Source organism: Lagenorhynchus albirostris, chromosome 1 (assembly GCF_949774975.1).
Source record: "Lagenorhynchus albirostris chromosome 1, mLagAlb1.1, whole genome shotgun sequence".
Classification (NCBI taxonomy): domain Eukaryota; kingdom Metazoa; phylum Chordata; class Mammalia; order Artiodactyla; family Delphinidae; genus Lagenorhynchus; species Lagenorhynchus albirostris.
In genome coordinates, this window is record NC_083095.1 from 215,217 (window position 1) to 359,395 (window position 144,179).

The 144,179-nt window shown below is 49.7% G+C and overlaps 1 pseudogene and 1 gene segment (V, D, J or C); both read left to right on the forward strand.

Annotated features, from left to right (window-relative positions):
• The first annotated feature begins 5,185 nt into the window (after nucleotides 1-5,185).
• Nucleotides 5,186-109,626, forward strand: LOC132516749 (immunoglobulin heavy constant mu-like). The segment is given in 10 exon segments: nucleotides 5,186-5,231; nucleotides 5,336-5,632; nucleotides 73,198-73,219; nucleotides 100,314-100,369; nucleotides 105,235-105,546; nucleotides 105,620-105,961; nucleotides 106,204-106,521; nucleotides 106,683-107,015; nucleotides 109,184-109,299; nucleotides 109,383-109,626. Coding segments are annotated over 10 exon segments (1,851 nt in total).
• LOC132528906 (eukaryotic translation initiation factor 3 subunit J-like) lies at nucleotides 40,670-41,499 on the forward strand (annotated as a pseudogene).
• Nucleotides 109,627-144,179: the final 34,553 nt, after the last annotated feature.

The window sequence follows — 144,179 nt, forward strand, 5'->3', positions numbered from 1 at the left end:
GCCCTGTGTTACTGTCCCAGGAGGCCCAGTGAGAAGTCAGGGTTAGTCCAGACAGGACCCTCCCTGCAGGGGCCGCTCCAACCACCAGTGGGCGATCAGGGTCATCAGGAAACAAGAGGACCCATTTCAGGGCAGGTGCAGAGGATGTCACGGAGGGATTTTCTCTCAGAAGCTGTGGTTTCTCCACTGGACCATTGCCGCCCTTGAAAGCCTCATCCACAATGATTCCAGGGAACTTTCTTGTCTCTAATCTTGAGACTTTTTCATGGAGTCAGGCTTGTCTGTCTTTCCCCATCTATCATAGGAAGAGCCACACAGAAATATTTCTCCAAGAGACCTTTATTTGAAGGTTAGGTCACTACTTTCTGTTAATAGTTGTCAAGTGTTTAATCGTTTAATGACATAAATAATTTTTACTGTTGAACTTTAAATCTGCTTTCCAGCATCAGATGGATTTCCAATTCCTCTCATCCTGACAATCTCTCCAGTCCTGTCTGATGTAACTCCTTTCACTTGAATAGAATGAGTCATGTTGATATTCGGAAATTGATGTCCATAGAGCACTGCAGGCATTCTCTGCTCAGGGGACCTTTGGAAATGTCGGGACACAGGCTGGGCTGTAACATGTGGGCTGTGTTGCCTGCACCTTGTTATCTAGTGTGGAGATTGATAATAGAAATTTAGATAAAATAGAGAGATAGATAAAAGAGAACAGAAACAGGTATCTAATCATCGTGTGGAAAATAACCATAAAAACTGACTACATAACCCTTTTTTAGGGACTGGTAACGGCTCAAAGGTGTAAAGATGATACAAGCACCCGTATGAAGTTATTTGAACAAACATAAATATTCAAACAAATTTGGTAAATACTTTTCTAGCGCACTCCTCAATCCCATGGTGGGTGTCTGGTTTTCTCTCTGAGAAATTGACAAATATATTCCAATTGGCGGCCACTGGCATCCTTCCAGCAAGCGGATGAGGGCCTTTCGCTCTACATCATCCCCAGTATTTGAATTGCTTATTATTTTGCCTTTAACTGTTGTAATAAGTGAGTAGCAGTATCTCGTCATGGTGTTATTTTATGTTTCCTTAATGAAGAATCTTGTTCAAGCCTTTTATCTCTTCTTTGCGGAAGTATCTTCAGATCACTGGCACAGGGTTCATTATTTTCACTTTTTGTTACTGTTGTTGAGCTGTGAATTTGCTGTATATTCATGATACAAGTCCTTTATAAATATGATATGAGAAAGCACATTCTCCAAGTCTGTGCCTAATTCCCTTCTCAGTGAAGTTATTGTTACTCTTGCTGTTGTTGTTTTCAGGACAGAATTTTTAATGGGTACAGAAAAATTACAAATTTATTTTATGAATGATGTTTGAGATATTATAACTAAAGATTCATCATGAAACTCAAAGACACCCATAATTTCTGCCACGTTCCTACACCAGGCCGCTTGCAGGGATGGAGGGTTAATTTCACCTTCTTGAAGGGAGCATGACCATGATGAGGTTCCTGAAGTTATTCCTTATGGGAGATTTATCCTACCTTCCCCATTAGATATATTTATTCCATCTCTTTATATAAGTATGAATCAAGATACTTGTTTCAGAACTTGTGTTAAGGTTATATACTAAGGCATTTTCCTTGCTTCTTTAATTGTTACAGCTTGTCACCCATGAGGAGCTCTTTCAGATTGTCTCCTGTATCCTCTTTACGGGCCCCCATCCGTTGGTGTGAACACTTCCTTACTTTCTGATGCCACAAGAATCTGCAGGATAAGCATGTGTATTCTCTTCTGTGGCCCTGGAATTAGCCAGGCCTCACATGAGTCGTGGATCCTATTCTGGAGAGTAGCATTAGCAACCAGAAGGGTGGGTATTAGGACACTAATGCTGGTGTCCGGTCCACTGGGGGCATTGCCTCTAGACCCTATCAACTAAAAGACCTCGGAAATATATCTGTGTGCTCTACCCCACGTATACACACACACATCTGCAACTATCTCTGTATCTCACCTTCTGACCTGTGTGAAGGTAAAAGTGAGATCATTCTTACATCTCCGATCCTAGTGCAACATCACTTGGGGAAATCCAGGCTTTCCCCCTTGCTTGTCTGTTACTTTCCATCCAACAGTGAGATGCCTGGCTCCACCGATGCCATCCAGCTACTAATTGTTCAATTCCACATGCACAGCAGTAACTGAGTGCTTAGCCTGATTCCTGATGGAAATACCGTTATCCACCAGGTTCTAGTGCTTACGTGCAGTGGCTTAGAACTCAGCCTTCAGACACCACACATTTCCAAGTCACTTGGGTTAAAACCTATTTCTCCACCTTCTTCAGACATGTTAATTGTTAATGTTAATTGTTTACATGTTAATGTTACATGTTAATGTAAATGTTTACATGTTAATTGTTAATGTTAATTGTTAACATGTTAATTAACATGTTGATATGTTAATTCATAAATTCACTATAATATTAGGTATCATCTATTCAGTGTGCATCATTCCATCCTTCACTCTCTGATTTATAAGTGACATTTACATTTATATTCAATAAGGTTCACTCTTTCTTCTATTACTATATATATTTTGACAAGTTCATAGTGCAATGTTTCCACCACCACAATTTCATAGGGAAGAATTTCACTATCCTTAAATATTGCCCATGTTTCATATATCAAACATCTTCTCCCCAATTCCTGCTAAATGCTCATCTGCTTGCTTTATATATAGACTTGCCTTTTCCCAAATGTGAAATAGGTGAAATTGAATGTTTTCAGACTGATTTTTTAATTAACAATATGCATTTAGGATTCCCTCATTTCTTTTCGTGGTATAATAGTTTAATATTTAAACTGTTGAATACAATTCCACAGCATGGATACATCACTCATTGTTTATGTACTAATTTATGGAAGAATATATTTGTGGCTTCCATTTTTTCTCAGTTGTAAAAGAAGAGACCACCATAATTCATGGGCAGTCTGTGATGGAGATATAAGTTTCAAGTCAGTTATGTAAATATTACGAGCAATACGTCTGGGGTCTTACGTTAAGCTCTGTCTAGGTGTATAAGTGACTGCACTGAGGAAGGGCTCTGATGCAGTGACCACTCAGCTGTCCCGGGCATCGTGCTGAAAGGAAGTCAGAGCCCAAGCAATGTCCACACGAGGTGGACACAAGGCCCAGCCCTCAGACCCGGCTGAGCCCCCAGCCTACAGTCAGGGTCACCCTCCCTTACACGTGAGTGTGCATCATAGGAGCAGGTCCTGTCGCTGCACTTCAGCTTCTCACAGCGACCCTGCATGGGGCAGGATGGGCTTCTCCTCCAGGCCCTCCCTAAGCAGAGACGGTGAACAAAACAAAGAGCTGCTGTCAGTAGAAACTGTCAGGGGTTGTGGCAGGGTTTTGTGCGTCAGTCAGCACCTGGAAAATTCTTATTCATTTCCGCGTGCGATCCTATTTCATATGTGGTAAGTACATGGCACAGTGGGACTGGATGAGGGGACAAAGGTCACGCTGTGAGCGGAGATGCTATGAAACAGTGCAGATCCAAGACCAGGGCCAAGGTCCTCCTCCCCAGGATGCAGGAGGACCTAACAGCTCAGGCAGGAATCCTGGGCTGTCCCAGGTAGGAAGACACACCTGTGTGGATAGAGAGGTAACACCATCTGACTCACACTTTAGCAGGACCACGCTGACACTGGCGAGGTAGTTACTTAGGAGACGTTGGGACACTATTACACCCTAACCACACTGGACCTCAAGGCAAACATTTCTAGTTTAATCTTGTAGTAGTTTTTGTTCCATTCAGCAGCCTATGGCAGCATTAACAATCTTAGTCTTTGTTATTCTGTGAGCATTTGTCTCTCTCCAAGATTTAAATTTGTTGCTGTCTTCGTTCTATAATTATCTGATAAATTGGTGAGATTTTGATAATGTGCAACTTGCCCCATTTTGAGGCTGTTTTAAGAACACTAAATAAGAAGCATTTTCTCAGCTTCTCATCTCTCTGCGCCTCCAAGACGAGTATCAGCTTTATTGTAACAACCAGACACTGGAAAGTGTTCCAATATCACACATCAGCTTAATAAATAAGCCAATCGTGCTATGATCATTCTTTAAATGCAACCTGTTATTAAAACCAGGATTCTTGATGCACACAAAAACATGAGAGTATTCACAAATATTTGTGCTGACTAAAATAAGCCATAACAATAAATATATATATATATTTTTTTTGTTTTGAACATATGTTACGTTCACAGTTTTATAAATTCTAGAAAATGAAAAGTAAACTGCAGTAACAAGGGAAGATCAACGGTGATGTGGGGACAGGATGGAAGACAACAAGGGACAGGAAGGCGGAAACCCAGAAACTACTGAAAATAATGAGAGGAATTGATTTGTTCTCTCCTGATAATGCTTATGCCTCCGTCAGTATTCATCACAGTGTTCATTCTGAGTGTGTGTGCTTTATTATACGTCAAGAACCTCATTAAAGTAATTACAAATAAAGGAATGCATGACATGGGAGGGAAGGAGTGAAGGGAAGATACTGAAACATAAGAGACTCTTGAAAATACTTCTCATCATCCCTGAACCCCTCCATATATTTTAGGTAAATATGAGAAGAGTGCAAAGTCATCATGACCTTATTACAGGAGGGGGATCTGCAAACCTCACCTGGAAACTCCAACTCTGTCCTCTAGTAGGTTCCAGGGAGTAGCCTGGCCCAGAGCTCAGGAGCAGATGCTGGATCTAATGGTCACCCCATGTTTCTCCTTGGACACTACACATACCCTCCATTCCTCTGGGTGTAGTTTACACCTCTAACATGAGGGTAACAATGACAGCTACATCATGGGATGTGAGTGCATATGTAAGATGACATATGGGTCTTAAGGGTTTACTCTGGAACAATCACACAATGAAAGTTATATTTCCCAGTTGCTATCAACACCACAAAATCCAAGACTCTCACACCTGCTCTGAGACCCTGCCCTTTCTGAGGACATTCAACGACGTAGCCTCTTATATACTAGAAGGTCATGCAAATAGGGTCCTTCCTCTGCTGATATAAAGCAGCCCCAGCCCTGACCCTGCAGCTCTGGGAGAGGAGCTCCAGCCCCGGATTCCCAAGTGCTCCATTCGGGGTTCAGGACAGAACACTCACCATGGACTTTGGGCTGAGCTGGGTTATCCTTGTGGCTATTTTACAAGGTAATTTATGGAGAGCAAGAGACACTGAGGATGTGAGTGGATATGAGTGAGGGAATCAGTGGATGGGTGACAGTCTCCTGACCAGGATGTCTCTGTGTTTGCAGGTGTCCAGTGCGAGGTGCCGCTGGTGGAGTCTGGGGGAGGCTTGGTGCAGCCTGGGGGGTCTCTGCGACTCTCCTGTGCAGCCTCTGGATTCACCTTCAGTAGTTATGCCATGAGCTCGGTCCGCCAGGCTCCAGGGAAGGGGCTGGAGTGGATCTCAGGTATTAGTAGTAGTGGTGGTAGCACATACTATGCAGACTCTGTGAAGGGCCGATTCACCATCTCCAGAGACAACTCCAAGAACACACTGTATCTGCAAATGAACAGCCTGAGATCTGAGGACACGGCCGTGTATTACTGTGCGAAAGATACACAGTGAGAGGCAGTCAGTGTGAGCCCAGACACAAACCTCCTTGCAGGGAGACAGGAGGGGGGATGCAGGGGGAACTCAGGACATACAACTGCTGTGTGTTTCAGCCCCAGGAGCAGGTGCAGATGGTAGTTAAGAGCTGCTTTCCTCTAAGGGTCTGGGGTTTCCTCTCCATATAGCAGTTTTCCCTGGGGAATCTCTCTGTACTCATCCATGGTTCTTGACTTACACATTCAGTCTCTCAGTTAGAAAGAGTTTTCGAAATAGGGGAAAAAATGTCATATATGAAAGGCAGAGACTCAAAGTTATATATTCAGGTTTTCCCTTCTCTGACTCTTGTCTAAATTGACCCGTTTCAAAACTATTCCAGTGGATGTATAAAGAGTTAAACATATTCTTCCTTCCTCATTATGATATCTCAGCCCTGCCCTACTGTAGACCAGCTGTCCCTGCCAGGATGCTGCCTGTTGACTTGCCTGCTAACCTCTTGCATGAGAAGCATAAATACGCCGAGCAGCTCTGGATCCTCAGTGGGTCGCTGGGAAAGATGCCAGTTAGAGGGGACGTGGGTGGGGGTGTTTCTACATGTGCTCCTTGCTTCCAGGGCCAATAGAATCCCTATATGCTTATATAAGACCTGCATCCTGTTCTACTGTGCAGTTTATTTTATGTCAAATATTCATCATCAAAGCTATTACCAATAGGAAAATATTTAGTTGGTAGGGAAAGGTTATAGTCAGGTGGATAATAACATGAATTTTCAGAAGCTTCTGAGAACAAATCTATTCTCCTTTCTTCTACACAGCATCTTACGTGAGCACTAAAATGAAGGAAAATCACTCAGGTTCTCATTCCACGAAGAGTCCTGCAGACCTACAGGCAGGCCCACCTCTGTCCAGGAACCTTTGCAGGGGAGGCCAGGTCCAGGGTGGAGAAGCCCAGGCCTCGACAGGAGGTCTCACTGGGTCCTGATATGTGCTCTCCAGCACATCACGTGCCAATTCCAGGCTGCAGTTTAGCTTCACATCTGTAGGATTCAAGTAAATCATTACCTACATCACATGCTTGGTGTGCATATGTAGAAACAAAATAATAAAAGAGGCCCTGAGTGTTGGCGCCCAGGGTAGGGCACCCGAAAATATGCCTCAAAGTGACTTAAGACAGAGCCAGTGCAGAGCGACATTCTGACCTTCCTCCCTGTCATCCTGAAGCAAGAAATAAACCTCCCATGTGAAAGGTGCCCTCTCTGTACCTGGTGGTGGAAGTGAAATGGTCTTTACCGCATATCTTCTGCCTGCCTTTTTCTGTGCCAAAATTTTACCCTAAGAGTAAGTTAACTCAGAGAAGTGAGAAAATCTAGAAAGGAACGACGTGGCCAACAAAACGAATTAATAATAGTTTAGTCATTAAGCAAATCAAGGACCTTTAGTTCCTCCTCAAGGGCTATAGATAATATTCTTGTCCATGTCCCATGAGCCGTCTTATAGATACTGAAACTCCCACCAGGAGGAAGAAGTTAACTGCATGATGACCAGACTGTAGCCATGACATAAGCTGCCACAATTGCAAGAACTAGGCTCAAAGAAATGGGAACAAACCGACCCTGGACCTGAAGATTAACTCTACTTAAAACAATCAAGAGGAGGCTGATCAGACCACCACATGACCAACTGCAAGATGACTGTCACAGCTGACTCTGCCGTTTCTGCCCGTAGCCCCTCCTTCCGCCTGTAAAAGTGTTTTCCCATAGATACTCCGTGCAGGATGGCCTTTGGAGAGAACTCTCTCCCGCAACCCCCGGTTTAGGCAGCCAAAATAAAGCAAACTTTCCTTTCTACCAACTTTGCCTCTTTATTGGCTTTTCAGCACCGAGCAGCCAGACCCTGCTTTCCATTGCAGAGGGACACTCTTATCACCAGGAATGGGAATTCAGGCCTGGAAGCTTCTATGAACAAACCTTGTTCTTTCTTTAATGCACTAGCCACCCCCATACTCTGCTTAGGTTCTTCACTAATTGAGCACCCAAAGCGCACATTGCCTCCTTCTACCAGTTCCTCACAAATATTGCATCTTTGTCTAAACATATAAAAGCTGCCTGCTTTGGTCCCTTCTGTGTCCATTTCTATGGCACGTCCATGCCTATGGTTAAAATGGTTTTCTTTTCTCCTGTTATTCTGTCTTTGTTAGTTTTATTATCAGTCCAGCCTCAGGAACTCAGGAGGGGCAGAGGAGGAGAATTCCCTCCTGACAAATCCAAGTTGTCTTCGCTTCAGCCTCACGCTGTACAACCTCTTAGGAACCTCAGTCCTCACGGCCACTGTCACTCTGCTGACATCACCTTGCCAGGTGTGTTCTTCTGGCATCTCCTTTCTGCATTTCCATCTCACCATTCGCTATTTCTTCAAATCGGTGTGAGATTTCAGTGTCCATTGTCTGGATGTATACAGTTTATTAGTCATTCCCTATGAAAGGACATTTTGATTTTTACCAAATTTCAGCAGATATCAATAAAGCTAACTAAGCATCGTGGGCAGCGTTTTCTCTGGACTAAAGTCTTACTGTCTTTCAGATACATACAAAGGAGCACTACTGCTGAAATATAGAAACGGGTATGTTTAGTTTTGTAGGAATCCCCCAAAATGTCTCCCAAGGTGCACCCCGTTCTGCATCCCCACCACCTGTGAATGGACCCCCTGCTGCTTCACATCCTGCAGGTGTTTAAGGTTCTCAGAGTCCTGATCTGATCCACTCTGGTAAGTTTTCAGGGATATGTCCTTGTTCGGAATGCCACTTCCCTGTGACATATGTTCTCCCACAGCCTTATTTGCAAACACTTTGTCTTATTGGTCAGGTGTCTGTTAAGTATTTTAGCCCATTTTTTAATCCTTTTGTTTCTTTCTTATGGTTGAGTTTAAGGCTTCTTGGTACATATTAGATAACAATCAGATATACTAGATATGTCTTTTGCAGATATTTTCTGCCAATTTCTAGTTTGCCTCTGGGTAAATTTTAAATGTATTTTTTTTGCTTCTCAATTATTACTTGTTGTGTTTCTATTACAATGAAAAGTGAAGTTAAACTTTCACTTCCTAAGCCATGGGAACTTCATGTGGGAACATGCCACAGTACACTCAAAGGCCTCTTTCAGATACCACAAGGAGGGAATGGGAAAACAGAGGCGGGACTTCTTCAGAGATGCTCTTCTGGAAAAGTAGAAATGTACCAACGTACCCTCCTTCCTGTGTTGCTGGTGAGAACTGTGCTGCGTGTCCACAGAGACACAGATCCTTGATGAGAGAGCGAGATTTCATCAGTTAGAGTGACGGTTTCCTAACAATAAATTTTACCCGTGACGGATCTGAGTTTATCTATGATTGTAACGTGAGTGATTCAATGTATTTAGCAATGGTTGAAAACAAAATCAATACCTTGAATTATTATTATTAATTTTAATTTATGTTGCCCCAGAGAAGAGTTTGACAATTACAATTTCAGTAACACATTTCCATTACTTTGACTTATACTTCTTAAATTTTAGATACCTTGTTGTTTCATAATAAATGTTTCATTACATCCCTCACATTTGAAGCTGGATTCCAAGTGGACCTAGAAGATGTAATGTGAGGATAGCGAATGTTTCTACAGTCAGTAACATCTAAGACAACTAATTTAATATCACACGAGGGCATTGCTGATGTCCAAGTATACTTCCTGCTGCTTCTTTTCTCAATGATTCCAACAAACATACTAAATGACCTAAACCATCTGTCCTCAATGTTCCTGAAGTCCACACCTCATTCTGAGCTTATATTCTCAAGATTTTATAAGGGAAAACACAGAGACCATCAGAAGGACCTGTCTACGTGTTCCCATGAAGCCACCACCATCAGCCCTTCTCCCTCCCATCACAATGTTCAGGCCCTTTTGCTGTGAACATCACTGGTAAACTGCAAACAAGATGACTGAAATCTCCCCACTTCATTTCCCATCACCCACTGGGCATCTCTAATGGATATTCCCTCCAGCATTATCATATGATCTGGTCTCCAGACATAATTCCCTCCAATTTTCTCCACAAAGGAAAAATAACTTTTTTTTACTCCTGGTGAACTAACACATTTTTCCTAGGGTTAAATAGACCCTAACAACACATCCCCACCCACTGAAACATAAAGACACCTGCTATATATCCTTCTATGTTAACCTGAATTTGGCTGAATCACCTCTAATCCACCAGCTCAAGAAGGGCAGGTCAGATGCTGGGGCATCTGTACAAATGCAGGCCCTCCTTCCACCTGCTGAATAATGGGCCCACCTGGTTCTAGGTTTTAGATGCCATCCCTTCCGCTTCCCTACCCCACAGCGTATCAGCTCAATTTTCAGGTCCTGACAACAGGGTCCAGATTTGTCCTGTGATTCTTGCCCATAAAACTGTGATTGGCTCTCCTATTATTGACACTCAAGCAGGCAGATTCTTTAGTATTTAATTTACTCTGCAAATATTATTGGGAAAGCTAGAAGAAGTATCGTACTGTTTTCATTAAAAGTATGGAGTAAATATCTTCTCACAGATGGCAGGCTCGAAATCAGTCAGCGTACAGGTGAAATCAGTGGGCTGAGGGAGAGCTGACCTGCCCCAGACCCACAGGTGTGACCTCTCAGGGCAGGAGTGGAGCCAGGGCTACATGTACAGGGTGTCAGTCAGAGATGGGGACTCACATTGCTCTTTCTGGTTCCCAGGAGAAGTAACATCACTGATGACACTCATGTCAACATTCAGCACCCCTGGCAACCCCACTATAAATTTCAGACATACCATTACCATCGTGATCCCCAGTTTACATCCTTGCAGACTGAAATGCAGATGGTGAGGCTACATCTTCAGTGCCCACAGTGAGATGGGATGGAGCTGTGCTCTGCTCTCCAGCACCAGTAACTTATATGACCTCAGGCACAGTCCCAGGACTCACTGACCCAGGGACTCGGGAGAGCTGCTCTCAGGTGGACTTTTCAAAAGAACCTTCTTCCTGAAGTGGGAGCTTTCCTATGACCATGACACCCTCATACTCTGCAAGCCATTCACTGTGAAGGTTTACTTCCAAGAATCATGCATGTTCTCTCACCCAGCACATTGGGAACTGTGTTCCGTGAGCTCCAATGTCACTGGCTGTGACAGGGAGAGTAAAAATGAACACTTCTAGAAGTAGCGAGTCTGTGCACTGTGACCAGATCACCTGCCCAGCATGTTGGAGTCCTGAGGAGCTTCCAGGAGCTGTCTGTTCTTAGGCCTTGCTAGCCCTGGGGATTCCTCAACGTCCACCCGCAAGGAAGGAGCCCTGAAGCTCGCGGTGTTCCTACAGACACACAGTTGTGCACAGGAAACACGCAGGTCAGGCTACTGGCCATGTCAGCAGTGCTGGGATCCATGACCATCTCAGCAAGAATGACTACCTTGTCCACAAAATACACGGTGTGTTTAGTTCTTAAGAGTAAATCCATCTCCAGAGCAAATCTTGATAATATTTAAACTGTTTCAGGTGAAGAAATGTTCACCCAAGTTAAGGGAAACACGAAATCCGTTGTGAATTATGATAAACATTAAATTTTACCTGACTTTGTCTGAATTCAATGTCATTATTACATGCATGGTTTCTCTCAAATACTTGCACATCCAGGAAATAAACATGAGGTAATGCAGAAAGGAAAAAACAAGAGTCTGTGTCTGACATCTTGGAGGACCCTGAATGTGTGATGGGTATTTATGTGAAATATATACATCCATGGGATTAAAGTCTATTCCCCAAATCTGCCGTTAATCCTTGAGCACAGCTGACTTCCTGACTATCCCTTCAGCATCATTTCATTCCTGGACACAGAGTCCCCCAGGCATAGGGAGGGGACCCCAGGTGGGGGCTGAGTTCTCTGAAGGCACAGTCAGCATCCTCCTCAGGTGGAGCCCCAGAGACTGAGACCTCCCTTCACTACCTTCTGCTTTTTATAAAAAGGTCCCTCCCTTATGCAAATATCCCCTTAGACCACAAGGTAAAAACAAAGTACCAGTTCACTTAAATTCGGGTTTCTCCTCATGCTTGAAGAGAATTTCTGGGCTTCAGGAATCTCATCTGCAAGAAGATGAATCCACTGTGGTTCTTCCTCTTCCTGGTGTCAGCTCCCAGAGGTGAGTGTCTCAGGGATTCAGACGTGAACACTTGGGGAAGCTGCATCTGAGCCCATGAGTCACCGTGGTTCTCTCTGTCCACAGGTGTCCTGTCGCAGGTGCAGCTGCAGGAGTCGGGACCCAGCCTGGTGAAGCCCTCACAGACCCTCTCCCTCACCTGCACTGTCTCTGGATTCTCATTAAGCAGCTATGCTGTATCCTGGGTCCGGCAGGCTCCAGGAAAGGGGCTGGAGTGGGTTGGGGTGATATATGGTGGTGGTGGAAGCACAGATTATAACCCAACTCTTAAGTCCCGGCTCAGCATCACCAGGGACACCTCCAAGAGCCAAGTCTACTTATCGCTGAGCAGCCTGACAACTGAGGACACAGCCGTGTATTACTGTGCGAGAGACACAGTGAGGGGAAGTCAGTATGAGCCCAGACACAAACCTCCCTGCACGGATGCCCGTTACCACCAGGGGTCGCACAGGACCCAACAAGTACAGGGCTGTGACCTGCAGCAGGTGCATATATGGGCTGGGAGGGAATTCGTGTTAGAACCTGTGCTTTCCTCTTCCTGCCCAGGAGCTCCACCAGAGACCCTGTTATGTATCCTAATGTTTCATTGTTGTGGATTATGAAGTGTCTAGAAAGTTTTGTGTGCATGTACATATTTGCTTAATTTTTATTTTTATTATAGTTGTGTATATATATATATTCATTTGCACAGACACATTTAATACTCAAGAATTAAGGTTGTTTTTCATTTCTTTATTTACCTTTTTCTCAAAGGAGCTCAGAACAACCCAGCGGCTCACCATAATTTTCAATTTCAGCCTGAAGTTCGTGAAACTTGTAAATATCCTGAGAGTGCACATGAGACTTTTAAACAGTATTAATTGTTGTTTTGCTTTTGTAGATGTGGAAGGAAGAGACACACCGTCCTGCTTTCAGGCAACCTGCACAAGCATTCTGAATTCTGCAACAGGCAGTGTTATAGACTCTAACGCCAGAGTGCTCCAATACTGCACATGCAATTATCCTCGTTATTCACAGATTCAATATCTGCAAATTCACCTACTTCTGGCTGAGCACCACAAAATAAATACTGTCAATTTTGTGGTCATTCACGGACATTAAGAATGTGGCCGGTTGTTTGAATCAGGCAACACACATGCGCACACACACACACACACACACACACACACACACATTCCCAGCTGAGGTCAGTCAAGGTGATGCTCTCTTTTCTTGTTTCAACTCCCGTCCTGTAATTGAGCACTTTCTGGGGTCAAATTAGTGCCATGCTTTTCACAGTTCTGTGATTCTTGGCAATTGTTTAAAGTAGTCCCAGGCATACAGCTGAGGAACAGTCTAGTGTCCCTACGCACAAACGGCTGTGAGTGGACTTAGGGAAAATATACATGAGACATCAGCTTCATTCAGGCATGATTACATGGTCATGGGCTGTGGGATTGATATTCATGTATCCAATATAAATCTCATGCAGAACATGTAGTCAAAACTCACTGCTGCATATGGGATGCAGTTTTGGAAACTTGGCCTTATTCCAAATACAGTATTTCAAGTGGGGGCTTATGGCCAAGAAGAGGGTAGGGTGGAGTGGACTGGAAATTATTCAGAGAGGAAATACAGGCTAAGGGAGACCTTAAGCTATATTTACATAGACTCAAAAGGATTTTTGCCAAAGGCTGACCAGGGTGATCAGATATCATGTGGGTGATAGGGGGTTTGAAGGATTTGATCAAATACTGCGGGGGATCAGAGTTCAAGGGTAGGGGATTCTCATTATTCTCACTTAGCAGGGCTCTTGACAAAACCTGGCCATGCACATATAAACACAGAAGCCCACAGGTCAAGACTAGTTGAGAAGAGATTACAAGGAGCCTGTTGGCTAAGGGGTGGTCAGGGGTCTTTGTCACACTTAAGAAGAGGAATAAAGAACAGACAAGTAAACCAGGGATGCACACAGACACACAGAGAAAAGACCATCTGAGGACTCAGTGAGAAGATGTCCATCTGCAAGCAAAGGAGAAAGGCCTGAGAAGGACCCAAACCTGCTGACACCATGACCTTAGACTTCTTGCCTCCAGGCCTGAGAGGAATCCATTGCTGTTGTTTAATCCACCCAGTCTGTTATTCTGTAATGGCCACACTAGCCAACGAGTACACCTATAATATGGACGCAGATAGACATATATGGAAATGTAAGTATCGTATTGGAAAAGAAACATCACCCATTCTTCAGAGGTGACATGAAGCGGTGTCCACCCTGGATCTCAGCCAGCACCCTCCTCCACAGCCCTAGAGAAGGACCAGCGGGACCATCTTTATATGGAAACATGCTTCCACCTGCACATCACACCCAGGCTCAAGGGGAAAGCACAGCACCTGTGCTACTCAGAGTCAGGGTTCTCATCTTCACTGACATAACTCTCTTAGAGTCAGAGCATTGATCAAAATGAACATGGAAATCTTCTGGTCATTCCTCCTCTTGCGGGCATCCCTCAGCTGTGAGCATCTCCTGGGTCTGAGGAAGGTGGAGTTATGGGGTGACATCTGTGAACTGGGTGTCTCCTTGATTCTCCTTCGCAGGCGTACTGTCCCAGGTGCTGCTGCAGGAATCGGGCCCAGGACTATTGAAGATCCTCTCCCTTACCCACTCAGTCTCTGGATTCTCCATAACAAACAGTGCTGGCTGCTGGGACTGGATCCCTCAGCCCCCAGAGAAAGGGCTGGGGTGACTGGGGTGCTTTGGTTTTGGGACTAGCGCAGCACACAGGCTGTCTCTCCAGAAATGACTCTCCACCTCAGAGACAGCTCACAAATTCTGTGTTTCCTGCAGCTCAGCTCTGTGATGACCTAGGACACAGCCCTGTGTTACTGTCCCAGGAGGCCCAGTGAGAAGTCAGGGTTAGTCCAGACAGGACCCTCCCTGCAGGGGCCGCTCCAACCACCAGTGGGCGATCAGGGTCATCAGGAAACAAGAGGACCCATTTCAGGGCAGGTGCAGAGGATGTCACGGAGGGATTTTCTCTCAGAAGCTGTGGTTTCTCCACTGGACCATTGCCGCCCTTGAAAGCCTCATCCACAATGATTCCAGGGAACTTTCTTGTCTCTAATCTTGAGACTTTTTCATGGAGTCAGGCTTGTCTGCCTTTCCCCATCTATCTTAGGAAGAGCTGCACAGAAATATTTCTCCAAGAGACCTTTATTTGAAGGTTAGGTCACTACTTTCTGTTAATAGTTGTCAAGTGTTTAATCGTTTAATGACATAAATAATTTTTACTGTTGAACTTTAAATCTGCTTTCCAGCATCAGATGGATTTCCAATTCCTCTCATCCTGACAATCTCTCCAGTCCTGTCTGATGTAACTCCTTTCACTTGAATAGAATGAGTCATGTTGATATTCGGAAATTGACGTCCATACAGCACTGTAGTCATTCTCTGCTCGGGAGACCTTTGGAAATGTCGGGACACAGGCTGGGCTGTAACATGTAGGCTGTGTTGCCTGCACCTTGTTATCTAGTGTGGAGATTGATAATAGAAATTTAGATAAAATAGAAAGATAGATAAAAGAGAACAGAAACAGGTATATAATCATCGTATGGAAAATAACCATAAAAACTGACTACATAATCCATTTTTAGCAAGTGGTAAAGGCTCGAAGGTGTAAAGATGATACAAGCACACGTATGAAGTTATTTGAATAAACATAAATATTCAAACAAATTTGGTAAATACTTTTCCAGCTCACTCCTCAATCCCATGGTGAGTGTCTGGTTTTCTCTCTAAGAAATCGACAAATATATTCCAATTGGCGGCCACTGGCATCCTTCCAGCAAGCGGATGAGGGCCTTTTGCTCTACATCATCCCCAATCTTTGAATTGCTTATTAGTTTGCCTTTAACTGTTGTAATAAGTGAGTAGCAGTATCTCATCATGGTGTTATTTTATGTTTCCTTAATGAAGAATCTTGTTAAAACCTTTTATCTCTTCTTTGCGGAAGTATCTTCAGATCACTGGCACAGGGTTCATTATTTTCACTTTTTGTTACTGTTGTTGAGCTGTGAATTTGCTGTATATTCATGATACAAGTCCTTTATAAATATGATATTAGAGAGCACATTCTCCAAGTCTGTGCCTAGTTCCCTTCTCAGTGAAGTTTTTGTTACTGTTACTGTTGTTGGTTTCAGGACAGAAATTTTAATGTATACAGAAAAACTACAAATTTATTTTATGTATGATGTTTGGGATATTATACCTAAAAATTCATCATGAAACTCAAGGACACTCTTTTGTTTTTACCACATCCCTATGCCAGGCCTCGTTCTGGGATGGAGGGTTAAGTGCACCTTCTTGAAGGGAGCATGACCATGATGAGGTTCCTGAAGTTATTCCTTACGGGAGATTTATCCTACCTTCCCCATTAGATATATTTATTCAATCTCTTTATATAAGTGTGAATCAAGATACTTGTTTCAGAACTTGTGTTAAGGTTATATACTAAGGCATTTTCTTTGCTTCTGTAATTGTTACAGCTTGTCAGCCATGGGGAGCTCTTTCAGATTGTCTCCTGTATCCCCTTTACGGGCACCCATCCGTTGGTGTGAACACTTCCTTACTTTCTGGTGCCACAAGAATCTGCAGGATAAGCATGTGTATTCTCTTCTGTGGCCCTGGAATTAGCCAGGCCTCACATGAGTCGTGGATCCTTTTCTGGAGAATAGCATTAGCAACCAGAACGGTGGGTATTAGGACACTAATGCTGGTGTCCTGTCCACTGGGGGCATTGCCTCTAGACCCTATCAGCTAAAAGACCTTGGAAATATGTCTGTGTGATCTACCCCACATATACACACACATGTCTGCAACTAGCTCTGTATCTCACCTTCTGACCTGTGTGAAGGTAAAAGTGAGATCATTCTTACATCTCCGATCCTAGTGCAACATCACTTGGGGAAATCCAGCCTTTCCCCCTTGCTTCTCTGTTACTTTCCACCCAACAGTGAGATGCCTGGCTCCACCGATGCCATCCAGCTACTAATTGTTCAATTCCACATGCACAGTAGTAACAGAATTCTTAGCCGGATTCCTGATGAAAATACCGTTATCCACCGGGTTCTAGTGCTTACGTGCAGTGCTTACAACTTAGCCTTCAGACACCACACATTTCCAAGCCACTTGGGTCAAAACCTATTTCTCCACCTTCTTCAGATATGTTAATTGTTAATGTTGGTTGTTTACATGTTAATGTTACATGTTAATGTAAATGTTTGCATGTTAATTGTTAACATGTTATTCAAAAATTCACTATAATATTAGGTATCATCTATACAGTGTGCATCGTTCCATCCTTGAGTCTCTGACTTAAAGATGAAATTTATATTTATATACAATAAGGTTCACTCTTTCTCCTATTACTATATATATTTTGACAAGTTCATAGTGCAATGTTTCCACCACCGCAATTTCATAGAGAAGAATTTCACTATCCTTTAATATTGCCCATGTTTCACATATCAAACATCTTCTCCCCAATTCCTGCTAAATGCTCATCTGCTTGCTTTATGTATAGACTTGCCTTTTCCCAAATGTGAAATAGGTGAAATCGAAAGTTTTCAGACCGAATTTTTAAATAGCAATATGCATTTAGGATTCCCTCATGTCCTTTCATGGTATAATAGTTTAATATTTAAATTGCTGAATACAATTCCACAGCATGGATACATCACGCATTGTTTATGTACTAATTTATGGAAGAACGTATTTGTTGCTTGCATTTTTTCTCAGTTGTAAATGAAGAGACCACAATAATTCATGGGCAGTCGATGATGGAGATATAAGTTTCAAGTCAGTTATGTAAATATTACGAGCATGACTTCTGGGGTCTTACATTAAGCTCTGTCTAGGTGTGTGAGTGACTGCATGGAGGATGGGCTCTGATGCAGAGACCACTCAGCTGACCCAGGCATCGTGCTGAAAGGATGTCAGAGCCCAGGCAATGTCTACACGAGGTGGACACAAGTCCCAGCCCTCAGACCCGGCTGAGCCCCCAGCCTACAGTCAGGGTCACCCTCCCTTACACGTGAGTGTGCATCAGAGGAGCAGGTCCTGCAGGTGAACTTGAGCCTCTCACAGCGACCCTGCATCGGGTAGGGTGGGCTTCTCCTCCATTCCCTCCCTAAGCAGAGACAGTGAACAAAATAAAGAGCTGCTGTCAGTGTAAACTGTCAGGAATTCTGGCAGGGTTCTGTGCATGAGTCAGCACCTGGAACATAATTATTCATTCCCCCGTGTGATCCTATTTCATATGTGGTAAGTATATGGCACAGTGGGACTGGATGAGGGGTCAAAGGCCACACTGTGAGCGGAGATGCTATGAAACAGTGCAGATCCAAGACCAGGGCCAAGGTCAACCCCAGGATGCAGGAGGAACTAACAGCTCAGGCAGGAATCCTGCGCTGTCCCAGGTTGGAAGACACACCCGTGTGGGTAGAGACGTAACACCATCTGACTCACACTTTAGCAGGACCACGCTGACACTGGCGAGGTAGTTATTTGGAGACGTTGGGACACTATTACACCCTAACCACACTTGACCTCAAGGCATCCATTTCTAGTTTAATCTTGTAGTAGTTTTTGTTCCATTCAGCAGCCTATGGCACCATTAACAATCTTAGTCTTTGTTATTCTGTGAGCACTTGTCTCTCTCCAAGATTTAAATTTGTTGCTGTCTTCATTCTATAATTATCTGATATATTGGTGAGATTTTGATAATGTGCAACTTGCCCCATTTTGAGGCTGTTTTAAGAACACTAAATAAGAAGCATTTTCTCAGCTTCTCATCTCTCTGCCTCTCCAAGACGAGTATCAGCTTTATTGTAACACCCAGAAGCTGGAAAGGGTTCCAATATCACACATCATCTTAATAAATAAGCCAATCGTGCTATGATCATTCTTGAAATGCAACCTGTTATTAAAACCAGGATTCTTGATGCACACAAAAACATGAGAGTATTCACAAATATTTGTGCTGAGTAAAATAAGCCATAACAATAAATATATATATATATATTTTTGTTTTGAACATATGTTATGTTCCGATTTTTATAAATTCTAGAAAATGAAAAGTAACCTGAAGGAACAAGGGAAGATCAACGGTGATGTGGGGACAGGATGGAAGATAACAAGGGACAGGAAGGAGGAAACCCAGAAACTACTGAAAATAATGAGAGGAATTGATTTGTTCTCTCCTGATAATGCTTATGCCTCCGTCAGTATTCATCAGAGTGTTCATTCTGAGTGTGTGCGCTTTGTTACAAGTCAAGAACCTCATTAAAGTAATTACAAATGAAGAAATGCATGACTTGGGAGGGAAGGAGTGAAGGGAAGATACTGAAACATAAGAGACTCTTGAAAATACTTCTCATCAACCCTGACCCCCTCCATATGTTTTAGGTAAACACGAGAAGAGAGCAAAGTCATCATGACCTCATTACAGGAGGGGGATCTGCAAACCTCACCCGGCAACTCCAACTCTGTCCTCTAGTAGGTTCCAGGGAGCAGCCTGGCCCAGAGCTCAGGTCAGATGCTGGATCTAACGGTCACCCCATGTTTCTCCTTGGACACTACACACACCCTCCATTCCTCTGGGTGTAGTTTACACCTCTAACATGAGGGTAACAATGACAGCTACATCACGGGATGTGAGTGCATATGTAAGATGACATATGGGTCCTAAGGGTTTACTCTGGAACAATCACACAATGAAGGATGTATAAAGAGTTAAACATATTCTTCCTTCCTCATTGTGATATCTCAGCCCTGCCCTACTGTAGACCAGCTGTCCCTGCCAGGATGCTGCCTGTTGACTTGCCTGCTAACCTCTTGCATGAGAAGCATAAATGCGCTGAGCAGCCCCGGATCCTCAGGGGGTCGCTGGGAAAGATGCCAGTTAGAGGGGACGTGGGTGGGGGTGTTTCTACATGTGCTCCTTGCTTCCAGGGCCAATAGAATCCCTATACGCTTAGATCATACCTGCATCCTCTTCTACTGCGCAGTTTATTTTATGTGAGATATTCACCGTCACAGCTATTACCAATAGACACATATGTAGTTGGTAGGGAAAGTTTATAGTCAGGTGGATAATAACATGAATTTTCAGAAGCTGCTGAAAACAAGTCTATTCTCCTTTCTTCTCCACACCATCTTACGTGAGCACTAAAATGCAGGAAAATCACTCAGGTTCTCATTCCATGAAGAGTCCTGCAGATCTACAGGCAGGCCCACGTCTGTCCAGGAACCCTTGCAGGGGAGGCCAGGTCCAGGGTGGAGAAGCCCAGGCCTCGACAGGAGGTCTCACTGTGTCCTGATGTGTGCTCTCCAGCACATCACGTGCCAAGTCCAGGCTGCACTTTAGCTTCACATCTGTAAGATGCAGGTAAACCGACACCTACATCACATGCTTGGTGTGCATATGTAGAAACAAAATAATAAAAGAGGCCCTGAGTGTTGGGGTCCAGGGTAGGCCACCCCTAAATATGCCTCCAAGTGACGTAAGACAGAGCCCACTACAGGAACACTCTGAATTTCCTCCAAGTCACCCTGAAACGAGAAATAAACCTCACATGTGAAAGGTGCTCTCCCCCATTTAGGTGTGGAAGTGAAACGGTCCTTCACCTCGTGCTCTCCACCTGCCTTTTTTCTGTAGAAACAATTTAGCCAAAGAATAAGTTTAATCTGAGAAGTGAGCAAATGCAGAAAGAAAGGAAAACTCTCCAATAAGACTAAATAATAATAGTTTGGTCATTCAGCAAATAAAGGACCTTTAGTTCCTCCTCAAGGGCTATAGATAATATTCTTGTCCATGTCCCCTGAGCCGTCTTATAGATACTGAACTTCCCACCAGGAGGAAGAAGTTAACTGCATGATGACCAGACTGTAGCCATGACATAAGCTGCCACAATTGCAAGAACTGACCTCAAAGAAATGGGAACAAACCGACCCTGGACCTGAAGATTAACTCTACTTAAAACAATCAAGAGGAGGCTGATCAGACCACCACATGACCAACTGCAAGATGACTGTCACAGCTGACTCTGCCGTTTCTGCCCGTAGCCTCTCCTTCCGCCTATAAAAGCCCTTTCCCACAGATGTTCAGTGCGGGGTGGCCTTTGGAGAGAAGTCTGTCCCCCACCCCCGGGTGCAGGCAGCCAAAATAAAGCAAACTTTCCTTTCACCAACTTTGCCTCTTTATTGGCCTTTCAGCGCCGAGCAGCCGGACCCTGCTTTCCTTTGCAGAGGGACACTCTTATCACCAGGGATGGGAATTCAGGCCTGGAATTCTCTATGAACAAACCTTGCTCCTTCTTTAATGACTCTGCCAGCCCAAACCCTGCTTAGGTTCTTCACTAATTGAGCACCAAAAGCATACATTTCCTCCTTCTACCAATTCCTCACAAATATTGCATCTTTGTCTAAAAATATAAAAGTTGCCTGCTTTGGTCACTTCTGGGTCCATTTCTATGGCCCATCTATGCCCATGGTTAAATTTTTTTTCTCCTGTTAATCTGTCTTTGTCAATTTTGTTATCAGTCCAGCCTCAGGAACTCAAGAGGGGCAGAGGAGGAGATTTCCCTCCTGACATGTCCAAGTTGTCTTCTCTTCAGCCTCACGCTGTACAACCTCTTAGGAACCTCAGTCGTCACGGCTACTGTCACTCTGCTGACATCACCTTGCCAAGTGTGTTTTTCTGGCATCTCTTTTCTGCATTTCCATCTCACCATTCGATATTTCTTCCAAATCGGTGTGACATTTCAGTGTCCATTGTCTGGTGTACACAGTTTATTAGTCATTCCCTATGAAAGGACCTCTTGGTCTTTTCCAAATTGTGGCAAATATGAATAATGCTAAGTGAGCATCGTGTGCAGGGTTTTCTCTGGACTAAAGTCATACTGTCTTTCACATATGTACAAAGGAGCACTATTGCTGAAACATAGATAAGAGTATGTTTAGTTTTGCAGGAAGCCCCCAAAATGTCTCCCAAGGTGCACCCTGTTCTGCATCCCCACCAGCTGTGAATGGACCCCCTGCTGCTTCACACCCTGCAGGTGTTTAAGGTTCTCAGAGTCCTGATCTGATCCACTCTTCTAAGTTTTCAGGGATATGTCCTTGTTCTCATTGGCACTTCCCTGTGACATATGTTCTCCCACAGCCTTATTTGCGAACTCTTTGTCTTTTTGGTCAGGTGTCTGTTAAGGGTTTTAGCCCATTTTTTAATCCTTTTATTTCTTTCTTATTGTTGAGTTTAAGGCTTCTTGGTACATATTAGATAACAATAACATATACTAGATATGTCTTTTGGAAATATTTTCTGCGAATCTCTAGCTTGCATTTGGGTAAATTTTAAATGTATTTTTTTTTGCTTCTCAATTATTACTTGTTGTGTTTCTATTACAATGAAAAGTGAAGTTAAACTTTCACTTCCTAAGCCATGGGAACTTCATGTGGGAACATGTCACAGTACACTCAAAACCTCTTTCAGATACTACAGGGATGGAATGGGTAAACAGAGGGGGGACTTCGTCAGAGATGCTTTTCTGAAAAAGTAGAAATGTACCAACGTACCCTCCTTCCTGTGTTGCTGGTGAGAACTGTGCTGCGTGTCCACAGAGACACAGATCCTTGATGAGAGAGTGAGATTTCATCAGTTAGAATGATCGTTTCCTAACAATAAATTTTACCCGTGATGGATCTCAGTTTATGAATGATTATAACTTGAATGATTCAATGGATTTAGCAAAGGTTGAAAACAAAATCAATACCTTGAATTATTATTATTAATTTTAATTTATGTTGCCCCAGAGAAGAGCTTGATAATTACAATCTCAGTAACACATTTCCATAATTTTTAATTATATCTCTTAAAATTTAGACACCATATTGTTACATAATAAATGTTTTTTCTGCATCCCTTACATTTGAAACTAAATTCCAAGTGGACCTAGAAAATGAAACGTGAGGACAGTGAATGTGTCTACATTCAGTAACATCTAAGGCAAAAAATCTAATATGACACGAGGACACCGCTGATTTCTAAGTATAGTTCCTGCTTCTTCTTTACTCAATGATTCCAGCAAAGGTACAAAATGACCTAAACCATCTGGTCTCAATGCTCCTGAAGTCCACACCTCATTCTGAGCTTATACCATCAAGATTTCATAAGGGAAAACACAGAGACCATCAGAAGGTCCTGTCCACGTGGCCCCCATGAAGCCACCACCATCAGCCCTTCTCCCTCCTATCACGATGGTCAGGCCCTCTTGCTGTGATCATCACTGGTAACTGGCAAAGCAAGATGACTGAAATTTCCCCACTTTTTTTCCCATCCCCCACTGTGTGTCTCTAATGGATATTCCCTCCAGCATTATCATATGATCCAGACATAATTCCCTCCAATTTTCTCCACAAAGTAAAAATAAATTTTTTTAGTCCTGGTGACCTTACACATTTTTCCTAGCGTTAAATGGACCTAACAACACATCCCCAACCACTGAAGCATAAAGACACCTGCTATATATCCTTCTATGTTAACATGAATTTGGATGGATCTCCTCTAATCCACCAGCTCAAGAAGGGCAGGTCAGATGCTGGGGCATCTGTACAAATACAAGCCCTTCTTCCACCTGGTGAATAATGGGCCCACCTGGTTCTAGGTTTTAGATGCCATCCCTTCCATTCCCCTATCACACAGCGTATGAGCTCGATATTCAGGTCCTGACAACAGGGTCCAGACTTGTCCTGTGATTCTTGCCCATATTGCTTTGTTCGGCTCTCCTATTATCGACATTCAGGCAGGAAGATGCTTTAGTATTTAATTTACTCTGCAAATATTATTGCAAAAGGTAGAAGAAGTATAGTACTGTTTTCATGAAATAGTATGCAGTAAATATCTTCTCATAGACGGCAGGCTCGACATCAGTAGTGTACAGGTGAAATCACTGGGCTGATGGAGACCTGACCTGCCCCAGACCCACAGGTGTGACCTCTCAGGGCAGGAGTGGAGCCAGGGCTACAGGTACAGGGTGTCAGTCAGAGATGGGGACTCACATTGGTCTTTCAGGTTCCCAGGAGAAGTAACATCACTGATGACACACATGTCAACATTCAACACCTCTGGCAAACCCACTATAAATTTCAGACATCCATTACCATCGTGATCCCCAGTTTACATCCTTGCAGACTGAAATACAGATGGTGAGGCCACATCCTCAGTGCCCACAGCGAGATGGGATAGAGCTGTGCTCTGCTCTCCAGCATCATTTACTTATATGAGCTCAGGCACAGTCCCAGGACTCAGTGACCCAGGGACTCGGAAAAGCTCTCAGGTGGACTTTTCAAGGGAACCTGCTTCCTGAGGTGAGGACTTTCCTCTGACCATGACACACTCATACTCTGCAAGCCATTCACTGTGAAGGTTTACTTCCAAGAATCATGCATGTTCTCTCACCCAGTGCAGTGGGAACTGTGTTCCCTGAGCTCCAATGTCACTGGCTGTGACAGGGAGAGTAAAAATGAACACTTCTAGAAGGAGTGAGTCTGTGCACTGTGACCAGGTCACCTGCCCAGCATGTTGGAGTCCTGAGGAGCTTCCAGGAGCTGTCTGTTCTTAGACCTTGCTAGCCCTGGGGATTCCTCAACGTCCACCCACAAGGAAGGAGCCCTGAAGCTCGCAGTGTTCCTGCAGACACTCAGTTGTGCACAGTAAATCGGCAAGTCAGGTTTCAGACCATGTCAGCAGTGCTGGGATCCATGACCATCTCAGCAAGAATGACTACCTTGTCCACAAATTACACGGTGTGTTTAGTTGTTATGAATAAATCCACCTCCAGAGCAACTCTTTTTTTTTTTTTTTTTTTTGCGGTACGCGGGCTTCTCACTGTTGTGGCCTCTCCCGTTGCGGAGCACAGGCTCCGGACGCGCAGGCTCAGCGGCCATGGCTCACGGGCCCAGCCGCTCTGCGGCATGTGGGATCTTCCCAGACCGGGGCATGAACCCGTGTCCCCTGCATCGGCAGGCAGACTCTCAACCACTGCGCCACCAGGGAAGCCCCAGAGCAACTCCTGATAACATTTAAACTGTTTCAGGTGAAGAAATGTTCACCCAAGTTAAGGGAAACACGAAATCCATTGTGAATTTTGATAAACATTAAATTTTACCTGACTTTGTCTGAATTCAATGTCATTATTACATGCATGGTTTCTCTCAAATACTTGCACATCCAGGATATAAACTTGAAGTAATGCAGAAAGGAAAAAACAAGAGTCTGTGTCTGACATCTTGGAGGACCCTGAATGTGTGATGGGTATTTATGTGAAATATATACATCCATGGGATTAAAGTCTATTCCCCAAATCTGCGGTTAATCCTTGAGCACAGCTGACTTCCTGACTAGCCCTTCAGCATCATTTCATTCCTGGACACAGAGTCCCCAGGCATAGGGAGGGGACCCCAGGTGGGGGCTGCGTTCTCTGAGGGCACAGTCAGCACCCTCCTCAGGTGGAGCCCCAGAGACTGGGACCTCCCTTCACTACCTTCTGCTTTTTATAAAAAGGTCCCTCCCTTATGCAAATATCCCCTTAGACCACAAGGTAAAAACAAAGTACCAGTTCACTTAAATTCGGGTTTCTCCTCATGCTTGAAGAGAATTTCTGGGCTTCAGGAATCTCATCTGCAAGATGAATCCACTGTGGTTCTTCCTCTTCCTGGTGTCAGCTCCCAGAGGTGAGTTTCTCAGGGATTCAGACGTGAACACTTGGGGAAGTTGCATCTGAGCCCATGAGTCACCGTGGTTCTCTCTGTCCACAGGTGCCCTGTCCCAGGTGCAGCTGCAGGAGTCGGGACCCAGCCTGGTGAAGCCCTCACAGACCCTCTCCCTCACCTGCACTGTCTCTGGATTCTCATTAAGCAGCTATGCTGTAACCTGGGTCCGGCAGGCTCCAGGAAAGGGGCTGGAATGGGTTGGTGCGATATGTGGTAGTGGAAGTGCATATTATAACCCAACTCTTAAGTCCCGGCTCAGCATCACCAGGGACACCTCCAAGAGCCAAGTCTACTTATCGCTGAGCAGCCTGACAACTGAGGACACAGCCGTGTATTACTGTGCGAAAGACACAGTGAGGGGAAGTCAGTATGAGCCCAGACACAAACCTCCCTGCACGGATGCCCGTTACCACCAGGGGTCGCACAGGACCCAACAAGTACAGGGCTGCGACCTGCAGCAGGTGCATATATGGGCTGGGAGGGAATTCTTGTTAGAACCTGTGCTTTCCTCTTCCTGCCCAGGACCTCTACCAGAGACCCTGTTCTGTATCCTAATGTTTCATTGCTGTGGATTATGAAGTGTCTAAAAAATTTTGTGTGCATATACATATTTGCTTTTTATTTTTATTATAGTTGTGTATATATATTCATATGCACAGACAAATATAATACTCAAGAGTTAAGGTTGTTTATCATTTCTTTACCTTTTTCTCAAAGGAGCTCAAGAAAACCCTGCGGCTCACCATAATGTTCAATTTCAGCCTGAAGTTTGTGAAACGTGTAAATATCCTGACAATGCACATGAGATTTTTAAACAGTATTAATTGTTGTTTTGTTTTTGTAGATGTGGAAGGAAGAGACACACCGTCCTGCTTTCAGCCAACCTGTACAGGCATTCTGAATTCTGCAGCAGGCAGTGTTATAGACTCTAACACCAGAGTGCTCCAATACTGCACATGCAATTATCCTCGTTATTCACAGATTCCAAATCTGCAAATTCACCTACTTCTAGCTTTTATGAGCACCACAAAATAAATACTGTCAATTTTGTGGTCATTCACGGACATTAAGAATGTGGCCGGTTGTTTGAATCAGGCAACACACATGCGCGCACACACACACACACACACACACACATTTTCCTAGCTGAGGTCAGTCAAGGTGATGCTCTCTTTTCTTGTTTCAACTCCCGTCATGTAATTGAGCACTTTCTGAGGTCAAATTAGTGCCATGCTTTTCACATTTCTGTGATTCTTGGCGATTGTTTAAAGTAGTCCCAGGCATAGGGCTGAGGAACAGTCTAGTGTCCCTACGCACAAATGGCTGTGAGTGGACTTAGGGAAAATATACATGAGACATCAGCTTCATTCAGGCATGATTATATGGCAATGGGCTGTGGGATTGATATTCATGTATCCAATATAAATCTCATGCAGAACATGAAGACAAAACTCACTGCTGCATATGGGATGCAGTTTTGGAAACTTGGCCTTATTCCAAATACAGCATTTCAAGTGGGGGCTTATGGCAAGAAGAGGGTGGGGTGGAGTGGACTGGAAATTATTCAGAGAAGAAATACAGGCTAAGGGAGACCTTAAGCTGTATTTACATAGACTCAAAAGGATTTTTGCCAAAGGCTGACCAGGGTGATCATATATCATGTGGGTGATAGGGGGTTTGAAGGATTTGATCAAATACTGAGGGTGATCAGAGTTCAAGGGTAGGGGATTCTCATTATTCTCACTTAGCAGGGCTGCTGACAAAACCTGGCCATGCACATATAAACACAGAAGCCCACAGGTCAAGACTAGCTGAGAAGAGAATTGCAAGGATCCTGTTGGCTAAGGGGTGGTCAGGGGTCTTTGTCACACTTAAGAAGAGGAATAATGAACATACAAGTAAACCAGGGATGCACACAGACACACAGAGAAAAGACCATCTGAGGACTCAGTGAGAAGAGGTCCACCTGCAAGCAAAGGAGAAAGGCCTGAGAAGGACCCAAAGCTGCTGACACCGTGATCTTAGACTTCTTGCCTCCAGGCCTGAGAGGAATCCATTGCTGTTGTTTAAGCTGCACAAACTGTTTTTCTGTAATGACCACATTAGCAGATTATACACAACTGATATAGACGCAGATAGGCATATATGGAAATGTAAGTATCGTATTGGAAAAGAAACATCACTCATCCTCCAGGGATGACTTAATGATCATCCCCAAAAAGACGTGTAAGTGTCCACTGTAACATTCTTTAGAATTCATAATACAGTGCGGAATGATTTCTGGATAAATTAATGTCAGAAATATTTCTTCATGAGACTTTTATTTGAAATTTGGGTCACTACCTACTCTTATTAGTTGTCAAGTTTTTAATTGTTTAATGACATAAGTGATTCTTCTGTTGAACTTCAAATCTACTTCCAGCTTCAGATGGATTTCCAAGTTCTTTCAGCGTGAAAAATCTCCCCAGTCCTGTTTGATGCAATACGTTTCACTGGAATAGTATGAGTATTGTTTATATTTGGAATTTGTTGTCCATATAACACTGGAGTCATTTTCTTCCCTAGAGGACATTTGGAAATATCTGGACACGGGTTGGACTGTAACATTTGGGCTGTGCTCTCAGTACCTAGTTATCTAGTGGGTAGAGTCCATCCGTGCTGACACACATCCTACAATGCACACAACATTATGAGCCACATGCAAGTCCCCAGTAAAAATGGAGAGAATAACTCTTTTATCAAGGGAAAAGTGAGGTCGAAAGGGCTATAGAGAACTGAGTCCATGGTTTCTCTTTGGCTGAGTTCTTGCCAGAAAATTAGAGGTAAACTTTCTTCTTCTTGTTGAATTCTGAGATCGTCAAAGGGCATGAGAACCTCCCTTCTGTTAACCCAATTTTATTTGAGTTTTCTCTTCATTATTATTATTATTGTTGTCATTGTTTTTATTTTACTTTTTCCACTTTTTTTACAACTATCTTCTAATTTTAATCGGAGTTAAAGGTTGGACTAGACAATAACATTTGGAACCAATTAAATATAATTTTACCATTTTCTCTCCATGACTTGTTATAATTATCCCACCATGAGGTAATGAATGTTATTGCAGAGAAAAGCTTATTTTTTACTTTCTAAATTTTATTGTTTTAATTAGTTATTTTTATTGAAGAATATTTGATTTATAATGGGTTAGTTTCAGGTGTACAGCAAACTGATTCAGTTATATATATATATATATATATATATATATAACAAAATATTATTACAAAATATTGTTACTTATTACAAAATATTGAGAATGGTACCCTGTGATATATAGTAGGTCCTTGTTGATTATCTATTTTATACATAGTAGTGTGTTTATGTTAATCCCAAATTCCTAATTTATCCCTCCCTCTCACCTTTCCCCTTTGGTAGCCATGAATTTTATTTTGAAGTCTCTGAGTCTGTGTCTGTTTTATAAATAAGTTCATTTATATCATTTTTTTAGAATCCATATATAAGTGATTTCACATGTTATTTGTCTTTCTCCATCTGACTTACTAAACCTAGTATAATAATCTCTAAGTCTATCCACGTTGCTGCAAATGGCACTATTTCAGTCTTTTTTTATGTCTGAGTAATATTCCATTGTATGCATGCACCATATCTTCTTTATCCATTCATCTGTCAATGGACATTTAGGTTGCTTCCATGTCCTGGATATTGTAAATACTGCTGCAGTAAAAATTGGGGTGCATGTATCTTTTCGAATTATATTTTACTCTGTGTATATTCACAGGAGTGGGATTGCTGGATCATATGGTAGCTCTATTTTTACTTCTTTAAGGAATGTATATACTGTCCACCACAGTGGCTGTAGCTATTTACATTCCCACCGACAGTGTAGGAGGGTTCCTTTTCTACACACCACCTGCAGCATTTATTATTTGTAGCCGTTTTGATGATAGCTATTCTAACTGGTCTGAGGTGATGCCTCATTGTAGTTTTGATTTGCATTTCTCTAATAATTAGCAATGCTGAGCATTATTTCATGTACATTTTGACCATCTGTATATCTTCTTTAGAGAAATGTCTATTAAGTCTTCTGCCCATTTTTTGATTGTATTGTTTGTTTTTCTGATATTGAGCCTTATGATCTGTTTGTATACTTTGGAGATTAATCCCTTGGTTGTTGCATTGTTTGCAAATATTTTCTTCCATTCAGTAGATTTTCTTTTTTTTCTTTCAATTTCCTTTGCTGTGCAAAAGCTTTTAATTAGGTCCCAATTGTTTATTTTTGGTTTTATTTCCATTATTCTCGGAGACAAATGCAAAAAGATATGGCAGTTATGTCAAAGGATGTCTGCCAATGTTTTCTTCTGTTTCATAGTATCCATTTATACAATGGATACTATAAAACTCTTAGTTAGTATCCATTTATATATATTTATAGTACACATTTAGATATTTAATCCCTTTTGAGTTTGTTTTTGTGTATCGTGTTAGAGAATGTTCTAATTTCTTTCTTTTACATGAAGCTGCCAATTTCACATCACCACTTATTGAAGAGACTGTCTTTTCTCCATTGTATATTCTTGCTTCCTTTGTCATTGATTAATTGACCATATGTGTGTGGGTTTATCTCTGGACTTTTTATCCTGTTTCATTGAACTATATTTCTGTTGTTGTGCCAGTACCACACTGTTTTGATGACTGTAGTTCTGTAGTATAATCTAAAGCTAGGAAGCCTGATCCCTCCAGCTCCAATTATCTTTCTCAATATTTCTTTGGCTATTTGGGGTCTTTTGTGGTCCAATAGAAATTTTTTTTTAATTTCTTCTAGTTCTTTGATAAATGTTAGTGGTAATCTGATTGGGATTGCATTTAATCTGTAGAGTATGTTGCGTAGTATCCTCATTTGACAATATTGATTATTCCAATCAAAGAACATAGTATATCTTTCCATCTGTTTGTGTCATCTTTGATTTCTTTCATCACCATCTTATAAATTTCAGAGTACAGATCTTTTCCCTCCTTAGGTAGGTTTATTCCTAGGTGTTTTTTTTTCTTTCATGCCATAGTAAACGGAATTGTTTCCTTAATTTCCCTTTCTGATCTTTGTTTTTAATGGGTAGAAATGCAACAGATTTCTGTGTATTAATTTAGTATCCTGCAACTTTACCAAATTCATTGAGAGTTCTAGTAGTTTTCTGGTAGCACCTTTAGGATTTTCTATGTATAGTATCCTGTCATATGAAAACAGTGACAGTTTTACTTCTTTTCCAATTTGGATTTTTTTAAATTTCTTTTTCTTCTCTGATTGCCATGGTTAGGACCTCCAAAACTGTGTTGAATAAGAGTGGTGAGAGTGGTCATTCTTATCTTTTTCCTGATCTTAGTGGAAATGCTTTCAGTTTTTCACCATTGAGAATGATGTTTGCTGTGGGTTTGTCATATATGGCCTTTATTATGTTGAGGTAAATTGCCCATTTTCTGGAGTGTTTTTATCATAAATGCATGTTGACATATACATGGAATCTAAAAAAAAAATGGTCATGAAGAACCTAGGGGCAAGATGGGAATAAAGACACAGACCTACCAGAGAATGACTTGAGGATACGGGGAGGGGGAAGGGTAAGCTAGGACAAAGTAAGAGGGTGGCATGGACATATATACACTACCAAACGTAAAATAGATAGCTAGTGGGAAGCAGCCACATAGCACAGGGAGATCAGCTCAGTGCTTTGTGACCACCTAGAGGGGTGAGATAGGGAGGGTGGGAGGGAAGGAGACACAAGAGGGAAGAGATATGGGGACATATGTATATGTATAACTGATTCACTTTGTTATAAAGCAGAAACTAACACACCACTGTAAAGCAATTATATTCCAATAAATGTGTTTAATAAATAAATAAATAAATAAAATATGTGTTGAATTTTGTCAAAAGCTTTCTCTGCATTGATTGAGATGATCATATGGTTTTTATTCCTTAATTTGTTAATATGGTGCATCACATTGATTGATTTGCGTATATTGAAGAATACTTGCATTCCTGTGACAAACCCCACTTGATCATGGTGTATGATTCTTTTAATGTGTTGATGGATTCTGTTTGCTAGTATTCTGTTGAGGATTTTTGCATCTATGTTCATCACTGATATTCATCTGTAATTTTCTTTTTTTGTGATATTTTTGTATGGTTTTGGTATCAGGGTGATGGTGGCCTTGCAGAACCAATTTGGAAGTGTTCCTCCCTCTGCTATATTTTGGAAGAGTTTGAGAAGGATAGGTGTTAGCTCTTCTCAAAATGTTTGATAGAGTTTGCCTGTGCAGCCATCTTGTCCTGGAATTTTGTTTGTTGGAAGATTTTTAATTACAGTTTCATTACTTGTGTTAGGTCTGTTTATATTTTCTAATTTTTCAGGTCAGTCTTGGAAAATTGTACCTTTCCAAGAATTTGTCCATTTCTTCATGGTTGTCAAGTTTATTAGCATATAGTTGGTTGTAGTAGTCTCTTATAGTCCTTTTTGTTTCTGTGCTGTCTGTTGTGATTTCTCCTGTCTCATTTCTAATTTTATTGATTTGTGTCCTCTCCCTTTTTTTCTTGATGAGTCTGGCTAAATATTTATCAATTTTGTTTATTTCCTCAAAGAACCAACTTTTGGTTTCACTGATCTATGCTATTGTTTTCTTCATCTGTATTGCACATATTTCTGCTCTGATATTTATTATTTCTTTCCTTCTACTTACTTTGGTTTTCTTTGTTCTTTTTTCTTTAATTGCATTAAGTGCAAAGTTAGGTTGTTTACTTGAGATTTCTCTTGTTTCTTGAGGTAAGATTGTATTGCTATAAACTGATGAAAGAAATCAAAGACGACACAAACAGACGGAGAGATATACCATGTTCTTGGACTGGAAGAATCAATATTGTTAAAATGACTATACTACCCCAAGCAATCTACAGATTTAATGTAATCTCTAGTAAATTACTGAGGGCATTTTTCAAAAATTAGAACAAAACATTTTACAATTGGTATGGAAACACAAAAGACTCTGAATAGCCAAAGCGATCTTTAGAAACAAAAATGGAGCCAGAAGAATTAGCTTCCTGACTTCAGACTATACTACAAAGCTACAATCATCAAAACAGTATGGTACTGAGCACAAAAACAGAAATATAGATAAATGGAACAGGATAGAAAGCCCAGAGATAAACCCTCGCACCTATGGACACCTAATCTATGACAAAGTAGACAAGAATATACAGTGGAGAAAAGACAGTCTCTTCAATAAGTGGTGTTGGGAAAATTGGACAGCTACAGGCAAAAGAATGAAAGTGGAACACTCCCTAACACTGTATACAATAATAAACTCAAAATGGATCAAAGACCTAAATGTCAGGCCAGATACTATCAAACTCTTAGAGGAAAACATAGGCAGAACACACTTTGACATAAATCACAGCAAGATATTTTTTGATCCACATCCTAGAGTAATGAAAATTAAACAAAAATAAGCAAATGAGACCTCTTTAAACTTAAAAGACTTTACAGAGCAAAGGAAACCATGAAAGAAACGAAAAGACAACCCAAAGAATGGGTTGAGAAAATATTTGCAAATGAAGCACCCGACAAGGAATTCATCTCCAAAATATTCAAACAGGCTTGTGCACCTCAATATTCAAAAAAAAAATGCAAACGACCTAAATAAATAATGGGTGGAAGATCTACGTAAACTTTTATCTAAAAAAGACATACAAATGACCAAAAGTCACATGAAAAAAATGCTCAACATCACTAATCATTAGAGAAATGCAGATCAAATCTACAATGAGGTATCACCTCACAAAGGTCAGAATGGCTGTCTTCGCAAATCTACAAACAATAAAGGCTGGAGAGGGTGTGGAGAAAAGAGAACCCTCCTACACTCTTGGTGGGAATGTAAATTGATACAGTGACTAAGGAGAACAGGATGGAGGTTCCTTAAAGAACGAAAAATAGAATTACCATATGACCCAACAATCCCAGTCCTGGGCATATACTGAGAGAAAACCATAACCCAGAAAGATACATGCTCCCCAATATTCATTGCAGCACTATTTACAATAGCCAGGACATGGAAGCCACCTAAATGTCCATCAACAGAAGAATGGATAAAGAAGATGCGGTACATATATACAATGGAATATTGCTCAGCCATATAAAGGAACAAAATAATGCCATTTGCAGCAACATGGGTGGACATAGAGATTGTCATACTAAGTGAAGTAAGTCAGACAGAGAAAGCCAAGTATCACATGAAATCACTTATACGTGGAATCTAAAAAGAACAAAACAAAACAAAACAGGGTACATATGAATTTATTTACAAAACCAAAGTAGAATCATGGAAGTAGAAACAAATTTATGGTTACCAGGGATTAAGTGGGGGAGGGATAAATTGTGAGATTGGGATTGACATATACACACTACTATATATAAAATAGATAACTAATATGAACCTGATGTATAGCACAGGGAACTCTACTCAATAGTCTGTAATGGCCTATATGGGAAAAGAATCAAAAAAAAAAAAAAAGAAAGAAAGAAAAGAGTGTATGTATATATATGTATAACTGATTCACTTGGTTGTACACGTGAAACTAATATAACATTGTAAATCAACTATATTCCAATAAAAATTAAACAAAAAATAGTGTAATCACTAATTCCGATTAGCAGCTATTCAAAAGTGAAATAAAAAACTAAGTTGCCATTATGGATATATAACCATCTGAGTCCTTAGAAAAATATAATGATAAATATATGTAAGTACACAATAATAGTAATAGTAACAACAACAATAAAGTCATAAGAGATTTTGAGCTCTTAGTCAAACATTTTGGGTGGAAACTGTCCACTCTCTAAGGTCATCAGCTGGTTCTGAAGGTCTTACATCAGCAGTTTTCTAGCAAAGATCAGAGCTTCTACAACATCCATGAGAATCTTCAGTTTGAGGGGCTCACCTGGGGAGCCTTCCAATTGTGTGGAATTATGAATTGATTCCTTAGTTACTGTGATCAGTTCAGTGTTTTTTTCCCCAAAAATATACATGCTGAAACCCAATGCCCAACATGATGGTATTGGGAGAAGTGCCCTTGGGGAAGGGCTTAGGTCGGGAGGGTGGAGACCTTCTGAGTGGGACCAGTGCCTTGTAAAGAGGACAGGGAAGCCCCCTGTCCCATGGCACCAGGTGAGGCATCAGGGAACAGTCAGCCATCTAGGTAGCAGTTTCTCTCCAGGAATCATGTCTTCCAGACCCTGATCTTGGACTTCTCAGACTACAGAAATATGAGAAATAAATGTCTATGGTTATAACCCACCCAGTCTATGGTACTTTGTTTGTGGTGCCAAATGGACTAAGACAGCTGTGAAACAAATACCCAAATGTCCACACTCAGGAGGTTCACAGCTGTGTTTGTTGTTAAAAGTACCTGATATGGTCCCTCAATGAGGTTCAAGGGCAGTTTTTCTCTGATGTCTCTTTCAATAGATAAAATTAACCGGTTGAATATCCTAGAAGGCTATTGATTAGATGTAGTGAGCAGGCAGCCTTTGTCTTGGTGCCAGGAGTGGATGTTATACATGAATCCTTTCCATTATCTTGTGTGTCTGACTGCAATAGGGCAGGGATGGTATTGCAGGGACATGTCTCTAAATGCGTGGTCCTTCCAGTTACCACCTCACAGGGCGAAAATTGATTTTTCTTTGAGGTAGTTGATAATGATGTCACTAGTGCTAAGGGGGGGGACCTTTGGCCAAGTTTTGGAAATTTTGGATAAGTTTAATTTAGGGAGCTACTTTTTCAACCTTTCCAGAAGACTGTGGATGGTGATGACTGTGTAGTACTGAGTCATAGTGACACCTTACAGGGTTGTTTTATAAAGATTCCTGTAAGGTGAGCACCTCAGTCACTCGGTATGAATGTTGCTACACCACAAGTGGAACACAAATTCAAGAATCATTCTATGAACTCTAAGGGCTGTAGCCTTCTGGCAAGGAATTACTTCAAGAAAGCCAGAAATTAGACATAAAATAAATAAAATATATTCAAATTCCAGACTCTGGAGGCTGAGTTAAATCCATCTCAGTGTGTTCAAAGGGCCCTAGAGGATTGTCTCTGTGTGCCTCCTTTACAGTTCCACAGGATTTCGTTGTTGGCTGCTTACACAGAACTGAGAAATTACCTTAGTTGTATTTTTTATGATTTTTGTGGGGTTTTTTGTTTATTTGTTTGTTTTTAGTTTCCACATGTGTTGATTTAAGATGGTCACCAGTTTGTCTGTACTGAATTCACACTCCTTCAGATGGGGCAGGTACCCACCACCTCTGACTCAAGAGGAGACTGGAACCCACTGTCATCTGATTGAAACAGCTAACCTGGTGTCCGGACTCTGGAGATCGGGTTCTATTGTCCCATCTCAGAAAGGATTCAGCCAGAGGCAAAGCTATAGGCAAAGTCTGAGTTAATTAGCATAGGATGCTTGTGAGAGACACAAGTGGGCAGCCAAACCCAGAGAACAAAGAGGGCCACATTTTTTTTTTTTTTTTTTTTTGCGGTACGCGGGCCACTCACTGTCGTGGCCTCTCCCATTGGGGAGCACAGGCTCCAGACGCGCAGGTTCAGCAGCCATGGCTCACAGGCCCAGCCGCTCCGCGGCATGTGGGATCTTCCCGGACCGGGGCACGAACCCTTGTCCTCTGCATCGGCAGGCGGACTCTCAACCACTGCGCCACCAGGGAAGCTCGAGGGCCACATTTTTATAATCAATGAAAAAGTGGGAGGGGTGAAGAAAACCTTCTTTGTCATTGTTGGGTAGACATCAAGTCTTACATCACCAATTCCTCCTTTAACCCTGTATGGTTTAACCCGGAAGGTCATGACACTATTTAAATCATATGTATATTAGCAGAAGGGCGGCAACATATACTAAAATATGGTAATTCGTCTCAGGTTTCTGTATAATGTCCCCTCTCACTTATATTTCTGTCCTGGCTACATGCAGACATGCTACTCTTCAAGGATTATTAACTCCCTGCCTTCATGTAACAAGATTCCGACCACACGTCTATTGTGCTTTAACTATCAGGATTTGTGGCTTGAGTGTGTCTGGCACTTGGATGCGCCTGGTCTTCCTTCTAGGTAGAGCAGATTGTTGCTTGGTTACTGGATTCTTTTCTTGAGTGGTCATTAGCTTACAGACGTCTCCCAAACTCCTATAATTCCCTTTCTGTCTTTAATCCCCTCGTGAGATTTCTAAACTAATTGTTCAAGTACCCTACTCTATGCCTATCAGTACCATGTAGAGAAGATTAACAGAGAAGTTTAACTTATATTTATTTGAAAATATCCGATGTCACAAAATGTGAGATTGCAGATTACCTGAATGAAGTTGCTAACTCGAATGTTTCTATTATTTTTTACATAAATTTCTTATTTAAGACTGTATATCTTATGACTTTCTTGGATGCCTCCAGAATTTTTTTTTTTTTTTTTGCCACACTGCATGGCTTGTGGGATCTTAGTTCCCCAACCAGGAATCAAACCCGGGCCCTCGGCAGTGAGAGCGCAGGGTCCTAACCACTGAACCACCAGGGAATTCCCAGAGATTTATTTTTCAGGGTCTAGAAAAGTGAGAACAAGATTAAGGCTACTCTTGGGTAAATGATCTGCTACAGGATTATCTACAGCTTTCATAGTATCTAATTTTGCACTGCCTTCCCCTTTATATGCCAAGTCTCTAGGGTGTAGGCCTGTCTAAAAGTTCCTTACCTTGTTGTTCATCTGATGATGTTTCCAGCAGATGTGAGACGACACCCTGCTTTGTTTTCAAAACAATCCAATACCTTGCGCTACTCCCCAAACCTATGTGTTTATTCTCTGGTCTTCGCCAATTGACAAGCTCTAGTAACTGCAGTAACATCTATCATTTGGGTGGATTTTACATCAGATAGAGGAATATCTTCTAAAGCAAAGACTTTGCTAGTAATACTAATTCCTGGTTAATAATCTCAGTTTTAATTTTGAGGTATGGTCCATGAAAACATTACACCAGGTCAAGGTTATCAGTGAGAGAGCCTAACACATCTAAGGAATGTACAGAATTTTCCCTGCTGAAGATGAAACCATTGTGAGCACCATCTTGGTGGTCAGCCATGTCTCATGACTGTCTAATGCAACAAACGCTAACTTTGAGCTCAGTGGAACTTAGTGATTTTCAAATCACTTTTTATCTTAATGGCTTTAGATAATTATGTGAGGCTATTTCAGCAGATAGTGTAGGAAGACAGATTGAACTGAGTAAACAATGAGGAAAATCCCAAACTAATGAAAGAAGAGCCCAGATGTGAGTGTTTCCAGGCTTGGGAGATTCAACAGTTCATGTACCCAGAGAGGGGGTTTGAACAATCTTCCACATGGAACACGCACATGTCAGCTTCACCGCCAGTTGACCCACACCCTGTATGGAGGTGGTGACAGCATTCCCAAGGCCACATGCAGACATGGAAAGGAACTGGGGGTAGGGGGATGACTCCTCCCCTAAATTAGCTCCTCGGGAACTAGGGGTGCCCCATGAGACACTCTCTCCTGCCTTCTGAGTAGAACTTTGTCACCAGGGACATGACCCAGCTCACCTATTGTACTTTTTGAATTCCAGCCTTTTGGTGAGAGGTTTGGAATCTGAGACTTTTATGTAAGAGTCTTGCTGTGTCCTTCATCCCTGTCTTCCTATGTTCAATTATGTCTGTCCAGGATCCTCTCACACTTAGTGACATTAGATTCCTCCTTTTACTAACAGGTCAAAGATGACCTCTGGTACTTCTGGTTTCTGCATCAACAGGTAACACGTTTGGAAATGGTCATTTCCGTCCTTAAAGCAAGAAAATTCTGAATAAACTGAACACAAATAATCTCCCTGAACCTAACAGAGTCCTGACATTGCAGGGGAAACCCCCACCCCAAAACTAGAGAGGTGGGCACGTCTAGAATCCCGGTGAGATCTGCCCACCTGGAAGAGAAGCTGCTGGGGGAGCACCTATTGTTGAATAATTATGCAAGTCTGCAGGACCAGGGTGGACCAGTGTGAGGATGAGAATTTCTGGGGTCCACACTCCATAATTTGTGGGATTTAACCCCAGAAACATCCAAGTGCTCACAGTAAGGGTCCATATTTATCCCTTCATGACATCTGATAGAGGGAAGCAAAGACTAACAACTGAGAAATATGGAAACATACCCAGAACTTCCATCAGGCAGACCCTCCAGAGGAAGAACTATTCCACAAGCTTCTCCTAGGAGGTGAGTAGGAATTCTTGTCCTCTCCAGACCCAGGGAGGGGGCACAGCTATCAGGTTAAGAGATTAAAAAGGAATAGACAGGGGACACTGCAGCCTGGGAGGGAGTAGGGGCAGGGGATGAGCCACAACACTGGAGACCCTTATGGAGGTGGCAGCCCAGACCCAGTTCCACTGAACCACAGGTATTAAGCCTTAACAATGTAGAAAGCCCCCTCCTCACACATGACCCCCACCTCAGTGTCCTGGCAGTGGATTAACACCGAAAGATGCACGATGTGCAGACTCTCTCTGGGGAGGGGAACTAGTGATGCACCGAGACCACATCCAGGACATCAGAGCACTGGGGCTTCGGTACCTGCAGCTGGAGACCAGGCTCAGAGCGCCTCACTCCTGGACCTCAGATTCCATTCTCTCTTGTGCCCTGATGGTCATGGCCAAAACCTCTGTCCTGCTTTTGGGTATTTGATATGTTCTGGAATACCTATGAAGACTTCACCAGAGACTCAGAACCAGAAAGGGAAGCAGGTTTGTCACAGGGACTTGGTGGAGTGGACGTGGTTGACTAAGTAGTGGGCCTGTCTCCCCATCAGATGCCAGGTCCTGAGGTCCTCGGGGCAGGTGGTCAGGAGGGGAGGTGACCAGCAGGATGGAGCCCAAGGATGGAGGCACCTGTGGCCGTCCTGGTGAAGAGGTGCCCTGCCAGGGTACAACTCACACAGCCGACCTAGCTCACCTGCCCAGCGCTGCCTCCTCATGCAGGTCACCCCACAGAGGAGCATCACCTGAGCTGGGTGACAGGGGCTCTGCCTTCTCCTCTTTCAACCTCTCAGGGGTCTCCCCTCCACAGGTGCGGTCACTAGGGGACCCCCAGCTGCACTGCTTTGAGTTGTCCAGGAGGTGATTGCACTGGTTTCTGACAATGTGGGGCAAAGCCTGGTCCCTTCTTATGGGGCCCCTGCAGGGTTCCAGGTACTGCAGAAACAGGCAAGCCCAATGTGTGTGCACCTTTCTTTGTCTACTTGCATTTGTTCTGTTTGTCAAGTCAAGTCACACACCTAGGCTTAGTGCCAGTGGGAGGGGCACAGCCCCTGTGCTAGATTCAGGGAAGAAAGACAAATTTGGGATCATTGCTGCCAACATCAGGCTGTGTGTGTGTGTGTGTGTGTTATGGGAATAGTAGAGGGTGAGTGGGCATTGAGTCCCATGATTTCTATGCTCAGCTATTCTCTGACATAATATTAGACCATAGGAGCCTCCAGGAGATGAGAGGCCCCCAAAGTCCTTGAGAGTGTCTGGACTCACTATAAGTGTCAACTGCATCAGTGCATCCACAGATCCAGGGAAGGGGCTCCCTGGTGTTTTCATAAAATGCTTGTTTGGGGTCTCCCTACGGAGTATGTGGATTTATTGAGGCTATTTCTAGAGATGATTAAAAATAATATGTTGTCTCTAAAAGAATATTCTGAAGGCAGAAAACAGCCATTTAATACTGGACTAGAGACGCTGGAAGGTAACTGCCCTGTGAGCCCAGGCAGGATCCTCCCCTGCAGGGTATGCGCTGGGCTGCAGGGGGCGCTCAGAACCACCCAGCACAGGGCTGCAGCCCAGGCGCGGGCGCAGAGGGGACGGGGGAGGGGTTTGCTCTCAAAGGCTGAGTCTCCTCTTTTCAATTAAAACAATAATTAGGCTCACACCCGGCTTGAGATGGCGGCGGCGGCGGCGGCGGGGGACTCCGACTCCTGGGACGCGGACACGTTCTCCGTGGAAGACCTGGTGCGGAAGGTGGGGGGCGGCGGCACCGCCGGCGGGGACCACTCGGAAGGCGAGGACGAGGACGAGGACGTCAAGTTAGAAGAACCTGGAGAACCTAGAGTGCTAACACCAGAGCAATTAGCAGATAAACTGCGGCTAAAGAAATTACAGGAAGAGTCAGACCTCGAAGTAGCGAAAGAAACTTTTGGTGTTAATAATACAGTTTATGGAATAGATGCTATGAACCCATCTTCAAGAGATGCCTTCACAGAGTTTGGAACGTTACAAAAAGATAAAATTGCACAATATGAAAAATCACTATATTATGCCAGTTTTTTGGAAGCCTTAGTTTGAGATGTGTGTATTTCATTGGAAATTGATGACTTGAAAAAGATTACCAATTCATTGACTGTACTTTGCAGTGGAAAACAGAAGCAAGAAAAGCAAAGCCAAAAAGCAGAAGAAAGGCGTGGTGCCCAGAGGGGGATTAAAGGCTACCATGAAAGACGGTCTGGCAGATCATGGTGGTTATGATGGAGGTTATGTACAAGACTATGAAGACTTCATGTGACATTTTATCTTCTCCTGGTGTCTTCTTTCACTTGCCCACAATCCCTTCAACATGTAGCACAACTTCCTTTCCTTTCAGTTCTGCCAAATGCTACAATCAGAAGTGCGGTATCTTTTGTGCTGGTTATTTAACCCCTTGACACTTAGGTGCTAACGTGCAAATGAGGGAACTTGGAACTTGCTGCCAAGGGGTTAAAATTGGGAACCTCCATTGCTACTAAATCATAGTTTAAAAACACAGACCTAATAATGTTGTTGCTGCTATCTGATTCCATAGCAGCAGTCACTAAATTGGAAACAAAAGTTGCAACATGACAAAAAATTGTGTAGTATTTACCAGCACCATTCAGTAATACAGCCTTAACCATACCTCCTTGAACTACTTCATAACTTGTCAAGAAAAGCAGTCTGCTGCAAGGGCATGGGGTGTGCACCTAGTATTAAAATTGCTTTGTCTTAAAATTGAGCATGAGAATATTAAAAATACATTGTGAAGAAGACTGCTTATCTCAGAGTGAAGATACTGCGGCTGAAAAGCACGAGTTTGATACTTAAAAATTAAATGACCAAAACCCTCCAACTTTGAAGCTGAAGAAGATAAACCTCTCCATTATTGCATTACCAAGTTGTGGAATCTCTTGGACGCATAGACTGTCTAGTTTCTATTTATCAGACTGTTCTACTGATGGAGTGCTTCAGATCTGGGAGGGAAGCTCCTCACCTGCTTTGTTTGCCTGATTTAAGTGTCTGAGAAACAAATCTCCTTTGTTCTCCGAGGCTGCAGTGGATAAGCTTTAATAGGGTTTTGGCATTTCCTTTCCTTTATAAAACGTGTTCAGCAAACTGCGCCACGTAACTACAGTTTGGTAAATTGTTATGTTAACAATTATGACATCCGCAATGTTTTTTTGTTTTGTTTTGTTTTTAACATAATTGGTTTACAATGGTGTGTTAGTTTCTGCTTTATAACAAAGTGAATCAGTTATACATATACATATGTTCCCATATCTCTTCCCTCTTGCATCTCCCTCCCTCCCACCCTCCCTATTGGTATGCGGGCCTCTCACTGTCGTGGCCTCTCCCGTTGCGGAGCACAGGCTCCGGACGCGCAGGCTCAGCGGCCATGGCTCACGGGACCAGCCGCTCCGCGGCATGTGGGATCTTCCCGGCCCGGGGCACGAACCCGTGTCCCCTGCATCGGCAGGCAGACTCTCAACCACCGCGCCACCAGGGAAGCCCTGCAATGTTTTATAAAGCAACTAGTTTAATAAAGTCACTATTGTGAGGACTTAAATTTTGTGTTACCTCCTAAGAGATATTTTTGGAGAGTATAGAACAAAGCTTTTGGGACTAGAGTTCTCTGTATATTTATAAAGCTTAATCAGTGCTTGATGAGTAGACGCAGTTTTAAAACAAAAATGCTTTGCGAGGCCCTTAATAGTGTCTCCCGAGAGCAACGACGGTACGGGGCTGCCTCCCTCTTCTTGTTTATTTGGGGAAATTGCTTGGTTGTGTAGATACTAAGGCCTAATTAAGTACCTAGAAGAACTATTTATTTGGAGTAATTGAGCTTATAACTCAGGTTGTGGCTGTAAGCAGAGATTGGGTGATCTTCTCTGTTATATATTTTCTTTTAAGCAATTTAACCAAATCTGTGGCTGGAGTCTTATTTTGAAACTGCCACAGAATAAAAAGTAGGGACAGAGCAAAAAATGTTTTAAATTTCTCTTACACAGGAAGTAGGAGCCTCAGTCAAAGCTCTGTAGACCACTAAGTGGAAGACAGGACCATCTAAATGATTTGAGGAATTAACCGAAAGCAGTGACTACTCAGCAATAATTACAGCCAATAAAGATTGTTTTAAGGCAGACAAGGGCTAAGATTTCCTTAGCAGTAATAATGACATACACTGAATTTAAAATCTATTTTATTATACAGGTCAGTTTCTAATAAATGGAAATGTATCATCTGTTCCTTAGCTATGTAAATAATATTAAATTCCTTTGAAACTGGGGGAAGAAAACAATAATTAGTAGGACAAGGACTGCTGAAGTGTTTAATATTGGATCCTATTGAAAACACTTACCTAACTCAATAAGACAATGAGAAGCAGGGCTTCAAGATATGTATGTATGTATGTGTGTGTATGTTTGTTTGCCTGTTTACCCAGTGGTTGCAGATTTTGGGGACACACTGATTCCAGAAATAGGATATTCAGACATGAAAGCCCAGAACAGGTTCAGGCGTCTGTGTCATTCAAAGGCTGGTTCACAATGAGGACCTTGTCCTATGTGGGCGGGTCCCTCAGTGGGAGGAGCTCTGCCTGTACAGTGTTTAGGAACATGGCAGGGGATGCATGTCCTCAAACGAGGGTGAGGATGTGGACTCTCAGCCTCCCACTAAGCATGGTTTAGGGGTCATCAGTCTGCTTCTTGTAAGATGGTCCATGTATTAAATACAAAAGTTTCAGCTTCATGAATATGCAAATGAGCTGGTGTGTCCTAGGTTAAATATGGATGTTCCGAGCCCTGAGAACATCACCTAACAACCACACCCCTTCCTCCACAAGAACCCCAAGAACACAGCCCTCACCATGGACTGGGGCTGGAGAGTCCTCTTCCTGGTCACAGTGGCTACAGGTAAGGGGCTCCCTGGTCTCTGGGTTGAGGAGGGATCTAGGATCAGTGAAGGGACGTTCCATCTACTTCTGTCTCTTGTCCACAGCTGTCCACTCCCAGGTCCAGCTGGTGCAGTCTGGGGCTGAGCTGAGGACCTGGGGTATCAGGGAAGGTCTCCTGCAAGGTTTCTGGATATGCCATCACCAGCTACGCTATGATCTGGGTGCCACATGCCCCTCAACAAGGGCTTGAGTGGATGGACAAATCTCCCCTAACGATGGTGACACAGGCTATGCACTATAGTTGAAGGGCAGAGAAGCCTTGACTGTGGACACTTCCACCAGCACAGCCGACATGGAGCTGAGCAGTCTGAGATCTGAGGACACAGCCATGTCTTACTATGCAAACATACAATGTGATAACCTGTATCCTGAGTGTTTCAGAAGCCTGAGGGACAGGGCAGCTGTGCTGGGACTGAGGAAACACAGGGATGATTGGATTAAAGCCTTCCAGAGAAAATGGGGTTAGAAACATGTGTTTACTGGTATAGGAGGGATGTTCCGTACAATAAACACCCTAAGCAAAATTTAGGGACGACGGAGAAGCTCGAGTGAATAACGCAGGTACGAGCCCTTCCAGGAGGCTGTTGTGTGGACCTGAGTCTTTAAGTGACTTGGGGACCTAGCTGAGAGCAAGCTGCTGCACCCCATGGGCAGTCCAGGTTTGTCTCCATGGAGAAGCGCTAACACGTGTTGCAGGTGCTTTAGCCACATTACACGCCCGGCCATGAGCGAGCGCTCCTGCGGCCCAGGTCCTCACCAGAGCCTGGTGCGTCCATGTTCTGCGTTCCAGCCTCTCAGCATGCAGCAGTACCTCACAGTTGTTGCAGCTTGCGGTCCCTGATGACATGTGACATGGCGCACCTTTCCAAGTGCTTATTTGCCATCTGTCCATCTTTCTTGGTGAGTTCAGAAATTCGGTACACTTTTAATTGGCTTGCTTACTTTCTTTGGTTCAGTTATGAGTGTTCGTGTGCATTCACAGCACAAGTTCTTACCAAATATGCTATTTGAAAATATATTTTTCCAGTCTGTGGCTTGCCATTAGATTCCCTTAACAGGGGCTTTCAGAGAACAAATGTTTTTCATTGTGATGCTTTCTAATGTATCAATTCTTTCCCATGGATTGTGCTTTCGGTCTTATGTCTAAAAACTTGTTGACAAATTTAAGGACACCCAGAAGTTCTCCTAAGTTTCTGAGTGCAGGCCACTCTCAACGGGCAGGGTCGATGCTCCTTAACCTTGAAATGGAAGAATGGGGAACATGGAATTATGTGGGATTCTTCTCTGGGGGAGATTGGTCTCTTCTCCTCCACATGCTTTATTCCTTCAATCATTTATTAATATCTGTATGGACTCTTGGATATTTATTCTGCACTTTGAATTAAAACTAAACAGAAGGGAGAGACCTTCAAGACGGCGGAGGAGTAAGACGCGGAGATCACCTTCCTCCCCACAGATACACCAGAAATACATCTACACGTGGAACAACTCCTACAGAACACCTACTGAACGCTGGCAGAAGACCTCCCAAAAGGCAAGAAACTTCCCACGTACCTGGGTAGGGCAAAAGGAAAAAGAATAAACAGAGACAAAAGAATAGGGACGGGCCCTGCACCAATGGGAGGGAGCTGTGAAGGAGGAAAGGTTTCCACACACTAGGAAGCCCCTTCGCGGGTGGACACTGCGGGTGGCGGAGGGGGAGAGCTTCGAAGCCGCGGAGGAGAGCGCAGCAACAGGGGTGCGGAGGGCAAAGCGGAGAGATTCCCGCCCAGAGGATCTGCGCCGACCAGCACTCACCAGCCCGAGAGGCTTGTCTGCTCACCCGCCGGAGCGGGCGGGGCTGGGAGTTGAGGCTCGGGCTTCGGTCGGAGCGCAGGGAGAGGACTGGGGTTGGCGGCGTGAACACAGCCTGAAGGGTTTAGTGCACCACGGCTAGCCGGGAGGGAGTCTGGGAAAATGTCTGGACCTGCCGAAGAGGCAAGTGACTTTTTCTTCCCTCTTTGTCTCCTGGGGCGTGAGGAGAGGAGATTAAGAGCGCCGCTTAAAGGAGCTCCAGAGACGGCGCGAGCTGCGGCTAACAGCGCGGACGCCAGAGACGGGCATGAGACGCTAAGGCTGCTGCTGCCGCCACCAAGAAGCCTATGTGCGAGCACAGGTCACTCTCCACACCTCCCTTCCGGGGAGCCTGTGCAGCCCGCCACTGCCAGGGTCCCGGGATCCAGGGACAACTTCCCCAGAAGAACGCACCGCGCGCCTCAGGCTGGTGCAACGTCACGCCGGCCTCTGCCGCCGCAGGCCCGCCCCGCCTCCATGCCCCTCCCTCCCTCCCCCCGGGCCTGAGTGAGCCGGAGCCCCCAAATCAGCGCCTCCTTTAACCCTGTCCTGTCTGAGCGAAGAACAGACGCCCTCAGGTAACCTACATGCAGAGGCGGGGCCAAATCCAAAGCTGATCCCTGGGAGCTGTGCGAACAAAGAAGAGAAAGGGAAATCTCTCCCAGCAGCCTCAGGAGCAGCGGATTAAATCTCCACAATCAACTTGATGTACCTGCATCTGTGGAATACATGAATAGACAAAGAACCACCCCAAATTAAGGAGGTGGCCTTTGGCAGCAACTGTACACATGGGGTTTGCTTTCTGCATCTAATTCCTTTCGGTTTTATGTTTATCTTAGTTTACTAGTTAGAGTTTATTATCATTGGTAGATTTGTTTATTGATTTGGTTGATCTCTTCCTTTTTATATATATAGATAGATAGATAGATTTTTTTTTCCTTTTTCTCTTTTTGTGAGTCTGTATCTGAATGCTTCTTTGTGTGACTTTATCTGTATAGCTTTGCTTTTACCATTTTCCCAGGGTTCTGTCTGTCCATTTTTGCTTGTTTGTTTTTTGGGCGTTTTTTTTGTATAGTTTTTAGCGCTTGTTATCATTGGTGTATTTGTGTTTTGGCTTGGTTGCTCTCTTCTTTCTTTCTTTTATTATTACTTTTTAATTTTTTAAATAATTTTTCTAATTTTTTATTTTAATAACTTTATTCTATTCTATTTGATTTTTTTCTTTCTTTCTTTCTTTCTTTCTCCCTGTTCTTCTGAGCTGTGTGTCTGACAGGTTCTTGGTGCTCCGGCCTAGTGTCAGGCCTGTGCCTCTAAGGTGGGAGAGCCGAGTTCAGGACATTGGTCCACCAGAGACCTTCCGGCTCCACATAATATCAAATGGAGAAACCTCTCCCAGAGATCTGCATCTCAACTCTAAGACCCAGCTCCACTCAATGACCAGCAAGCTGCAGTCCTGGATGCCCCATGCGAAACAACTAGCAAGACAGGAACACAACCGCACCCATTAGCAGAGAGGCTGCCTAAAATTATAATAAGGTCACAGGCACCCCAAAACACACCACTGGATGTGATCCTGCCCACCAGAAAGACAAGATTCAGCCTCATCCACCACAACACAGGCACCAGTCCCCTCCACCAGGAAGCCTACACAGTTCACTGAAACAACCTTAGCCACTGGGGCAGACACAAAAAACAATGGAAACTACAAACCTGTAGCCTGCAAAAAGGAGACCCCAAACACAGTAAGTTAACCAAAATGAGAAGACAGAGAAACACACATTAGATGAAGGAGCAAGGCAAAACCCCACCAGACCTAACAAATGAAGAGGTAATAGGCAGTCTACCTGAAAAAGAATTCAGAGTGATGATAGTAAAGATGATTCAAAATCTTGGAAATAGAATGGAGAAAATACAAGAAAAGTTTAATAAGGACCTAGAAGAACTAAAGAGCAAACAAACAATGATGAACAAACAATAAATAAAATTGAAAATTCTCTAGAAGGAATCAGTAGCAGAATAATTGAGGCAGAAGAACGGATAAGTGAGCTGGAAGCCAAAATAGTGGAAATAACTACTGCAGAGCAGAATAAAGAAAAAAGAATGAAAAGAATTGAGGACAGTCTCAGAGACCTCTGGAAAAACATTAAACACACCAACATTCGAATTATAGGGGTCCCAGAAGAAGAGAAAAAGAAAGGGACTGAGAAAATATTTGAAGAGATTATAGTTGAAAACTTCCCTAATATGGGAAAGGAAAGAGTCAAACAAGTCCAGGAAGTGCAGAGTGTCCCACACAGGATAAATCCAAGGAGAAACATGCCAAGACATATTAAATAAGCTATCAAAAATTAAATACAAAGAAAAAATATTAAAAGCAGCAAGGGAAAAACAACAAATAACATACATGGGAATCCCCGTAAGGTTAATAACTGATCTTTCAGCAGAAACTCTGCAAGCCAGAAGGGAGTGGCAGGACATATTTAAAGTGATGAAAAGGAAAAACCTACAACCAAGATTACTCTACCCAGCAAAGATCTCATTCAGATTTGATGGAGAAATTAAAACCTTTACAGACAAGCAAAAGCTAAGAGAACTCAGCACCACCAAACCAGCATTACAAAAAATGGTAAAGGCAATCCTCTACACAGGAAACACAAGAGGAAGAAAAGACCTAAAACAACAAACCCAAAACAATGAAGAAAATGGTAATAGGAACATATGTATTGATAACTACCTTAAATGTAAATGGATCAAATGCTCCAACCAAAAGACACAGACTGGCTGAATGGATACAAAAACAAGACCCATATATATCCTGTCTACAAGAAACCCACTTCAGACCTAGGGACACATACAGACTGAAAGTGAGGGGCTGAAGGAAGATATTCCATGCAAATGGAAATCAAAAGAAAGCTGAAGTAGCAATTCTCATATCAGACAAAACAGACTTTAAATTAAAAACTATTACAAGAGACAAAGAAGGACATAACATAATCATCAAGGGATCAGTCCAAAAGAAGATATAACAATTGTAAATATTTATGCCCCCAACAGAGGAGCACCTCAATACTTAAGTGCTAACAGCCATAAAAGGGGAAATCAACAGTAACACAATCATAGTAGGGGACTTTAACACCCCACTTTCACCAATGGACAAGTCATCTAAAATGAAAATAAATAAGGAAACACAAACTTTAAATATACATTAAACAATATGGACTTAATTGATATTTATACGACATTCCATCCAGAAACAACAGAATACACATTTTTCTCAAGTGCTCATGGAACATTCCCCAGGATAGATCATATCTTGGGTCACAAATCAAGCCTTGGTAAATTTAACAAAATTGAAATCCTATCAAGTATCTTTTCCAACAAGAACACTATGAGACTAGATATCAATTATAGGAAAAAACATCTGTAAAAAATACAGATACATGGAAGCGAAACAATACACTACTAAATTAGCAAGAGATCACTGAGGAAATCAAAGAGGAAATCAAAAAAATACCTAGGAACAAATGACAATGAAAACACGACAACCCAAAACCTATGGGATGCAGCAAAAGCAGTTCTAAGAGTGAAGTTTAGAGCAATACAATCTTACCTCAAGAAACATCTCAAATAAAAAACCTAACCTTACACCTACAGCAATTAGAGATAGAAGAACAAAAAAAACCCCTAAGTTAGCAGAAGGAAAGCGATCATAAAGATCAGAGGAGAAATAAATGAAAAAGAAATGAAGGAAACAATAGCAAAGATCAGTAAAACTAAAAGCTGGTTCTTTGAGAAGATAAACAAAATTGATAAACCATTAGCCAGACTCACCAAGAAAAAAAGCGAGAAGACTCAAATCAATAGAATTAGAATTGAAAAAAGAGAAGTAACAACTGACACTGCAGAAATACAAAGGATCATGACAGATTACTACAAGCAACTATATGTCAATAAAATGTAAAACCTGGAAGAAATGGACAAATTATTAGAAAAGCAAAACCTTCCGAGACTGAACGAGGAAGAAATAAAATATATAAACAGACCAATCACAAGCATTGAAATTGAGACTGTGATTAAAAATCTTCCAACAAACAAAAGCCCAGGACCAGATGGCTTCACAGGCGAATTCTATCAAATGTTTAGAGAAGAGCTAATATCAATCCTTTTCAAACTCTTCCAAAATATAGCAGAGGGAGGAACACTCCCAAACTCATTCTACGAGGCCACCATCACCCTGATACCAAAACCAGACAAGATGTCACAAAGAAAGAAAACTACAGGCCAATATCACTGATGAACATAGATGCAAAAATCCTCAACAAAATACTAGCAAACAGAATCCAACAGCACATTGAAAGGATCATACACCATGATCAAGTGGAGTTTATCCCAGGAATGCAAGGATTCTTCAATATATGCAAATCAATCAATGTGATACACCATATTAACAAATTGAAGAAGAAAAACCATATGTTCATCTCAATAGATGCAGAAAAACTTTTGACAAAATTCAACACCCATTTATGATAAAACCCTCCAGAATGTAGGCATGGGGGAACTTACCTCAACATAATAAAGGCCATATATGACAAACCCACATCAAACATCATTCTCTATGGTGAAACACTGAAACCATTTCCTCTAAGATCAAGAACGAGACAAGGTTGTCCACTCTCACCACTATTATTCAACATAGTTTTGGAAGTTTTAGCCTCAGCAATCAGAGACGAAAAAGAAATAAAAGGAACCCAAATTGGAAAAGAAGAACTAAAGCTGTCACTGTTTGCAGATGACATGATACTATACATAGAGAATCCTAAAGATGCTACCAGAAAACTACAAGAGCTAATCAATGAATTTGGTAAAGTAGCAGGGTACAAAATTAATGCACACAAATCTCTTGTATTTCTATACACTAATGATGAAAAATCTGAAAGAGAAATTAAGGAAACACTCCCATTTACCATTGCAACAAAAAGAATAAAATATCTAGGAATAAACCTACCTAAGGAGACAAAAGACTTGTATGCAGAAAACTATAAGACACTGATGAAAGAAATTAAAGATGATACAAACAGATGGAGAATCATGAATCAAATGAATTGGAAGAATCAACATTGTGAAAATGACTCTACTACCCAAAGCAATCTACAGATTCAATGCAATCCCTATCAAATTACCAATGGCATTTTTCACAGAACTAGAACAAAAAATTTCACAATTTGTATGAAAACACAAAAGACCCTGAATAGCCAAACAATCTTGAGAAAGAAAAACGGAGCTGGAGGAATCAGGCTCCCAGACTTCAGACTATACTACAAAGCTACAGTCATCAAGACGGTATGGTACTGGCACAAAAACGGAAATATAGATCAATGGCACAGGATAGAAAGCCCAGAGATAAACCCCCGCACCTATAGTCACCTTATCTTTGATAAAGGAGGCAAAATATACAATGGAGAAAAGACAGCCTCTTCAATAAGTGGTGCTGAGAAAACTAGACAGCTACATGTAAAAGAATGAAATTAGAACACTCCCTAACACCATACACAAAAATAAGCTCAAAATGAATTAGAGATCTAAATGTAAGGCCGGACACTGTAAAATCTTAGAGGAAAACATAGGCAGAACACTCTATGACATAAATCACAGCAAGATCCTTTTTGACCCACCTCCTACAGAAATGGAAATAAAAACAAAAATAAACAAATGGGACCTAATGAAACTTTAAAAAGTATTTGCACAGCAAAGGAAACCATAAACAAGACCAAAAAACAACCTCAGAATGGGAGAAAATATTTGCAAATGAAGCAACTGACAAAGGATTAATCTCCAAAATTTACAGGCAGCTCATGCAGCTCAATATCAAAAAAAAACAAGCAACCCAACCCAAAAATGGGCAGAAGACCTAAATAGACATTTCTCCAAGGAAGATATACAGACTGCCAACAGACACATGAAAGGATGCTCAACATCACTAATCATCAGAGAAATGCAAATCAAAACTACAATAAGGTATCACCTCACAACAGTCAGAATGGCCATCATCAAATCATCTACAAACAGCAAATGCTGGAGAGGGTGTGGAGAAAAGGGAACCCTCCTGCACTGTTGGTGAGAATGTAAATTGATACAGCCACTATGGAGAACAGTATGGACGTTCCTTAAAAAACTAAAAATATAACTACCATAGACCCAGCAATCCCACTACTGGGCATATACCCTGAAAAAACTGTAATTCAAAAAGAGTCATGTACCACAATGTCATTGCAGCTCTATTTAAAATAGCCAGGACATGGAAGCAACCTATGTGTCCATCGACAGATGAATGGATAAAGAAGAAGTTGCACATATATACAATGGGATATTACTCAGCCATAAAAAGAAACGAAATTGAGTTATTTGTAGTAAGATGGATGGACCTAGAGTCTGTCATACAGAGTGAAGTCAGAAAGAGAAAGACAAATACCGTATGCTAACACATATATATGGAATCTAAAAAAAAGTTCTGAAGCACCTAGGGGCAGGACAAGAATAAAGGTGCAGATGTAGAGAATGGACTTGTGGACACGGGAAGGGGGAAGGGTAAGCTGGGACGAAGTGAGAGAGTACCATTGACATATATACACTACCAAATGTAAAATAGATAGCTAGTGGGAAGCAGCCGCATAGCACAGGGAGATCATCTCGGTGCTTTGTGACCACCTAGAGGGGTGGGATAGAGAGGGTGGGAGGGAGATTCAAGATGGAGGGGATATGGGGATATATGAATACTTATAGCTTATTCACTTTGTTATACAGCAGAAACTAACACACCATTGTAAAGCAATTATACTCCAATAAAGATGTTAAAAAAATAAAATTAAATTAAGAACTTGAGTAGTGTTAAAAAAAATTAAACACGACATTTTAATTTTGTTCCAATTTTTCCAGTCTTAGCCTGAAGCTGGCTAAACTTTGGGGTTGGCTCCTGTATCCTTTTGAAATTCCTCTGTGGTTTTGTGTTTTGGAAGATTCTTTAGGTTGTGGAACTGTGTACAAAAGATGCCCTAGCCTTGTCTTGCATGCTCCTTCTCCAAGCCCTGGAATTAGCCTTTTCTCTAATTAATTCTGTTTTCTTTGGTCATGGAATGTTATCAGAAACCAGGAGTTTGGTGATAGATGTGCTCAACCTACTGGGCTATCATTACTTCTATGATGGCTTAGCTGACAGAGCAAGGAAATGCGTGTGTCCCGCCCCAGGTACACACTGGTGTCTACCAGTATTTCTGAACCTAGTCTTCTCTACCTATATGCAACTAAACTTGAGAACACAGCGGTGTGTCCAGCCCTAACCCAAAGCCTCACGGACCTCTCTAGCCTTCCTCCCTGTCGTCTGGAACCTCTGGCCCAACAGCGAGAAACCCGTACCAGGTGCCTCCTGGTACCTAGTGGTTGGGTCCCAGGATGCACATGCGGTGGTTCCGAGCAGTCAGCACGTGTCCACGTGGACACACTGAGGTCAGCATGGCAGCCCCAACAGACGCTCATCTACCATCACCCTTGCAAACTCATGCGTTTGGAAAGTTACCTAGGATGCCACCGCCAGTACACTGTATCAAAATGTGTAATGTCAGTAGACAGGTTTTACAGTCTGTATTCCATCCTGAGATTCAGGATCTCCTAAATGATTTTTTAAATGTATACGTTAAGGTTCACTCTTTATGCCATAAAGCTCTATGGCTTTTGACAAGGGCATCGTGTCGTGGGCCCACCGTTGCATATCATACAGAATAGTTTCACCACCCTTAAAAATCACCTGTGCTTCACCTGTTCAACACCCTTCCCCCAATTCCTGGATCCACTGACAGCATTATCTTAATTATAGTTTTGCCCTTTCCAGAGTGGCTTATAAATGAAGTCATACAGTATGTGGCCCTTTAAAACTGGATTCTTTCACTTGGCCATATGCATTTAAGGTTCATTCACACCATCCAGGGACACTCCAGAAAGGAAATGAAGAAAGTATTCCATTTAAAGTTGCATCTAAAAGAATTAAATGCCTAGGAATAAATTTAATGAAGGAGAGGAGAGACACATACACTGAAAACTACAAAACACAAAACATGAAAGGAAATTAAAGACACCCTAAATAAATGTAAAGACATCTGTGTTCACAGATAGAAAACTTTTTCATATTGTAGGGTGACAAGACTCCCCACAAAAGTCATCCATATCTTCAATGAGGGGTCAGAAGCCACTGCTTAAAGGGGGCAGGGCTTGCTTTCGGGGTGATGGGAGGGTTTGGGAACTAGAGAGAAGAGCACAGCATTGTGACACTAGATGCTATTCAGCTGCTCGGTGTAAAATGGTTAATTTCATGGTATGTGAAGTTCCCATCCATTAAAAAAAAAAAAAGATTCATGGATGACTCTTCAGGTTCGACAGCTCATTCTTCCAGCACTCGAGAGTGTCCCCGTGCGTGTGTGGACCACAGAGAGCCCATTCATCCCCTGTGAAGGGACAGCTTCCTGCTTCCAGTTTCAGCCATTATGAATGAAGCTACTGCAAGCATTTGTGTGCAGCTCTGTGTGGACGTGGATTTTCAGTTCAGTCAGGTAGATACCTAGAAGCATGATTGCCTTTCGTAGTGTAAAACTACGTTAGCTTTATATGAAAATGTCACACTGCCTTCCGAGGTGACTGTATCAACCTTCATTCCACCAGCCATGACGAGCTTTTCCATTGTCCTCCATACTGGTCAACAGTGGGCGTTGTGAGACTGGCGGATTTTAGCCATTCTAATAAGCCAGCAGCAGCGGGACTGGGGGTGGGCGGAGCTAGCGAGGAGGGTCTGGATTTTCTCTGGTCCTGATGCTCTCAGACATGTTGACTCCAGGCCTGTGGGGACGGACCCTCACTCTCCTGAAAGGCCACTGCACCGTGACCCTTCACGGAAGGGGAGTGGGCCCACATAGAGCACAGGTTACAAGCACAGGGTTCCAGACCCTCCCGCTGAAGTCCAGCTCTTTCATGCATACGCCAGAGTGGACCGAGAGGCCCTTCCCGCCACAAAGGCCCCCTATCACGATCCCAGGACAATCTCTGTCACCTCAATAGCAGCCCAGGGGGGAGGACAGAAGGATTACGAAGTCCCCTCTGCCTGAGGCACCTGCACAGAGCAGCCGCCCGAACTTCGGCAACTTGGGCACGGGGCTGGTGCGGCATGCAGTGTCCATGGAGGCTGCACCTGTCCTCATGTGCTGTGCTGCTGAAGCCGAAGGAGCTGGCTGGGGGTGGGGGTCCCCAGAGACCCTCACCCTCCTCTGCTCCAGCTCTGCCAGTGTCCAGAGAAAGGTTGGAGGTCAGGGGGCAGTGGGGCAGCATGGCCCACCCTGGCTTGCAGATTTGAACCTGTTAAAGAAAAAATGATTTGTGACACTTGTTGAAGATGGTAAGACAGACCTTATTCCAGGGAGAACATGACGACAGGTGGAGGGGCCACGCAATAGGGGTCCTGAGTGGGACCAGCTCCACATACAGCTTGGGCAGGTGGATACTGACAGCCAAGAAGCTGGTGGGGGTTGGTGGGTGGAAAGTTACTAAGAGGAAGCATCAGGGTAGTGGGCTCTGGCTAAACCGACCTCACAGGATTCCTGCTGAAGGTGAGACAGGGTGCTTGAACATGACCTGGGGGTGTCAGGGGCTGATGAACCTGGTCAGGTAGGAAGGTGATCAGATACTGATGTTGGGCAATTCCGATTGAGCTGACTCAGCAAGATTCCTGCCAAAATTGTACCATGTGGAAAGGAAGTCCAGAACAAGAATGCCGAAAGGAAGTCCAGTCCAGAATGTGGAAAGGAAGTCCAGAACCAGGCCCAGTTGAAAAAGAGCTCAGGGGACCCTGCGTGGAGTTTGGCGGAGGAGACAGTCTTTGTCAGCTCTCAGCTCTATGGCCAGTGGTTTCTGGCCCTGTGTCCCTTGGTGACAATCCCAGGGAGGGAGGGAGAGCCCAGAGGGCACAATCCCTGCCCAGGTAGCTGGCACCCCGTCTGAGAGGTCCCCTGAGAAATAGCCCCTGTCCCCCGAGTGGCCGCTCAGAGTCAGGCTGGGCGTGCCCCCCACATAGGTCACTTTGGATGATCTTGAGGCGAAGGTGATGGAGAACCAGCAGAGGCGGGGACAGCTCTTGACCCCCCCCCAACTGTCTAAACACAGAGCATCCCATCCCATGTTTGCAAATGATATTCAGTTATAAAAGAAATGCAGGGCTTCCCTGGTGGCGCAGTGGTTGAGAGTCCGCCTGCCGATGCAGGGGACACAGGTTCGTGCCCCGGTCCGGGAAGATCCCACATGCCAGGGAGTGGCTGTGCTCCGCAGTGGGAGAGGCCACAACAGTGAGAGGCCCATATACCGCAAAGAAAAAAAAAAAAAGATATAAAAGAAATGCAGGTTTGTAAAGCCACCTCCGTACCAAGCGGAGAGCTTCTCAGGAGACAGCACCCGTTGCCCGGCAGACTCTGCCCCAGAGACAAGGCTTCGGCACATCTCCTGCCTCACCTCCCCAGAACCACTCCCCACCCAGAAGCCTTTTCCTTTAGCAGAGGGTGAGACCTCAGCCTCAGTGTCCTGGCTGCCTCTGCAAGGCTCATTTCTGTGTGAAACTCCCACACGTGGGTTGTGAATGGCCATTCACCCTCTAACCCCTCTTTGCACAGAGAGAAGGGGCATGTTCTAGGGCTTGTGCAAGTCTCTGTGCAGACTTTTCTTTAAAAAAAAAACTTTTTATTTTATATTGGAGTACACTTGATTAACAATGTTGTGTTAGTTGGTGGGAACATAAATTGTTGTAGCCACTATGGAGAACAGTATGAAGATTCCTTAAGAAACTAAAAATAGAGCTACCATAGGACGCAGAAATCCCACTCCTGGGCATATACCTGGAGAAAAACGTGGTCCGAAAGGATATATTCACCTCAATGTTCATTGCAGTGCTGTTTGCAATGGCCAAGACATGGAAGCAACCTCAATGTCCATCGAGAGAAGAATGTGCAGACTTTTCAAGGGCTGCATGGAAACCCGAGGTCCCGGGGCACTGAAATCATTTAATTTCTGCTGAGCCAGAAACCTTGTCTCCGATATAAAGAGGAAAATCCAGAGACTGCTCTTGCACGGTCAGGACAATCTCCCAGTGATACTATAGATGCTCTCACGCAAGTCTTTCCAAATAGCTTGCAGGCGAAGAAGAGGGAATAGGGCTTACAACTTGAGTCTCTGCAGAAACAGAGGTGTGACATTTGGATTAAGTCCAAGCCTATCCTCTTCTCTCAATAACCAGAGAGCCTCCCAAGGCCTCCAAAAGTACGCAGGTACTGTGAAAGCCAGAACATCGAAAAAACAATTGTCCTGCGTTCCGTCCTCATATGAGAATGCAAACTTGAAAATCAGTCTCCCTAGACACCAGCTCCTTCAGAGGGTCCATTTCTGCTCCTGAGGGACAATTTCCCACCAGTTGACAGGGGCAGCTGGTCCTCAGTTGCACCCCAGAACCCACCATCAAACTTGAAATAGAGGATTGGGAACTGGACGTCTTGACTGAGGGACCACGCCATGCGATCAGAGGACTTGTCTCTACCTGACACCTCTGGCTCCGATCCGGCTGTCGGGGTCTCTCGACCTGCAGATCTCAGCCACCCAGTACCGATCGGCCTTCTGAACACCCATCCCTACTTTGTAGCCCAGCAATCCTTGTAGGTAGACCTGTGCCGTGTAAATCAAATGCCGTCACACGGAAGGAGAAGAAAGCCCTCGTTCCTACTGTCCTTGAAGGAGACGCCCGCCTGGTCTCCGGCCTCACGGGCAGGCGGTGCCGGCGGCTGCGGAGCGCGGAGCCCAGCACACGCTGCCTGCACCGGGCCAGCCCCTCTCTGTGCAGAGCCAGGACGCGAACCCCTGGCAACGCTTTCACAGCCGTGTTCTCGTCTTGACTTCCTCACCCGGTAACACCCCCGCCTGCCACCAAACACAGAGGGGGACTGAGCCAGACGGAATCACATCGTAAGGGCCCTGTACTCTCTTGCCGCGCCTCCCATCTCGAGACCCCCTCCAGGCGCCGTCCGCACCTCAGTTCCTGCTGCCGCAGCGAGGGGGCTTCCGGGAACAGCCCTGCGCGCTCGCCTTCGCTCCCGCGGCCCCGAAGCGCAAGCTGCCTTCGCACTGGCGTTGGGAGCAAGGCGGTCCCCACGGACTGGTCCACCTCCGGGTACCGGGGGCCCTGTCAATAGCGTACAGACCCTCGAAGCCGACTTAGACTCTGCAGCTTCCCCCAGGGTTCCACTCTCAGTCGGCGTGTGGCTGACAAGTTCCCCGGAACCAGACTGGGCAGGGTGGTCCTGGAGACCCCCTCCTTCTCCTGGGTCTCCAGCTGAAGGAGGCCATGAGCCCCTGGATCCGCCCTTCAGCGGGTGAGAACAGCTGGTACCTAGTAGGACACGGGGTGTCTCCGGGCACTCAAAGGCTCGCCCCAAGGCCTTGAGTCAATTTCGTCCTTCCCTGTCCCCACGAGAAAGCAGCCTTGTCGAGCTTTAGGGCTGGCTGGCTACTGCACCCGGGCCCCCTCCCTCTGCTGCTGTTGCCGATCTCCGGTACGCCCCACCCAAGACGCCCCCTCGGAGTCTGTTTCCTGGCCCTCGAGGCTCTAACCCGCTCTGAAGCCTGAACCCCGGCAGGGTCCACACCCCAGCTCTCAGCTTACGCTTAAGGCTTGCCTTTCTGCATTGCCATGAAAATGAGGGCGTGGCCGCAGGTGTCCTGGGACAACCTCCGCCTCTCGGTATGTCCTGCGTCTCCCTCCCCACGTCCGTTAGGCCCGTGGCATCGGGCGCACCCTCTGCTAGCACCTCCACGACCACTGCCGTGAGCGGCCAGGCCTGGACCCTCCCCCGAGGCCGCCCCGCTCCCCTCTGAGCCCCCCACGCTGTGCCCGCTCCTGGGCAACGCCTCCCACGCCCACCTCTGCTCTCGGGGCGGGTGACCCAGGAGCAAGCCCCCCTGGCCCATGCCTCCATCCTCTTAGGTCCCCTTCACCCTCTTGATCCGCGACTCCCGTCCCTACTGGGGAGAGAGACCCAGCCCCTTCCACAGGGCTCCTTGCAGCCACAGAAAGGGTCTCTCGGACACGCCTCTGTCAACCCCGACTTCTCTTTTGCAACCGCTAATGTAAACAACATTTGGGGGAAACATAATAGCCGGTTACGCAGGCCACAGGTCCCCACATGCACGTTCTCAGCACGCTCTCTGCCCCAGACCCTGAGCTCCCAGCCCTGGGGCTCACGCATTGGCAGAGGGAAGGCGACCACTGTTTACAGTCGCTGCAGACGCGCCTTTGGAGTCTGCCCTGCTGTGGGCCCATCCGGAAACCCCACGGGGCCCTGGCCTCTGCTGGTTCTCCTATCGCCCATGGGCGTGTGATGGCTGCCCTGTTACAGGCTGTTCAGCTCCTGCTAATGTTACTACAGTTCCCTCTCCAGCACATACTCGGGAGGCTGACACTGAGTCTCTAGGGGCCCAAGGAGCCGACAGGGCTGCTAAACACACAGCCAAGAATGGACCCCCATCCTTTCCCACCCAGTTCCAGAACCTGCCCGTATCCCTGACGGAGAGCACTGGTGAGCAGGTAGCTTCCCCACACGCTGAAAAGACAAGGGCGTACGTTCAGAAGGGTGGAAACAACGATCAGACGCATTACACCTGAGCCGAGGGGCTTCCTGTGGCTCCCTGTCTTCTGACGTTGTGTCTGGCACTTATCCTGAGCGCGGGGGACCCGTGCAAATGGGGAAGACAAAGAAGCTGTAAGACAGGGGGCTCTGCCTGGCACCCACAAATGATCACTGTCCACAAACCCCGGGCCACACTCTTTGCCAACACGTGGCGTGTAAATCTGAGCACATCACTGCAGGAAGCCAGCCTGCGTCAGAGAGCCCTCCTGGGCCCGCCCTGGCCCTGCGGCACTCCAGCTGGATCTCATAGACTTGGCTCCAGCTTTATCCAAGACTCCCACCTTTGGGGGATGCTCTGATGCTGAGGGCCTGGACCGCATGCCATCCAACTAACATGCGATGCCACGACGTGGTAAAGAAATGCACAACTGAGATTATTCCTTGCCGGGTTGGATCAGACCCAGGAATCACCCTACAGCAGAGATAAACCACTTGCTTCCATAAACTCTGGGGTACTCATTGGAACGTCCTACACTACCACCCTCCATCATCAGGGTGACTGCAGCATTGCCATCTAGACCTAAAAGGGACTCAAGGAAACATCTGTCAAGAAAGTGGACTTGGGTCTTCCCTGGTGGCACAGTGGTTGAGAGTCCGCCTGCCGATGCAGGGGACACAGGTTCGTGCCCTGGTCTGGGAAGATCCCACATGCCATGGACCGGCTGGGCCTGTGAGCCATGGCCGCTGAGCCTGCGCGTCCGGAGCCTGTGCTCCGCAACGGGAGAGGCCACGGCAGTGAGAGGCCCGCGTACTGCAAAAAAATAAATAAATAAATATAAACAAGAAAGTGGACTTACATGGCCAGAATCACTGCCCTTGGCCCTTAAAAAAGTAAGGCTCCAAAGACGAAACATGGATTAACCCCCTTTGACATCGTTTTTCCAAAGGATTCTCTAAACCTTCACTCCTGGGTTCAGTGAACTTTATGGGGACTTAGGTGAACAAGCTGATGCTGTGAGTAGCCACATACAACGACTAACTCGTGTTGTCCTGAAGCAAATACTCTGCCAGGCATTTCTCCATCAAAGATGGATTTCTTGGGATCAGCAGACAATTGCAATTTGGGGTCTGCAACCCCAGGGAGACAGGTTCAAGTCCGCAGGCGGCAAGGAAGGGCGAACTCTTTCGTGGAGGGGAAAGGAAGTCAGGAGGCCGGTAGTAAACGGGCTCACCCCTCAGCCCTGGTAACCAGCATGCTACTCTCTGCTTCTGCAGGTTGGATGTTTTCTGATCCCAGGTACGAGTGAGGTCTGCAGGATATGTCCTTCTCTGTCTGACCTATTTCACAAAGTATAATGCCCTCGGGGTCCATCCATGCTGTCGCAAACGGTAATACTTCCTTTTCACCGATGGAGAAGCTTCCATTGTGTGTGTCGACGTATTTTAATTCATCTTTATTCACTCATCGACAGAGACAAATTGTTTCGGTGCCTTGGCTATTGAGAGCACCGTTGCAATGACTGTGGGGTGCTGACACCTCTTGTAGATGCTGGCTTCTTCATCTTCACACATATACCCAGGAGCGGGCTTGCTAGATACTGAGAGGCTTTTAAGTTTACTTTTGGGAGGAGTCGCCCTATTGCTTGCAGCCCACTAGCACCTGCCATCTCTCCTCATTCTGCTGACAGCCGTGCTAACAGGTGAGGTTCCCCCGATGCTGACTGATGTTGAGCACTTATTCATGTCCTGTTGGCCAACTGCATGTCTTCTTTGGAAAGGTGTCTATTCGAGTCCTCTGCCTGCCTCTTTTGGAATAGCATCCCTTGTTTGTTTGTTTTGCTTTTGAGGAGTATGTCTTCTCTATTTTATTTTGCATAGTAACCTCTTGTCAGACATATTTTTTGCAAATACTTTTCCCCATTCTGTATGTTGCCTTTTTGTTTTGTTGATTCTTCCTTTTGCTGTGCAGAAGCTTTCTGTTTTGAGGTAGTCCCACTTGTTGGTATTTGCTTTTGTGGCTTACGCTTTTGGTGTCATGTCCGATGGCTTCACTGGTGAATTCCAGCAACATTTGAAGAGAATGAACGCCAAACCTCCTCAGACTCTTCCAAAAAATTGGAAAGGAGAGAACAGTCCCAAACTCATTTTATAAGCTGAGGGTACTCCAAGGAAACTGCTGATCAGTAGCCCCGGTGAACACAGATGCAACAATTAACAAAACACCAGCAAACTGAATTCCACAGTACGTTAAAGATATTATACACCGTGACCAAATGGGATTGATTCCTGAGATGAAGAGATAGTTCAGCGTGTGGAAATCAACGAATGTAATACACCACATGAATAAAACTAAAGTCGAAAATCACATGACCGTTTCAATAGATGCAGAGAAAATGTTTGACAAAAGTTAACATTCCTTCACTATAAGAACACTCACCAAATTGGGTAGAGAAGGAAAATACCTCAACAAAGTAAGGGGCATACAAGACACAACCACAGCTAAGATCATACTCAATACTGAAGGGTTGAAAGCTTTTCCTCTAAGGTCAGCTTCAAGACAGGGGTACCCACTCTCACCACCCCTATTCAACAGAGTATTGGGATTCAGTATCCCACAATCAGGCAACCAGACAAGAAAAAGAAATAAAAGGCATCCAGATTGGAAAGGAAGAAGTGAAGCTGTTTCTGTTTGCTGACGGCACGAGCTTGCATGTAGAAAGTCCTAAAGACTCCAGCAAAGAAATACTGGAATGAATAAATGACATAATTAAAGCTTCGGGGCAAAAAAATAATCTACATACAAAAATTGGTTGCGTTTCTGTACACTCACAATGAACTTCCTAAGAAAGAATGAAAGAAAATCATTACTTTTACAGTAATATCAAAAACAATAAAACCCTTAGAAATAAACTTAATCAAGAAGTAAAACATCTAGATGCTGAAAACTATAAAACATTGAGGAGAGAACCTGAAGAAGACGCAAAAAAGTGGAGAGACACCCCACATTCATAAGTGTGAAGAGTCGGTACTGTTGTAACATCCTTACTACATAAAGCCATCTATGGATTCAATGTCATCCCTGTCCAAATTCCAGTGGGATTTTCAACAATGAGCAAAAAATTCCTAGCATTTGTACAGACCACAACGCCCCCCAAATAGCCAAAACAATGTTGAGAAGGAACAAAATGCGAGGCATCACAGTTCTCAATTTCAAACTTACTACAAAGCTCAACTAATCAGAACAGTATGGTACTGCTATAAAAACAGACACAGACAAATGGAACAGAATGGAGAGCTCAGAAATACACCCACATATATATGGTCAGTGAATACTGGACAAGAACGTCAAGAATACTCAGTGTGGAAAGAATATTCCCTTGAACGAATGGTGTTGGGAAAACTGATATCCACTTCTCGGAGAATGAAATTAAATTAAATTAAACCCCTCTCTTACTCCATTCACAACAGTTAATTAAGGACTTAGGCATAGACTGGAAACACTCTCCTAGAAACACACAGGAGGAAAGTTCCTGGTTATCTTGGTGTAGGTTTTTTGGACACTGTTGGCCACAGACCGCAGGACCTGGAGAGTCGTCCGTCCAGACACAGCGGAGGCTCTGTCATCCACACTCCGAGCCTGAACACACCGTGAACCCTGCCCTGGACTCCAGACACCTCTGTCCACTGTCCTGCTCCATCCCTGGCCAGAGCCAGCTATAACCATCTGCCCGCACTACCATCTTCACATCACAGCCTCCATTCTTCCATGGAGACCTGGCTCAGTGGGCAGCTGGTGGGCGACCTTGTGCTGGGTCCTTCGCTGCCTGTGCCCAGCCTGTGGAATAATTAATCACCATAGCAATCACGGCTCCATGGGGATTCACGGTGAGGACCCAACAAAGTGACCCACAGGCACTGGGCGTGGTGTCCAGCCTGCACCGAGCACTCAGCCACGCAAGCCGTTCTTTTTAAATTACTGCCACCACATTCCTCCACCCTGAGCATCCTTCGTCTGTTGCACCTGACATAACCCAAAGCTTCGGAAGCTGTGCACCCACCCCCAAGAGGGTCCATGCCTGTGGAGCCAAAGCCCAGCCTTGGGATTCACCCCAGCAGTCGTGCCCCTCTAGCAGGACACAGGAGGACACAGCACACATCTTCAAGCTGGGGTCGACCTGCTCCTCTGGTCTTGCTTCACTGCGGTCCACAAGGCGGTGCTTCACCAGCAGCCAGCAGCCAGCAGCCTGTCCATCCACCTGTGTCTACAGTGCTGTCCCTGAGACTCCGCCCCTGCTCCTGGGCTCTCCCGCCCCTCCCCCACCCACCCCCACCCAGCCCCCGCGCCCACTCCCACCCGGCAGGCTCTGCTCCTGGTGCCCTGGACACAGTGCGTGCTGGGAGGACCAAGCAGGCACAGAGCACAGTTGCTAGCACAGCACACTGACAGCGTCAATGACATCTCCCGGAGCGTTCCTTTTCTAGCAATAAAACTTAACAAAAGCGACTCAGGAAGAAGTGGAAATCGTAATTAGAGCGCTAACCCTCAGGAAAGCATTCAGATTATCGGGTGTGTGACTACCTGCACAGGCCACTCCAGGCCCAGGTGGCTTTGGGGTGAGCTTTCAGATTTTCACAAAACTGGCCTCAGCCACGTGTATGAACCCTGCTCCAACGCCCCCAAAAGGAGGAACACGGGCTGGTTTACAGACGGCCAATAGCCAGAGGTCATAAACGCAATTCTAGGAAGCTGAATTCTGTCCGGTTCATTGAACAGACTTAGACCAGACGTTAGGAACCACGTCTAGCTCATCCCAGCATTCAGGCAAATGATGGCCTGCAATCTTCCCAACGGAAAGTCCCCATCAGACAGAAGCCCTGCGGGCCCACGTGAACGCCATGGGGGTCGCCCCTCTCCTCTCCACACTTGAGGTGACCCTGAAAAGTTGATGAGATAAATTTTGTATTTTAGACAGGGCAGGAAAACTTAAGCATGGTGTGTTCCCGACCCATACTAGGCCCTCCCCAAATGTGTGCATCTGCATCACACCTTAGCCAGAGCTCCTCAAAGGTGGGCCTGCCTGCCCCCCTGTAGAGATTGATTTTTCCTTTCTTCTGACACTGGCAGTGCAACTTCTTAAAGAATAGCGTTCCTTCCCAGCTCTGTAGGTGTCACGGTGACCCGCTGCCCACTTTGTACGTGCTTCCCTGGGCTGTGCCTCCTTGGTGACCTTTATGTAAAATGCCACATGTCATTCTGACGTACGATCCTTTGTCTCGAAAATGTGCGTGACTGTGTCTTCCACTCCGAGCAAGCAGAACCGTCCTCAGAGCTTCTGAGAATCTGCTTCCCCAGTGAGAATCCTCAGTTGGCTTGAATAAAGTTCCCTTTTTTCTTCTTAACTTGATAGTTCCTTGAATTTTCATTGACAAAGTCCAGAGAACAACTCGGAGCCCCCCAGCTCTGAGCTCCACGGCCCATCGGGAGACACCTGGGCTCCGCTCCCCGAGGCCCCCCAGCTCTGAGCTCCATGGCCCATCGGGAGACACCCGGGCTCTGCTCCCCGAGGCCCCCCAGCTCTGAGCTCCACGGCCCATCGGGAGACACCCGGGCTCTGCTCCCCAAGGCCCCCCAGCTCTGAGCTCCACGGCCCATCGGGAGACACCTGGGCTCTGCTCCCCGAGGCCCCCCAGCTCTGAGCTCCACGGCCCATCGGGAGACACCCGGGCTCTGCTCCCCGAGGCCCCCCAGCTCTGAGCTCCACGGCCCATCGGGAGACACCTGGGCTCTGCTCCACGAGGCCCCCCAGCCAGCTGGGCAGAGGGGGCGGCTCACACCCTAGAGACGGCAGGTGGGACGATGACCCCGTGTCCATGCCTCGAGGACAGCTGGTGACACAGAACTCCCAGGGAGAGAGCAAAGTCAGGTTCAGTCAGGCCCGGTTCAGGCCGGAGGCTCCCGGCGGGCCACCTTCTCCCGACGCCACCCACTGCGGGCGTGAGTGCCGAGCCCCGACCTCACAGCATCACCTCCGAACCCCAGGAGAAAGCTGGTGACACCGTGCACCCAAGAGGAGGTTCTTTCCAAAGGGTCAGCCTGCCGGGCTGCGTTCCTGGTCAGTCCCTGACCTGCAGCCCCACACGATGCACGGGCGTCCCGAGTGCCTGCGGGCAGCAAACACAGGAGCCCACGTGGATGCTGGGCCGCGTCCAGCACACCCAGGGCCTGGCTCCCCCGCCCCGCCCCAGACGTGAGGCCCCCGCCCCCTCGCAGCCTCACAGCACACCGACTCCCAGGTCTCACCGCAGGCAGAGAGCCCTAACTCACCGCTGGCCCATCTCCGCGCGGCTCCCAGGGGCCCGCCGTGGGCAGCAGCTGCACTTCGCCCTCTGACTCCTTGACTCGCCCACCAGCGGCCACGCTGCTTTCCCGCCTGGAGCTCCCCAGCTGCCCCACGGAAATGAGAGGCAGAAGAGCGGGCGCCCAGCTCCTCGATCCTGCTGGCTGCTCGGTAAGCACAGCCACTGGGAGGACCCGGCTCCTAACCAGGTGTGTCCCCCCCCGCCCCGAGAATGCAGGGGCGGCCCGGCACCAGTGGCAGAGAGCCTGGTGTTGAGATGCCTCTGTCATGCTTCCGCTGCACTGCATACCCACAGGGGTTGTCTGTCAGTGGTCCTGGCCGTGACCTTCCCCCAGAAGCGCTGGAGGCTCAGCCTTGCCAGTCCTCAGCTGCCCAACGCCCCTCAGCTGCAGAGAGAGACACGGAGCCCTCTGTAAGGGCGGAGTCCTGACCCATCCCTGCATCCTTGCCGGCTGGCGGGCACAGTAGCCTCATCGCATCTGCACGGCCACCCTTCCTGGTTCCTCACCAGAGCCCCTGGAGCCCCACCCCTGCTCTCCTGTGACACACTGGTCACCTCTGCTCACAGTGGGTGGACCCAGCTCTCCCCTGCTGTCAAGAGTGACTGAATAAAGGCCGTTTCCACCACTTTCACGTTAAAGGCCCATGGACAGCAGCTGCATGAACGGCTGGCCGGGACAGTGAACGCGGAGCCCATGCTGTTGAGACCCCTCACAGGCCGGCCCTCAGGCCGAGCCCAGCCTGCCGCGGCTCAAAGGCTGCAGGCCAGGCCCTGACTCACCTGGATGTCTGGCCTCCTGGGGGGGCAGGTGCCCTCGTCAGGGGCCGTGAGGAACCCCAAGGAGGAAGAGCACCTCTCACTCGGAGCTGGGGGACAGCACTGTGGAAAGCTGATCTCCAGAGACACCCCAACCGACCGCGGAAACAGCCACGTCACACCCGGGGAGGGCCCCCCGCGGCAGGTGCTGAGAGGCGGAGGGGGGACCACTCCACATGCCCACAGACGGCAGAGAGCCTCTCACATCCAGTCAGCTGTCCCCGGGCCCCAGTCGACCGACAGATGTCACAGGTTTGACCCCAAACCATCGGCAGCTTCCAGCAGATGCAAGACAAGGGCAAGGGGAGGCCAGACCCTCACTGGTCACACCGGGGACAGAGAAGCTCTCTGAGGGGGGCCCAGAGAGCAGGACAGACACAACCAGAGCACCCCTGAGCCAGGCAGACTGGCGGCCACATGGACCACGGTGGCCAGCAGGGTCGCCTGGGCTGGAGAGGGGGTGCCATGCAGGTTTGGGTCAGACCCCGCCCCCTGCTCACCCCCCAAACCCACCGGAAACGCAGGGTCCCCTCCTCAGAGCCGGCCCGAGCCAGCAAGGGCAGCCGCGGGGGGAGGATTCTGAGGGGCGCGTGTCACCGTGATGGTACTATAGTAGCGGTGACTGCTACACCCGCAGTGACACGGCCCTTGTCCGAAAGCCCCACCTGCACTCGCTCACAGGAAGTGGAGCTTGGCGCTGCGCCCCAGCGCCTGACCGGGAAGTCTCACCCATGGGGTCCGAAGGCAGAGGTGAAGGACACCGAGCAAGACGGAGGGGGTGGGGTGCGAGGGAGGGGGCTCAGCCTCGCTTCGTGCGGGAGTGCATACGCAGACCCGGCCCGAGAGCACGGCAGGGGCACGGGAGGGGCACGGCAGGGGCACGGGAGGGGCACGGCAGGGGCACGGGAGGGCGGCCGTGAGGACAAAACACCTGCACGCTCTCCCTCCTCGGCGGTTACCACCTGCAGACACTGCCTGCATAAGGGGGGTTTAAACTGATGCAAATGTATTCTTAAAACTCAGCGCCTAACGGTGCTGGAAATAGCACCAAGTCCGGGACCTGCAGCTTCTGCCCCCTTCGGGGCCGGGGCCTGGGGCTCAGCCCACTACCAGGGGACACGGGAAGGGCCTGGGGCTCGGCCCACCTGCTGAGGCCCCTGAGCAGAGGCACCGCCGAGGCCCCTTATGTGGGGTCACCAAGGTCCAGATGAGGCAGCAGTTGCAGAGAGCACCCCCGGGGCCTGAGACTTAGGATGCCAGCAGGGCAGGGGTGCCAGTAAAGGGCCAGCCCTCCAGCCCCGGCCCCGGCCCCAGGCCCGGCCCCCCGCAGGTGGTGCTAGCACCCTCTCGATGCCCCGTGGTACTGAGGTGGGACCAGGTACAGAGCAGCGTCCACATTCCAGAGGGGACACCGCAGAACTCGCCAGAGCTTTCAGGCCTGGTGGCGATCAGTCACCCCTAGTCACCCCGGAATGGATGCCCAGAGGCCACTGACTCGGCCGTGCTCCAAGGCCTGGAGCTGTGAGGACTCAGAAGGGATGCGTGGACTCAGGGAAGGAGGGCCCTGGGCCACCGCAGTGAATGTCTTCCCCCAGGAGCTCTGGACGCCCCGGTGGTCAGGGCAGGGGGAAGTGGGGCCCGAGAGGAGAGGCCACTGGGCACCCCTACACACCTGCTCTAGGTCCTGCTGCAACCAAAAGGCCTGAAGCTGCTCAGAGTTGCATCTGGGGACAGGCAGGCACACCTCGGACCCGGAGCCCCAGGGTTGGCGGCAGCAGGAACGACCCCTGTTTTGCTCCTGGCCTTCCTGGCAGGGAGTGGAGGGGGAGGCACCTGCCGGCCCCAGGGTTACCAAGGGCCCCAAGGTGACCCATACACCGTGTGTAGACAATTTGTCAACCCAGGAGACCGTCACAATGGGTTTGGCTTCCAAACCAGACGCTGACACCAGCTCACTCAGCAGGGCCCTGCCTCAGAGCCTCAGGATAGAGCTGGGCGTGGTCACTGACCACCGACGGGAGAGGGCTCCCACGTGCTCCCAGCAGGACACGTGCAGCGGCAAGACCGTCCCACAGCTTTCCGGGCCCCTGCTTCCACCTGACAGCCCCCCAGCCCGGCCCCCGGCAGCAGGGATTGGGAGAGGGTCTGTGGCACTGTGGTATGGTTACTGCTCGGGGTATGGCTGTTATTATACCCACAGCATCACAGCACCCATCAGAAACCCCGCCCCGGGAGCCCGAGCCATGGCCCTGTCCCCAGGATTTTGAATGGGGCCACATCACCATGGGTACCACGGCGACCACAGGGAAACAGCCTGTAACACAAACCCACTGGGGCGGAAGCACAGGGAAGGCCCCCAGCACCGCACCCCCCTCACGCCACAGGCGGACTAGTCACCATCCCCTGGCTCCCATCCAAGCCCATCAGACCATGAAGCCACCCAGGTCTCAGCCAGACACGCTCCAAGGACTGCGACCCCGCTGGCCCTCCCAACACCAAGAAGGTCTCGAGGCCACTGTCCTGGCATCCGGCCAACAGCTTGGGCGCTTCCTCCCTGAGTCACCTGGGGGCCACAGCTGGAGACACAAAGACCCCACTCTGCAAGGACCCTGTGAGCCCCCAAGTCTGGGCAGGTGTGTCACAAGGGAGGGGCTGGCCTGGTGGGCTGGCACTGCCCCTGCCACTCGGAGACTGGGCCTCCTGGCCACACCACCTATGCCCACAGCACTGTGCGCCAACCTGCCCCACACCCCACTGCAGCCCACATCCGCACCACCTGCACCCCACTGCAGCCCACTCTCCACATGTTGCTCCGAGCAGGCTGGGCGCCCTGCCCTGTGGATACAGGAATATGGGCAGCGTCTCTCCCCTTCGGGGGCAGCTGATTGAATTTGGTTTTGGAGCCATTTCTTCCAGGAGAGTGGACCCACCTGCCCATGTCCCTGGGACTGGCCCGGCTAAACTGTCTACCCAGAGCCCAGCAGTGCTCCTGGCCTGGCACCTCCCCCTGCGGCCCACCCAGGACCCTCGCTGCACACGGGCACACAAGAAGCCCTCCAGAGGGGTCACCTCCCAGACACCCTCCCCCGCCCGTGCTCAGCCAGATTCAGATGCAGACCACGAGCCTGTGTGAGACACCTGCAGGAGAGAGGCCAGCCCCCCACGAGCCTGCGTGAGACACCTGAGGAGAGGGGCCAGCCCCCCGCGAGCCTGTGTGAGACACCTGAGGAGAGGGGCCAGCCCCCCGCAAGCCTGTGTGAGACACCTGAGGAGAGGGGCCAGCCCCCCACAAGCCTGTGTGAGACACCTGCAGGAGTGGGGCCAGCCCCCCGCGAGCCTGTGTGAGACACCTGAGGAGAGGGGCCAGCCCCCAGGGCAGCCCCTCAGCCCAGTGCACCTGGACCCCTAAAAGGACTTGGGGTGCCCCCACTCCCGTGCGCCCACTCCACAGAGGCTTGCTTCTGCCCACGCCTTCAGTGGGGGGCACCGCGTCCTTCCTGGGGAGACGGTGCAGACCACCCCCCGACCACGCTTGCAGGGGGTGCGGGTGGGAGGATGTTCTGGGCACCAGTGGAGACAGCCTGCCGGACACCTGCATCCGGGGCCTCCAGCAGGGAAGGGCCTGTGACCACAAGCAGGGCTTTTTGCCGAGGTCCCTACTACTGTGATACTATGACGGATACCACAGCGACAGACGGGGCAGCAAAAACCCGCTGGTCGGGACAGCCGGGCCTCAAGGCCCAAGGGTCACAGCCCAGGCCTTCAGTGTCCAGAGCCACTCCTGGCTGGCTTGGCCCACGGGCCTGTGTCCAGGCACGGCAGCCGGAGGCTTCAAAGGGCTCTAGGCGACTACACTGACCCACAGAGCCACAAGCCCAGAGCCCAGCCAGCTGGCAGAAGCCCCCTGACTATCAACACCCGCACCCAAAGGAACCAGGAAGGACAGAGCTCACACCGGGCAAACCATCAGGTCAAGTTCCCAGTAGGCAGGACCCCTAGATACCCTCCTGACTCTGCTGGGAGCTCAGAGAAACTGACAGGAGTGGACGCTGGAGCTGGGCCTGTACTCAGTTGCCTAGGAGCTCGCTGGTGAGCACAGTGGGTAGGGTTCAGGGCAGGTGGGAGCACCTTCCAGCCTGCTGCTGGTCCCGAGGCAGGTGGGTCCGTTTCCTGGCCTGGCCCAAGGGGGGTCCAGGGGCCTCTCCCTGGGAGCGGGGCTGTACAGGCTGCTAGTGTAGCCGAGTGTCTCCTGAGATCACGGCCAGGAGGTGCGCTGCACCAGAAGCCCACCCAGAGCGAGCAGCCTCTGGGGAGAGCCCCTCGGAGGAGCCGGCCCACCTACGTTTCCCTCTGAGCCCACAGGCCCTGCCAGGGTGCTTAAGCGGGGCTGGCCTCCCCACCCGCCAGGTTCCTGGTGCAGGGCGCTGTCCGGGGCCGCCCCTGCTCTGGGCCTCTGCTGCACGTCCTGCGGTCCCCCGGCCCATCCTCTGCAGGCTCTACGTCCAGGCTTCCCCAGTACGGCACCTCCGGCCTGCCCTTCTGGGCAGACTTTCCTGGAAGGGCAGCTGCAGGGACTTTTGTCACCGTGGGGGTGTGTCTCCGTGTCCCCTACGTGACTTACAGACGTGGCAGCGAAGCTGGAGCCCAGACCCTCCAGAAGGGCAGCCTGAGTCAGGCCATGTCACAGGCCCAGCCTGCTGGCCCTCAGGTGGCAGCAGGGGCACTAGGGACTGGCCCTCCCCCCGTGCCTATCTAGAGCCACGACTTTCCCCTACTGCCCAGCCCTGGGGCCTCCCTCTGCCCAGGCTGGGGGTACCCTGCTCCCCTGCCCACTGCCCCACCTCTGCTCCTCCGAACCAAACAGCTCCCCCCGACAGGACATGCTTCCCAAACCTCCCCGTAAAGGCATGCGCGGTCCCGGGGGACAGCCCAGCCTCTCATGTGGCAAACACAGGGTCCCTCAGGGGCTGCCCGCCCCACCCAATGCCCCTCAGACCCTGCATGCAGGGCATCAGGACGCCACCTAGATGGCCACCCAAGCCCTGAGCCCAGCCGTGAGCCCCTCCAGCCCACCCCAGGCTCCCACAGGCAGAACGGGTCAGCCAGCGAGGAAGGAGGCTGGCAGCCCGGGCAGGCAGGTGGGGGCCGCGGCCCTGGCGGGACAGGGTGGGCTGTTGTGTGCGCCCCGCCCCAGGGCCGGGGGCCCAGCCTCCCCTTCCGCCCGTCTGCCTGCCCCTCCTTCCCTCCAGATGCACCAGGGCGCCCTCCGTGGGGAGGGGAAGTCATGGAGGGTCTGGGAGGAGGGTCTCTCGTGGTGAGACTGCAGCCTGGGCACCACTGCTGCTGGCTGCACAGCCAGACCAGCCGGCGCCTCGGGGAGCTGAGGCCCAGTGGGGACCGTGCAGGACCCTCCCCGCTGACCCCAGGGCACCGTCCTGCCGCCAAGGCCCAGCTCCCCTCACCCAGCACCTGGCAGGGCGGGTGTGGGCGGAGTGGAGTGGCTGGGGCGGCTGGGGTGGGGAGGGGAGTCCAGCTGCAGATGCTACCCCGACCCAGGAGCAGGCTTGGGGGTGGGGGAGCGCAGAACTCTCTCACGGCGGGAGCGAGCCCCGTGTCAGCCCTCTGACCCCTGCCCTCAGGAGTCCTCCCTCTGCCGGCGTGGTGACCGGCCAGCCGAGCGGCAGAACCCTGGCTTCAGGTCGGACCCCACGCCCCAAGGAGGCCCGGAGCCCGAAGGCTGCCAGCCTGGGGCTCGGGCAGCCGCTCAGGTCCGGGACGGCCACGCCTCGCGCCTGAAGGGGTGGCGTTCCGTGGTCGCAGGTGGGCAGGGGACAGGGGCATCTGCCTCAGAGTCCACCCCCCGTGGGCTCGTCCCGACGTGGACCAGGCTGAAAGCACCCAGGGGCTCCACGGGACACCACCCTGCAGCATACAAGACCAGCGGGGCGCTGAGCGCCCTGCAGCCAGGGGGTTTCTGCACCTGTCTGTGCCACGGTGGTACGGTAGTAGCTGGTACCACGGCGACACGCTCAGGGACAGAAACCCCCGCCCCCAAGTGGCCCGTTAGCAAGGAGCCTACCCTCTGGATGTGAGGCACAGCCCTGCCCTCCCGGCCAGCAGACACCCGCACACCCTCACCCTGCATTCGCAAGGGGCAGCAGCAGCCTGAGGAAGGGTCCTGGGCCCGGAGGCGGGCTGCCTGAGAGGAGACGCAGCGGGTCTCCCAGCAGCTTCCCGCCACAGGGCCCTGGCAGAATGGAATTTGCGCGGGCCTGATGCAGGGGGGCCATCTGGCTGGAGCTCACATTGCCTCGGGCCTGCAGGCGGAGTCCGCAGGCTCAGAGGCCCAGGCCCTCGGCCCCGCCCTGACAGGAGACCCCCCCAGCCCAGCCCAGCAACGCACCCTTCATGGCAGAGGCCTCGAGGCCCAGAGTGCAGCCGGGGATATGCTGAGCAGCCCTGGGTCACGCTGGAGCTGATGGGAATGACACCGTGAGAGAAGCTGTGGCCAAACTGGCCCCCAGGCCTCCGGGGACCCAGGCCCAGGCCAGAGGGCAGAGGGCAGAGCGCAGCCGGCCAGGCGCTATCCTCGGACCCTGGAGCGACCGCAGCACATGCCCCCCAGTGCCCCGTTTCGTGGTGAGGTCGGGGAGCTGGGCTAGTCCATGGGGTCCTGGACCTGTCCCCGCCCTCCCTCCCACCGTGGCTCCGGAGCCCCTGGCCAGAGCTGCCGAGGGTCACATCCTGCCACCACTGACCCCTCACAGACACCCCAGGAGACCCAGAGCCGGACTGGCCCCTTGCGTCCACCAGGACCACAGCCCTCCCACGTTCTGCCTGCTGCCCGGGGTCAGCAAGGGTGCCGGCTCACGGGGAGCAGACTTGGAGGACACCACCATGGGCTGGAGGCCAGCCAGCACTCAGGCCCCGTTTCAGAAAGTGGCCCCGGGAAGACCACCCCAGAAAGGGACCGCCCCGCCCTCCACGCACCCACAGCCGAGCCTCCGGGCCTCCCCTGGGTGGGGACCTTCCTCCAGGCGACGCCCTCCACAGAAGCCCCACGACACGGCCCCTCCCAGGTCCTCACGGGCCTCTGTCCCAGCCCTGGGGACTCAGCCATGCCAGGCAGCCGGGGTACCCCAGCCCACAGCAGGACCCCCAGAAGCCTGAGCCCACCGTGGGTCAGGGCAGGGTGGACCCTACATTCACAGGTGTGCCCACCTACCTGCGCCCCCCATCACCCCCGAGCCTGTCTCCAGGAGGGTCTGGAGCCCCCCTCATGGTGGGGCTCAGGGCAGCACTCACCGAGCTCCCCTCCTGGGTGAAGGCCGCGAGCCGGGCCCCAACGGCCAGCGCTGGTCACCGGTGGGAAGGCAACCTGAGGACAGCCAAGCCCCAGGCAGACTGTTCCCTGTGCGGCAGCCCACGCCCACCTGGCTGCCCGGCATGCAGGAAGCAGATAAACTCCGGGCCAGCTCAGGTGTCCGACCACAGAGCCCTTTCCTGCCCCCCGCTTCCTGCCCTGCCCCACCCGCGATACACACAGACCTGGGAGGTTCTCAGATAGTTCCAACATAGGGCTAGGATTGCCCTGAGCAGATTGCCCTGTTTTCCTTCGTTCTTCGCTCTTCCATTTATTCGTCATCCCAGGGTGCCTGAGCGGGGCCTGGGGTGTGGCTGCAGGCAGGCACAGGCCACGCTGCAGTCTGCGCACTGGTGCAGCACAAGGCCATGAGCGGAGGCGCAGGGATGGCTTGGAGTGTGGGTCTCCCTGCCTGATCTGGTCTGGGGTCAGTCAGGGTGACTTCCTGGGGGAGGCGGCACTCTTAGCTACAGTTGGAGAGAAGGAGTATCTAGGACTTGGTGACAGGACAGAGGGATGCACAAGGACACGCCAGAGCTCTGCCTGCACAGATGGGCCCTGGGGAGGACGAGGAAACTCAGCTGGCAGCGCCAGAGGGTCACAGCTCCAAGACCCTACACTCAGCCAGAAAGAGTCCCCAGCAGGGCAGGGGCTCCTCAGACCAGAGCAAGCCCGTGCTCCTGACCCTGGGCGGTGGGAAGGGCCCGAGGGAGGACTGGGACCGCAGTGGGGACGCCTAAGCTTCCCCACACCCGCTCCGGGTCCCTAAGATCCGCACCGGAAAGATTGAATGCACCAGGATCACCCAGAATCTCCTCGAAATGCAAAAACAGATGCAGCATTCGGGCGGGGGCAGCCCGGGCAACCCTGAGCCGCTGGTCCACAGTGAAGGGGACTCCAGAGAGTCCTGGACGCACCTGGACAAGGACACACTGCTTGGACAGCGAGCGTGCCGGGAAGGTGGCTGTGGAGGGCACCATTCCCCACCCGCCCCAGCCAGCCACCGGGAGGTCCCCGCCACCCCCCAGAAGACGCGGCCCCCACCCAGACTTCACACCCCACAGCAAAGCCCTGAAATCTCCCTCCCTGGCCACACAACCATTCGCCTGGAACCGCACGCCGACCTCCCAGAAGTCCAGACAGTGACCCCCACCCGGAGGAGCCAGGGCACACGGCTGCCCCTTCCCTCCTGTCCGAGAGCCCCACCCTCCCTGGAAGCCACGGCCTCAGAGCAACACTCACAGTCACTCTCACACTCACATGCACGTGCACGCACACACACACAGACCCGCACACACGCTCACACGCGCATGCCAGTCGCCCGCCCCCTCCCTGGGCCCTGGAGGGTTGCTGCTCTGCTCTCCTCCCCGTCACCCACGTGTACGCCCTCAGGTCCTGGCCCCGTCTCGCCAGTGCTGTCCTCCTCTCCCTCTTGCCTGCCCCAGGCCAACCTCTGGACCCCTCAGCACCCACCGCTCTGTTCCCAGAATCGCTGTTTGCATCATCCGACCCTCGCCCGCCCACTCCCCTCTCTCCAGCTCCTTCCCTACAGCACCCGTGACCCTCAGCCATTCACCTTTACCCTCGCCACCCCTCACGTCCTCACTTTTCTCTCCCTGAACCCCCTCCACTGCCGCTCCCCTCCCTACCCCGGTCCTGGGGTCTCCCTGCCCAGAAAGGCCAACGCTACTCTCCCCACCACCCCAGCTCAGCATGGTCCACACCAGGGGTCCTCACCCCACCCACAGATCCTGCTCTGTCTGTCTCTGGGGCAGACTATCCTAGTGCCCACCCGATACCCGTCCTCCCCTCACCCTTCCCAATGCAGACCAGACTCCTTGGCAGCTAAGGGCAGCCACATGACCCTCGTCTTGATAGTGAGCTGCAACTGGGGTCCAAGGGTAGGGCTTCCAGAGTGTGGTTTGCTCTCTGCTCATCCTGGGATGCAGATGCAGCGTCTGGAGATGAGCAGCCCCTTTGCACACCAATGAAAGACAGCAGACCTAAAATATAGACACAACCTTGGTCCGCGATAGTGTTTTGAGATTCCTCTGTTGTCACACAGGAGGAATAAGCTCTATCTGGGTCTGCCAGAGTAGCAGGGTTCCTGCTTTGCCCACCCCGACTGAACCCCACTGAAGAGCTTCCCAGCCACCATCCCCACAGGAATTATACTTTACGTCCCATCCACCCTCCCCAGTCCCAGGCGGCCGTGCCTGTTTGCCCGGCTGAGGCCCTCTTCTAGTTGACCAGAATAATAGAAAAGGGTTCCCCACTCCTACCACCTCAGCCACAATGTGCTTGCGCGTGTGCAGGGCCCCAGGGAGGTCGCCCTTGCAGGCAGCCAACAAGGTCACAGCCACACCAGGCAAAAGATAACGTGATTCTGTGAGAGTACAGTAAGTCCCCTACATACGAACCTTCAAGCTGCGAACTTTCAAAGGCAGGAATGTGCGTTCTCATGTCCCATCACGTAAGTTAGCTCACGAGACTGGCATACGATGTCACGTGCGTGCATCCTCTAGAAGTGGTTGTGCTTTTGTGTACTTTACTGTATAGCACTGTATACAGTACAGTAGTACAGTATCCTTATTTCAAGCCCAGGATGTCTGGAAGCAAGCGTAAAGGCAGCAGTATATAGCCAATTGTGTTAGTTGGGTACCTAGGCTAACTCTGTTGGACTTACAAACAAATTGGACTTACGAATGTGCTCTCGGAACGAAACTCGTTCGTATGTAGGGGACTTCCTGTCCTTGCAGATGCACACACCTGTTATCACCGTAACACAGAAACAAGGGTGGGCATCTGTTTGAACTTATAGATTATGTGGTATTTGTTTCCTTTTTGTTAAATGAATGTCATTATTTAATCAAAACACTAGGACTAGTGCCAATTAGTGGTACTAGCAGGACTAATTAAACAAATGGTATGTATAAAAACATAACAGTATTTTGTCACGTCTCTTCCGACCTCTGAGGTACCAGTTTATCGTAACGCTTTTGTTTAACTCTCTAGAGCTTCATTTACATTTTGCAAGCTATATTAGTGTATGTTCTTAAGACACCTAAACGCAAGACTTTTTCAAAGCAGAAAGTAAATACAATAGGGTTAATTAGACAGATATTATGTACATTTAATAAAAATAACAAAGATGTGTTTCTGTCCCATGCTGACAATGTCACCCTCTCTGTTTCCTTTTCCCACAACATTTCTGTGCTGCCAGCCCCAGGGGACCCGCTTCTCTCTCTGCAGCACTAAGACTGCAGGTGGGCAGCCATCAGACTCACGATGACTTGACCCTCCGCTGGTACACAGCTCAGTTGCCCCGATGCCCAGGGCACCCAGTGTGCTGACGACGTCTAGCCTCCTGGCCAAAGCGTCTGAGTGCGCAGCCCTCAGGTCCCGACTGGCTGGCATGGCAGGTCCTTGGAGCTGCAGAAACGGTTTCCAGCTCTTTGTGTCCAAGGCTAGCATTGGTGCCGACTGCCCATCGGCCAGGTCCTTTGCATTTATAAACGCTTCGTGTTGGCTCCCTCTGTCTGCATGCCCATCGGGCATCTTCCTGAATTAGACCCCTAGAGCTTCTCAGAACAAATAGGTCTAAAGCACAGAGGTCCCTTGAACCTCTGAAATCCAAGTTGGATCCCAAATAAGTCATGGTTTTGGTAAAAGATTCTGGGACGTTCAAGTACATGAGCTGCAGACAAGTGACCCCTCCTGCTGCCCGCTAGGTCCCGGCCTCCATGGTATCTGCTCTCTGACCCCATCCCCCATGGCAGGTGCCCTCTGTCCCCTCTACTCCCTCTCTCGTCCCCGATGCTGACCAGGCCATGCCTAGGACAGCACGTGCCCTCTTTCCTCTCTGCAGGCATCCCTGGTCCTCTGACTCTAATGCCATTTACAGACTGATGAGTCCCAAAGAGAGAGCTCCAGCCCTGAACCTGGTGGACTGGACACCACACACCTACCCACTGTGCTCCCGGGCAGCCGGGGCAGAGCTCGCCATTCCCGCTGCCGGCCGCCTTCTGAGGACCCGCACGGCTGTCTGCAAACAGACTGCCTGTCCACCCCACACCTCCCCTGCACCCAGCTCTTCATGACAGCACCATGGGCCTTCTAAGTCACTCACCTGGCCGCCGGCCTCGGGTCCCTGCAGCGCCTCCTTTCTCAGAGAAAACCCCACACACCCTCCTAAGGCCCATCACGTGTCCTGCCCACACTGGCCACAGTGCTCTCACCTCTCCCAGAAAAGATCCTCCAGGGAGTGTGACACTGGACACTGGTCACACCACCTGCCAATTGCAGGGAGAGGCAGCCAGGAACCCAGAACCAGTATTCTGAGATGCAGCTCAAAACAACGTTTCAGAAATTGCTGAAAATCCCCAGAAAAAAAAACAACCAGAGCAATCCTAAACAAATGGATTTTATTGGAGTTACTTGACTTCAAAATAAGCCAAGCAAACACCTACACAGGATCAGACCACGCGTAAGAGGGGAACATTCTGGCAGCACTTCTTTAAAAAAATGTATCAATGCCTAGAAAACCCTGTTGGAGAGAAAATATAATCCAAGACCCTTACGCCCAAAAAACTAGCAACTAGCATTCAAATATACTTTCCACAGGCATGAACTTGGGAGATTGTCCCCTTCCCAACTGAATAAACTATATATATGTTTAGTTACAATAAAATATAATTTTATCTTCAGTAGTCTATATTGTACATATCGAATATATATGAATACGTGTATATATACACATACATTCAATATTCAGTAAGTATAATGTAGACTATTTAAAATTAAAATTATTTATTTTAATAAAGACAAACATTATCCAACCAAGACAAAAATGGAAAGACTCTGACACAAAAGAAATAACCATTTCAAGTACAACTTAAGAGCCGGCACTGTGGTGTAAGGAAGGGAGAGGGCCGCTCGCGGCCTGGGCACACGAACCTGCCATCTCCACACACGGCAGCCGGGTCTGGGTGACCAGGCGCATTATAGCCTCTAGAGCAAGTGCTCGCAACAGCACGGAAGGAGCAAAGCCAGCGGGAAAGCGGAAGAGAGGCCCAGGTGTGGGGAGAGCTCTCGACAGTGGTGCAGACAGAGCCCGGGGGCCACGGCCATCCCCAGGACCACTGCATCCGAGCCTGAAGGAGCAGCAGGGTGTCCTGGGCTGGGCTCCCCAGAGCCCCCCACTCCTTGCCAGGGAGTGAGGCCAGAATGTGGGACCGGCCTGGCCTTGAGATCCACACCCCAGCCACAAGCAGCCTGTGCTCGGCATGGCACCTCCGGCTGCCGAGCAGGCCAGAGAAGGTGAGGAGGTGAGCTGAGTCACAGAAACCCCTGGGGGGCTCGAGACCTCCTCCAGGCCCACCTCCCCACATAGCAGTTTCCCCTTTCGTTCTCAGAATTTGTGCAAAAGCAAAATGTAGAATTTTTTAATGGAAACTTGCATTTTTTATGAAATTAGGAAAGCTGATATAACCCACAGAATCCAAAACGTATATTAAGGAGCAGATATCACCTGACACTGTCAGAATGGCTATCATCAAAAAGGACCACAGGTAACAAGTGTTGGCGAGGGTGTGGAGAAAAGGGAGCCCTCGCACACCGTCGGTGGGAATGTAAACTGGTGCAGCTGCTGTAGAAAACAGTATGGACGTTCCTCGAAAAACTAAAAATAGAACTACCAAATGACCCAGCAACTCCATTTCTGGGTATTCATACAAAGAAAACAAAACTAACTTGAAAAGAGATCTGCACCCCAGTGTTCACAGCAGCACTATTCACAATAGCCAAGACATGGAAACAACGTAAATGTCCATCGACCGATGAATGGATAAAGAAGATGTGGTACGTATATATACAGTGAAATATTACTCAGCCATAAAAAAAAACCTTATCTTTTGTGACAACATGGATGGACCTAGAGAGTTTTATGTGAAGTGAAATAAGTCAGAGAGAGAAAGACAAATACCACATGATCTCACTTATATGTGGAATCTAAAAAACACAAAACAAATGAACAAACATAATAAAATGAAAGAGACTCAGATACAGAGATCAAAAAGGTGGTTGCCAGAGGGAAGGGGAGTGCGGAGGAGGCCAAACAGGTGAAGGGGAGTTAGAGGTACAGACCTCCCGTTACACAATAAGTAAGTCAGCACAAGGAATATGGGCAGTAGTACTGTAATAACTTTGTGCCGGGGCACGTGGTTAATAGTCTGACCGTGGGGACCACAGTCATCCTTAATGGACACAAACGTCGAGTCGCTCTGTGGTGCACCTGGAACTAACACAATGCTGCACATCAACTCCATTTCAATAAATAAATAAATGGGCCCAAAGCAGCTGGCATCAGGCAGAGGCCACACAGGAGGCAGTACAGTGCTTCCCAGGAGTCGCCTTTCCGGGGGGATCTTCTCCAGCTCCCGTGTCCCACCCAGTATGTGGATGGAGCCAAGCGAGTGGGTTCCTTGGAAGGCCAAGCAGAGAGAGGCTTCATAGCCGGCAGCCAAGCAAGGAGACAGGAGGCAATGTGTTCAGCTTTGTCTCCGATCGCTTGTGAGACGTGGGGAGGGGGAGGGAAGGCGCTCGAAACAACCAGTGGAAAGTAAAGGTCAGTTTCACGGGTTCTCTGCACAGGTGTGGCCGCACTGCACGCTCTCTGTGGGTCCAGGTGCAATCTGGGGGTTACGTGAGCAGCCATGTGTCACGCGTGGTGGGTTTTCGGCCTGCGATGTCCAAAGTTCACCATCAGTCATCCTAGCCCCTCAGGATGCTCCGTCCGAGGGGCTGTCAGCAGATTTCCAGATCTGCGGTTTGCTTTCCCCCATGTTCTGCAAACCAAGCTTGAAGGTCTCCCTTAATCACTTGGTTTCTACCTAAGGGCCTTGAGTGTTTAAGGCACAGGGCGTGGTTTTGAAACTGAGTCCCCCTAAAACCGATTAAGCTCTCTATCCAAAATATCGTTCCCTTTCTTGTCCAACACCTGCTCCCCTCAAGATTGATGAGTATCCAGAAAAAGCAGGATTAAAACCAAGCAGGACCCTGTGGGGCACTCCTGGATCCAAAACCCTCTGTGCCCCCATTTCTGGTTTGTAGGGAAAAGGCTTCAGACTCCTATGCCTTCCCTGAGCCCAAAAAGGCAGATTCAGTTACTAACCAGGGAAGTAAGAGAATGCAGGAACAAAGGAGGAACAGTCAGGAAACAACAGGGTCCTGGCTCCTCCTCCAGGGACACACAGAACGATATACCCTTGAGCTCTTCTGCAGGAACTAAGGCCCCCACCCAGGTGGAGGATGCTAACTCCACGCTGAGCACAGACTCCGGAACACCAGCCTGTTCCCTCACCACCAACGAATCAGAAGAAAGCCACACACCCTGCAGCCCTCCCCTAAATTTTGCCTATAAAAATGCTTCCCCGAGAACCACTGGGGACTTCGGGCTTTCTGAGCACGAGGCACCTCGTCTCCATGCACGGCCCTGCAATAAACCTTTCTCTGCTCCAAACTCCAGTGTTTCAGTTTGCTTGGTCTCGCTATGCGTTGGGCACACGAACTTGGGTTCGACGACAGTTTCAGGGCTAGTATTACCTTACTTCAGGATGGAGAGAATTGGAAAGAATTAATTTAGGCAGCATTCAAAACGACCAAATCATCCATAAGAGAGAAGACTGGCTGGTCCTGGATTTCTCAGCAGCCACATTCAGCACCATTGAGCCGTGAACAGCGCCTGAAGGATACTCAGGGGAGGGGGCGTCTAGGAGTTCATATATGCTGGTCTGTCCTCCAAGCATAAAGACCCCTGAAGATGTGGACACAACCCACAACACATCCAGCAGCAGATGAATGATACGGAAGCGGTGGCATGTGTGTGCAATGGAATACTATTCAGCTGCAAGAAAGAAGGACGTCCTGCCATTCGTGACAACATGGATGGACCTTGCAGGCATTATGCTGAGTGAGACGAGTCAGACAGAGAACGACAAATACTGTATGATCTCACCAATACGTGGCATTTTAAAAACCAAATTTGTAAAAACAGAGAGTAGAAAGGTGGTTGCCAGGGACTGGGGGGTGGGGGAAATGGGAAGATGTTATTTAAGGTACAAACTTGCAACCAGTAGGTGAGTAAATCCAGGAGATCTAATACCCAGTGTAGAGATTATAGGCAACAATGATGTGTTATAGTTTTGAGGGTTGCTAAGAGACTGGATCTTAATTTTTCCCACCACAAAAAATAGCAATGAAAATTGTGGAGGAAAAATTAATTAGTCAATCTGAGAAAGAAGTGGAAATTTTTATTCGAGCCAAATTCAAGGATTATAACCCAGGAAGAGCATCTCAGAAAGCTCTGAGTACTGTTCTGCCCATTAGAAGTCAAGGCACAGTTCTATAATTTGTTGAGACAGAAGGCTGTACGTCAGATGACGTATTATTGACAGTTTACATAATCCAGATCTAAGCGGCATCCTGGTGAGTCATGTGACCCCTTACAAGATCAAGAAGGAATGTGACCATTGGAGGAGTTGTCTTGTCGGCGCTAGGAGAAAGTTCCTCTTCAGGGTTGAGCAGGTATTCCTGCTGATGGGGGAGGGGGAGGTCTGGTCGACGCCTAACGCAGACACGCACTGCACGGTGCGGGAAGTGAGGAGGCCAAAGGGCAGAGAAGCGTTTTTATGTTCACATTTTTCTTGTCTCGCCATAAAATCTGAATTTTATTGCACATAATTATGTGAGGTGATAGAGGTGTTAGCTAAGACTACAGTGGCCTCATTTTGCAAACATGTAAATGTCTTGAATCCACACGTGTGGCCCTTAAACTTCCCACAGTGCTGCAAGTCAGTTACATCTCAGTAGGTTTCCATGACCCCTGCATGGTGCAGCCACCAGTGGAAAAGCTTCGGCCACCAAAGATGCCCAGAGAAGCTGGGGCCAAAGGACCTGCAGCGGGTACCCAGTGCAGTTTAACTCTGAAGTAGAGCAGAACGGAAACGCTCTGACAAGGCAGAAGGTCCACAGCTGTCAAGAACTGGGAGAAGGGAAAGGAACGTGGGCGTTAGAGGTCTTGTTAATTGTTGCCTCACTGCTAAGAGCCAGGCCTCAGACATCAGTAAAGCGAAACCATGGGCTAGCAGCCAAGCACGTGAGGCGGTGTAAACACGCACTGAGAACGTGGCCTCGCGGATTGGACCCACATGGTGGGAGGGGTGGGGAAAAGGGACAAAGAGGAGCCCACCCACTCACATGTCACATTTGTTGGGCACAGACCCGTGCGTGCCATCTGAGGAAGCAGCGCAGAGGACACCGGGGAGGTGGCCGCTGCACACACAGCAGCAAAGAAAGACAACCTGAAGCGCACAGCTGCTTTGGAAAATTTACAGAGAGAAAGCATGGGGACTTCCCTGGAGGTCCCGTGGTAGAGAAGCCACCTTACAGTGCAGGGGATGAGGGTTCAATCCCTGGTCAGGGAACTAGGTTCCCACAAGCTGCCGGGCAACGGGGCCCATGTGCCACAACTACTGAGCTTGTGCGCCTCAACTACTGCCCACGCGCCACAACTAGAGAAGAGAAAACCCGCAAGCCACAACTAGAGAGAAGCCCGCACACCGCAACAGAAGATCCCACATGCCTCAACAAAGATCCTGGGTGCCGCAACTAAGACCCAATGCAGCCAGAAATACATAAAACAAATAAATAATAAATAAATCTTTAAAAAGTACAAATAGAAAGCATGGCATAAAATGGTAAAACAGGATTGACACCAAACATATCCTTCTGTCTTATCAGTACATGTGAGTGGTCCTAACACGCCTATGAAAAGGAAGAGACATTCAAACTGGACCATCAAACAAAACCCAACTCTGATAGCACATGAGCATGCCACAAAAAATGAGAAAAGTTGGAAGACTTGAGTAAATGAATGACAGGAAACTTCGGCTGTTTTCTCTGTGATAAAATGGAACGCTCCATGTCCTGGGCAGGTGACACTCCTTGGATCACCTCCTGCCTCTCAGGAGAGGAAGTCTGTCAGAAGCACCCCCGCTTTTGTACCAGGTCTTTCGCTTCCACTTTTAATTCCACAAGATTCTGGAAAGCAGGACACTGTCATCTGTCTTTTTTAAAATATATAGTTGATTTACAACGTTGTGTTAATTTCTGCTGAACAGCGAAGTGATTCAGTTATACATAGATATACATTCTTTTTCACATTCTTTTCCAGTATGGTTTATCACAGGATACTGAATATAGTTCCCTGTGCTCTACAGTAGGACCTTGTTGTTTATCCATTCTATTATACTGGCTTGCATCTGCAAATCCCAAACTCCCACTCCATCCCTCCCCCACCTGCCCTCCCCCTTGGCAACCACAAGTCCTTCTCTATGTCTGTGAGTCTGTTTCTGTTTTGTAGGTTAGTTGATTTGTGTCATATTTTAGATTCCACATATAAGTAATATTGTATGGTATTTGTCTTTCTCTTTCTGACTTATTTCACTTAGTATGATAATCTCTTAGTCCATCCATGTAGCTGCAAAGGGCATTATTTCGTTCTTTTTGATGGCTGAGTAATATTCCAGAGTATACGTGTACTACATCTTCTTTATCCATTCATCTGTCGATGGACATTTAGGTTGCTTCCATGTCTTGGTTACTGTGAATAGTGCTGCTATGAACATAGGGGTGCATGTACCTTTTGGACTATAGTTTTGTCTGGATATATTACCAGGAGTGGGATTGCTGGATAATATGGTAACTCTATTTTAGGTTTTTTGAGGAACATCTATACTGTTTTCCATAGTGGCTGCACCAATTTACATTCCCACCAACAGTGTAGGAGGATCCCCTTTTCTCCACACCCTCTCCAGCATTTGCTATTTGTAGACTTTTTAATGATGGCCATTCAGACTGGTGTGAGGTAGGATCTCATTGTAGTTTTGATTTGCATTTCCCTAATAATAACCGATGTTGAGCATCTTTTCATGCGCCTGTTGGCCATCTGTATATCTTCTTTGGAGAAATGTCTGTTTAGGCCTTCTGCCCATATTTTGATTCTGTTCTTTGTTTTTTTGGTTCTTGAATTGTATGGGCTGTTTCTATATTTTGGAAATTAAGCCCTTCTCAATCATATCATTTGCAAATATTTTCTCCCAGTCTGTATGTTGTCTTTTCGTTTTGTTTACGGTTTCCTTTGCTGTGCAAAAGCTTGTAAGTTTTATTAGGTCCCATTTGTTTATTTTTGCTTTTATTTCTCTTATCTTGGGAGACTGACCTAAGAAAACATTTGTACAATTTATGTCAGAGAATGTTTTGCCTGTGTTCTCTTCTAGGAGTTTTATGGTGTCATGTCTTATGTTTAAGTCTTTAAATCACTTTAAGTTTATCTTTGTGTATGGTGTCAGGATGTATTCTAATTTCATTGATTTACATGCAGCTGTCCAGCTTTCACAGCACCACTTGCTGAAGAGACTGTCTTTTTTCCAATTATATGTTCTTGCCTCCTTTGTCAAAGACTAATTGACCATAGGTGTGTGAGTTTATTTCTGGGCTCTTTATCCTGTTCCTTTGATCCATATGTTTATTTTTGTGCCAATACCATGCTGTTTTGATTACTGTAGCTTTGTAATATTGTCTGAAGTCTGGAAGGGTTATGCCTCCTGCTTTGTTCTTTTTCCTCAGGACTGATTTGGCAATTCTGAGTCTTTTATGCTTCCATATAAATTTTACGATTATTGGTTCTAGTTCTGTGAAAAATGTCATGGGTAATTTGATAGGGATCCCATTAAATCTGTAGATTGCTTTTGTTAATATGGCCATTTGAACAATATTAATTCTTCCAATACAAGAGCGTGTGATTACTTTCCATTTCTTTGACTCATCTTAATTTCCTTTATTAATGTTTTATAGTTCTCAGCATATAAGTCTTTCACCTCCTTGGTCGGGTTTATTCCTAAGTATTTTATCTTTTTGGATGTGATTTTTAAAGGTATTGGTTTTTTTTTACATTCCCTTTCTAATATTTCATTGTTAGCATAAAGAAATGCAGGCAACTTCTATATGTTAATCTTGTATCCTGCTACTTTGCTGATTTCGTTATGAGTTCTAGTAGTTTTTGTGTGGAGTCTTTAGGGTTTTCTATATATAATATTATGTCATCTGCATATAATGACAATTTTTCCTCTTCCCTTCCAAATTTGGATACATTTTATTAATTTTTCTTATTTGATTGCTGTAGCTAGGACTTCCAATACTATGTTGAAGAGAAGTGGTGAGAGTGGGCACCCTTGTCTCATTCCATATTTTAGTGGGAAGGCTTTTAGCTTTTCACCGTTGAGTATTATATTGGCTGTGGTTTTGTCATAGATAGCTTTTATTACGTTGAGATGTGTTCCCTCTATACCCACTTCTGTAAAATTGTTTGTCATGAATGGATGTTGAATTTTATCAAATGCTTTTTCTGCGTCTATTGAGATGATCATGTGGTTTTGTCATTTCTTTTGTTGATGTGGTGTATTACGTTAATTGATTTGTGTGTGTTGAGCCATCCTTGTGAACTTGGGATGAATCCCACTTGGTTGTGGTGTATGCTCTTTTTTATGTGTTGCTGGATTTGGTTTGCTAATATTTTGTTAAGAATTTTTGCATCCTTATTCATCAAAGATATTGGCCTCTAATTGTCTTTTTATGTAGTGTCTTCATCTGGTTTTGGTATCAATGACTTTGGGAGTGTTCCCTCCTATTCAATCTTTTGAAAGAGATTGAGAAGAATTGGTATAATTTCTTCTTTGTGTGTTTGGTAAAATTCACCTGTGAAGCCATCTGGTCCTGGACTTTTGTTTGTAGGGAGTTTTTTTTTTTTTAATTAGCAATTCTATTTCAAATCTAGTAATTGGTGTGTTCAAATTATCTATTTCTTCTTGATTCAGTTTTGGTAGGTCATATGTTTCTAGAAAATTGTCCATTTTTTCTACGTTGTCCAATTTCTTGGCATATAATTTTTCATAGTATTCTCTTCTGGTTTTTTGTATTTCTGCAGTATCAGTAGTGATTTCTCCTCTTCCATTCCTTTTTTTAAATATCTTTATTGGAGTATAATTTCTTTACATTTTTATGTTAGTTTCTGCTGTATAACAAATTGAATCAGCTATACATACACATATATCCCCTCCTTCTTGCATCTCCCTCCCACCCTCCCTATCCCACCCCTCTAGGTGGTCACAAAGCACCGAGCTGATCCCCCTGTGCTATGTGGCTACTTCCCACTAGCTATCTATTTTACATTTGGTAGTCTATATATGTCATTGCCACTCTCTCACTTTGCCTCAGCTTACCCTTCCCACTACCCATGTCCTCAAGTCCATTCCCTACACCTGCGTCTTTATTCCTGTCCTTCCCCTGGGTTCTTGAGAAACTTTTTTTTTAGATTCCATACATATGTGTTAGCAGACGATATTTGTTTTTCTCTTTCAGATTTACTTCACTCCGTATGACAGACTCTAGGTCCATCCACACCACTACAAATAACTCAATTTCATTTATTTTTATGGCTGAGAAATATTCCACTGTATATATGTGCCACATCTTCTTTATCCATTCATCTGTCAATGGACACATAGTTTGCTTCCATGTCCTGGGTATTGTAAGTAGGGCTGCAATGAACATTGTGGTACGTGACTCTATTTGAATTATGGTTTTCTCAGGATATATGCCCAGTAGTGGGATTGCTGTGTCATATGGTAGTTCTATTTTTAGTTTTCAAAGGAACATCCATACTGTTCTCCATAGTGGCTGTATCAATTTACATTCCCACCAACAGTGCAAGAGGGTACTTTTTTCTCCACACCCTCTCCAGCATTTATTGTTTCTAGATTTTTTGATGATGGCCACTCTGACCAGAGTGAGTTGATACCTCATTGTAGTTTTGATTTGTATTTCTCTAATGATTAGTGATATTGAGTATTCTTTCATGTGTTTGTTGGCAATCTGTATATCTTCTTTGGAGAAATGTCTATTCAGGTCTTCTGCCCATTTATGGATTGGGTTGAGGTTTTTTTTTATATTGAGCTGCATGAGCTGCTTGTAAATTTTGGAGATTAATCCTGTGTCAGTTGCTTCATTTGCAAATATTTTCTCCCACTCTGAGGGTTGCCTTTTTGTGTTGTTTATGGTTTCCTTTACTGTGCAAAATCTTTTAAGTTTCATTAGGTCCCATTTGTTTATTTTTGTTTTTATTTCCATTTCTCTAGGAGGTGGGTCAAAAAGGATCTTGCTGTGATTTATGTCATAGAGTGTTCTGCTTATGTTTTCCTCTAAGAGTTTTATAGTGTCCGGCCTTACGTTTAGGTATTTAATCCATTTTAAGTGTATTTTTGAATATGGTGTTAGGGAGGGTTCTAATTTCATTCTTTCACATGTAGCTATCCAGTTTTCCCAGCACCACTTATTGAGGCTGTCTTTTCTCAATTGTATATTCTTGCCTCCTTTATCAAAGGTAAGGTGACCATAGGTGTGTGGGTTTATCTCTGGGTTTTCTATAGTGTTCCATTGATCTGTATTTCTGTTTTTGTGCCGGTACCATACTGTCTTGATTACTGTAGCTTTGTAGTATAGTCTGAGGTCAGGGAGCCTGATTCCTCCAGCTCCGTTTTTCTTTCTCAAGATTGCTTTGGCTATTCGGGGTCTTTTGTGTTTCCATACAAATTGTGAAAGTTTTTGTTCTAGTTCTGTGAAAAATGCCAGTGGTAGTTTGATAGGGATTGCATTGAATCTGTAGATTGCTTTGGATAGTATAGTCATTTTCACAATGTTGATTCTGCCAATCCGAGAACATGGTATATCTCTCCATCTGTTTCTACCATCTTTCATTTCTTTCATCAGTGCCTTATAGTTTTCTGCATACAGGTCTTTTGTCTCCTTAGGTATGTTTATTCCTAGGTATTTTATTCTTTTTGTTGCAATGGTAAACGGGAGTGTTTCCTTAATTTCTCTTTCAGGTTTTTCATCATTAGTGTATAGGAATGCAAGAGATTTCTGTGCATTAATTTTGTATCCTGCTACTTTGCCAAATTCATTGATTAGTTCTAGTAGTTTTCTGGTAGCATCTTTAGGATTCTCTATATATAGCATCATGACATCTGCAAACAGTGACAATTTTACTTCTTCTTTTCTGATTCGGATTCCTTTTATTTCTTTTTCGTCTCTGATTGCTGTGGTTAAAACTTCCAAAACTGGGCTTCCCTGGTGGTGCAGTGGTTGAGGGTCCGCCTGCTGATGCAGGGGACACAGGTTTGTGCCCCGGTCCGGGAGGATCCCACATGCCGCAGAGCAGCTGGGCCCATTAGCCATGGCCGCTGAGCCTGTGCGTCCGGAGCCTGTGCTCCACAGCAGGAGAGGCCACAACAGTGAGAGGCCCGCATTCAGCAAAAAAAAAAAAAAAAAAAAAAAACTTCCAAAACTATGTTGAATAATAGTGGTGAGAGTGGACAACCTTGTCTTCTTCCTGATCTTAGAGGAAATGGTTTCAGCTTTTCACTGTTGTGAACGATGTTGGCTGTGGGTTTGTCGTATATGGTTTGTTTGTTCTTCTTTTTCTAATTCTCTTAGGTGGTAAGTTAGGTTGTTTATTTGAGGCTTTACTTGTTTATTGAAGAAGGTCTGTATCGCTCTAAACTTCTCTTTAAGAACTGCTTTTGCTGCATCCCATAGATTTTGTATGCCTCTGCTTTCATTGCATTTGTCTCAAGGTATCTTTCAATTTCCTCTTTGATTTCATTGTTGACCCACTGGTTTTTTAGTAACTTGTTGTTTTGTTTCCACATAATCATTTTTTTTCTCATTTCTTTTCCTGTCATTGATTTCTAGTTTCATGCTGCTGTGGTCAGAGAAGATGCATGAAATAATTTCTATACTCTTAAATTTGTTGAGCCTTGTTTTGTGCCCTAGTATATGATCAATCCTAAAGAATGTTCCACGTGCGCTTGAAAAGAATGTTTATTCTGGTTTTTCTGGATGTAATGTCCTGATAATATTAATTAAGTCTAACAGTTTTATTGTATCATTTTGGATCTCTGTTGCTTTATTGATTCTCTGTCTAGAAGATCTGTCCATTGATGTGAGTAGGGTGTTAAATTCTCCTACTATTATTCTGTTCCCATTGATTTCTCCCTTTATGTCTGTTAGCATTTGTTTTATGTATTTAGGTGCTCTTATATTAGGTGCATATATGTTGATGAGTGTAATATCCTCTTCTTGTATTGATCCTTTTATCATTATATAGTGTCCTTCTTTATCTTTCTTTATGGCCTATGTTTTAAAGTCGATTTTGTCTGACATGAGTATTGCAATCCCCACTTTCTTGTCATTTCCTTTTGCATGAAATATCATTTTCCATCCTTCTCTTTCAATCTATGTGTGTCCTTTGCCCTAAAGTGGGTCTCTGGTAGACAGCATATTGTTGGATTTTGGTTTTGTAATCCAATCTGCCACTCTATGTCTTTTGATTGGAGCAGTTAATCCATCGACATTTAAGGTTATTTTTGATAGATATGTATTTATGGCCATTTTAAACTTCATTTTCCAGTTGATTCTATATTTCTTCTTTGTTCCTTTTTTTTCTTTTTGTCTTCCCTTTTGTGGTTTAATGATTTCCCTTTATATTATGCTTGTGTTCTCTTCTTTTTGGTTTTTGTGAACCTACTGTATGGTTTTGACTTGTGGTTGCCCTGTTTTTCAAATATGTTAACCCCTTCTTATATCTACTTTCTTTAGACTGATATTTATGTAGGCTCAAACAACTTCTTTTTAAAAAAATCTGCATTTTCTTACTCTCCTCCTCCATATTTTATGGTTTTTGTTTTGTTTTGTTTTGTTTTTTTGCGGTACGCGGGCCTCTCACTGTTGTGGCCTCTCCCATTGCAGAGCACAGTCTCCAGACGCGCAGGTTCAGCAGCCATGGCTCACGGGCCCAGCCGCTCCATGGCATGTGGGATCTTCCTGGACCAGGGCATGAACCCATGTCCCCTGCATCAGCAGGCAGACTCTCAACCACTGCGCCACCAGGGAAGCCCCATATTTTATGATTTTGATGTCCTCTTTTACATTTTCATACTTATCATTTTGCTGTTCATTGTGGTTATCATTGCTTTCACAAAAATTTTTTGATTTTTTAATCTGTATACTTGCTTAAATAATTTGCTTTCCAATTGTGATTTTTCTCTTTCCTATAGCTTCTTACTTCTTTTCTATTTAGAGAAGGTCTTTCAATATTTCTTTTAGGATAGGATTAGTATTGCTGTATTCTTTTAGTTTTTCCTTGTCTGGGAAATACTTTACCTCTCTTTCTATTCTAAATAATCTTGCTGGGTAGAGTATCTTAGGTTGCAGGTTTTTCCCTTTCAGAACTTTGAATATAACTTGCCACTCCCTTCTGGCCTGCAGTGTTTCTGTAGAGAAATCAGCTGATAGCCTCATGGGGGTTCCCTCATAATTAACTCTTTGTTCTTCTCTTACTGCCTTAGAATCATCTCTGTATCTTTAACTTTTGTCATTTTAATTATATCTTGGTGTAGGTCTGTTTGTTTTCATCTTGTTTGGAACCCTCTGTGCATCCTGTATCTGGAAGTCTGTTTCCTTCTTTAGGTTTGGGAAGTTTTCAACCATAATTTCTTCAAATACAACTTCAATCCCCTTTTCTCTTTCTTCTCCTTCTGTAATCCCTATTATGTGTAGATTGGCCTGCTTACATTATCCCATATGTCTCTTATATTGCTTTCATTATTTTCATTTGGCTTTCTGTCTGCTGATTTGGTTGGGTAATTTCCACTATTCTGTCCTCCAGGTCACTTATTCTTTCTTCTGCATTATTCATTCTGCTCTTCCTTGCCTTGAGCTCAACTTTCATCTCAGCAAATGAATTTTCTAATTTTTCTTGGCTTCACCTTTTAGTTTCTAGTTCCTTTTTACAGTAATCTGCATTTCTGTCAATAGCCTTTCTTAATTCCTTCAGTATTTTCATTGCTGACTTTTTGAACTTGGTGTCTGTTAGACTGAAGAAGTCTGTTCCATTGTTTGTTCCTCCAAGGGAATTCTCTTGGTCTTTTACCTGAGAGTGGTTCCTCTGCTTCATTTGCCTTATATTTCTCTTACTCTGTGAGTTTAGGAGAAACAATTATCTACTGTAGTCTTGGAGGGCTATATATGTGGGGGCGTCTCTGTGTAGCTTGTGTGGGCTTAATATTTTTTGGTACAAGGGCTGTTTTTAGTGTGGATACCTGCCACCTCTTTCCTCAGTGAGTGTTGGCTATTTTCTCCTTGATAGGAAGAGTGACTGGTGTTGTGGTGACCAAAGCCTGCACTGGATGTTGAGCAGGGCTTCCTGTTTTTGCTCTGTGGTTGTCCCAGCCCTGTTGGGGGAAGGGCCTTCTCCCTAGTTGTTGGAGTAGAAGCCCCAAGATCTGTTTCTGAGCTGCAGTCTAAGGTAGGAGGTATTGGAGTGTGCCCACTGCGAGAGGAGCCGCTGAGTATTTCTCCACTGGAGCTGTCCACCAGTAGTGTGCTCTGTGGTGTCACCTGTCACCTGTTGTGATGGCTCACAAAGTACACTGTTGCTGGCACTGCCCTTGGCCCCACCTCAACTGTGGGGATGCCAGCAATCAGCCCTGGGGTCGCTTAGGCATTGTTTTCATAAGGTCACCAGCACAGATCCACTGAAGTCAGGTCCCAGGACCACAGTGGTCATGCACCTGGACCCACTGTGAGTGTTATGGAGGCAGCTCAGACCCAGACCCGGCCCAGCCCCCATGTGCATGTGCCCAGAAAGCCCACAGCTGCTAAGGCCAGACCCACCCCAGCCGTGGGAACACCTGTTGTCTGCCTACAGGCACCGAGTTTACAAAGCTGGTGGTGGTGGTAAAGTCACAGCTCACACAGCCACGGGAAGAGGTTTCAGCCCTGCTTCCTACATCGTGCAGCCCCTGGGGTTCACCTCTGTGAGGGGGCAACCTGTTGGCACACACTCCTGGAGCCCACTGAGGTGGCGTCCTGTCTAGTGCATGGAGAAAGAGGCTGCTATGGAATATCCCGCCCCACTCTTCCCTTCACGTCCCACTTAACAATGGTACTTAGCTTCTATGGCAGACCCAGTCTTCTTCCGCATACACCCTGGTTGCAGCGGTACCACACTCCAGCCCCCTCAGGCTGTTTCCACACAGCCAACACCAGTCCTCTCCCCAGGTCTGACCTCCGAAGCCTAACCTTCAGCATCCAGCCCCTGCCTATACCAACAGAAGTACGTCTCAGACTGGGACACTCAGAGCAATGGCAAGGTCTGTCTGTACAGGTCTCCCTCTGTTCTGCCTGCCACAAACCAGTTGCTGCACTCTCCTCCAAACCTCTGAAGCACCCCCCACTACCTGCCAGCTGATCTCACTGGTGAGGGGTCTTCCCAGGGTGTGGGAACCTTTCCTCTTTCACAGCTCCTTCCCAGGGGTGCAGGTCACATCCCGCTTCCTCTTTTTTTCTCTTCTTTTATTCTACCCGGTTATGTGGAGGTCTTTCTTGTCCTTTCATGTGTCTGAGGTCTTCTTCCAGTGCTCAGTAAAGTGTTCTGTGAGAATTGTTCCATATGTAGGTGGTTTTGATGTATCTGTAGGAGGAGGTGAGCTCCACATTCTTCTACTCCACCATCTTGATTCCCTCTTTGTTATCCGTCTTTTTATAGACGAGGGAACTCAAGTCTCAGGGCATTTATGTGAGTTTTCCAGGGGAAGGCTGTAGTAAATGTGGACCCGGAGTTGACTGTGACTCTGCAGACACAGAAGTCCTGATCCTTCCTGCTGCAAGAGGAGTGGGTCGGGTCCACGCACTGCAGGGGCTGCAGGGAATTGGTGTGGCTCAGAGCAGAGGCAGCACCACCAGCAGAAAAGCAACTCACCATATGTGGGCTAACTGCAGTGAGTCAGTGATGGAGGGGGCGGCGCATTTGGATATGAAGGCCAGAACATCATCAGGTCTTCAGAGGGGGCTCTTCCTGTTCTGGAATCTGAGGGAGCCATGTTTCCTGGTTCTGTTCATCCCTAGACCTCATCCACAGAAAAGCCACTTTCTCCAGCACAGTGTGGGTGCCAGAACCAACGGTCATTGGGAGCCTTCCAAGAATTCCAAGGGCGATGTGCTCTTCTGCCTTCCTTTCACCTTCAGCTGGAAATTTACGATGGCAGGGGTCTGTGGGAACAATGTGGAAGGAGTTCATGGCAGGAAAGAACCTCAAACTCCAAGTCAAGAAAGCCCTAAGGAGAAAAGCTGGCAAACTGCCGCAGACATGCATAAGGCTTGGCAGTGCCAACAAATGCATGCAAGCAAATGCACGCAGCGATGTAGGGCCATCTGTCCTGTATGGTGAGGGGGATTGCCTGACACCCTTGGCCCCACCTAAGGCTATGGATGCCCCCTCTGGGGACTGTTGGCCAAGCACTGACCTTGACCTGATGTACTGTAACCTTAGGGCAAAGGAGGGGTGAAGGGGGTGTCATGATCCCTGAGACTTTGTTGAAGATCCAGGTCACTGTACTGAAGGGACAGGCATGTCCCTCTGTCAAAGGCATGCTGCCATCAGGATCTGAACCCCAGGAGCTCCTGCGCCCATCACTGAAAACCCACTGACGTTGCTCACCCCCTTTCCTGTGGCAGCTCCCAGGGGCAACCAGCCTGTGCCAGGCAGAAAGAAGAGGCTAAAATGAGGTGCTCGTAGAGCAGCTCAACCTCCCCAGATCTCCCAGAGGAGGGTGTTCCCGGGTGCAGGGACTGCACAGTCAGGGGAGGCTGTGGACGCAGCATCGTTCTTGACATGGAGGTGTGGGAGCAGCCGGGGCTTCCCTTCTTGCATAAAAGGCCAGGCTGCAATGAGAGTGCATTTGTTCCTGCCCTTCCTTCCTGCCGCAGGTGCTGTGGGAGCCCTTCATGCTTCTAACCATGGCAGCAACTCTGCAGTCATGAGGGAATGGCCAAGACATCCTCAGAGACACAGCCCGCCACCACCGTGTCCTCAGCACTGAGCAAGTTCCCACCCCAGCTCCTCGTTCTGTGGGGAGGCCAGCCAGCTTTGGTTGTCCTGTTGAAGATCAGGCCTGCTGTCCCCTGTAGCTGGAGGTGTCCTTCCCGTAGAGTGTGGTGACACTCCCAGTCAGTGTCCTCCTCCCAGGACCGTGGGGGAACTTAGGAGACTTCTCAAAACTTTAACCACGCCCCCCACTGCCTCTTCTGGGTTGTAGGGGTGGAGGGGGGAACAGGCCAGCAGGCACTAGAATCTTTTGTTCATTTTTTGACTACTGCCTTTTGAAATTTATAGCATGTGTTGGTGTCCCCCCACACTTATTAAAAAATTTTTGTAAGTTGTTACCTTTTTCTCTGGTTTTTACCCTTTTTTGCTCATGTCCTTGGGTATTAAAAGAGGTAATTCCTGTTTCTTTTCCTTTTTTTTAAGATGTTTCTTTTATGTGGACAATGTTTAAAGTCTTTATTGAATTTGTTATAATGTTGCTTCTGTTTTATGTTTGTTCTTTTGGCCGTGAGGCATGTGGGATCTTAGCTCCCCAACCAGGGATCAAACACGCACCCCCTTCACATTGGAAGGTGAAGTCTTAACCACTGGACCGCCAGGGAAATCCCCCTGTTTCTTTTCCCTTTGGTAACGGCTTGCAACTCTTGATTTGTTGGCTGAAGCAACCGCGTGCCCTTGTATGCCTTCTGAACTGGTCAATGAAGCACCACGCACTTTTTCCTCTCGTGTTTTTGCCCATAAGGACCTTCCTTCTGGAGCAAAATGTCCAGAGACCAGTTCCCCAAGGGTGGAGGCCGTCAGAAGCCGAATCTCAGATACAAAGCACTCCCCGCACAAACGTGAGGAAGGTCCTCCTCGCTTGCCAAAGTGCACCTGCATTCTGGCCATCTGGTCTACCACAGTGCCAGCTCTAGGAAAACAGGACCCTGGAGTGGGATTAGCTCACCAAGGCTGCAGGGCCATGGAGAGCCCTGGGCCCAGCCGCAGCCCCCGCCCTTAAGCAAGGCCTCCGATCACCCAAGCACATGTCATCTCTGACTTCTCCATCTCCTGGACACTGTGGTCCAGACGTTCAAGGAGCACAGGGAATGTGGTTCCCACCTGCCTCCCGCCGCGGACATCAAGGCCAGGAGCCATCTGTAGCTCACTGGCTATTTACTGAGGTAATTGCATGGATGTGTCCTGACTCTCATGAGGCAGCTGAGTGACCAGGGCACCCTGGCCTCAGGGGTCCAGTCCTCAGCTTGACTGCAACTCCTGCTCAGGACAGCCCGGCTGTCCTGGGAGATGCCAGCCCGGCTGTCCTGGGAGATACCTTCCCAGCCACCTGCTCCAGAGTGGGGTGGGGGCACCTTATGGGACACAGCTGTGGGCAGAAGCTGGGAGGCTGACTCAGCATGGCCAATGGGCCCAGTTCTGGCCACCCCATTACAGAGACCCAGACGCCTCACCTGGCACTCGCTGGGGCACACACCTGTAACACGCATGTCCTTTCCGTGGCACATGCTTGAAGTGGGCGGGGGCAGGAGCGGCATCCCAGGACTTGGCCATGGGATGCTATAGCAGGAGCCCAGCCTGGGCATGAGCACAGCCAGCCTTGTGGCCTGCAGGCTCCAGACCCACCACTGCTGCCCTGACCCAAGTTCTGCACACCATTGCCAGGAAGGGGGGCCGGGGCAGCCTTTCTCTGAAGGGCTCAAAAAGCTCTGCCAAAGCCAGATCCTGCCACACCTGGGGGCCAAGGGGACATGCCAGCCCCCAAGGGCAGAGCTGCACTCTCCACAGGGTACACGATATTGCAGACTGGCTGATCCTCTGCTGTGCTGAAGAGACAGGGCCCGGGCTGGGTGGGGCCTGAGACATGGGGCTGGAGGAGAGGGGCTGGCAGGGCACGGTGGGCACCTCCCCTCCCCCAGGCAAAAAACCAGATGGCTGCAAGGCCAGAGCAGACATTTCCTGGAGGGCCTGGCACAGCCCCACCCCCATTTCCTTAAAGGGAGATCAGAGGCCCTGGAGCACAGGGAGAGACTCTCAAAAAGGCTCCCCATCCTTCAGCCTCTTTGCTGAGCACACAGGCCACCTTTAAATCAGGCTACATCCAACCACCTGCCATTCTCCTCCAGGCACAGGGCCCAGCCTCTGGGTCTTGGGGTCAGCTGGACTCACACACACACACACACACACACACACAGACTTCCCCACATGCTATCCACTGACGCCTCCCACAGCAAGCCTCCAGGGCATCATCACCCCCTCCCAGTCCCCAGCCATGTCTGTGCCCTTCTGTCCACCCCTGGCAGTGGTCCATGGGCGAGCACGCCCACCACACTTACACCTGGCCTCTGGGCACCTGTGAGCATTTCCCCTCCGTGAGGGCCCACACTTGGCACACCTGTGGGTCCTGGCACCCCAGCCCCAGGTTCAACGCTGCTGAGTGCAGGCCTCCTCTTCCCCTCCCCTGGGACCCCCCAGGGTTCACGCAGCTCTGGGAGGGGGAATCCACTCCTTTAGACCATCATGCCCCTCCCCTCGCACCCTCCCTCCAGCCAGGGCCATCAAAAGAGCTGAGACCCTCCCCGAGGACCAGCAGCCATGGGACATGGCAGGGATCCGACCGTGTGGGCACACAGTGGTCCAGCATCAGCACAGCCCCAGCCCCCCTGGAGCCCCGTTACCACAGAGGGCAGCGAAAGTCCTCACAGTGCTAACAAAGGGGCTGCTGCCAGCGCCACAGCTGCGACCAGAGAGACCCTGACAGACCCCCAGGGCACGCCGGCAGGAGCCAGCCACCTTGCGGTCAGCAACGGCCCAGGACCCCGCCCACTGCCATGGCAGGGCTTTCTCCACCTGAGAACCTAGGTCCAGTGCAGGTGGGCGCGAGACAGCCTTGAATATGCTCTCATTTCTAAAAGAAAAAGGAAACCACGCAGGCAGCCTTCAACACTTGCAGGATTATTAGCAGAGCGGCAAATAATCTGTAACCAGCCCAGGAATGAGTGTGGGGACTGGTGGGCAGGGGTCTCCCGTGGGCCCTGTGGCTGACCTGTCCCAGCTCCACCTCGCCTGCTGCCCGCCTTGGGGCTCTGGCCGAGCCAGGAACCACAGTGCTAGCTGGGGCCATGGTGACTGACAACTTTACAAAACCCCTGGGCAGAGAGGCCCCAGGGCAGCTGGGTCCTCGCCCTGAGGGCTCACAGTTGGGTGCACAAGGGGGGCGGGTAGGGAGCCCGAAGAAGGAGTGTCACATGTGCCACCTGGGAAGGTGAAGGGACTTTCCAGGAGGGCACGAGATGGAACACGTTCCAGGCAAGGGACTGGGTCCCTGAGGCCTGGGGAAGGGGTACTGGGTTGAGGGGAGCCCAGCTGGGAATTGAGGAGGGCTGGGCGGCCCTGAGCCTCCGAGCAGCAGGCTGCACAGAAGGCCAAAGGGAAAACGTGACCTCGTGGGAGCAAAGCAAGTCAGGGGTCTGGAGGATGTCCAGTCCCAGACCACGGGGTTCTGGCGGGAGGGTGCTTGCAGGGGCAGGGGCTGGGCGGTCTCTTCAAGCAGGGAGCAGACCTTCCAGCTCCTGGGGGCTCCCTGGGGAGCCTGGGTGCAGGTCTCTGGGCCCCCCAGCACGGGGCCAGCTCACTGTGCCTATATGCTAACTTTGACCTCTGGGGCCAGGGGACCCTGGTCACCGTCTCCTCGGGTGAGGGTCCCCCACGGCTGCTCCGCCTGAGCCGTGGGCCAGGTCCCTGGGGTCTGTGGCTGCGCCACCACTGCCTGTGGTCCCATTCGGGACCAGGCCTGGGAGCTGACAGAGCCCCTGGAGGTGAGCCAGCTGGGAGCTGGGCCAAGAGGCCCTGGGACAGGGGCGGCTGGGAGGGAGGAGCCCTGAGCAGAGCTTCCCCAGGGCCGGGGCCTGTGTGCGTCAGGGCGACCAGAACCGCTTCAGCGCTTGGGGCCAGGGCACCCAGGCCACCATCTCCTCGGGTGAGATGGCTCTCTGCCTCCTCTGTCCTGGGCCAGGGGAAAACCTCCAGAGAGTCCTTGTGGGACGCTCGGGGGTCCCCGGGGGGAGGCTGCTCCTGAGGCCATCTGCCTCCCCGTCCTGCGGAAATGGGACCTCTGCTGGTGGAACAGTCTGGACAGAGCGGGTTCTGCGCCCGGGGCCGCAGAGACCTGGGGGTAGGGCTTCGGGTGGGACCAGGAGGCTGCCAGGGGCTTGGGTTTTTGTACACCTCCCAACGGGGCCCATGGCATTGTGACAACTGGTTACCTGGGGCCAGGGGCTCCTGGTCACCGTCTCCTCAGGTGAGTCCTCACCAGCCCTCCTGCCTCACTTTCTCTGAGACTTTTTTGCTGCATTTGGGGGGAAAACGAGGCTGTCTGGGTCTCAGGTCTAGATGGGGGGCTCGGAAAGAGGGTTGAGGGGGCCCAGGCTCACCCCAGCGGGGAGCAGAGGTTCCAGACGCCCTCTCTGGATGGGCTCTGCAGCCAGAGCTTTCCCTGGGGGTCTCAGCCACCCGGGGGCTCTGGGCTCCCAAGGTCCCCAGCCCTGCCGGCCACAGTAGGTGCTGTGCGAGGTGGCCCGGCGGTCTTGGCCGGCCACCAGTTATTGCTCGGGGTCCCGGCATAGTTGTCACAGTGTGACAACTGGTATGACCCCTGGGGCCAGGGGCTCCTGGTCACCGTCTCCTCAGGTGAGTCCTCAGCCCCTCCACACTTCCACCGCACTTGGGGAGACCCGTGGTGTCAGGGTCTCAATGTCAGAGGCGCGGGGCACTTTGGAGGACCGGAAAGGGAGCCAGGGAGAGGGTCCCCATAAAAGGGGCCCAGAGATGGACCTCCCTGCCCCAAGGACGCCGCAGTGCAGGGACAGCCAAGGCAGCTCCTTTGGCTGGTCTGGCCATTTGATTCGAGCATCACCGCGTCACCAGGGGCTTCCGTCAGCTTTCTGGGGCAGGCGGCTGGCTGTTTGATGTTGATTGGACTTCTGAGTTTGAGTTAAGGATTCGTGATTCATGGTCAGGCAGCCTAGGCGGGCAGTGGTCTGGCTTCTGGGCGCCAGGCTGGGATGTGGCGTCTCCGGGTCAGCCTGGAGGGGGCAGGGCCATCAGAGGGTTCCGGGGCCCTCCGGATAAGTGACTCGGACCGTCGGCTCCCCGGGCGCCATGGGGCCGTGCCGGGCCCCCGAGGTTTTTGTGAGGTGAAGCTGGAGATCCCACCACAGTGATTACTGCGGTATAGACGCCTGGGGCCAAGGGATCGATGTCACCGTCTCCTCAGGTAAGAATGGCCCCTCCAGGGCCTTTATTTTCTGCTCCTGTCTCTGGGGTTTCTGGGCATCGCCGTCTGGTCCTCAGGACGTGTCTGTGTCCGCCGGGGGACTGGGCAGACTGGCCAGGAGGGGACCAGGACCAGGCGCCCTAGGGATTTCAGAGCCTCTGGATTTTCTGATGTCTTTCAAAAATTGGAATACTGCCGGCATTCAAGAGGCGGCTGCAGGCGGGAAGGGCCACCTGTGGGGGAGTCCCAGGACCCCCTCGGTGGCAGGACAGTTTGGTCTATGGCAAGAGATAATTTGGCTGCTACAATCATAGAGTCAGTTGAGGACTGTGCCTTGATGATTGTGTTTCTAGAACCACAGGAATGCCACATGTGGAAGGCATAGTGAAATATCCTCTACAGATATGAGGTGTGCTCTGCGCTAGATTGTAATTCAAATTCTTTATTGGTTAGGATTAGAATTGTCTGGGTGAGGATGGACGTGTAGTGTCCCGATCTTGGTGAGAGCGGGGTGCCCCAGCCCCCCGAAAGGAAGAGCCTTGGGAGGTTACAGGTACCGGGCTTTGTGGGGACACTTGCTAAGAGAAAGATACATGTTCATCGTAAGAGGCACGCTTACGAAATACTAAAAGGCAGGATATGCTTCAAGGGGGTCCTGATGATCAGGAAAATTGTGACTTTAGAATGTGAGAGACTGTTAATGTATTTTAAATTTTATCATTCAATTAACAACTGTGAATCCTGTCTTTGGGGAGTTGATAGGGGTGCAAGTTTGGCCGAGGAGTAGTAACTCGGTACTGTCGGCCCCCTGCCCTGTTTCAAGGCTGAGTTTTGGCAACAATAAATTCGGCTTATTTTTTTAATTAATTGGTGGTGCTGAGTTAGTCAAGATGGCCGCGTGTGGGGCTGGCCCCCTGCAGCAGGTGGCAGGAAGCAGATGAGCCGAGAGTCTATTTCAGGAAGCAAGAAAACACAGTTGGTGCATTTTTAGCTCATGGCCACCAGGTGTGGTTTGGTGAGGGTGTTGCGCGGCCCACAGAACTGAAAATGTTCCACTGAACGCAACAACACCTGGAAAATTTGCATTTCTAAATTAAGGCAAAGATGTTGACAGAAACTAGAAGGTTCCCCTTTTCACTATTTGAATCTATTTCAGTTTTAGCTTATCAACTGCTCGTTTATATTCCTTTTCAAAGTAAATATTTAAGAAAGTAAATAGTCTTAGGTGCGTTTTATCAATGCATTCGTATAATGTTCTAATGGGGTATTCCTTCAAGGTAATTAATCCCAAACCATCCTCCGATGCCCTGAAGCACTGTTTTCACTATGAGTGTGCCCACAGTCTTTAGCCGGTCGATTTTCTCTTCGTGACTAAGAAACACTCTGGTATTCTGATACGGTTGCCCTCCTTTCAGTATTTTTCAAGACCACTTTGCAGGTATCCAGCTCAGGACAGATTTTAGGTGAAATGTGTGCATTCGTCATGAAGTATTTCAGTTAACCATGTTGGTTGGTGGATTGAGGAGACGCAGGCGGGTGTGAGTCCGGAAGGACTCAGGACGCTTTGGAAGGGCCGTCTCTGTTCTGAGTCATCGGCCCAGCCAGCATCTTAGTGGAAGGAGCTCCCATGGAGGGTCCGAGAGCGGGTGCCTCCAGGCCCGCCGTGGCTGGGGGTCTCCTGGGACCGCCCAGAGCAGCGGATGGCAGTCCTGGCTTCTGCCACCGGCCAGTGGGCTAGTGGTGAATCAGCCGTTTTTAAGGGATTTGGAGGAATTCTTCCAGGCCAAAGACCCCCCGGGACTCGCCCGTGACCGGGAGCCTGGAAAGGTAAGAGGAAGGCTGCCAGCGCTGCCGGATGTGCTGCTCCGGGAAATCTGTATGAAACGGTTTTGTTTTCACTCGAAGGGGAATCAGTCTTTGACTACTGCCTGTGTGGGCCCGGGTGCTTCACACACCAGGGCACCCCTTACCGTGTCCTCGCTTAAGCGGGAAAGGCGGCTCTGGGTTTTAGATCGTTGCTGTGCACTGGAAAGCAGCCTCCGCAGAGCTTTGGGATAAAGGGCACAGCTGTGCGCGGCAATTCACATAAAATGCGTTTCCCGTCATTGTTAATGAGGATTCTTCCTGGAGGGGATTTTGTCAAGTCGGACTCATTTGAGACTCGGGAGTGAGAGGAACTGGGGCCACGGGCACGTGCCCGGGAAGGCCAAGGCGCCGAGGGAAGCGTCCCCGAGGCTCTCCTCTCCCCGGAGAAGCCACGCTGCCCATTCCAGAGAGGCTGGGACCGTCCTTCTGATGAGGGCAAATGCGCCTAGGCTCTTGCAAGATGCTTTAGGGAGTGTAAAGTCGCCAGCAAGCATTATCCCAGGGAGCCGAGGAAGGTGGTGGCTGACACTGCTGGGAGCCGAAGCCGGCCGGGCCCGGGGCAGGCACGGAGGAATCGGGTGCCCAGCGGGAAGGGGAGGGCAGGGACTCCGGGGAGAGGAGAGAGCAAGGGGCACAAAGGGACCTGACCCCGGGCCCAGCCCAGCTGTGCGGGATTCCTGGACCGGGTGCCTTAGCCGAGGCAAGTGGGTCTGGTGCTTTCTGGCTAGAACCACTGGGCTTTCAGGGCTGTGCAGGGCTACCCTGGGCTGCCCATAGCAGGCCTGAGCTGAGCTGGACAAAACCGGACTGAACCGGGCTTTCTGAGCTGAGCTGGATTGGACTGAGCTGAGCCGGGCTTAGTGGGGCTGAACTGGGCTGAGCTGGGCTGAGCTGGGCTGAGCTGGGCTGGGCTGAGCTGAGCTGGGCTGTGCTGGGCTAAGCTGGGCTGAGCTGAGTTGGGCTGGGCTGAGCTGGGCTGAGCTGGGCTGTGCTGAGCTGGGCTGAGCCGGGCTGAGCCGAGCTGGGCTGAGCTGGGCTGGGCTGAGCTGAGCTGGGCTGAGCTGGGGTGAGCTGGTCTGGGCTGAGCTGAGCTGGGTTGAGCTGGGCTGAGCTGGACTGAGCTGAGCTGAGCTGGGCTGAGCTGAGCTGAGCTGAGCTGGGCTGGGCTGTGCTGAGCTGGGCTGAGCTGGGCTATGCTGAGCTGAGCTGAGCTGGGCTGAGCTGAGCTGGGCTGGGCTGAGCTGGGCTGAGCTGGGCTGAGCTGGGCTGTGCTGGGCTGAGCTGAGCTGGGCTGGGCTGAGCTGAGCTGGGCTGGGCTGGGCTGAGCTAAGCTGGGCTGAGCTGGGCTGGGCTGTGCTGAGCTGGACTGAGCTGGGCTGGGCTGAGCTGAGCTGGGCTGGGCTGTGCTGAGCTGAGCTGGGCTGGGCTGGGCTGGGCTGGGCTGAGCTGGGCTGAGCTGAGCTGGACTGAGCTGGGCTGAGCTGAGCTGAGCTGGACTGAGCTGGGCTGGGCTGAGCTGGACTGACCTGGGCTGGGCTGAGCTGAGCTGAGCTGGGCTGGGCTAAGCTGAGCTGAGCTGAGCTGGGCTGGGCTGAGCTGAGCTGAGCTGAGCTGGGCTGGGCTGTGCTGATCTGGGCTGATCTGGGCTGAGTTGAGCTGGGCTGAGCTGGGCTGTGCTGAGCTGGGCTGAGCTGGGCTGAGCTGGGCTGGGCTGAGCTGTGCTGAGCTGGGCTGAGCTGGGCTGAGCTGGGCTGGGCTGGGCTTGGCTGAGCTGAGCTGAGCTGAGCTGAGCTGGGCTGTGCTGAGCTGGGCTGAGCTGGGCTGAGTTGAGCTGGGCTGAGCTGGGCTGTGCTGAGCTGGGCTGAGCTGGGCTGAGCTGGGCTGGGCTGAGCTGGGCTGAGCTGGGCTGGGCTGAGCTGGGCTGAGCTGAGCTGGGCTGTGCTGAGCTGTGCTGAGCTGGGCTGAGCTGGGCTGGGCTGTGCTGAGCTGGGCTGTGCCGAGCTGGGCTGAGCTGGGCTGAGCTGAGCTGGGCTGTGCTGAGCTGTGCTGAGCTGGCCTGAGCTGGGCTGAGCTGGGCTGAGCTGAGCTGGGCTGTGCTGAGCTGTGCTGAGCTGGCCTAAGCTGGGCTGAGCTGAGCTGAGCTGAGCTGAGCTGGGCTGAGCTGAGCTGAGCTGGGCTGAGCTGGGCTGAGCTGGGCTGAGCTGGTCTGGGCTGAGCTGGGCTGAGCTGAGCTGAGCTGGGCTGAGCTGGGCTGAGCTCGTCTGGGCTGAGCTGAGCTGGGCTGGGCTGAGCTGGGCTGAGCTGGGCTGAGCTGGGCTAAGCTGGATGGGCTGAGATGGGCTGAACCGGGCTGAGCTGGGCCGATTGGGGCTTAGCTGGATGGGCTGAGCCGAGCTGATCCAGGCTGAACTGGATGAGCTGAGCTGGGCTGAAATGGGTTGAGCTGGGTTGATTTGCACTGAACTGGGCTGAACAGGGCTGAGCTGGGCTGAGCTGGGCTGAGATGGGCTGAGCCGGGCTGAGCTGAGCTGAGCTGGATGGGCTGAGCTGGGCTGAACTGGGTTGAGCTGGGTTGAACTGCACTGAACTGGGCTGAGCGGGGCTGGGCTAACCAAGGGGGACTGAGATGGGTCCCGCAGAAGTGGACTGGCTGGGCTGGCTCGACTTGGACGAGCTGCTTTGGGAGGGTTTAACCTCAGCTGAGCCCTGGGAGTCACGCTGGGCCGTCCTGGCTGCTCTGGGCCGACCTCAGTGACCTGCTTGTGCTGAGGACCGGTGGAGTTGAGTCTGCATCATCCTCACCGATGACCTTCAGACCCTCCCTCCGACCCCAGACCCCCAGCCTGGGCCCAGTGTGGCTGAGCCAGGGGCAGTGAGGCCGCGCCGGCTCCACTGTCCCAGAGGGAAGGCGGGTCGCCCGAACCCCCGACCTACCAGCAGGGCACGAGAGACACTTCTCACGCCCCCTTTCTCTTTTGTCCTCTCTCTCGGGTCCTCAGGGAGCCCGTCTGCCCCAATTCTCTTCCCCCTGGTCTCCTGCGTGAACTCCCTGTCTGATGAGAACCCAGTGGCCCTGGGCTGCCTGGCCCGGGACTTCTTGCCCAGCTCCATCAGCTTCTCCTGGAGCTACAGTAACAGCACCAGCATCAGCAGCCTGAACATCCACAGCTTCCCGGCCGTCCTGCGGGAGGGCAAGTACGCGGCCTCCTCCCAGGTGCTCCTGCCTTTCTCAAGCATCCCCCAGGGCTCCGAAGAGCACCTGCTGTGCAGCGTCAAGCACCCCAACGGCGACCTGTCAGTGCCTGTCACAGGTGAGCCGGGCTCCTCCCGCGGCCGGGGGTGGGGTCAGGCCAGGCGCAGCTGACGCCTTGTCCTTCTCTGCAGGGCCCATAAATACACAGCCACAGCCACCCAACGTGGTCGTCTTCATGCCCCCCCGAGACGCTTTCTCCGGCAACCCCCAGCGCACGTCCAGGCTCATCTGCCAGGCCACAGACTTCAGACCCAAGCAGATCTCCTTTTCCTGGTTTCGTGACGGAAAGCGGGTGGTGTCTGGCATCAGCGAAGGCCCAGTGGAGACTGTACAGTCCTCGTCCGTGACCTTCAGGACCTACAGCATGCTGACCATCACGGAGAGCGAGTGGCTCAGCCAGAGTGTGTTCACCTGTGAGGTGGACCACAGAGAGGGGACCGTCCAGAAGAACGTGTCCTCTGTGTGCGGCTCCCGTGAGTGCAGCCCCCGGGCTGGGTGGGGACCCTCACACAGGTCTGCATACACAGCTCCCGACATGCCAGCAGCGTCCTGAGCCTTGGCTTCTCAGAGCGGCCCAGGGCAGGGAGGGGCTGTGTGCGGGGCAGCTGGGGGGACCCTGGGCTCACGAGGGACGCAGCCAGCTCGGCGCCTGCTCTTTGGGCCGCACTGTTCCTCCGCCTGATTTCACTCCAACCAACTCTCTTCCCACCTCCAGCCCTGCCCTCCCACATCAGGATCTTCACCATCCCCCCGTCTTTCGCTGGCATCTTCCTCACCAAGTCAGCCAAGCTTTCCTGCCTGGTAACAGACCTGACCACCTATGACAGCCTGAGCATCTCCTGGACCCGCCAGAATGGCGAGGCCCTGCAGACCCACACCAATGTCTCCGAGAGCCACGCCAATGGCACATTCAGCGCCGTGGGTGAGGCCTCTGTCTGCGTAGAGGAATGGGAGTCTGGAGAAAGGTTCACGTGCACGGTGACCCACACAGACCTGCCCTCGCCACTGAAGCGCGACATCTCCAGGCCCACAGGTGAGCCTGCACTGGCCTCCTTCCCTCCGCCCCGGGCTCTCCCACAGCTTCTGGGGTCTGAGGACAACGAGGCGGGACCAGGAGAACCCCTGCGCTCCCCGTCGTCCAGGACGGATCCCTCTCGCCCACGACCCGATCTCACCACCATGTCTCCCCCACAGAGGTCGCCAAGCACATGCCGTCCGTGTACGTGCTGCCACCAACACGGGAACAGCTGAGCCTGCGGGAGTCCGCCTCCGTCACCTGCCTGGTGAAGGGCTTCTCGCCCGCGGACGTGTTCGTGCAGTGGCTGCAGAAGGGGCAGCCCATGTCCTCCGACAAGTACGTGACCAGTGCCCCGGCGCCCGAGCCCCAGGTCCCTGGCGCCTACTTCGTGTACAGCATCCTGACGGTGAGCGAAGAGGACTGGAACAGCGGGGAGACCTACACCTGCGTCGTGGGCCACGAGGCCCTGCCCCACATGGTGACCGAGAGGACCGTGGACAAGTCCACCGGTAAACCCACCCTGTACAACGTGTCACTGGTCATGTCCGACACGGCCAGCACCTGCTACTGACCACCCGGCCGCCCGCTCAGGCCGGGGCCAGAGCCCCTGGGTGACCGTCGCTGTGTGTGTGCATGCGTGCGTGCAAACTAACCATGTCAGTGGGTGAGATGTTGCATTTTATAAAAATTAGAAATAAAAAGATCCGTTCAAAAGACGCTGGTTGTGAGTGAGCGGTGCTCTCCCCGCAGGGGCCATGGCTGTGCTGCCCCCGCCCAGCAGACCGCCCTCCCCCACCGCCCTCGCCCCCGCCTCTGCACGGGGCTCCGACCCAGCCTTGGAAGCCCTGGTGCCCCTTGCAGAATGCTCACAGCAAGCCAAGCCTATACTCACTGCTCCTCTAGCTGCTTCTACAGCTACACCGGGGGCACACGGGTGTGCAACACGTGCATGCGCATGCACGCACACAGCCACATACATACACGCAGAGACACACATGCATGTGGGCACGCACACAGAGAGACACGTGTGTGCGCGGACACACAGGCAGGCACACACATGGACAGAGACATGGATGCACGTGACACAGACATATGTGATGGACACAGCACACACACAAAGACATGGATACATGCACACGTGGACACACAGAGACCTACACAGATACACAGGTACACACACACACGCACGCACAGTCACAGGCACACATAGGCACGTGCACATGGGCTCACACACAGACACACCTGCATGCTCGTGGACAAGTCGTGGGCACGCAGACACACGCTGAGACATGCACACACAGACATATGGACACACACACACCGATGTGCTTGTGCACACACACGGCACACGCACAGGCTTGCACACACGGACACAGATGCCGACCCTCGCACAGCCGTCACCACTCGGTGCCTCTTGGCAGACGCGCCCGCCCCCGCCGGCGGTGTTCCTCTGCACCACTCTGGCTGCCGGGCCGCGCCCAAGCTCTGCTTGTCCTTCTGTCTCAGCTTAGGGGTGTGTCCACGGGCCGGCCCATCCTGGACTCCTGCCATGGCCACCGTCCCCAGCCTCAGGGTAGCAGGCTCCAAGGCCCACCATGGCCCGGCCAGCTGCAGTTCCTCAGGATGGCGCGGGCCCATGCCCCAGAGGGGTGCCTCTCCCGCTCCCGGTCCAGGCCCTTGTGAGGGCGGCAGTGCCCCCATCCCCTCCCGCTGTGAAGAGGCAGCGGGAGGCTGTCCCAGGAGGGGCCTCCTTGGAGTAGGAAGCTGCAGGGGCCCTGTCTGCAAACACTGGCCTGGAAATGGTGGGCACAGAGCCGGGTGGGCAGGGAGGGGAGTGGGGGCCGAGCAGGTTTCCTGGGTCCAGCTCACCACCGCCCCTCCAGGCTGCCTCCCGACCCTCCTGGGCTCCTGGCCCTTTAGGGGCCTGAGCCCCAGAGGACCCCAGGGTCCCTCAGTGCAGGGGCTGCAGACCCCACAGAATGTCCTCCGCCTGTCGTCCTAATGTCTCCCTCCCTGGGGGCTCAGGGTCTGTCTGGCCCCTTGGTCCCCCAGCCTTGAGTGCTGGTGGGGCAGACAAGCCAGCCAGCGCCCCACACGGCCTCTCCTGTGTGCCATTGGCCCCAAGAAGGAGAGGGAGGGAGGCTGGAAGGACGGGCCTCTCAGCACAGACAGCTGCCTGCCCCCGGGGCTGATCCTCACTGGCTGCGGGGCCCACCCCAAACTGCAGGGGACAGGATGCCCACCCCCTGCCTCTCAGCCCCAAGTGGCCCTACGACCTCCAGGGGAGTCCAGGACACCGGGGGCCACTCCACCGGCCCTGGCACAGGCCGCACCCCGTGCGTACTGTGCTGCTCGGTCATGCTCTCTGCCACCCCAGGTCTCCTGGGACAAGGTGCTTGGGGTCGCCTCTCTGCTCAGCTTGGGCCACGCCCTGCGCCTGCCCGGCCCGGATCGGGTGGTCAGTGGCCTGCCGTGCCTGCCCGAGACCCCGCCTGGCAAGCCCAGGAGCTCCCAGCCCCACAGCAGGGCTGGCGCGGGAGAGCACGTGCCCTCCCGCCCTCCCGCCTGCTTCTGCCATGCCCCCAGCGCTCCCGGTGGCCGCACGGCCGAGGGGCAGCCAGGGTGGGCCCTGCGGGCGTTGCGGCCGAGCTGACCCACTGTGCCATGTCTCCTGCAGAGGGCGAAGTGAGCGCCGAGGAAGAAGGCTTCGAGAACCTCAACACCATGGCCTCCACCTTCATCGTCCTCTTCCTCCTGGGCCTCTTCTACAGCACCACGGTCACCCTGTTCAAGGTGGGCTGCCTGGCCGTGAGGAGCGGGTGGCACACGACCCCCGGGGACCCCACCCCCACTCACGTGGTCTCTGTCGCCTGCAGGTGAAGTGACGGCCAGCCAAGGACATGGGGGACCAGAGATGGAACGAGAGGGGAGCCACCTTGGGGCCAGGGGGTCTGCATGGCTTGTCCACTTGTACTGAAATCTTCCCCGTGTCCCTCTCCAGCTTCGAGCTCTAAGAAACCGGCTTCTCCCGACGTGGCCAAATGCCGTGGCCAAGCATGGAGCCCGCAGCTGTGGGCTGTGCCCGGCCCTGCTTTGCAATGTCTCGCTTGTGGCCTTGGAATAAATATGTGCATTTTACCTGTGATGCTGCCTCCTTGTGAGGGTTTCTCCAGCCACACTCCTGCGTGCTGTGTGTCTCGAGAGCTGACCCCAATTCCAAAGGGCTCTTTGGAAAGGGCCGTGCGTCTCCTCCCAGGCCCATAGGGGACGTGCCGGGCTGGGTCTCAGGGCTGGTCCAGAGGAAGAAAGACAGCCGAGCTGGAGAGGACCCCCGGCCTGGTCTCCCAGCGCAGCCTGAGCTGGGGCCCCTGTGTGCGTCAGCGGGGACGCCACTACGAGCCCCGCGTGAGGCCTTGTCACTCTGTCTCTGTTCCTAGCAAGCCCAGCCACAGGAGGGCTTGTCCGACCTTGGGAGTGCCTGGTGTGTGCGGGTGGGACTCAGGAGGGGCGCCCGGCGCGTGTGCAGCCACTGTGTGCTCTGCAGGAGCGCGGGCCCTCACCCACTGCCCAGCACACAGTGACAGAGCTCGGAAGCGGGCGCAGAGGTCTCGGGTGAAACGGCCGGGAGAGACACAGAGGAAAGGCCCAGAAAGGGGGACAGCTGGCAGGAGGTAGGGGAGCCAGGGATTAGTGCTTGGAGAAGGGAGCTGAGCCAGGCGATGCAGAGAAGTCCGGGCCAGCTGTGGCAGCAGGCGGTGGGACAGGAGAGGAGGCACAGGGACCAGAGGAGGTGGCCCAGGTGAGGGCGGTCTGGGAGCCATCTCCCCTGGGAGGCAATTTCAGGGTGCTGGGGGCCCACAGGGGTGGCAGGGGCTTGAAGAGGCGACTGCCTAAGAGAGCTGGCAGTGGACACGGGTCCCCAGAGAAACCCTTCCCCTGGCAGTGGGCTCCCGGTGCATATTTCTGATTAAACGGTGCCCTTTGCAGCCCACCCTGTCAGGCTGTGGGACATTCAATGAGGGGTCCCACAGAGCACAGCCACCCCCAGTGGGGATGGGGGGGTTCTCATGCAGTCCACGGGGCTGACAGCTCAGGACAGCACCTGTAGGAGTGTCTGAGGGCTGTCACAACAAAGAACCACAGGCCAGGCTTAAACAACACAAGTTCATTCTCTCACAGCCTAGAGGCTGGAAGCAAGATCAAGGTGCCGGCAGGGCTGGTCCTTCCGAGGCTGTGAGAGGATCCGTTCAGTGCTCCTGGGGTTGCCAGCTCCTATCTCCTATTTGAACTATTTGAATCTATTTCAGTTTTAGCTTATCAACTGCTCGTTTATATTCCTTTTCAAAGTAAATATTTAAGAAAGTAAATAGTCTTAGGTGCGTTTTATCAATGCATTCGTATAATGTTCTAATGGGGTATTCCTTCAAGGTAATTAATCCCAAACCATCCTCCGATGCCCTGAAGCACTGTTTTCACTATGAGTGTGCCCACAGTCTTTAGCCGGTCGATTTTCTCTTCGTGACTAAGAAACACTCTGGTATTCTGATACGGTTGCCCTCCTTTCAGTATTTTTCAAGACCACTTTGCAGGTATCCAGCTCAGGACAGATTTTAGGTGAAATGTGTGCATTCGTCATGAAGTATTTCAGTTAACCATGTTGGTTGGTGGATTGAGGAGACGCAGGCGGGTGTGAGTCCGGAAGGACTCAGGACGCTTTGGAAGGGCCGTCTCTGTTGAGTCATCGGCCCAGCCAGCATCTTAGTGGAAGGAGCTCCCATGGAGGGTCCGAGAGCGGGTGCCTCCAGGCCCGCCGTGGCTGGGGGTCTCCTGGGACCGCCCGGAGCAGCGGATGGCAGTCCTGGCTTCTGCCACCGGCCAGTGGGCTAGTGGTGAATCAGCCGTTTTTAAGGGATTTGGAGGAATTCTTCCAGGCCAAAGACCCCCCGGGACTTGCCCGTGACCGGGAGCCTGGAAAGGTAAGAGGAAGGCTGCCAGCGCTGCCGGATGTGCTGCTCCGGGAAATCTGTATGAAACGGTTTTGTTTTCACTCGAAGGGGAATCAGTCTTTGACTACTGCCTGTGTGGGCCCGGGTGCTTCACACACCAGGGCACCCCTTACCGTGTCCTCGCTTAAGCGGGAAAGGCGGCTCTGGGTTTTAGATCGTTGCTGTGCACTGGAAAGCAGCCTCCGCAGAGCTTTGGGATAAAGGGCACAGCTGTGCGCGGCAATTCACATAAAATGCGTTTCCCGTCATTGTTAATGAGGATTCTTCCTGGAGGGGATTTTGTCAAGTCGGACTCATTTGAGACTCGGGAGTGAGAGGAACTGGGGCCACGGGCACGTGCCCGGGAAGGCCAAGGCGCCGAGGGAAGCGTCCCCGAGGCTCTCCTCTCCCCGGAGAAGCCACGCTGCCCATTCCAGAGAGGCTGGGACCGTCCTTCTGATGAGGGCAAATGCGCCTAGGCTCTTGCAAGATGCTTTAGGGAGTGTAAAGTCGCCAGCAAGCATTATCCCAGGGAGCCGAGGAAGGTGGTGGCTGACACTGCTGGGAGCCGAAGCCGGCCGGGCCCGGGGCAGGCACGGAGGAATCGGGTGCCCAGCGGGAAGGGGAGGGCAGGGACTCCGGGGAGAGGAGAGAGCAAGGGGCACAAAGGGACCTGACCCCGGGCCCAGCCCAGCTGTGCGGGATTCCTGGACCGGGTGCCTTAGCCGAGGCAAGTGGGTCTGGTGCTTTCTGGCTAGAACCACTGGGCTTTCAGGGCTGTGCAGGGCTACCCTGGGCTGCCCATAGCAGGCCTGAGCTGAGCTGGACAAAACCGGACTGAACCGGGCTTTCTGAGCTGAGCTGGATTGGACTGAGCTGAGCCGGGCTTAGTGGGGCTGAACTGGGCTGAGCTGAGCTGGGCTGGGCTGCGCTGAGGTGGTCTGAACTGGACTGAACTGGGCTGAGCTGGTCTGAGCTGGGCTAAGCCGGGCTGAGCTGAGGTGGATTGGACTGAGCTGAGCCTGGTTTAACGGGTGTGAGTGGGGCTGAGCTGGGCCGAGCTGAGCTGGGCTGGGCTGAGCTGAGCTGGGCTGTGCTGGGCTGTGCTGGGCTGTGCTGAGCTGGGCTGTGCTGGGCTAAGCTGGGCTGAGCTGAGCTGGGCTGGGCTGAGCTGGGCTGGGCTGAGCTGAGCTGGGCTGAGCTGAGCTGGGCTGGGCTGAGCTGGGATGTGCTGGGCTGTGCTGAGCTGGGCTGTGCTGGGCTAAGCTGGGCTGGGCTGGGCTGAGCTGAGCTGGGCTGAGCTGAGCTGGGCTGGGCTGAGCTGGGCTGTGCTGGGCTGAGCTGAGCTGGGCTGTGCTGGGCTAAGCTGGGCTGAGCTGAGCTGGGCTGGGCTGAGCTGAGCTGAGCTGAGCTGAGCTGTGCTGAGCTGTGCTGTGCTGAGCTGAGCTGGGCTGGGCTGGGCTGAGCTGTGCTGAACTGGATGAGCTGAGCTGGGCTGGGCTGGGTTGAGCTGAGTTGAGCTGAGCTGGGTTGAACTGCACTGAACTGGGCTGAGCGGGGCTGGGCTGAGCGGGGCTGGGCTGAGCTGGTCTGGGCTGAGCTGAGCTGTGCTGTGCTGAGCTGTGCTGAGCTGGGTTGAGCTGGGCTGAACTGGGTTGAGCTGGGCTGAGCTGGGCTGAGCTAGGCTAAGCTGAGCTGAACTGGGTTGAGCTGGGTTGATTTGCACTGAACTGGGCTGAGCAGAGCTGAACTGGGCTGATCGGGGCTGGGCTAACCAAGGGGGACTGAGATGGGTCCCGCAGAAGTGGACTGGCTGGGCTGGCTCGACTTGGACGAGCTGCTTTGGGAGGGTTTAACCTCAGCTGAGCCCTGGGAGTCACGCTGGGCCGTCCTGGCTGCTCTGGGCCGACCTCAGTGACCTGCTTGTGCTGAGGGCCGGTGGAGTTGAGTCTGCATCATCCTCACCGATGACCTTCAGACCCTCCCTCCGACCCCAGACCCCCAGCCTGGGCCCAGTGTGGCTGAGCCAGGGGCAGTGAGGCCGCGCCGGCTCCACTGTCCCAGAGGGAAGGCGGGTCGCCCGAACCCCCGACCTACCAGCAGGGCACGAGAGACACTTCTCACGCCCCCTTTCTCTTTTGTCCTCTCTCTCGGGTCCTCAGGGAGCCCGTCTGCCCCGATTCTCTTCCCCCTGGTCTCCTGCGTGAACTCCCAGTCTGATGAGAACCCGGTGGCCCTGGGCTGCCTGGCCCGGGACTTCTTGCCCAGCTCCATCAGCTTCTCCTGGAGCTACAGTAACAGCACCAGCATCAGCAGCCTGAACATCCACAGCTTCCCGGCCGTCCTGCAGGAGGGCAAGTACGCGGCCTCCTCCCAGGTGCTCCTGCCTTTCTCAAGCATCCCCCAGGGCTCCGAAGAGCACCTGCTGTGCAGCGTCAAGCACCCCAACGGCGACCGGTCCCTGTCAGTTGTCCTAGGTGAGCCGGGCTCCTCCCGCGGCCGGGGGCGGGGTCAGGCCAGGCGTGTCCCCACTACATCACCCTGCTCGCCCCCCACCCCCTGCCCTTCCTGTTCACCTTGCGGCCCCTCCCCCCAGTACACACTGCACTCTGACCCTCACCTGCTCACTGCTTCCCTGATTTCAGCATCGAAGCAGACTCCAAACCACCTGGTGTCCTCTGTGATGTCCCAGTCAGAGGACTTCACCCTAACCACTCCAAGGATCACAGGTCAGCAGCCCCCGCCCACGCACACCCCCACCTGCCTGCCCGGCCCCCGGCTGCCTCCCTCTGGCAGCCCTCCATGACTTCTCCCATGAGTCCTTAAGTCACAGCCTGAGCCAGGAAGTCAGGGCACTGACCTGAGGGGTACCTACTGCAGAGACCACCTCAGGTCCCCGTGTGGCCATCAGCCCCTCATGAATGTGGTCAGGTCACAACGTGAGGGGCACTGTGAGAGGGAGAGCCCACAGGCCAGCTCCAGGCTCACCTGGCCCAGCAGACCCGCTGACCGTGAGCTCGCCGTGGAGCCTCACGCGGGCACACGTTCCCAAGGCAGCCAGGAGTATGGAACTGAGCCCCGAGACCCTCACAGAAGCAGGGTGCCACCCACAGGGCCGGGGAGCCGTGGCAGCCGGCGAAAGCCGACCTCACCCCCAGTTCCACCCGGCTCCAGGCTCTCGAGTGCTGGGGGCCTGGCTGGGGCCCAGGGTCACGCCTCACCCTGTCTGCCACCCTGGGAAGCGTGTCCTCGCTCTGAGAAGGGCAGAAACCACTGGAGGTGTGCTGGTCACACAGAGAATGGCAGCCCCCTCGCCGGCCCTCTGGAGTGCTAGTGCAGCTCCAAGCAGAGGACAGCGGCCGCGACCCGAGGTGGCATCTCCATGGGGGCCCTGCCCAGCTCATTGGTCAAGACGCTCACACCCCAGGGCAGAATCTGCTCCCGCCGTGCGTGTCCCCCAGGCTCGGGGTGGCCTGGTTGGGCACACAGGGCGTGGGGAATCAGGAGATAGTTCAGTCCTCCAGATGAGAAGGTCACCGCGGCAGGGCTGTGCACACCCACAACCCTCCCAGCGTGTGTCAGCACTCAGCCCCAGCCGTGATTCCTGCAGCCGGACCATCCACCCGGCAGCCTTGGCGGGTAGAGGGCGGAGCTTCAAGAGGACAGGCTGGGCCCTCCTGTTCTGGGGCCGGACTGCCCTCCCATGGAAGATGACCCACCTGGGGCCTAAGGTGTGCTGACCGCACGAGCCAAGCCCTCCGAAAAGAGAGGGCCCCCTGACCCAGACGCTGCCCGGCTCTCACACGGCCCACAGGCCAGATGCGGCCCAAAGCCTGATCTCTACAGCCTAGGACTGGCCTTTCCAGTTCTAGAGGGATGGACCAGGAGGAGGAGGGCAAGAGGACAGACAGAAACCCCGTGCAGCTGCAAAGCCTAAAGATATTTGCTCTCTGGCCCTTGACAGAAAAGTTGGCTGACCCCTGGGCTGTCGCAATTTATGGCCCAATAACTTACTGGTCACCATCACCCTAAACTGTCGAGGTGGCTGTCTTGGGGACGGTCCTTGAGCACTGAGCACAGGTACTCGTGACCAGCAGCAGACAGCCAGGGTCCCGCCAGAGCCTGGAGGTGTACTCGGGGAGGGCTGATGGAGACGACCCCCAGAGGGCGGGAAGGGGGCCGGCAGTGCGGGCAGGACACAGCGCCAGCCATCTGTGGAGCTGGGAGGAGACCCTGACTCACCCCGTTCCCCCACAGTGCTGTCCACCAGTCGCACCCAGACAGAAGCCCGGATGCCAGAAAATCCAAAGGACCCCTGCAGAGGTCAGTCCTTGGGGCAACCAAGTGTGGGGGTGGGGAGAAGGGTGGAGAACTTTCAGCGGCCGAGAGAGCCTGCCTGCAAGCGAGACCCCAGCCCGGCTGTGGGCAACGGGAGGTCACCGGCCCACTGCCCTTCTGAAAGCAGCAAGGGCCGGTGGCTCTGGGGAGAGGGCAGGCCTGGGGCTGGGCGGTGACTAAAGACACCAGGAGCTGCTGGCCACCCCTCGACCCCGCTCCCATCCACTGCGCCAGGGACCACCACGCACCCTCGCCAACCTGTCCCTGTCCCCTGCAGAGTGCCGGAACCACACCCAGCCCCCCAGGGTCTATCTGCTGCGCCCTCCCCTGCAGGGCCTGTGGCTCCAGGCTCAGGCCACCTTCACCTGCCTGGCGGTGGGAGGCGACCTGCAGGCAGCCCGCTTGTCCTGGGAGGTGGATGGGAAGCCCCACAGCGGGCACACGGAGGAGGAGCCCAAAGAGCACACCAACGGGTCCTGGAGCCAGAGCAGCCACCTGCCCCTGTCCAGGGCCTTGTGGGCCAATGGGACGTCCGTCACCTGCACGCTGAGTGGCCCTGGCCTGCAGTCCCCGGTGACTCTGGCAGCACAGAGAGAACACGGTGAGGGCGGCTCCCAGGCCGGGGAGACAGGGCAGCCTCGGGCCCCCTGCGCCCCACACCGCAGCCGGCAGCGCCCCTGGCCACCTCCTTCCACCAGGGGACCCCGGGGGGTGGGACCCAGCGTCCCCTGGCCGCCTGGCTTCTCCCGATGCCCCCGGCCCAAAGCGTGACCGGGCTTCTCGCTACAGAGGCCTTGGCGCCCAGCAAGCCTGCCGTCCGCGTCCTGACGGCGCCCAGTCCACTGCCCGCTGCCGAGGCAGCCACCTGGCTGCTGTGCGAGGTGTCCAACTTCTCACCGCTGGGCATCCTCCTCGCCTGGCTGGAGGGGCAGCGCGAGGTGGACCCTTCTTGGTCCGCCACGGCGCGCCCCGCAGCCCAGCCTGGGAACTCCTCGTTCCGCACCTGGAGCGTCCTGCGCGTCCCCGCCTTCCCGGGCCGTGCGGCTGCCACCTACACCTGTGTGGTCAGGCACGAGGCCTCCCGGACGCTGCTCAGCGCCAGCTGGAACCTGGACACTGGTGGTGAGTCACGCGGGCTGGGGGCTTCCATCCGAGCCGGTGGCAGACGCTGGGCCGGGGGCGGAGGGGCAGCCCCGGAGGAGCCGGGCAGCGGGGACCAGGCTGCTGCGCGTCTGGAGTGCACGCCTCCCTGCCCTGGGGGCTCTGGGTGCCCTGGAAGCTGCCCCATCAGGCCCGGCCCCGTGTCCACACACCATGTGCTGGCCCAGGAAGGGTGGGAGGTGGGCCCCCCACCCCAGTCCCCGAGGAGCAGCCATCTCCCTCCAAGGTGCACCCACCTCTGGGTGCAGAGCAGGGCCTCCCCTGGGCTGGGTGTGAGGGTGATCACCCCAGACAGCGGCCCCCCGGGGGCGTCCAAGCCTCCCCAGTCTCCAAGACCTCCGCCCATCTGGGAGCACGGTCAGCACCTGGGAAGCCAGATATGCCTGGAAGCGGGGGCTGGGTTAGGGCACCCAAGGGAGTCAGACCGGCACACACCCACGGCAGGCCCTGACCACACGCCACTCAGAGGGGAAGAGTGGACAGACAGCGCCAGAGAAGAGGCTGTGGTGGGGGCCCAGGGACAGTGGTGGGCACCCTGGGCCGGGCAGGAGCTGTAGCAGGGGCCCAGGCCCCAGGCCACCCGACGGGAGCCAGGCAGAGGAAGATGTCGGCAGCTGGGGGGCCCAAGTCGGCAAGGCGAGGGGGACAGGAAGGCTCCTGCTCTACTGGGGTCGGGCACCTTGCCTACGGCCCTGGCCCTCGCCATGGGCACCCCTCGGAGTGGAGGAGACGCCCGGACAGCAGCCCTCACACAGACGGGCCTGGCAGCAGCGGCCTCCTGGTGGGCAGTGCCCCCGCTGGCCCTGCAGGGTCCCCCGGAGAGCGGCTGCACCCCCGGCCCACCTACCTGTGCCCCAGCAGGTGTCCTCCTGAAGTGCCCGCCTGGGGCACAGCCCGATTCACAGCACTGCCCCTCCCCATCCAGGCGCCGTCTGTGCTGGGCCACCTGTCACGGCTCACGCCCCTCCGGCCTGTCTGTTCCTGGGTCACTGAAATGGCCTCCTGCCCCTGCCCCTCTCTCTTCCCCTGGGCAGACGGGCCCCCAGGCACAGCGCAGGCTCTCCGTGGTCTCATGTCCCAGGAGACCCTGGACCGGGCACCTTCAGAGCCTTGACCCACACCTCCCACAGGGGCCAGAAATATGTCCACCCGCCAGGGCCACACACTCTGGAGACAGGGTGGGCGGCAGAGGCGACAGGAGGCCTGGCCAGTCCGCAGGGCCCCCTGGGAGTGAGGGGGGCCGCACCATCTCACCCCGGGTCTGAGCCGGCAGGCAGCTGGGCCTTCCCCGCCCCGACCCCTCCTCCCGACCAGTGGAGGGCAGCCAGGACGGCTCCCTGCTTAAGGCAGCCTCGGCCGCCCTCTCCTCAGCACCTGCACAGCCTGGATTGCAGCCTCTCTCTTCGCTGGGCCAGCTGCATGCCCCCCGAGTCGTGGCTTGCTGCCTCGACGGGTCCTGCTGCTTTCCTCCAAGAACCCAGGGTCCCCGGTCCTCCATCCGTAGGCCACGCCATCCCCCGCCGCTCTAGGGTCAGCCCAGCACCGTCCGCCTCTTCCCAAAGGAGGGGAGACTTGCAGCGTGCTCAGCATAGGCCAGCACCTGTGGTCCTCGTTATTGTTACAAAACGGCAGCTGGAACGCTGCTTCCCATGGGGCGCCTCGCCTCTCCCTCCTGGCCTGCTCTGCGGCCCCAGCACTCCTCAGCCATGCGTCCCATCCCCCAAAGTGAAGCCAAGGGACCTCGGCCCTCCGCCACCCTCGCAGCCAGGCAGCCCCCCAACTCCTGAATACCTCGAGTCCTCACGCCTCTCTCTGTTGACCCCACCCCAGACCTCCGCGCTCCCTGCCGGTCTCGCTGCCAGCGTCGCCCCCTCCACAGCCCATCCTTCACTCAGCAGCCAAGGTGATCTTTAAACATCCATCGAGGTTCTGCTTCCACTTAGGATGCAGAAGCTAGTGAGATGGTCACTCACGCGGTGACAGGACAACATCGAGTAAACAGTAGAAATCAGATTTATTTAAGGCCTCTGAAGAGCTGAGGACTCAGCGTCCAACTGACCTAGATCCCTGGGCCAGAGGAGGCTGCTGGCCACTGTATCCTCATCCCAGACAGGCGGACAAGAGGCCTGGGCAGCCATGAGAGGAGAGGGACGCGAGGGAATCTGCCGAGGTGTAGCGTCTGTGTGGGCTGGCCTGGGGAGTGGGAATACAGATGGGCCCCAGACAAACCTCCCCCACCCGCCACTTCCCCCACCCAGGACTTCTGCTGAGTGAGCAGTGTCTGGGAGCAGAGCGAGGCAAGAGATCTCCAGCCTTGGACGAGGCTTAGACCCCAAAGCCCCACTGGAGGGGCCTAACCCCACCCAAACATTCAGACCCAGGAGCCAGCGATCCTGCTACCCAGCCCAGCTCAACTCCTGGTGAAAACAATGAGCCCCTCACCCTCCCCGCCCAACAGAGGAGGTGTGTGCCCACTTCATGGAAAATACACATGGATAATCTACCTCAGGCTCACCGTCTGTCTGTGCACAACGTCCACATGCAATCAAAATCTCCTAGGCATGCACATAAGCGAAAACCTTCACCCGTCATCAAGATTTAAACTAGCAAATAGAATCAGCCCCACAGGTGACCCAGATGTGGGGACTGGAAGCAATGCCAGTCATGTCGCCCCTTGGCTCAAGCTCTTTTCATGGCTTCTTTTGCCCTAAGGAAAACTTCCAGATCCTGTCCCTGTCAGGACAGGACAGAAACCCTGTCCCAGGGTTTCTCAGACTGTGCCCAATGGGCTGCCCGCTGACACATTCCTGCCCCGCTCCAGAGGGGTGAATGGGCATGACCTCTCTCACCTGCATTTCTTCCCAACGCTGCTTCCCCCACCCTAAATCTTTCCCACCTTCTCATCCCGCCAACTTCTGCTTATCATTCACACGAGCTCTCCTGTGTAACTGAGAAGACATCCCTGACGCCAGGGCTGGGTCATGGGGCATCTGGTACACCTGGCCTTTAACTGGATGGAGCAGGTCCATGGGAACCTGTCGTCATGTTTACCCATCTCACTGACCCCCGGCCTGCTCACCCCTGCGTTCCATGTGTGTAGAACAGGCTCCTTCAAGTTTTCTGTGGCAAAGGGCTGCTGCCTTTTAAATTTTTTCCAATGAATCATGGACCAATACCTTTGCAGAATACAATATGAACTAATTACTAGAAATCTGAGACAAACAGAAACCAAGATGTGCTGATTTTTTATTATTAGATTCAACAGACTGCTATAAAAATTTCCAATGCACACAATTTCCATACCTATTTCCTGTACCCTGTGACCAGTGGTTCCCGGCCAGTACCACGTACAGACCCCACTTCCGGTAACTCTGGTCAAGCACGAGGAAGACCCTCAATAAACATTCATGGAATGAACGACTAGGAAAGTCCGGGGCATGAGATGGGTCCCGGGACCCAGTACTTCCTACCTGTCCCCGGGGTCTCCCTCCGGACTTTGGGGTGCTTTCCGCACAAGTGTGTTAACCTGGGCTCGGACGCTAGCAAGTTCCTCTCATCCTGCCTTGCACCCCAACCACTCCAACTCCAGCAGGAATGACTTTTTGATATTCAAACTTGGCCTTCACATGCCCTTGCTCTAAGCCCTTTGTTCTCAGGATAAAGTCACCAGCAGGGCCCGGTCCCAGCCCCACTCTGGCCTCCTCTCCCGCCGCTTGGCCCCAGGTCCCCGCGGCAGGCACACGGAGCTCCCGTCCACTTTTCCGGGTCAGGCTCTCTTGAGACAGGGCACTCGTCATGCTGTTCCTCCTGCTTGGACGCTGTTCCCAGCTCTCTCTGCCTGGCTGGCACCATCTCATCTTTCACCCTGTCTCAGAGCTGCCACTTCTGAGGGAGGCTCTCGCGGTCCAGCCTGGCCGGGCCGGGCCCCCTGTGTCCACATCGGTGTCAGTGCCCCCCACGCGCTGCACCCAGTCACGCTGGCATGAACTGAGCTGTGAGTCAGTTTGGTTCCAGACCGTCAGTCCCACCAGGCATAGTGACCCGGCGGGCCCTGCGGAGCGCCAGCGGCCTGCGCGGCCCGGCAGGGAGCAGGCGTGGTCTCAGCGGCACTGGCGCTTCCCCAGGTCTGGCCACCCTGCCCCCGCGGAGCCAGGACGAGAGCGGTGACGACTACTCAGAGCTGGAGGACACGGGCCGCCTGTGGCTCACCTTCGTGGCCCTCTTCCTTGTCACTCTGCTCTACGGCGGCTTCGTCACCTTCATCAAGGTAGGGTGGCCCAGGCAGCCGGCGCCCCGTGAGCAGGGAGCCCGGCAGGGCGGCTCCCCTCCCTCCACCCACAGCCCTAGCATAGGACAGGCATTTGGACCTGCGCTCGTGGGGGTCAGAGAGGTGGGGTCCCTGACTCAGCTGGGCGGGGGGGCCCTGACCTGGGGGCCTGCACCCTGTCCTCTGGGACCCCGCCGCCTTCCTGACCCTGGGGCTCTTGCTGCAGGTGAAGTAGTCCCAGAGAGCTGGTGCCGGCACTGCAGCGGGGGAAGCTTGGCCTCCACGCCGCCCACTGCTGCCAGAGGGCAGGACTCCACCCTGTGCACAGAGGCCTCCAGCCCCACCCCTGACCCCCACTCACTCTCCTCTGCCCACGGCAGAGCCCAGCCCCCGACACAGAGAGGAGGGCATCATGATACAGGGAGGTGGGTGGCTCCCCCAGCTGGCCCTGAGCCAGCGGTCCTGACTGTGGCCCCCTTACCTTCCCGCCCACCGTCCAGCCCCATAAACAGCTTTGGCTCACGTCACCTGCCTCCTGTTTCTGTGTCCCAGCCTTTCGGGTATCCCCAGGTCAGAGAACCCAGAAGGCTGAGGGCAAACATCCGAGGACGGGGGCCGGCAGGGTCAGGGCATGCATCGGGGAGCTGCCGCGACAAGGAAGCTGGGAGAGCTCCCTGCACCAAAGGCCCTGCTGCCCACACCAGACATGTGCCCGTCCACACAGGCAGGCACACGTGCACACATGCATGTGCACATGCATGCACTCCTCACACACATGAGCATGTGTGCGCCTACACATGCAGTGCACACGTGGGTCCGCACCCTGCAAGCACACGCACATGTGCAAACACATGCAAAAGCAAGGGCATATGCACGTGGGCACACGTGTGCGGGTCTGCAGCCACGCACACACACGGATTCACACTCACACACAGGCACACGTGTGCTCATGCAGCGCACACACGCACACGCACGGGAGACAGCACTGAGTGGTGGTGGCGGGAGCAGCTGGGCGCACAGAGCCGCCCTCACCATCTGCACGGCTCGGGCAGCCCCCGAGCCCTCCATGCATCCACCCCTCCGTCAGACGCGGCGACAGCACCCCTCACGCAGGGCGGGCTGGGGAGTAGACAAAGTGCTGCCCCACAGGGCTTGGAGAAGACGCTGGTCCTGCCCAGCACCTGGTCACTCCCCGCCACTGCCCGGAGTCCCCGCGGCAGGCGAGGGGGTGGACCTGGCCCCGATCAGCCCAGGCTTTCTCGCCCCACCAGGAGGGGCGGCCAGCGTGGCAGACACCTGCCCGGGTGCCAGCCTCGGGCATGTCCTCCCTGCTTCCCCACCCGCGGACCAGGGCGGGGGTGAGGGGTCGGTGCCGAGGCCGTGCCCTCCCTGGCCGGTCTGCGTGTCGGGCGTCATGCTCTCGCCCCCCTCGCTGGCTCCTGGACGCCATGCTGCCGGCTTCCCCTTGTCACTGGTTGTGCCCTGCAGCCCCCAACGCAGCCTGTGGCCCAACAGCATTTGTCCACGGCTGGCATTCCTCTCTTGTCCCCAAATGTGGACCTCATTCCACATGTTGGCGCTGGAAGTCAACAACACGTCTCACCCTCAACACACCTGCCACCAAACATCTGGCTGGCGGGCTGGACACGGTCCTGAAGATGTCCTGATCCCTGAAGCCTGTGAGTGGGGACTGTGCAGATGACTACGCCCGGGACCCTGAGATGCGCGAGGGTCCTAGCCTCTCAGCCCAGCGTCATCACCAGGTCCTCACGAGGGGGAGGCCCGGGGGACCTGGCACAAAGAGGAAGGGCCTGTGACACAGAGGCAGGGCCGGCTACCCTGCTGGCTTCGAAGACGGAGGACAGGGCCACGGGCCAAGGGATGCCGCTCGGGCGGCTGGAAAAGGCCAGGAGCAGGCCCTCCCCGCGCAGCCCTGCCCTCACTTGCTCGAGGCCCAGTGAGACTGTTTCAGACGTCTGGCCTGCAGACCGTGAGCAGACACGTGTTTGTGGTAATTTGCTGCAGCCGCAGGAACTAAGACACCGACAGTCCCTCCAGACCAGCCCATCCCCAGCATCCTCCCCGTCCCAGCCAAGGGTGCCCCGCCCTGCCAGCGGCTTGGGTGCAAACTCTGGGAATTGACTCCCTTCTTTCTCTGCAGCCTGCCCCAGTCGAGCAGCAGACCTGTGCTCTGCCTGCCACACCCATCCAGGAAGCCTCATTTCCCACACTGGCCGGCCCGCCGCCTTGGCCAGGGCAGTCGCCATGCCTGCAGGCTCCTTGGTGGCATTCTCTGCACCCCCTTGCCTTCTGCAGCCCTCTCAGCCTGGCAGCGAGGGCAGCCCTGTCTCGACTTGGATGAGGCCTCAGCTGGTCCACAGCCTGAAAGGGCCTCACATTTGATCAGAAATTCACCTGCAGGTCCTGGGGTCCTCATGGTGGCCCCGCCGTGCCCCAGCCTCCCGTCCCTCCACCCCACCTGCTCCCTCCTCCAGGCAGGGCCTCCCCACTGGCTGTCCCCTCGAAGAGACCTCTTCCCAGGCTCTGGAGGGTCCCTCCCTCACCCCCTTCAAGTCTTTGCATGAAGCCCACCCCATCTGCCCTAATGAGAATGGCACCACACCCATCCCCCTTCCCTGCCGAGGTCTCTTCTTTGGCCCTTCTGGCATGTTCTACGGCTCACGTACTCATGACACTAGCTGGCTGTTTCTTTGTCCTCACCCAGAAAGTTAACCCCAGAGCACAGGGTTTTCCCTTGCTCCCTGAACAAAGCCCACGTGCGGGAGGTGCCGACAAACATTCACTGAGGGGATGGAGACCGGGGCTGCCCCTGGCACAGAGCAAGTCCCAAGGTCACAGGTGGACCGGATGGAGCAGCCCCAAAATAACTTTCCTTCTGAGATCGACCCCTCGCCCCCTCTCTCCCACCTCAGTAAATGACCACCTGCCAAAAAGACACCTCAGGGTCATCTCCAGATGACTCCCGCTCACCCGCTCCCTGGCCTGCAGCCAGGGCGGTCTTTCAAAACTCGCATCTGTCCCGGCAGCCCCAGCCCAAACCCAGTGATGGGCTCCTGTCACACCAAGAATGAAATCAAAACTTCCACGCCTCACCCGGCTGACCCAGACCGGCCAAGCCACCCTGCCCCACGCCCGTGTCCCACTTTCACGGCACCTCCCCACCTCTGGGACCCCTGGTGCTGCCTTATCTCCAGCCTGGACAGCCCGGATGGTACAGCCCCGGCGTGCACAGCAGCTAAGCAATGTGTGAAGGAAGGGAGGGGCAGTCTGGCTGGGGGGGTGAGAGGCCTCAGAGCCACCAAGGAGGGCGCGCGCGGGCCCCCAGCCGGCCTCTCCACGGAAGGCCCCCGTGTGGCCACGGCGTCTCCCGGCTGCCCCCAGGCCCGCGCCCCAGGCTCCCTGCCCTGCCCTGGGGTTTGCGCCGTGAGACCCACCCGCAGGCCCTGGGAGGCCAGAAGGGCTGTCAGCACCAAAGCCTACAGCCGCGATCCCCTGAGCATGGTGGCTGCTGATCTGGGCCGGGGGGTCTGTACTTGAGCTTCCTTCTGTCCAGGAAAGACTTCCACGAAAAGCCCCAAAATAAGGCATGTAGTGCGCTGTCACCCACAAACGTCCCTGCACCCCGCCTAGCGGCCGAGCTCCCCTGACCGCAGCCAGCCCTCAGCCCTCGGCGCCTGCCAGGTGGACTCCGCACACTTTCACCCAGTTCTTCAACAGAAAAACCCAGCGAGCTGCCTGTCCGCAGACTTCCCCTTTTTATCTTAAATAACCATCAGTCCACCTCTGCCACTCCAGAGGCCTCTCTGCAGGAGGCATGTGACAGCCCTGGGGCCCCGGGCTCGGCCATTTCCCCCGACAAGGCTGTGTTTGTGGCCTTCCTGGCACCGCAGCCCCGGCCGCCGCTCAGCCCTGTGACATGCAGCCGAGGGCCGTATTCCCCCCTTGCTCTGCAGCTCACCCGAGTCCCCGCAGCCCCACCTGCCTGGACACCCTCCTCCCAGGGCAGAAACATCTGTTTCCAGCTGTGGTAACAAACAGCACACATCCGCCCTCCCATACTTAAATCAAGGCCTGACAATCCTGGCCCCGTGGTGTGGGATTCACTTCCCAGCCCCTGCCTGGGGCCCAACTGCCCGCCCCTCCCTTGGTGCTTGGGGGAAAGGGTCTCCGCCATTCCTGCTCCCCAAGGCTTGGGAATGAAGCCTCCCCAGACCTGGGCAGAAACCAGGCTGTGCTCTCCAGCCACGGCCCGTGTCTGTTCCTGGCCCACAGCAGGCCCGTGTTTGTTGAGTTTATTCTAGAAGACATATGACCAGGACAAGACCTCAAAAGAGTTGGGAGATGGAAAGAGCAAAGAGACAGGACACCTGCTCTCACCGTCAGGACAAAAGCAAAGTCAGGACCAGCATTTGATGCAAATCAAAACTCAGACCAGAGGAAATTATGGGAAATTATTTATGCTCTGCCAGGGTGAATAGGCGTTTTCTCAGAATGACACCACAGCCAGGAACTTTAAAAATAATATTGATAGATTTGCCTACAGAAAGAAAAAATTTTAATCTATGAGGATAAAATCACAATAAACAAAGCTAAATACTATGGGAGAGAGAGCGGCTGAAGTATATAACATGCAAAAGAGTCTGTATCAGTCAGGGTTCTTCAGAGAATAAATACACGAGATAGAGAGATAAATGTACATGCGTATATTGACATACAGATAGCGGGGAAGAGAGAGTCTAAGGAATTGGGTCCTGTGATTGTCAAGATTTGGAGAGTCCAAAATCTGTAGGGTGGGCCAGCAGCCCAGAGACCCAGGGAAGAGTTGATGCCACAGTTTGAGTCCAGAGGCAAATCCCCTCTCCCTCAGGGAACCTCGAGCTTTTCCTCTTAAGGCCTTCACCTGATTAGATGAGGCCCACCCACATAGGACAATCTGCTTTATGCAACATCTACTGATTTAAATGTTAATCCCATTTTCAAATACCTTCACCGTTTGGACTAGTGTTTGGCCAAATATCTGGGTCCTGTGGCCGAGTCAAGTTAATCCATAAAATTAATCATCACAGAGTCCAACTAAATGAACGTTGAAAAAAACGTGGATGGGACAAACTTCAAGGAAAAGTTTTCAGCAGAAGGTGAGGAGGGGGAGATCATTTCCAGCGAGTTGTAAACAACAAATAACCAATAAAACACGGGAAATTGTCAAAAGTCACAGGTAATCAAAGAAAAGCGACTATCAACAGCAGACCATCCGTCAGGTGGCAACTATTCAAGCCGACCCACTGTGTGCCACACAGGTGTTAAGGTGGAGACACACACGTGTGACTGCACATGGCACCACTGTCCTGATGGGGGAGAACGATATAATTAGAAACTGATCAACGCCCTACGAAGGGCAAGGTAGCCAGGCAAGGACGGGCACCTCAGTGCCTGGCGTGGTCTGAGAGGATGCACGGTCTGCATGGGGTTGGGGAGGTGCATCCTCGCAGAAGGAGCAGAAGGTAAAAAGTTCCAGGGGCAGAAATGGCTTGGCAAGTTCAAGGAGCAGTGGGAAGGCCAGCGGGGCTGCATGAGCGGATGGAAGTCTGGGGAGAAGGAGGTCAGGAGACAGAGCAGGGCTGACCTCAGGGGCCATGCCAGCCCTGTTTGAGCTCCGGGCTTTATTCTGGGTCGATGGGAAGCCCCAGGAGGCATCTGGCGGGGGGGGGGGCGGTGCTTTTCAATCTTGCACTGGACAGCAGGCTGTGCAGGAGGGAGGGTGGAAGCCAAGAGGTCCTGAAGGGAGGGGGTGTGCACCGAGAGAAGCACTCAGATCACACACGTGTCTAGAGAAGGCTGAGGGCCTGTGGAGATAGAGTGGCCCCAGGGCCTCCTGCATCACAGCATCGATGCAGCCAGGACTTAGGGGCTTGGGAAGCACTCAGAGGCGGAGGACCCAACTGGGGACCAGCACGTGGCAGGGTCGGCGCCCAGGACTGGTGGGGACACCACGAGGGGTGCCGTGTGGAGGGAGAGCTGCACTGCATCCCTGCTCCTGAAGGGTCTGGGCAGAGGCTGAGGGGATCCAGGTGGCCTCCCAAGAGCAGTCTCAGTGGCGAGGTGGCAGGGACCTGGCTAGACTGGGCTCCAGACCTAAGAGCAGGGTCCACCAGCGCGGTCCAGCCAGCCCCACTCTCCCCGAACACATAGCCGACCTGTAAAGCTCAACACCTGTTGGGCCACAGGTAAACTGCAAAATATTAAAGGCACAGTGTCACGTTCTCTGACAGCACTGCAAATGAGAAAGACATCCAGGACAAAAGGATAATTGAACTCCACATGTCTCGTGGGTCAAATCAGAAGAGAAATCCATGGCCTTAAATGTCTGGAAAGGAGAAAGCACTGAATTAATAAAGAGTCCAAGTTTTAAAGTTGGGAAAAGAGCAGCAAAGTAAACACAAAGAAAGAATGAAGTAGATAATAAACATATAAACAAAAAAATCAATGAAATATAAGAAGTGAAGCAACAAAGAGGGACAACAAATCCAAAATTGTTTCTTAAAAGGGACAGACCTCTGAGGAAACTAGACAAGAATAAAAGAGAGATGGCAAAAAACAAAAATAAAAATATATGTAATAGGGCTTCCCTGGTGGCGCAGTGGTTGAGGGTCCGCCTGCCGATGCAGGGGACACAGGTTCGTGCCCCAGTCCGGGAAGATCCCACATGCCACGGAGCGGCTGGACCCGTGAGCCATGACTGCTGAGCCTGCGTGTCCGGAGCCTGTGCTCCACAACGTGAGAGGCCACAACAGTGAGAGGCCCACGTAACGCAAAAAAAAAAAAAATTGTAATAAAAAGAGGGACTGGGACTTGCTGGTGGTGCATGGTTAAGAATATGCCTGCCAATGCAGGGGACACATGTTCAAGCCATGGAAGATCCCACATGCCGTGGGGCAACTAAGCCCATGTACCACAACTACTGAGCCTGTACTCTAGAGCCCGCGAGCAACAACTACTGAGCCCATAACTACTGGAGCCCACGTGCCCTAGAGCCCACGTGTAGCAACTACTAAGCCCGTGTGCTGCAACTACTGAAGCCCACGCACCTAGAGCCCGTGCTCCGCAACAAGAGAAGCCACGGCAACAAGAAGCCCATGCACTGCAATGATGAGTAACCACTGCTCACCGCAACTAGAGAAAGCCTGCGTGCAGCAATGAAGACCCAACACAGCCAAAAATAAATTTAATTTTTTAAAATATATTAAAAAAGAGGGATTAAAATTAGTTATTGATAAAAAAGTAGTAAGAGGATATAATAAATAAATGTATTGCACTAATTTTTAGATAAAATTTTAAAATACTAGAAAAGTATCTTATCAAAAATGACTCAACAGAAAAGCTCAATAGTACTATATTAATTAAATAAGTTGAAGTAGTTTAAAATCTTTTCAAATAAAAATACCAGGGCCATGTTTCATCAAATTTTAAAAAATCATTCAAATTTTATAGAAACTCGCAAAAAGTGAAAAAGCGGGAATAATGCCCAATTCATTCTACAAGTCAATGTAACCTTAATCCAGAGCCAGACAAGGATAGCATGGGAAAGAAAGTTGCGGGATGGTCTCATTCATGAAACAGATACAAATATTCCAAAGAAAATATTAGCAAATAATTTTGCTCCTTATAAAAAACAGATAATTCACCATGACCCAGTCAGGTTTATCTCAAAAAGACAAGGATAGTTTAACATTACAAAATCTATCATTGTCATTCAAAGCACTAACATATTAAAGGAGAGAAAATTTAAGATCATCTCAAAAGTACAGAAAAAAAAAGTTGAAAGAATTTAACACTCTTTTATGATATAAAACTTTTGGCAAATTAAAAATGCAATGGAATTCTTTGGCCTGACAAGGTTTATCTACCAAAAACCTTTAAATATTTTTTCTTAAAGAGAATTTGTTGGAAGCAACATTGTACTAGAGGTCTTGGTGGATTCAGCAAGACCAAAAATATGTTAAAGCATGATAACTTTCTAAGTAGAAAAAAATGCAGAATATACAAAACTAATAACTATTAAAAATAACAGGAGAGCTTCAAGATGACGGAAGAGTAAGACGCGGAGATCACCTTCCTCCCCACAGATAACACCAGAAATACATCTACACATGGAACAACTCCTACAGAACACCTACTGAATGCTGGCAGAAGACCTCAGACCTCCCAAAAGGCAAGAAACTCTCCACGTACCTGGGTAGGACAAAAGAAAAAAGAATAAACAGAAACAAAAGAATAGGGACGGGCCCTGCACTAGCGGGAGGGAGCCGTAAAGGAGGAAAGGTTTCCACACACTAGGAAGCCCCTTCGCGGGCGGAGACTGCGGGTGGCGGAGGGGGAGAGCTTCGAAGCCGCGGAGGAGAGCACAGCCACAGGGGTGCGGAGGGCAAAGCGGAGAGATTCCCGCACAGGATCAGTGCCGACCGGCACTCACCAGCCCGAGAGGCTTGTCTGCTCACCTGCTGGGGCGGGCGGGGCTGGGAGCGGAGGCTCGGGCTTTGGTCGGAGCGCAGGGAGAGGACGGGGGTTGGCGGCGTGAGCACAGCCTGCAGGGGGTTAGTGCACCACGGCTGGCCGGAAGGGAGTCTGGGGAGAAGTCTGGACCTGCCGAAGAGGCAAGTGACTTTTTCTTCTCTCTTTGTTTCCTGGTGCGCGAGGAGAGGGGATTAAGAGCGCTGCTTAAAGGAGCTCCAGAGACGGGCGCGAGCCGCGCCTAACAGCGAGGACCCCTGAGACAAGCATGAGACGCTAAGGCTGCTGCTGCCGCCACCAAGAAGCCTGTGTGTGAGAACAGGTCACTATCCACACCCCACTTCCAGGGAGCCTGTGCAGCCCGCCGCTGCCAGGGTCCTGGGATCCAGTGACAACTTCCCCGGGAGAATGCACGGAGCGCCTCAGGCTGGTGCAATGTCACGGCGGCCTCTGCCGCCGCAGGCCAGCCCCGCATATGCACCCCTCCCTCCCCCCGGCCTGAGTGAGCCGGAGCCCCCAAATCAGCGGCTCCTTTAACCCCGTCCTGTTTGAGCGAAGAACAGACGCCCTCCGGCGACCTACACGCAGAGGCAGGGCCACATCCAAAACTGAACCCTGGGAGCTGTGCAAAGAAGAGAAAGGGAAATTTCTCCCAGCAGCCTCAGAAGCAGCGGATTAAAGCTCCACAATCAACTTGATGTACCTGCATCTGTGGAATACATGAATAGACAACGGATCATCCCAAATTGAGGAGGTGGATTTTGGGAGCAACAATATATATTTTTTTCCCTTTTCCTCTTTTTGTGAGTGTGCATGTGTATGCTTCTGTCTGTGATTTTGTCTGTATAGCTTTGCTTTCACCATTTGCCCTAGGGTTCTGTCTGTCCGTTTTTTGTTTTTATTTAAAGAATTTTTTTCTTAAGAATTATTTTTTATTTTACTAACTTCATTTTATTTTATTTTATCTTCTTCTTTCTTTCTTTTTTCCTCCCTTTCATTCTGAGCCGTGTGGAGGACAGGCTCTTGGTGCTCCAACCAGGAGTCAGTGCTGTGCCTCTGAGATGGGAGAGCCAACTTCAGGACACTAGTCCACAAGAGACCTCCCAGCTCCACGTAATATCAAATGGTGAAAATCTCCCAGAGATCTCCATCTCAACACCAGCACCCAGCTTCACTCAACGACCAGCAAGCTACAGTGCTGGACACCCTATGCCAAACAACCAGCAAGACAGGAACACAACCCCACCCATTAGCAGAGAGGCTGCCTAAAATCGTAACAAGTCCACAGACACCCCAAAACACACCACCAGACGTGGACCTGCCCACCAGAAAGACAAGATCCAGCCTCATCCACCAGAACACAGGCACTAGTCCCCTCCACCAGGAAGCTTACACAACCCACTGAACCAACCTTAGCCACTGGGGACAGACACCAAAAACAACGGGAACTACGAACCTGCACCCTGCAAAAAGGAGACCCCAAACACAGTAAGTTAACCAAAATGAGAAGACAAAGAAACACACATCAGATGAAGGAGCGAGATAAAAACCCACCAGACCTAACAAATGAAGAGGAAATAGGCAGTCTACCTGAAAAAGAATTCAGAATAATGATAGTAAATATGATCCAAAATCTTGGAAATAGAATAGAGAAAATGCAAGAAACATTTAACAAGGACCTAGAAGAACTAAAGAGCAAATAAACAGTGATGAACGACACAATAAATGAAATTTAAAATTCTCTAGAAGGGAACAATAGCAGAATAACTGCAGCAGAAGAACCGATAAGTGACCTGGAAGATAAAATAGTGGAAATAACTACTGCAGAGCAGTATAAAGGAAAAAGATTGAAAAGAATTGAGGACAGTCTCAGAGACCTCTGGGACAACATTAAATGCAACAACGTTCGAATTATAGGGGTCCCAGAAGAAGAAAAGAAAGAGAAAGGGACTGAGAAAATATTTGAAGAGATTATAGTTGAAAACTTCCCTAATATGGGAAAGGAAATAGTCAATCAAGTCCAGGAAGCACAGAGAGAGTCCCATACAGGATAAATCCAAGGAGAAATATGCCAAGACACATATTAATCAAACTATCAAAAATTAAAGACAAAGAACAAATATTAAAAGCAGCAAGGGAAAAACAACAAATAACACATAAGGGAATCCCCATACGGTTAACAACTGATCTTTCAGCAGAAACTCTGCAAGCCAGAAGGGAGTGGCAGGACATATTTAAAGTGATGAAGGAGAAAAACCTACAACCAAGATTACTCTACCCAGCAAGTATCTCATTCAGATTTGATGGAGAAATTAAAACCTTTACAGACAAGCAAAAGCTAAGAGAATTCAGCACCACCAAAGCAGCTTTACAAAAAATGCTAAAGGAACTTCTCTAGGCAGGAAACACAAGAGAAGGAAAAGACCTAAAATGATAAACCCAAAACAATTAAGAAAATGGTAATAGGAACATACATATCGATAATTACCTTAAATGTAAATGTTTTAAATGCTTCAACCAAAAGACATAGATTGGCTGAATGGATACAAAAACAAAACCTGTATATATGCTGTCTACAAGAGACCCACTTCAGACCTAGGGACACATACAGACTGAAAGTGAGGGAATGGAAAAAGATATTCCATGCAAATGGAAATCGAAAGAAAGCTGGAGTAGCAATTCTCATATCAGACAAGGTAGACTTTAAAACAAAGACTATTAGAAGAGACAAAGAAGGACACTACATAATGACCAAGGGATCGATCCAAGAAGAAGATATAACAATTGTAAATATTTATGCACCCAACATAGGAGCACCTCAATACATAAGGCAAATGCTAACAGCCATAAAAGGGGATATCGACAGTAACACATTCATAGTAGGGGACTTTAACACCCCGCTTTCACCAATGGACACATCATGCAAAATGAAAATAAATAAGGAAACACAAGCTTTCAGTGATACGTTAAATGAGATGGACTTAATTGATATTTATAGGACATTCCATCCCAAAACAACAGAATACACATTTTTCTCAAGTGCTCATGGAACGTTCTCCAGGATAGATCATATCTTGGGTCACAATCAAGCCTCGGTAAATTTAAGAAAATTGAAATCATATCAAGTATCTTTTCTGACCACAACGCTATGAGACTAGATATCAATTACAGGAAAAATCTGTAAGAAATACAAACACATGGAGGCTAAACAACACACTACTTAATAACCAAGAGATCACTGAAGAAATCAAAGAGGAAATCAAAAAATACCTAGAAACAAATGACAATTAAAACAGGATGACCCAAAACCAATGGGATGCAGCAAAAGCAGTTCTAAGAGGGAAGCTCTAGCAATACAATCCTACCTTAAGAAACAAGAAATATCTCAAATAAACAACCTAACCTTACAGCTAAAGCAATTAGAGAAAGAAGAACAAAAAAACCCCAAAGTTAGCAGAAGGAAAGAAATCATAAAGATCAGATCAGAAATAAATGAAAAAGAAATGAAGGAAACAATAGCAAAGATCAGTAAAACTAAAAGCTGGTTCTTGGAGAAGATAAACAAAGTTGATAAACCATTAGCCAGACTTATCAAGAAAAAAGGGAGAAGACTCAAATCAATAGAATTAGAAATGGAAAAGGAGAAGTAACAACTGACACTGCAGAAATACAAAGGATCATGAGAGATTACTACAAGCAACTCTATGCCAATAAAATGGACAACCTGGAATAAATGGACAAATTCTTAGAAATGCACAACCTGCCGAGGCTGAACCAGGAAGAAATAGAAAATATGAGCAGACTAATCACAAGCACTGAAATTGAAACTGTGATTAAAAATCTTCGAACAAACAAAAGCCCAGGACCAGATGGCTTCACAGGTTAATTCTATCAAATATTTAGAGAAGAGCTAACACCTATCCTTCTCAAACTCTTCCAAAATATAGCAGAGGGAGGAACACTCCCTAACTCATTCTACGAGGCCACCATCACTCTGATACCAAAACCAGAAAAAGATGTCACAAAGAAAGAAAACTACAGGCCAATATCACTGATGAACATAGATGCAAAAATCCTCAACAAAATACTAGCAAACAGAATCCAACAGCACATTAAAAGGATCATACACTATGATCAAGTGGGGTTTATCCCAGGAATGCAAGGATTCCCCAATATACGCAAATCAATCAACGTGATACACCATATTGACAAATTGAAGGGGAAAACCCATATGATCATCTCAACAGATGCAGAGAAAACTTTCGACAAAATTCAACACCGATTCATAATAAAAACCCTCCAGAAAGTAGGCATAGAGGGAACTTTCCTCAACATAATACAGGCCATATATGACACACCCACAGCCAACATCATCCTCAATGGTGAAAAACTGATACCATTTCCACTAAGATCAGGAGCAAGACAAGGTTTCCCACTCTCACCACTATTATTCAACATAGTTTTGGAAGTTTTAGCCAGAGCAATCAGAGAAGAAAAAGAAATAAAAGGAATCCAAATCGGAAAAGAAGTAAAGCTGTCACTGTTTGCAGATGACATGATACTATTCATAGAGAATCCTAAAGATGCTACCAGAAAACTACAAGAGCTAATCAATGAATTTGGTAAAGTAACGGGGTACAAAATTAATGCACAGAAATCTCTTGCATTTCTATACACTAATGATGAAAAATCTGAAACTGAAATTAAGAAAACACTCCCATTTACCATTGCAACAAAAAGAACAAAATATCTAGGAATAAACCTACCTAAGGAGACAAAAGACCTGTATGCAGAAAATTATAAGACACTGATGAAAGAAATTAAAGATGATACAAACAGATGGAGAGATATACCATGTTCTTCGATTGGAAGAATCAACATTGTGAAAATGACTCTACTATCCAAAGCAATCTACAGATTCAATGCAATCCCTGTCAAACTACCACTGGCATTTTTCATAGCACTAGAACAAAAAATTTCACAATTTGTATGGAAACACAGAAGACCCCGAATAGCCAAAGCAATCTTGAGAAAGAAAAACGGAGTTGGAGGAATCAGGCTCCCTGACTTCAGACTATACTACAAAGCTACATTAATCAAGACAGTATAGTACTGGCACAGAAACAGAAATATAGATGAATGGAACAGGATAGAAATCCCAGAGATAAACCCACACACATATTGTCACCTTATCTTTGATAAAGGAGGCAAGAATATATAGTGGAGAAAAGACAGCCTCTTCAATAAATGATGCTGGGAAAACTGGACAGCTACATGTAAAAGAATGAAATTAGAACACTCCCTAACACCATACACAAAAATAAACTCAAAGTGGATTAAAGACCTAAATGTAAGGCCGGACACCATGAAATTCTTAGAGGAAAACATAGGCAGAACACTCTATGGCATAAATCACAGCAAGATCCTTTTTGACCCACCTCCTAGAGAAATGGAAATAAAAACAAAAATAAACAAATGGGACCTAATGAAACTTAAAAGCTTTTGCACAGCAAAGGAACCCAAAAACAAGGTGAAAAGACAACCTTCAGAATGGGAGAAAATATTTGCAAATGAAGCAACTGACAAAGGATTAATCTCTAAAATATACAAGCAGCTCATGCAGCTCAATATTAAAAAAAACTCAACCCAATCCAAAAATGGGCAGAAGACCTAAATAGACATTTCTCCTAAGAAGATATACAGATTGCTGACAAACACGTGAAAATATGCTCAGCGTCACTAATCATTAGAGAAATGTAAATCAAAACTACAATGAGGTATCACCTCACACCAGTCAGAATGGCCATCCTCTAAAAATCTGCAAACAATAAATGCTGGAGAGGGTATGGAGAAAAGGGAACCTTCTTGCACTGTTGGTTGGAATGTAAATTGGTACAGCCACTATGGAGAACAGTTTGGAGGTTCCTTAAAGAACTTAAAATAGAACTACCATATGACCCAGCAATCGCACTACTGGGCATATACCCTGAGAAAACCATAATTCCAAAAGAGTCATGTACGACAATGTTCATGGCAGCACTATTTACAATAGCCAGGACATGGAAGCAACCTAAGTGTCCATTGACAGATGAGTGGATAAAGAAGATGTGGCACATATATACAATGGAATATTACTCAGCCATAAAAAGAAATAAAATTGAGTTATTTGTAGTGAGGTGGATGGACCTAGAGACTGTCATACAGAGTGAAGTAAATCAGAAAGAGAAAAACAAATACTGTATGCTAACACATATATATGGAATCTTAAAAAAAAAATTCTGAAGAACCTAGGGGCAGGACAGGAATAGAGACACAGATGTAGAGAATGGACTTGAGGACACGGGGAGGAGGAAGGGTACACTGGGATGAAGTGAGAGAATGGCATGGACTTATATATACTACCAAATGTAAAAGAGATAGCTAGTAGGAAGCAGCTGCATGGCACAGGGAGATCAGCTGGGTGCTCTGTGACCACCTAGAGGGGTGGGATAGGGAGGGGTGAGAGGGAGACCAAGAGGGTGGAGATATTGGGATATATGTATATGTATAGCTGATTCACTTTGTTATAAAGCAGAAACTAACACACCATTGTAAAACAATCATACTCCAATAAAATTGTTTTAAAATATCCCAATTACATTTTTTTCAGAAAATTTTTTTAAACCCATCCTAAAATCTATACGGAATCTCAAAGGACCCCCAAATGATGAGAATGATCATGAAAAATAAGGACAAAGTTTTAGGACTCACACTTCCTAATTTCAAAACTTACTACAAAGCTACAGTAATCAAATCAGTGTGGTACTGGCATAAAGATAGACATAGCCCAATGGACTAAAGTATGGTCCAGAAATATACCCTCACATATATGACCTAATGATTGTTGACAAGGGTGCCAAGAGCATACAATTGGGAAAAGACAATCTTTTCAACAAATGGTACTGGGAAACTGGATATTCACATGCAAGAGAATGAAGTTGGACCCTTGTCTAATACTGTGTACAAAAACTAACTGAAAATGGATCAGACTTAAATGTAGGACTTTAAACTATAAAACTCTTAGAGGAAAACATAGGGCAAAAGCTTCACAACATTAAAATTGACAGTGATTTCTTGGATATGACACCAAAAGTATAGGCAACAGGGCTTCCCTGGTGGCGCAGTCGTTGAGAGTCCGCCTGCCGATGCAGGGGACACAGGTTCGTGCCCCGGTCCAGGAGGATCCCACATGCCACGGAGCAGCAGGGCCCGTGAGCCATGGCCACTGAGCCTGCGCGTCCGGAGCCTGTGCTCTGCAACAAGAGAGACCACAGCAGTGGGAGGCCCGCGTACCAAAAAAAAAAAAAAGTATAGGCAACAAAAGTAAAGAAGAGACAAATTAGACTTCATGAAAATTTTTAAATTTCATGCATCAAAAGACACTATCCCCATATGTATACATATAGCTGATTCACTTTTTTATAAAGCAGAAACTAACACAAAATTGTAAAGCAATTATACTCCAATAAAGATGTTAAAATAAAAAAAGACACTATCCACAGAATAAAAAGGCAGCCCAGGGCTTCCCTGGTGGCGCAGTGGTTGAGAGTCCGCCTGCCAATGCAGGGGACAAGGGTTCGTGCCCCAGTCCGGGAAGATCCCACATGCCGCGGAGCGGCTTGGCCCGTGCGTCATGGCCGCTGAGCCTGAGCGTCTGGAGCCTGTGCTCCACAATGGGAGAGGCCACAACAGTGAGAGGCCCGCACACCATAAAAAAAAAAAAAAAAAAGGCAGCCCATAGAATAGGAGAAAACATTTGCAAATTCCTGATAAGGAATTAATACCCAGAATATACAGAGAACTCCTAAAATTCAACAACAAAGAAATAACTAACCTGATGCAAAAATGGGCAAAGGACTTGAATTAACATTTCTCCAAAGGAAATATATAAATGGCCAACAAGCACATGGAAAGGTGCTCAGTATCACAAATCATTAGAGAAATGCAAATCCAAACAACAATGTGATACCACCTCACACACACACACATAGCTATTAGAACAGCTATGATTTTTTAAAAAACAGAAAATAACAAATGTTGGCAAGGATATGGAGAAACTGGAACCCTTGTGCACTGTTGGTGAGAATGTAAAATGGCATAGCTGCTGTGCAAAACAGCTTGGAAGTTCCTCAAAAAATTTAAAAAAGAACTACATATGATCCAGCAATTTCACTTCTGGGTATATACCCAAAAGAATTGAAAGCAGGGTCTTGAAGAGATACTTTTATACCCATGTTCACAGCAACATTATTCACAATAGCTAAAATGTGGAAGCAACTTAAATGTCTATGGATGAATGAATGGATAAGCAAAATGTGGTATATACATACAATAGAATATTATCCCCCTTAAAAAGGAAAGAAATTGTGACATACGTTACAACTTGGATGAACCTTGATGACATTATGCTAAGTGAAATATTAGTCACAAAAAGATAAATACTGTATGATTCCACTTATATTTAGGTACTTAGAGTTGTCTAATTCACAGAAAGAGAAAGTGGAACGGTGGTTACCAGGTGGGAGGTGGGGGGAGAATAGGGGATTATTGTTTAATGGGGATAGAATTTTGGTTTTACAAGATGAAAAGAGTGATGGGGATGGATGATGGGGATGGTTGCACAATATTATGAATGAATTTAACATCATTGTACACGTTGAACTGTACATAGGGTTTAACACGGTAAATTTTGCTATGCGTATTTTACGACAGTTTGTTTTTTTTAAAATTTTAAGTAGAGGAAAGCAAGAGAAAACTAACCCATAAAGAAACTGAAACCCTTCAGGAAAATCTGGAGCCTGTGTCTCTCTCACACCTGTGACCCTCAGGATGGAGCTGCACTTCTGCCTGTCCCAGGACTCAGACAACCTGAAGGGTATCTGCGGGGCTGCAGAAGCAGCTTCTCCACACTAACAAAGTGAGTGTGCAGGTCAGTGACAAGACGCATGGGCCTTGGCTGCACTGGGGCTCTGCACCAGCCTTCCAGGACTGCTGCTTCATGCTTGCTTTCCAAAAACTGTAAACTTTTTAAGACCAACCCTAATCTAGGGGGACACACAGGGAAGGGAAGTCTAAGAAATCCAGTTAGAGCTTAGAAACTTGACACAGACCAAAACCACCACAAACCACTCCTTGTCAACCACTTTGGACCACTTTTAGTTTCCAAATTAGAAAAAGAAAAAGCAATATTATCTTCCACCTAATCCAGTGAAATTGTCTCGCATTCGACTTAAAACTTGCCTCCAGAAAGAGGAGATGAAGTCCAACATATCAGTTTAAATATCTTTGGGGGATGTTCATTTCTCTTCTTGATGAATAACACTCAACTTTGGGTATCCTGCATCTTATACACTGTTATACAGTAAATCACCACTAACACATCTTATGTCAGATGGTAGGGGAGTGGGAGGGTGGAAAAAAGAAAAGAATTGGTTAAGGGAGGAGGAGATGGAGATGGTGGGGTAGGAGGACCCTAAGCTCCCCTCCCACCACGAGCACATCAAAGTCACATGTACGTGTAGAGCAGTTCTCACTGAAGACTCACTGGAGGCTGGCGGGATGTATAACCAAGGCTGCAAGGAAGGTCCACACGGAGTCAGGTAGGAAAGGAAGAGGAGCGACTGGGTCGGGAACCACTCCTTAGAGGGACACAGAAGAGGCGGAGGCTTGTACAGTCTTGGAGACCCTCCCTGGGGAGTGAGCACTTCAAGCCACATGTTGGGCTCCCCAGCCCTGGGGTCCACCACCAGGAATATGAGTCCCCTTAGCTGGTTTGAAAACCAGTGGGACTAAGAGGAGGGCTGTAAGAAGCCTAGACTCTGCTCATGCAGAGCACGCACACACCTGCTTACTCCTGGGAACAAGGTGGAGGGAGGAGACTGGAAACATCCAGGGCTCTGGCCAGTTTCCAGCGACAGCCCCACTGCAGGCCCCGCCCGCACTGGGCACATGCTCCAGCCTCTCTTGCTTTGGCGCAGCTCCCCACTAAGGCGAAGGCTGCTGTTGCCAAGGAGGGCGTGGGGTTGGGGGGACAGGGCCGGCTCCGCATCTGAAGGGGCTGAGAACGGCCACTGCTCGCACTTGTGGAGGTGGTGGACTGGGAGCTGTGTCGGGTCTGCTGGGGTGCAAGGGCTGTCCGAGCGCACACCCTGGCCCACAACGGGCACCCACTCTGGCCCCTCTTGTTCCAGCTCTGCTCTCCTCGAGGTGAAGGTGCCATTGCTGGGAGGGGGGAGAGTGCGCCCTTAGAGGGACCAGAACCAGATCAGACCCGACCCTCAGGGCTTCTGCCCCAGCAACTTGAGACCTGACCCTTCCCCAGTAGGGGGTTGATGACCCCTGAATAAAGGAGAAGCTCTGGCTCACACCTGGCTTGGGCTCCAGCCCCTCCATCTCCAGCCTCACCACCTACCAAGGTGGTAGCTGCCAGCACACCCTGGGGGCAGATATGACCGGTGCTCACATCAGAGCCAGCTCTCCCACCAAAGGCACTGGGCACACACAGACCACATAGGGACACTCCCACACAAGGACACCCCTTCCAGACCAGGATAGGTGACTGCTTCACCTAATCTCATAGATACAGAGAAAGTTAAGCAAAATTAAAAGACAGAGTAACTGGTCTCAATTGAAAGAGCAAGAGAAAACCCCTGAAAAAACAGCTAATGAAACAAATAAACAATGTACCAAAGAATTCAAAGCATTAGTAATAAGAATGTTAACTGAACTTGGGAGAATCAACTATACTTTAATTTAAATATATTTATATTAATATATTTATATATAGATACAAATTTCACATCAGAATAAGGAACCATCTTAGAATTCTGCCTACCCTACTCAGGATGAATCTGTTCTTCTCATGGTCCATGCATGCATGACTCCAAGAACTTGGGCCGTCAGGTTACAAAAATGGACATGGTTTACGCCCTAAGACACATGAGGTCATGGGACGATGGTCCAGAATGCTTTCTTAATCTGAAACTACCTCACATAAGGCTACTTTGCTGTGCACGATGCTGCATTTTCCACATCAGACGATGGCTGTGCCATGTTTGTACCCAAGGCCTTCGAGGCTGCTGTCCGTGGTGCTGACTTGGTCCAGCCGTCTGTTTACGCCACTGTCCATGGTTCTGCTTTTGTTTTTCTGCACAGCATAATGATATTTTTTAAAAAACAGACTTTGTTCTTTTAGAATAGTTTTAGGTTAACAGATAAATTGAGCAGGAAATACAGAGAGTTCCCTATACTCCAGTGCACCCCACATACACCCACAGTCTCACCTATTATTAATATGTTGAATCAGTGTGCTCTATTTGTTATAAATGATGAACCAATATTAATATATTAATATATTATTATTAACTGAAGTCTATAGTTAACATTATGGTGTTACAGTAGTTACTTTATGTGTACAACTCTATGAGTTTTGACAAATGCACAATGTCATTTGCATCCAGAGGCCCCCAGGCTACTGTCCATGGAACTGCCTTGGTCAGATATGCTGTTTAAGCTGCAGACCATGTAGCCACAAATTCAGCATCATACAGTATAATTTTACTGCCCTGATGATCCCCTGTACTTCACCTATTCATTCCTCACCCCTCTCCTGCAAGTCCCTGGCTACCAATGATCTTTCTTCTGTCTGTATAGAGGTGCCTTTCTGAAAATCATACAGTTAGAATCACACAGCATGTAGCCTTCTCCAATTGGCTTCTTTTACTTAGCAATATGCATTTAAGATTCCTCCATGTGTTTTTGTGGCTTGATAGCTTATTTATTTTTTATTAACTTCTTTTTTAACAGCTTTATGGAGGTATAATTGATATATAAAATACCTGCATGTATTTAATGTATACATGAGTTTGGACACATGCATACACCTATGAAACCATCACTACAATCAAGGTAACAGACATATCCATTACCTCTAAAAGTTTCCTTGTGCCTTTGGGTTTATTGTTTTGGAGGTGTGTGTGTGTGTGTGTGTAGAACACTTAACATGAGATCTTCTCTCTAAAAAATGTTGAGGTGCACAGTGCAGTGTTGTTACCTCAGGTACTATATCGTATAGCAGATCCTAGAACTTAACTCATTTTGCATTTCTGAAACTTTATACCCATTGAACAGCAAAGGAATCAAAAACTATCACCACAAAAAAAAATCAATGAAACACAGGGACTTCCCTGGCAGTCCAGTGGTTAAGACTCCCTGCTTCCAGTGCAGGGGGCGCAGGTTCAATCCCTGGTCAGGGAACAAAGATCCTGCATGTAGTGTGATGCAGCCCAAAAAAAAAAAAAAAAATCAATGAAACACAAAGTAAGGGAACAAGAAAGAAAAAGAGGAACAAAATAACTACAAGACAGAGAGAAAACTATTAACAAAATGGTGATAGTAGGCATTTTGCTACCAATAATTACTTTAAAAGTAAATGGTTAAATTATCCAGTCAAAAGATATAGGGTGGCTGAATGGAGGAAAAACAAGACCCAGCTATGTGCTGTCCACAAGAGACTCACTTTAGATTTAAACACACACATGGGCTGAAAGTGAAGGGATGGAAAACAGTATTCCGTGAAAATGGTAAACAAAAGAAAGCTGGGACGGGCACATTTAGACAAAACAGACTCTAAAGTCAAAAACAGTCACAGAGACTAAGAAGGACATTATACAATGATGAAAGGATCGATTCAACAGAAACAGATAGCTCATTTCTCTTTATTGCAAAATACTATCCCATTGTCTGGATGTACCACACTATTAATCCAACTCACCTACTGAGGGACATCTTGGTTGCTTCCAAGTTTGGGCAATTACGAATACAGCATCTATAAACATTTATCAACTATAAACATCTGTGTGCAGGTTTTGAGGAGGACATAAGTTTTCAGCTCATTTGGATAAATATCTAGCAGTGCAGCTGTCGGTTTGTATGGTAAGATTATGTGTAGATTTTTAAGAAACTGCCAAACTGGCTTCCAAACTGGCTGCGCCATGCTGCGCTCCACCAAGAGTGGGTGAGCGTTCCCGCGGCTCCACCTCCTCTCCAGCGTTTGGAATTGTCAGGATGTTTGTTCCTTGTTTCCAGATTTCCACCATTTTAAAGCTGTGTAGTGGTATGTCACTGCTGTTTAAATTTGCAGTCTCTAATGACATGTGATATGGAGCATCTTGTCATGTACTTATCTGTGTCTGTAAGTCTTCTGCGGTGAGAGGTCTGCTCAGATCTTTTGCTCATTTTTAAATTGGGTTGTTTGTTTCCTTACTGTTGGATTTTAACAGTGCTCTGCACATTTTGGACACAAGTCCTTTATCAGCTACGTGTTTTGCATGTTTCTAGACATCTGTGGCTTGTGTTTTCATTCTCTTGACAGTGTCTTTCACAGGCAGACATTTTTCATTTTAAGTAAGTTCAGCTAATGAATTTTTCTTTTTCATGAAGTGTGCTTTTGGTGTTGTATCTAAAATCTCATTGCCATCACCATGATCACCTAGATTTTCTGCTGTTTTCTAGAAGTTCCATAGTTTTATGTTTTATATTTTGGTCAATGAGTTAATTTTATGACTGCTGTTAAGTTTACACTTAGGTTCATTTTGTGCATGTGGACATCCAGATGTTTCAGCACCATCTGTTGAAAAGACTACCCCTTCTCCATCAAATTACCTTTGCTCCAGTCCAGCACTTGGAGGTGGACCTGGGTGGGGAGAGGTCACCCCTTACCTGAGCTCCTTAGGTGATTCTAGAATGTTCTGTCGCTGAGGGGGACGTGCAATCAGATGGCCTAAGGTATGCGAAGAAAAATTATTTCTAACAGAATTCTGCACCCAAACTGATAATAAAATGTAAGGGTAGAATAAAGACATTCTCAGACATGTGGGATCTCAAAAACCTTTCCCTCCAGACATCCTCTCTCAGCAAGCCAAAGCAGACGGCCCTCAGATCTGAACTCTCCACGTCAGCTCCCCTGGGTCTCCAGCCTGAGGGCCGCCCTGCACATTGTGGATTACCATCGTGTGAGCCACTGCCTTATAATAACTCTCCTTCTAGATACATATGAGACAGAGACAGAGACAGACATAGGTACATCCTATTGATTCTGTTTCCCTGGAGACTAATATATCCTGAGACACAATGGAGTTTTCTTCTAACCCAAAGGAACCAACTGACTCCAGAGAGGATGGGAGGGCAGGTCCAATGCACTTAGCAGCAGTCCTGAAGAGGGGGTCAAAGTTGCACTGGAAAGCCAGATGGAGAGCCCAGCACCAATGCCTGATTAAGTCTAAAGGCCATGTTTCCATACGTACAATGTGAGAATGCTAAGTTCTAAGCATTGGGTCCGTTCTGTTCCCTGGGCG